At 38.1% G+C, this 144,179-nt stretch overlaps 10 protein-coding genes, 1 non-coding gene and 1 pseudogene across 20 annotated transcripts in view; 6 read left to right on the plus strand and 6 right to left on the minus strand.

Annotated features, from left to right (window-relative positions):
* Positions 1 to 1,519, plus strand: part of LOC105046551 (protein WRKY1) — a 3,162-nt gene extending 1,643 nt beyond the window's left edge. The window contains exons 3-4 of one of the 2 annotated variants that reach the window (XM_010925166.4): positions 34 to 159; positions 936 to 1,519. In XM_010925166.4, coding sequence (XP_010923468.2) covers positions 34 to 159; positions 936 to 1,080 — 271 coding nt within the window. In that variant the 3' untranslated portion in view covers positions 1,081 to 1,519. Of the gene's footprint in view, positions 1 to 33; positions 160 to 921 lie in introns of both variants that reach the window. The other variant, XM_010925167.4, reaches the window with a different exon arrangement.
* Positions 1,520 to 2,958: 1,439 nt separating this feature from the next.
* LOC105046550 (calmodulin calcium-dependent NAD kinase) lies at positions 2,959 to 9,494 on the minus strand. 4 transcript variants are annotated; one of them, XM_010925165.4, is made up of 9 exons: positions 9,120 to 9,494; positions 8,759 to 8,890; positions 7,694 to 7,917; positions 7,534 to 7,595; positions 6,169 to 6,393; positions 5,207 to 5,330; positions 4,056 to 4,393; positions 3,776 to 3,917; positions 2,959 to 3,395 (listed from the first exon to the last, which is right to left on the minus strand). In XM_010925165.4, exons 1-9 carry the CDS (start codon positions 9,127 to 9,129, stop codon positions 3,156 to 3,158), a joined length of 1,497 nt encoding a protein of 498 aa, XP_010923467.1. In that variant the 5' UTR covers positions 9,130 to 9,494; the 3' UTR covers positions 2,959 to 3,155. The 4 variants fall into 4 exon arrangements, with proteins under 4 accessions (XP_010923467.1, XP_010923466.1, XP_019706803.1 ...); XM_010925164.4 differs by having other exon boundaries at positions 8,759 to 8,902; XM_019851244.3 differs by lacking the exon at positions 9,120 to 9,494 and having other exon boundaries at positions 8,759 to 9,110.
* A 12,654-nt stretch (positions 9,495 to 22,148) lies between these two features.
* Positions 22,149 to 51,873, plus strand: LOC105046549 (ATP-dependent DNA helicase 2 subunit KU70). Its single transcript, XM_010925163.4, has 19 exons — positions 22,149 to 22,346; positions 22,456 to 22,533; positions 25,509 to 25,625; positions 28,631 to 28,745; positions 30,909 to 31,014; positions 31,142 to 31,259; positions 31,501 to 31,584; positions 31,695 to 31,753; positions 32,989 to 33,122; positions 33,242 to 33,285; positions 37,236 to 37,312; positions 39,721 to 39,868; positions 41,416 to 41,477; positions 46,750 to 46,810; positions 48,847 to 48,939; positions 49,018 to 49,138; positions 50,826 to 50,928; positions 51,056 to 51,248; positions 51,472 to 51,873. Exons 1-19 carry the CDS (start codon positions 22,284 to 22,286, stop codon positions 51,583 to 51,585), a joined length of 1,890 nt encoding a protein of 629 aa, XP_010923465.1. The 5' UTR covers positions 22,149 to 22,283; the 3' UTR covers positions 51,586 to 51,873.
* A 972-nt stretch (positions 51,874 to 52,845) lies between these two features.
* Positions 52,846 to 60,835, minus strand: LOC105046548 (uncharacterized). The gene is made up of 6 exons (XM_010925161.4): positions 60,274 to 60,835; positions 56,600 to 56,756; positions 56,027 to 56,203; positions 55,850 to 55,933; positions 53,918 to 53,999; positions 52,846 to 53,475 (listed from the first exon to the last, which is right to left on the minus strand). Exons 1-6 carry the CDS (start codon positions 60,657 to 60,659, stop codon positions 53,042 to 53,044), a joined length of 1,320 nt encoding a protein of 439 aa, XP_010923463.1. The 5' UTR covers positions 60,660 to 60,835; the 3' UTR covers positions 52,846 to 53,041.
* A 2,749-nt stretch (positions 60,836 to 63,584) lies between these two features.
* Positions 63,585 to 66,963, minus strand: LOC105046547 (ylmG homolog protein 1-2, chloroplastic; the record flags this gene model as incomplete). The annotated part of the gene is made up of 2 exons (XM_010925160.4): positions 63,585 to 63,762; positions 66,128 to 66,963. A coding segment is annotated over one exon (816 nt), but the record flags the coding sequence as incomplete, so codon positions are not given.
* Positions 66,964 to 67,736: 773 nt separating this feature from the next.
* LOC105046545 (uncharacterized) lies at positions 67,737 to 70,601 on the plus strand. Of its 2 annotated transcripts, XM_010925158.4 has the most exons (7): positions 67,737 to 68,311; positions 68,784 to 68,891; positions 69,144 to 69,313; positions 69,401 to 69,559; positions 70,040 to 70,117; positions 70,210 to 70,269; positions 70,372 to 70,601. In XM_010925158.4, the coding sequence occupies exons 1-7, from the start codon at positions 68,260 to 68,262 to the stop codon at positions 70,483 to 70,485; spliced, it is 741 nt and encodes a 246-aa protein (XP_010923460.2). In that variant the 5' UTR covers positions 67,737 to 68,259; the 3' UTR covers positions 70,486 to 70,601. The 2 variants fall into 2 exon arrangements, with proteins under 2 accessions (XP_010923460.2, XP_019706838.1); XM_019851279.3 differs by lacking the exon at positions 70,040 to 70,117.
* Positions 70,602 to 73,476: 2,875 nt separating this feature from the next.
* On the minus strand, positions 73,477 to 77,740 carry LOC105046544 (probable arabinosyltransferase ARAD1). The gene is given in 5 exon segments (XM_010925157.4): positions 73,477 to 74,074; positions 74,789 to 75,154; positions 76,809 to 77,453; positions 77,456 to 77,589; positions 77,592 to 77,740. Coding segments are annotated over 5 exon segments (1,413 nt in total). The 5' UTR covers positions 77,671 to 77,740; the 3' UTR covers positions 73,477 to 73,885.
* Positions 77,741 to 81,730: 3,990 nt separating this feature from the next.
* LOC105046543 (phosphoglycerate kinase, chloroplastic) lies at positions 81,731 to 84,878 on the minus strand. Its single transcript, XM_010925156.4, is given in 7 exon segments — positions 81,731 to 82,110; positions 82,251 to 82,409; positions 82,724 to 82,920; positions 82,923 to 83,040; positions 83,375 to 83,635; positions 83,714 to 83,791; positions 84,360 to 84,878. Coding segments are annotated over 7 exon segments (1,476 nt in total). The 5' UTR covers positions 84,813 to 84,878; the 3' UTR covers positions 81,731 to 81,900.
* Positions 84,879 to 85,062: 184 nt separating this feature from the next.
* Positions 85,063 to 85,135, plus strand: TRNAF-GAA (transfer RNA phenylalanine (anticodon GAA)). Its single transcript has one exon. It is a non-coding gene; the product is annotated as a tRNA-Phe (tRNA).
* Positions 85,136 to 97,993: 12,858 nt separating this feature from the next.
* LOC105046542 (uncharacterized) lies at positions 97,994 to 106,120 on the plus strand (annotated as a pseudogene).
* A 3,536-nt stretch (positions 106,121 to 109,656) lies between these two features.
* On the plus strand, positions 109,657 to 130,552 carry LOC105046541 (bifunctional dihydrofolate reductase-thymidylate synthase). Of its 4 annotated transcripts, none has more exons than XM_010925154.3 (12): positions 109,671 to 109,829; positions 115,527 to 116,064; positions 116,139 to 116,538; positions 116,643 to 116,687; positions 117,333 to 117,398; positions 119,194 to 119,255; positions 119,354 to 119,428; positions 119,511 to 119,676; positions 126,991 to 127,114; positions 129,312 to 129,418; positions 129,551 to 129,733; positions 130,139 to 130,552. In XM_010925154.3, exons 2-11 carry the CDS (start codon positions 115,643 to 115,645, stop codon positions 129,659 to 129,661), a joined length of 1,578 nt encoding a protein of 525 aa, XP_010923456.2. In that variant the 5' UTR covers positions 109,671 to 109,829; positions 115,527 to 115,642; the 3' UTR covers positions 129,662 to 129,733; positions 130,139 to 130,552. The 4 variants fall into 4 exon arrangements, with proteins under 4 accessions (XP_073115960.1, XP_010923456.2, XP_073115958.1 ...); XM_073259857.1 differs by having other exon boundaries at positions 130,145 to 130,552; XM_073259858.1 differs by having other exon boundaries at positions 119,194 to 119,243.
* Positions 130,553 to 134,129: 3,577 nt separating this feature from the next.
* Positions 134,130 to 144,179, minus strand: part of LOC105046540 (uncharacterized) — an 11,647-nt gene continuing 1,597 nt past the window's right edge. Inside the window, exons 3-8 of one of the 2 annotated variants that reach the window (XM_010925152.4) lie at positions 143,239 to 143,344; positions 141,897 to 142,079; positions 136,854 to 137,324; positions 136,677 to 136,757; positions 136,506 to 136,602; positions 134,130 to 134,426 (exon numbers count right to left, since the gene is read on the minus strand). In XM_010925152.4, the coding sequence (XP_010923454.1) occupies positions 136,535 to 136,602; positions 136,677 to 136,757; positions 136,854 to 137,324; positions 141,897 to 142,079; positions 143,239 to 143,344 (909 nt within the window). In that variant the 3' untranslated portion in view covers positions 134,130 to 134,426; positions 136,506 to 136,534. The remainder of the gene's footprint in view (positions 134,427 to 136,505; positions 136,603 to 136,676; positions 136,758 to 136,853; positions 137,325 to 141,896; positions 142,080 to 143,238; positions 143,345 to 144,179) is intronic. The other variant, XM_010925153.4, reaches the window with a different exon arrangement.

Raw genomic sequence — 144,179 nt, forward strand, 5'->3', positions numbered from 1 at the left:
GCTTGTGAAATCTTAATTCTATTATATTTGTAGGAAGCTGAGAGTCAAGAGATCCATCAAGGTGCCTGCTATCAGTAACAAACTTGCTGACATCCCGCCCGATGAATATTCATGGAGGAAATATGGACAGAAACCAATCAAGGGTTCTCCTCATCCTAGGTATTTACTCTAAAATACCAATTTATCTTAGGCAATTGCCAAATGTATCTTAGCATTACCTTGTATGAGTTTGAGCAATTAATATTTTATAGCCTTTGGTAGCTGAGGAGTTAATAGTTTGGTTCCCATTTTCATGGTTTATATGTTTGGCCTGGCCTAGGTAAAGAACAATAAATGCATGCTCTTTCAAGCACATCTTGTTGAATTTCCAAATGTTCCATTCTTTCAGAGTTGGTTGGTTGCAGAAGTTTGTGCTCTGCTGGATTGTGTAAGAATTTTGTGAAATTTTCTGATATTAGTGTAATGATAGTACTGCGAGGATGGGATCGGTGATTCTGGTATAGAGCACTCAATTTGTCGAGTGGATTAAAATGCTTTCTATTGTGGAGACTAGCACACCCTTGGCTTCCAAATTTGTTTCTTGTTGCCAAACTTTTGTGTTGGATATACTCATTCAGCTCTATCAATCACTTCATCAGGCTCCTAAACTCGTAACGCTGTATTGCAACCCATGATGACAAAAGTATTGAGTAACTAAATAATCAAGCCTGTAAATTATAAAGTAAAACATCAGCAACAAAACTTATTCTTTGATTTGTATTTATGTTTTAAGGTGATGGAAATATGACCAATTAGGTCCAGAAACATCGAATCTTAGCATCTTTCTGAATGTTTGTTCATCATCAGTTGTTATTTGAGTTCTTTTTCTTGGTCATAGGTTTTGTTTTCAAAATTATAAGAACCCACTAAGAGAAAGTAAAGTTAATTTAATGCAGGGGATACTACAAATGCAGCAGCATGAGGGGCTGCCCTGCAAGGAAGCACGTCGAGAGGTGCCTGGAAGACCCCTCAATGCTCGTTGTTACTTATGAAGGCGAGCACAACCACACCAGGTTGCTCACCCAGTCTGCCCACACCTAGAGGCATTAGAGCTCTCCACCAGCAGCCAGCCCAACTGCTGCTCCATCTGCATCCCAGCCTCATTTAGGGCCGACCGAGCCGCTCTTGTACATGTTTACTTTCTGTTAGTTGAAGACCAAGGCAGTGGAGCAGTTGCTGATGTGGGTAAGTCTCTTGGATCCTGCAAGCTTTCTGGTATGAAGAGGGAGCATACAAGAGGATACTCCCCCGTCGAGCCACATAGAAATGCTACCTGAGTAATGGTCGAAGAAAGCGAACGAAGAACTCTTTCCTTGCTCATTTGGGTGAAGCTGCGCTTGTTCAATTTACATCTCAAACCATCACTGCAACCATGTTCAAAAGCAGTTGGATGGAAGATATATATAGCAGACCTTTTTTGAGACAGCAATAGGCATTTTGTAATCTTGGAAGGGAATGGTAGTATTTCATGTTGCTCAAATGTGTTCCTTGCTTTGCTTTCATGTTCATTCCGTCGAAAACTTCATGCTAGTAGTACTCGGCCATCTAAGCTCTGGTGGTCCATGCGTACAAGCTTTGTGTCTCCATGATGCATGAGATCCTTCTGGACCCATGAAGCTTCCATGAAGCCTCCATTTGATGGTGTTTTGCAAATGCCAAGTATTTGGTTAGTGTCCTGGAGCTCCTCATCAGCTCGTGAAGTACGGTGCCTTACTCCTTCTGGGTAATGCCATCATTGTCTGGTTCTAGTGGGAGTTTTGTGACTTTAAAAACATGACAAATCTCACTTTGTTTGGATGCGTTTGGAAGGCTAGTGGTCTTTTCCCTTTGTCCCAAAAATGGATGCTCGGAGTCTTAGAAACATCTTTTACTGTGCAAATTGTTTGTTACGTTCTTTTGCCAGTGCATTTCCATTCATGAAGGCATGAAAGAGACTCTTAGGAAGTGGAAGACTGGTTGGTCGCTAGTTCACCGCTGGGGGAAAATACAGAGGAAAGACACTTGAAACTAACTGAGGCTTTCATTAGTCCAGATTAAACACTGGTTTCAGTGCTCCATTGGCAGCTTAAACTGATGAGAGTCTTCAGTGTGCCCGTCTTAGATGGAGAGCAGCTGTGGGCTAAGATGGTGGAGGTGAACCAAGAAGTTTACAGCAAATGCAGTGCATTGGCCATATGTATCAAAATCTTCTATGTGATCACATCTTAATCTAATGACTTCATTAGATCTATAATTTGTTCTATCTTGGAGACTTAAATGAATCCATGGAGAACTGACGGTGCGACTGGTTACGTGTACCACGACATTAAGTTATTCTTTATACTAAAGATACGCATCAATCCAGTTAAATTAAGTTAATAACGAAGAAAGAGTGAACATAGTAGCTAGCAAGCCAACTTGGCCGCCTTTTAGCCTTTTTTGGGTTCTTAAGCAAGCATTTTCCTTCTCTTTTCACTGATTTACAGTAATGGGGCAGCAGGTTGGACGTTGGATGTTCTGTAGAGTTGTCCTTTTCTTTTCTAGAGCCATGGGGAATGTGACATGAATAAGCCCTATAGTCGCTAGCTAAAATATTTTAATAGCCACAGATGCTTACCGATGAATTAAGCAATAAATATGCCCAATAACATATTTGTGTTTTGGTAAATAAAAAAAAAAAAAAAACAAGTTCATGCTTAATCTAAGTTTGGGTTGTGTCTTTCGCATGAAAGAATGATCAATCTTCTTTCACAACATCAACAGTTGGATCACGCTTTGCACAGATTTCAAAAAACTCCGAACTCCTTCGTTCATCTGTCTATATAGATGTTGAATCGACTATTGCACGGTTCAACAGTAGAAGCCCAATTAATATCCTCCAATATAATTTGGACCAGACCTAGATTTTGGCTCGGTCACACATGCTTTCAATGGTTCAGATTAGAGGACCCAAGAAGTAGAGAACCTTAAGAACCATTAGTAGAGTTGCAGACAAGGGACTGGAATACACTTTTCAATTGGGACAATCTAGTGGCAAAGTAGGATTCATGACATGTGTTGACTTCAATTTCCATTCATAATGTACAAAACAACATTAGACCAACCAGGACCTGGTGATTGGCTTCAGAGTAACTAGTTCATGAGCTGCGCTTTTCAATCATTTGAACTGCCATTTTTAGTTCTTGTTGGATTGATTTCCTCGATGGCCACATCACCATGTCATGCCAAATTGAGCGAGATCCACATGCAATATCACCATGAGGATAGAGTTCGTAGATTGAGTTAGCTTCCTCATTTAATTTGCTCACCTTCTCCAGGCAGCTAAATTCTTGGGGGTTCGCTAGCAAGTCGGCGTCCACATCCTTCCTTGCTATTAGCTGCAAAATGATCGTCGCATTGATATATTAAGACCGATATGCATAATAGCTTAAGTTTACAAATAATGTGGATAATTAACATGTTATCCTACCAAATTTGCTTGAAGTTGTTAGTTCAGATCTCTCTAAGCCAATCAATTATCTCATCAATTCAGTTGTCTTGCTTCCATTTCAATCTTCACATGTATGGCCCAAGCCGCACATGAGGCAGATTGTTTAAGTTCGATATGACATTATTGTTGACTAATCTTCTAATAGTCTAAGTTTTTGAGTTTAGTGGTTAATTAACATGATCATGTCAGCATTATAGGTTCGATGGACTTGTATTGTTTGGCTACATGGATTCTGAATGGGAGACTAAAAAGAAGAGGAGAGCAGACCTTGGGAGTTCCCAAAGTGTTGGTGCTGTAGAGCCTGGCGTTGTCTACAAGCTCACAGTATCTTCGGAAGGCACCGGCAAATCTCTGGTGGGACTTCAATTGGGACTTCACCCTTACTGCTCTTTTTATCATGATTGCTCTCCTGTTATTCAACAATAACATTTGGCACGGTCAACTATTTGGCATTTGCTCTGAACCGCCAGAGACATCTTTGTGGCCATGAAGAGAGAGTGAAATGGCAATGCTAGAGTCATGGGCCAAGCTTGGGCTGGGCTTTTACCTGATTCCTCTCACTACTGCAAGATAGGCATCACACACAACTCCAATCAGCTCTATCCTGTAAGGCTTCCTCTTGTTGGTCTCACACTTGTTGTGGTTGTCATCTTCATCGTCATCATCATTAACTGGTTCCCAATAATTCTCGGTGATGCTCCCATCTTCGGCGACCTTGTAACCGACCCCCCTTCGATAGCGCTGGCAGTGGACGGCTCTGGCCATGGCAATCGTTTGCTCGACGAAGGGCTCCCATGAGAGTGTGCCATCCATGATCACATCCCTGCCCTCATTGAGCGCAGTCACCAGAAGGGACTCGGCGGCGTCTGTTGAAGATTGGTGCACCTATTGCAGCTTTAATGTTAGCCTAGTTTTCATTTGGAAGGTAATGACTACAAGTAAGAGATTCAGTAGCCAAACGTAGTACTGTTTGGGGCTCACATAGTGGAGTTGGGTTGGGCTTATCTTATTTTGACTTGGTTTCTGGCCTCTGATGCTGAGGTCTTAAGTTTATGGGCTAAACAAGCATTTTGTGCAACGACTTGGGGTCTCATCTAAAAATATATTCATCAACAGTTTTGAATTTACATCTATAATATGTATGACACCGAAGCTGTAATTCTAAAATATCCAAAGCAATCTGATTAAAATGATAAAAAGCTTTTTTATTAAACTTCAAACGCATGACTTGGTTCATGACCATGCATTGTGGTTACGTTACATGTGCACTTGATAAGCACTAATAGCTTTTATTGGGTAAAGAACTGCCTCAGCCAACTCAAACACCATGCACGTGCCTTGAGTTTACCTGCCAATGCTTTCAATTATTTAAATCCTAAAAAAAAATCTTTGACGTAGTAATAGCATGCTAAAGGGTATGTAAGCAGGTTATTCAAATTTAAGTTTTGCTTCTATATTTTTTTCAATTATAATAATTATTCCATATAATGTTGACCCTTAAACCTAACATGAGTAAAAAATGGAAAGCAATTGTATTATAAGATTCAATCATTGTACTAACATTGTTCTTATAATTCAATCATTATAGATAATAATACCATTTTTTTAAAAGTGCCGGTTGACGTAGGATTTTAAGAATAGAGGGGAACAGACCAGATACAAAGAATAGAGTAAATAGAAGTCTTGACGCATATATACCAGCTCGGCGGTTTGGAGCATGTCGTTGTGGTGGCCTCTTGAGCTAATGGCTCGGTAGATGACATCTCTCTCTTTAAACGCGTCCGCTTCCACCCTCACTGCATTCGCTTTTGACCAAAACTCACTGTAACCAAAATAAGCCTAGCATTGTCTTTGTTACTCCAACAAGTTAGAAAAATCACACCAATTATAAGAATTAATTTATAAAAAAATTGAATTATCAATTGAGGACTTCATTTTTTTTTAAAAAAATCAAAAAATATTATATGAGTTTTTCGATTCTGTATGAGCATCCAAAGACTTTTCGGCAAATAATTTTTATGGACTAAATATATGTCTGTATGAATCGTCATAACATATCTCGAAGAAAACCACTGTTTCAACCAATTGGTGAGCTGTGGTTCCGCCTTCGATGACATGAACGAATTAATGCAACTAGGACAACAACATCATGCTTCCATGGTTTCACCATAATACTAGCACATTGCTACCCCAGTTGGTAGTTGGGTGCTGGTCCTTCCTCTTTAATTGCAACATGCATGGTGAATAATTTCTCTCTCACTCTCTGTTGTTGATTTAATACAAATGGTTTCTGCCGACGCAAATTGACAATGTGATGATAGCTAGCTGGGCCACACTTGCAGTTTTTTTAATGCAAAATTTGTGTTTATCAACCATACGTGATCATCTGTAACTACTCCAGTTGTAAATATTAGCTTAGCTCCCTTCCATTGATTTCCTTGCAGAGCTTTGTTTGTAATCCACTTGGGAAGCGGCAATAAATGGAACTATGAGAACATAAAGGAGAGCAGGAAGAACTGAGTACCTTCCTACTATGAGTTCCAGCACATTTCAGTGCATTGCACTTTTTTATTCCTCATATTTTTAAAGGTATGTCACAATTTATCAAATAGTAATATAAGATTGTGAGAAAAGGGACCTTTCTAGCAGTAAGGACTTACTCCTGCTCAAGTATGCCTTTAAGCACGGTGCTCTTGCCGGCTCCCATGCCGCCGCCCATCAGAAGTAGAACCGGGCTCCGATCACTGCAGGCCAAGGGGACCATCGAGTCGGTGCACCGGGAATCATCGTGCGGCATGATGCCGATGGCCTTCATCTCCTCCACCAATGTAAAGAACACCCTTGCCACTTTCAGGTCCCTTGTTACCCTCTCAAACCTCTGTTTCCTGTGTTCCAATAAACAAGACAGGCACTGCATGGATTCATTCACGTCATTGAGTCAATTTTATTTTCGGGATTTGCTTATTGATTAATACTAAATCAAGAGCATCATAAATGAGAAAGTTTCATGGAAGGTAATTCAAAAGAAGATGAGATTCTAGGCCCATATTTTATCTGCCATGCAAAACTCCAAACCAAACTAAACCATCCCGGGACCTCATTTCATGATATTCTGCAAGATGAACCAAGCCATAGAAGAATCAGAGGCCATATGCTCGTAAATGAAAAGGTTGGATGCCCACATTTTATCTGCCATGTAAAATTCCAAACCAAACTAAGCCACGTTAGGGTGTAATTTTGTGTATTGCATGCTTTTTCTTATCTCCAACTTCGTGCATGTTGCTTCACAGTTGGATTGGTCCACTAGTTGAACAATCGATCTGGTCCGACCAATAATCATTCCACCTTAGAACCTTATTTCATAATGAAATTATTGGTTGACTAGATCCACCAAATCAATGACGGATCAATCCAACCACAAGGGGACACGTATTAATACGGGCATATTGCTTGGTCCCTCCTATCCATGTTCCATTGTGATTGGATTGGTCCATTGTTGAGCCGGTCGATTTGGTCCAACCAATACCTCCTCCATCCCATGACCTTTAACAAGATGAACCAAGCCATGGAATGATTGGAGGCAATGTGCATCTGGGATTCACATCTACGGGGTCTCCGGTCTACCCAAAAATTTATGAAATCTTTCGTTGTCCATTTCAAAACTTTTTTGTTAATTTGAATCAATATGAATTTCATTTATTGCACCCTGCGTATCTATGTTGAACACGGTAATAGAATGTTGGTAATTGGAAGTTGTAACAGTTACCATTTCGTCAGCCCCATGAGAAAGAATTAAAAGAAAAGTTGACATTCACAAATGGTGGTGAAGAGCCACTACAATTTCCTAGAAAAAGTTGGCATTGACCAATGACAGAGGATAGAGCTAGCTCCCTATACTTACAACTACTCCCCTAAGAACAAGGCCTTAGATGGACGTTAACATCTCATAATCATACTGGTCTCATTATTTCCTTTCATCTATATTATGTCAGTCCTTAACAAGCAGAAGAGAAAGGAGTGCCCACCTGGTAGCCTCCATGACCATGTCCTTGAGCTTCCTTTTGGGTTCTCCATCATCAGTCAAAACCTATATAAATAAATAAACGGTCAAGATATAATAATACATCATAAAATTGATGAAACAAAGTTTGTAAGGGGGAAACTTTTTATTGATTGATCTATTACCTTAGTAATCATAAGAGTGGCATGATCCCAATGAAATGCAAAATAGCCTAGTATACACCTGTCCAGTTCCTCCATAAATTTCACACACACAGTTTCAGGATTTGGGACACCAGCAAAGAAGGCAAATATGTTTTCTTCACACCCCTTGGTTTTCCTCAGGAAATCATATGCTAATTTGCATAGCTGAGGGCATTCATTTACATCCTCAAAACCCAAATGCCTAGCTGCCAAAACATCATCAAATAAATATTATGACTTAAACAAATGCAACAACTTAGTTGTTCTATTCTCATCAAAATAGAGCTTTTAAAAACAATGAAGGACATTTATACCAAAAAAAAAAAGACCAATGAAGGACATGGGTCCCCACCCTGACACCATGATATGATCATGGTTGTGAGATTGCTATGCAAAGCATGGAAAGAAATGTATTTGAACTGAATGCTAGTGCAAGGACATACCTATCAAAAGATTTGCCTGCTTGCATAATTTCTTTGCGTTGAGTTGATCGTGGGCCGGATTTGGAGAAAGAAAATATCTAACTATAAATAAATCCGATCCGAAACCTTACTTGTTTAGATCCAAGGTCCAACCCATGATGAAGATATCTTTTAAGAGAAATTTTTTATGTAGTAATTGGCTCACGCACGAGGTTGGATAAAAAAAAAAAAAAAAAATTCTGCACCGCTGTCCGGCCGTGTACGAGCCAATCACCGCGCATCAGCCAAGAATTTCTTATCTTTTAATAGATCTCAATTTTTAATTCTATAGTGAGGTGTGGGGCCACTCACCATCATAGAAGATTAAATTATAATTCACAACTAACAGGTGGCTGAAAAAGAAAAAGACATCAAAAAGCACACCCAACCAATAGAGAGAGAGAGAGGTGGGGTGGGGGGTGAGAAAGTAGAGTTTATGGATGAAATCCATGGAAAGGAGCTGTCTCCCAATCATCCCTTGAAGTCCTAATGCCAAAATGGGCGTGATAACTATATGGTGTTCCCAAAAGGATCCAAAAAACCATGAGACTAAGCATATAGAGGTCTGGTGGTGCAGTAATTTTACCAACATAGTGGGAGAAGCTCTCGAGCTCCTCGATCCGGCCGGAGTCCGTCAACACAAGCCTTGGCATCAGACCAGCGTCTCTCGCCGACCGCTGCTTCTTGCGGTGGTAGCCCACCACGGCGCCAGTTGCACCTGCAGTGGAGACTGAGGAGGATAAGTTATAAAGTGATGGCATCTAAAAGGAATATTGATGGAGATTTGACTTAGACAATCTACAGTAAGAGAAGAAGTAGAAGAAGAAGCCCCAAAAAAGAGAGAGGAAGGGAGAGGACATAGTTTCGAAGGAGAAGAAGAGAGAAGAAGCTAGGAGAGACTTCTCCAACAAAAGAAAAGAAAGAGAGAGAGGAGAGAGAGTCCTTACCTCTGTGCATGATGGTTTGGATGAATAGGTGCGACTTCTGATCCAAAGGAGTAGCTGCTGGTGTTGAACGTCCAAGAGAAAAAGAAGGCGAAACATGCGACAGGCTGAGTTTTGAGTGAGCTGATGGAGCGGATGATGCCAAGCCTTGCCTTCATTTTATAAAGAAAAAGGGAAAACGAGGAAAGAATTGATAGCTGGTGATCCCCCGGTATGCTGCACTAAGGATCAAAGTAAGATAGGGAGTTCCTTGTACTTTTGTCTCCTTTCTTTTCGGTAAATGATGCCGCAAGAGTTCATTTCCATCTATGCTGGAATCCTATCGTTTGTTTATCTTTATTTTCTATTCCAACAAATCATCGCTTGTTAGGATTCTATTCATAATTTATTTTTATTTTCTATTCCAGTATTAGTTGAAATAATTTGTCTTCCGGTGTTAGTCTTATTCTAATTAGGTTGGGTCTTAAATTTAATATATTTAAATTTATTTTTTAGTTGAAATAGAGTAGTGATACTTTTGTTTTCGAACGATAGAAAATATGATTTTATAAATAAAAAAAAAATATAAAAAATTAAAAAAAATATTATATATATATAATATTTTAATAAGTCAAATTATTATTTTAATTTTTATTATTTTGAATAAATTTATTTTTTTATTTTTTTATTTTTTATAATTTTTTATAAAAAATTATTATTTAATATTTATTCAAGAACTTGGACCGGAACGATCAATCTATTCTGTAACATGCCATTCTATAATTGGGTGTTCCCAAGGCACATCAAACGGGAAAATAAGTTAGCTGCCCAAAAAAGGGTTTGGAAAAAATAAGTCATCTTTTCTCGGAAACCAATGTGTCACGTATGGTTGGTATAAGAGCAAAAAGCACCATCAAAATTTAGTGCGTAAATGAAGGAATAAAGCAAGCGGAATTAAGGGTCAAAGTCCCCAAATCTCTGCAGCTTTGAATCCAAAGTCCTCTCCATTTCGAGGGGAGGAGCAATCACGGGAGAAATTATACCACAACAAGAGCAATCACGGGTCAATCCCAAATGCCAAACCATTCAAGTTGAGCTTAGGACGAAAAAAAAGGCATATACCTTAACATGGATCCGCTCCTTAATATCAACCAAAACAGTTTCAAACTTTAACATTGATTTATGTTCTTACCAAAAACATTGATTTATGTTGTAATGAATGCTCTAAAGCACGCCAGTCATACCAAAAATTAATGAAATAACGAAAGAAATGCTATATATATATATATCACCTTCAGTTATTCATACTTCGTTGGAAAGAGAGAGGAGCATTTGTTGTATCTAAGAAAAGGACATAGCAAGATGAAGTTTCTATGTTCTACCCAAAAAAAAAAAAAAAAAAAAAAAAAAAAAAAAAAAAAAAAAAAAAAAAAAAAAAAAAAAATGGAGATGAAGTTTCTATGATTCTGCCAACTCTGGGTTCCCCAGACAATACGCAAATAAATATTAGAAGCAAAATATCAAAGAGTACCCTAATAATGAAATGACCCAACAGTCTGTCAGTCAACAATTGCCCAACAAAAAATGTCAATCAAGTAACTATAGAATCAAGGCATCCTTATTATTCCGTATAACAAGTAAACATAACTAGAAAACTTTTATTATGCCTGAATCAAATCCAATCCATTAGAATCTAGAATTTAGAATTACAAGCAATTGTTAGAATGACTTGAGATACATGCCTGTGTTATATTTTGGCTGCTTCGCAGAGGACGTTCATTTTTATGAAGCAAGATGCAGAGTCCAAAGGAAGTTTTTTTTTTAGTCTGTAAGCATCTTTGTTACTTGTCCTTTTTCTTCGGGAAGGAAGTCTGTCAGCAGTTTATAGATTAGTAGAACTAACATAAATTAAATAGGTAACAATTTAGTTGGAGATCATAGATAGAAACCTGAAAGGAGGTTGCTTTTTTTTTAATTGGCAAAATTGATGATGAAAGGCACTCCATTGTGAAGATGCTAGCTATTTTAAATCCAGTACAGAAGAAGTACAAAAAAATAAAGCATGAAATATCTAAAAAAAATGGGTATTCAACCATTTATTTATTTATTTATATAATTATTTATGTCCATGTAATATACTTGTCAAGCATGGAGCCATAGGTTATTAGGCCATGGAACGTACAATAAAATATAAAAAATGAGAAAAATAAAATAGCACTTACGGTTGCATCAATCAATGTAGAGAGAATAAGCGTTGCAAATGCAGTAACCAAGGGACGTTGGAGAGATGGACATAAAATATTTTTGCATGGCATGTCGAACATATGCCTAATTCAAAATATATATATATATATATATATATTAAGTCTTATATATGATAAAAATTTTTAAAATTGATATCAAACGCTTTCTTGATTGGCCAGTGGCATGAATCGGTATGGTCCTATATCGGATTAGATTAGTGCGAACCAATAGAGGGAGGAAAGGACGAATCGAAAAGGAGAAAAAAAGAGAAAGAGAAGAAAAAAAAGGGAGGGAAAGAGAGAAGAGGGAAAGAAAGTTGGTTGAGGCGGCAAAGATACCGTCGGTGGCCATCGAAGAGTTACACGGCTCTATATCATTCGTGGGAGAAAAAAGAAAAGAGAGAGGGAGAAGGGATAGAAAAGGATCAAGAGAGGTTCGACCAAGAGGTCGTCGGAGGGACTCCAACTGACTGTCGGGTAGTGTAAACATCATTTGTGGTCTGTGGCCGTAAAACAAGACAATCAACTTTGTTTTACATATTTTTTTAAAAAAAATTGACAATAGTGAAGCCGGTAAATCCATTGTTAGCTTCATTGTTTTTAGATCTTTCTTAAAAAGGTTGAAATAATAAAGTCGGCAAATCATTACCGACTTCAATGTTTTTCAATTTTTTTTAAAAAAATTGAAATAGTGAAGCCGGTAATGAATTTGCTGGCTTTACTTAAGTGAAACCGGTACTGAGTGTTTTTAAAACATGCAATGTGAGGAACGAGGGGATCATCTCTGTTCCATGGTCGTGGCACCATCCCCACATTTTTCGCCATCTGGTGGCCACAGTGGCTATCCAACGATGCCAGAGATCCCTCTCTATCGTTGTTCTTGCCGTCCGGTACCGTCCCTCCCCTCTCCCTCTTGGGATTAAAGCTTCTACCAGATGGCACTGAGTGCGGATGCCTTTACGGCCCTTCGGCAACCTCAACAGGCCAATACCACCCTCCGACGGCAACGTCTGGCATTTCCCTCCCCTTCTCTCTCTCTTTCCCTCTCTTTCTCCTTCGGTGCTGGCGTATGTTGCTTTCCAAGTTGGAACCGTCCTGATTTTTTGCCGGTCTAGTTCGGTATGCTCTGAGCCATCTGGTTTGAAATAGTTTTAAAAATTATATGTACGATAATATAACAATTAGCATATGCACGGTTGGTTTCAAGAGAAGATCTATCATTATAAATTTGAATTTTTTGAGATACGCCAGAACGTAACTAGGCTTCATTTGTAGTTAATATACATTTTATATCTTTTTTTTTTGGATAAATTATGCCAGTAGCCCTTAAACTATATCAGATTTTTTTAAATGGTCCCTAAATTACAAAAACCTAAATTTTAGTCCCTAAACTTTTTGAATCGTTTTAATGTTGCCCTTCCGATGATTTCTGACGACTTTCTCTCACCAGTTTACTCTTTTGCCCTGAATCTATGCTTTCGTGGCTTTTATTTTGACTATCAAGCTTGGTTCGTGTCCCGCATGGATCGCAAAGCATAAAAAAAGAAGAGGAACGAAGAAGACTCCTATAAAGAGTCTTCTTCATCCTCCCGACCAACCTCTCTTGCCGCACCCCTGCCCACCTCGACGTTGGTGGGTTATGCGCTAATGGCCCCTGGCCCCGCCACGCCCCAGTATGGAGGATCAATTCTCCTCCCTCTATCGCGATGCACCCACACCAGTTATCGACGAAGCCCAAGGGCGGCGCTCGCATCCTCCAGGTCATCGTCATGGTGGTGGCTCTCGCTCTTTTTTTCCTTTTCACCAGCGTCGTAGCCATCGTCCTCCTCCACCTCTGCATCGCCAGTCGTGCCCTTCACCGCCTCCAATCCTGAAGCCACCACTCGGCCGATTCCACCACCACCGTCGCAGAGCCCTCCGCCCTCTCTAGCCGACTTGAGGAAGATCCGATGCTTGGAGTACTCTGATGGTGGCTCGGCGTCGCCAATCTTCCGTCCTTGACCTTCACCCAGCTCCGCATGCACCCACGGTCCCCACCGCCACTCCCTGAGCCTCCATCTTCAACCGTGGGGGCACACGGGAGTAAGACAGGGGGGCCGGTTGGGGGTCGCCAGCGCATAACCCATCTATGTTGGAGTAGGTGGGGGTGCGTTGGGGTGGGGCAGAAGTCTCAGGTGCTTGAGAGGGGGGTCGGAGGAAGTGGGAACCACGGGGGTGCGTAGGTGGCGAGCTGGTGGGGGAGATGGGTGGGGGCAATGGCAGAGAGAAGAAGAAGAACTTAAAAAAAAAATCGATTTCAGTCAGCGTCAGTGCCATCTGTTCAAATAAACGGAGCCACGTAAATACCGGCGACTACCACATAGGATTTTCAATGTGAGAAAAATATTAAAAATGGGTGAAGAATAATATTAAAATGATCCAAAAAATTTGAGGGCTAAAATTTATATTTTTATAATTTAAAAATTATTTTAAAAAAAAATTGATCCATTTAATCCGATCCGTATTCAATCCGTCATAAATAGATTTGGATTTAGACTAAACAGGTTTGGATCGTAAACGGATCAACCCATTTAACCCGTTTAATAATTGAGTCGGATATGGATTTTAGATATCTGACCCGTTTAACCCATTTAATCTATTTAATATTCAGATCGGATTGAGTCAGATAACCCATTTAACCTATTTTTGACTCATTTAACCTGACCTGTTTAACCTGTTTAATCCATTTAAGATCCGTTTAAACTGTTTAAAACCTGTTTAACCTGTTTCTGACCAATTTAACTCGACTTGTTTAATCCGTTTAATCTATTTAACCCATTTAATCTAATTTAACTTATTTAATAAAGGATTAAATAGGTCGGATCAGATTACGTATTTAATAAATAGGTTGGATTCAGATTTAAATTTTTTATCCGTTGAATAAATAAATCAAATTTTAGTTAATGATTTTATGATCCGATCCATTTATGACCCATCCGATCCGATTGTGGCTCCTGCTTCACATACACACGCGTATAAAGAAGAAGTGCCAAGAAATATTTATTATAAATAATTAATCTAATTATTTATCATGCCCCCGACCCGAGATTGTGAATCGAGGGTCACGGCAACCGCCGCATACTTATGAAGAACTCTCTCCATAAGCATGCAAGGCATCTCATCACGATATCAATGCATGACAGCGGAATAAATTTAAATAATTATTATTCAACTTTGATTTAAGTAATTTAAATCAAATGTCTTACATCCAATAAAATTTTACTAAAAATAAAACAATAGGTCTAAGTTCAATGAAGTTAACAATGCTAATCTTGCCTCTAAAAGCTCTGTCCCAATATTTCTTTCCACGCTCGAAATTAATTATCTGAATCTGAAAAATAGAAAGAAAGGTAATGAGCTAGACAGCCCAGTAAGTAACAAATATTTCAACTAGATATTTCAGATATTATCTAATTTTCAAGAACAATATTATAAATAAATATAAAAATATATTTCATGCTGATTTAATACAAATCCAATATTTTCAAATATTCAGATATAATATAATCATAAATTCGATTCGATTCAAAACATTCGTAACTCAACAGCCTCGACTATGACCAACGTTTAACCCCCATTGGCGGGGTCCACAGAATACCAGCGTACAACCCCCACTGGCAGGGTCCACAAACACCAGCGCACAACCCCCACTGGCAGGATCCACTGAGTACCAACGTATAATTCTCATTGACGGGGTCCACTGAAACATAGTTAGGCTGAGAGCATAAATCCGATCTGTATCAAAACACTTTGTATCATAAAATATCATAATTTTTCACTGAACATGTGCATAATCGACGTACCATAATATTTCAAAAGCACTTTTCTTTCAAAACATAATTCATAATTCATGCATAATTTCAGAGAATAATTATTTATTTTCAGAATAAATATGAAATATCTCGAGAAGATGATTCATTACTTATTTTTCACGGAGCACTGAATGAACAGATCGACTAACTTCTAGGAGATTCTTCCATGCTTATTATCCAAAATTATATTTTTATATTAATTTTAATTCAAAATTCAATCTAAACAGATCCCAAATCAAAACCTCACTTAAAATCAGACTCTTCCCTAAACTCGATCAAAATCATCAAATGAAACCTTCCACTACGCTAATCCTAGAGGAATAACTTTAGAGAGAGAGAAAATCCATCAAGAGAGAGAAACAATCTAGAGAGAGAAAATTTTAGAGAGAGAAAATAGAGAGAGAAAGTCCAATTTCAGAGAGAGAAGGTAAGGGTTCAGACTGAAAGAAGAGAGAGAAGAGAGAGAAACTCTCTCTCTCTCATCATTTTTTTTATTTATTTTATTTTATTATTTATTTATTTATTTATTTATTTTTCTGTTCTTTTCTTTTCTTTTTCTCTTTTTCTTCTTTTTCTTTCCTTTTTCTTTTCTTTTCTTTTCTTTTTCTCTTTTTCTTCTTTTTTTTTTCTTTTCTTTTCTTCTTTTTCTTCTCTCAGGCTCCTTCCAGGCCGAACAGGGGACGGCAGTCCCCTCCTTGTGCCGGGCCGTTCAGGCCGCGGCTGCCGCGGCGGAGGCCGGTAGCAGAGGGGGGCCACTCCCCCGGTTATGGAGAAGCATGGCCGGCGGTCGATTGCGATCGCTGGTGCCGGAAAATCCAAGGGAAAAGAGACCGAAACAGAGGTCTCTTTTCTGACCAAAAATCGGCGACTCCTGTCGCCGGCAGCCACGCACAAATGCACGGGAGGAAGGGGAAAGAAGAGAGGAAGAGGAGGAAAACTCACCTCGACCTCTGGTGACCTCGTCGGTGAGCAGTCATGGCGAGAACAAGGCGGTGTCCGCGGCTCTAATTCGAGAAAATCGGAGAGAAAGAGAGGGGAAGAGGGCCGATGATCGGCTTCAAGGGAAAGGGAAGGTCTTTTTATAGAGGACCCTAGGACTTCGAGAGGTCATAGGATTTTCATTTCGTCCGGATCTCGTCGGAGAAGAAGACTCCTATCGGGAGTCTTCTTCCCGATTTGTTTTCTCTGTTTTTTTTTTCCTGGGCTTGGGTCTTGCTGGATTGGGCTTGGGTTTTGGGCTATAACATTCTTCACCCCTAAAAAGAAATTTCGTCCTCGAAATTTTTCATACCTGTCACCAGTGTATTGGAAGCCTGTGGATTCTGTTGAGTAAGCGCATAAACTCTTCTTTGGGTTTTAGAAATCTGTCCACCACCCTTATATTGTCCTTCATAAGTTCTTTGGCCAACTTGATTTTCTGTTTTTAACGGACAGCTAGCAATTTTATGATCCATCTGACCACATTTGAAACAAGCACCTGTATTCCAATAACAATCCTTGTCTGCATGATTTTTGCCACATCTGAAGCACTGCTCACTATCAATCTGTTGCGTCTTATTATCTATTGCTCCCTTAGCTGATCTTTTGATGTTTTTATTATTCTGCCCTTGTGTATCATTTGATTTTGCTCTTTTTCTTTGCTTTCTTTTCCTTTTCATGCGTTCTTCATTGACTTCTCTTTCAATTATCAGTGCTTTGTTTACCATATCTGCATAAGTTGTCAATTCATATGGAATCACTTGTTTTCGAATCTCAGTTCTCAGTCCCATCTCAAACTTGTGAACACGTTCTTGCTCACCATCCACTAATTTCGGAGCAAATTTTGCTAACTCTGTAAATTTTGCTTCATATTCAGTCACAGTCATACCCTTTTGCTTCAAATAAATAAACTCTTGCTCTTTCTGGATCCTTATACTCCGAGGAAAATACTGATCATAGAATGCAATCCGAAATCTTTCTCAGGTAAGTATTTCGCCGTCTTGTTCATGCTTGCGCTGTAGTCGCTGACACCAGTTGTATGCTTCTCCTTGTAGTAAATAAGCTGCATATCGAATCTTTTCTTCATCAAGACACTCTTGGATAGCGAAGGCCTTCTCCATCTTCATTATCCAGTTATCAGCCTCCAGAGGTTCAGTAGTCCCCTTGAAAGTTGGAGGACCAAGCTTTTTAAATTCTGAAATGTTGTTCCGTTGTACTGGTTGCTCTCCATGTTGTGGTGGTGGATGCTGATGTTGTTGTGTATCTCGTTGTATCTGCTGTTGTTCAAGCATTTGCTGTTGTATTTGTTGTTGTGCTTGTACCATTCTGATTAGGGTCTGCATTAACTGAGCTATATCTGGTTCTTGACGTACTCTCGAAGTACTCCCATTAGGATTTACGACTCCCTCCTCCTGAGGGGTGCCACTGATCAGATGGGGAGTGCTACCATCCCATGGTTGTGATGTCTCTCTTGCAATTCCTTGAGTAGTTCTTGTTATTCTATGGGGAGGCATGGTAACCTTGTAGTAGTAAAACCTTATTAGATTCATTTATCTATTTGTTAGGATAGATTTATTATGATGCTCATACTTTAACGTCCCAATATTCCTAATGTTTACCCATCTATACTCATACTATGTCAAATTCTATGTGTCATAATTTATCCACTTATGCTCTGATACCATATTAATTGTCACGCCTCCGACCCGAGATTGCGAATCGAGGATCGCGGCAACCGCCGCATACTTATAAAGAACTCTCTCCATAAGCATACAAGGCATCTCATCACGATATCAATGCATGACAGCAGAATAAATTCAAATAATTATTATTCAACTTTGATTCAAGTAATTTAAATCAAATGTCTTACATCCAATAAAATTTTACTAAAAATAAAACAATAGGTCTAAGTTCAATGAAGTTAACAATACTAATCTCGCCTCTAAAAGCTCTGTCCCAATATTTCTTTCCACGTTCGAAATTAATTATCTGAATCTGAAAAATAGAAAGAAAGGTAATGAGCTAGACAGCCCAGTAAGTAACAAATATTTTAACTAGATATTTTAGATATTATCTAATTTTCAAGAACAATATTACAAATAAACATAAAAATATATTTTATGCTGATTTAATACAAATCTAATATTTTTAAATATTCAGATATAATATAATCATAAATTCGATTCGATTCAAAATACTCGTAACTCAACAGCCTCGACTATGACCAACGTTTAACCCCCATTAGTGGGGTCCACAGAATATCAGCGCACAACCCCCACTGGCAGGGTCCACAAACACCAGCGCACAACCCCCACTGGCAGGATCCACTGAGTACCAACGTATAATCTCCATTGGCGGGGCCCACTGAAATATAGTTAGGCTGAGAACATAAATCCGATCTGTATCAAAATACTTTGTATCATAAAATATCATAATTTTTCACTGAACATGTGCATAATCGACATACCATAATATTTCAAAAGCACTTTTCTTTCAAAACATAATTCATAATTCATGCATAATTTCAGAGAATAATTATTTATTTTCAGAATAAATATGAAATATCTCGAGAAGATGATTCATTACTTATCTTTCACGGAGCACTGAATGAACAGATCGACTAACTTCTAGGAGATTCTTCCGTGCCTATTATCCAAAATTATATTTTTACATTAATTTTAATTCAAAATTCAATCTAAACAGATCCCAAATCAAAACCTCACTTAAAATCAGACTCTTCTCTAAACTCGATCAAAATCATCAAATGAAACCTTCCACTACGCTAATCCTAAAGGAATAACTTTAGAGAAAGAGAAAATCCACCAAGAGAGAGAAACAATCTAGAGAGAGAAAATTCTAGAGAGAGAAAGTCCAATTTCAGATAGAGAAGGTAAGGGTTCAGATTGAAAGAAGAGAGAGAAGAGAGAGAAACTCTCTCTCTCATCATTTTTTTATTTATTTATTTATTTATTTATTTATTTATTTATTTTTCTTTTCTTTTTCTCTTTTTTTTCTTTTTCTTCTTTTTCTTTCCTTTTTCTTTTCTTTTCTTTTTCTCTTTTTCTTCTTTTTCTTCTCTCGGACTCCTTCCAGGCCGAACAAGGGACGGCAGTCCCCTCCTTGTGCCGGGCCGTTCAGACCGCAGCCGCCGCGGCAGAGGCCGGCGGCAAATGGGGGCCACTCCCCCGGTTACGGAGGAGCATGGCCGGCGGTCGATTGCGATCGCCGGCGCCGGAAAATCCAAGGGAAAAGAGACCGAAACAGAGGTCTCTTTTCCGACCAAAAATCGGCGACTCCTGTCGCCGGCAGCAGTGCACAAATGCACGGAAGGAAGGGGAAAGAAGAGAGGAAGAGGAGGGAAACTCACCTCGACCTTCGGTGACCTCGTCGGTGAGCAGTCACGGCGAGAACAAGGCGGTGTCCGCGGCTCTAATTCGAAAAAATTGGAGAGAAAGAGAGGGGAAGAGGGCCGATGATCGGCTTCAAGGAAAAGGGAAGGTCTTTTTATAGAGGACCCTAGGACTCCGAGAGGTCCTAGGATTCCCGTTTCGTCCGGATCTCGCCGGAGAAGAAGACTCCTATCGGGAGTCTTCTTCCCGATTTGTTTCCTCTATTTTTTTTTTTTTCTGGGCTTGGGTCTTGCTGGATTGGGTTTGGATTTTGGACTATAACATTATTTATGTACTTTGTGAATGGCATCCATGGAATTTGATATATGGGGTCCATTGGGTTGGTGGATGGACATGGTGCACCGTTGGATGATTACACGTAGTGTTTGTTAGGTTTTTGACATTCTATAATGAAAAATATATTATAACAGAAGAATTGATTTTTTTAATAACCTAAAGCAATTCATTTTCTAAACAAACAAAAACGCATTTGAGAGGCAGTTATATTGCAAGATAATAAATAAATACATGCAAAAATCTTCAAACACCACCTTACTTTTCATTTCTCTTCCCTCATTCCCGTTTCGATCATTAAGCCATCCTGACTATTGTATTCAAACAATGAGGTTTGAATAGTAGCTTCACCAATAAATTTTGATATACAGATCCAATGATGCTTCTTGAAATTAAGAAATTGTTATGATGGGTTGCCAACCATTGATTAGGATAATTTCCTTCATATAGCGTATGATTACTCCACAAAATATTAACTCATGGAAACTCGGTAGAAGTTTTAGTGCAACATCCTATGTTTGGTTGCCAACCATTTAGGATAATTTCCTTCACATAGCATATGGTTATTCCACAAAATATTAACTCATGGAAACTCCGTAGAAGTTTTGCTGCAACATCCTTTTTCCTGAGGTGATGGCTTGTTCGCTCTCACATGGAATCAACTTTTCGCAAGAATGGTTAAGAACTAATATCATTCTGTGCCTTGTTTTATTCCATTAATTGCAAGTGGTTCTGACATTGCTAGGAAGCATAATCATGAAAAATTGCCTTACTTTAAAATTTCCACAAGAAAAACTTGCCACGTCAGGAGGCTAAGGAAGGAGTTAGATTAATAGATCGTGTAACCACCGCACCATCTATATTATAGATATTAAATGAAGGCATCAGCTTCCGTCCGTCACGTGTTTTTTTTTTTTCGAATCACTATCTACTATGCGTCCATAAGGCAGTTTTTTTTTTTTGCTTCAAATATTTTACCTCCCGCTTTCATTCTCTTCTATTCTATCTGTAGCTTTTGAACCTACGTCGTCTTCATCATCACCATCGACCTCAAGCACCGTCTGCCAAAAATAATCAACGATGGAGAGGAGGAGGGAGTGTAGTGGAGGGTGGCACTGATGAGACGGAGGGCATGTTTGAGATCGGTAGGACTGATATCCCGAGAGCAGGACGAGTGCTGTGGGCTATCTGGAGGGAGACGGCGGCGATTAGGAGGTCAAAGGAGGTGCAAAGGTGGGGAAGGGGGTACCAATCGAAGAAATTTGGGGTGGTGGAGAGGCTGAGGGTGAGGACGACATAGAAGTCGCTCATCTTCTTAGTTTTTTCCCGCAAAAGCCTAGCAATTGCAAGAGCAGTGGATGCGGCCGACAAGCTCTATTGCATTTGCAATACCTACTTTCTCAAGGATTCGGTGGAGAAGCTATTGAGGCTTCAAGTCCTAGATAATATGTGTGTCTGATTCAATTGAGAAAAATTTATGTTGTTGTAGTACAAGTGTTTGATAATATGTATGATTGATTCAGTTGAGGAAATGCTGACACTGACTAATGAGAAGAAATTGACTTTGGTATCTCATGCATCATATGGGGTTATAAGCCAGTGATAATTGTAGTCGAGGATTGATTAGAGATGGCGCCTGGATCTAATCTATGGTCTCCGTATCAAATCTTGAGAGATCATTTTAGGAAGAATTTACATTCATCGTATGAATGATGCCGGAAGAAATCAGTTAGTTGTTTAGCAAGCTAGGAGGGGTACGTTTTGGATGAAATATTAATGTTATATATAAATATTCGGATTGTATATTTTGCATAAAAGAATGATTGATCTTTTTTTCACGATATTAACTGTTAAATTGTGCTTTAGACAGCTTTTAAAGCACAATGATCCATACTGCAGCTGAAAGGAACAGTTCTTTCTGCTTTGAAAATTGTGCAAAATACATGATTCTTCTGTGTGAAAGATACAATCTGAATCTCTGATAACAGTGGTGTAGCCCTACTTGGGCTCTTGCTTCTCCTAATTATGCGAATAATGACCGGTGCAACATTTGTTAAGTATTGAGACTTTGCCTCCATCATATCAAAAGAGATGGGAAAAAAAAAAAAAATCATACGATAAAGAGTGAAGACTACTGATACCCGTCATCAATGATCCAGGTGGGAATAGCGTCCAACCGGGCCGGGTTTGGGCCCGATGGATACCCGCAGTCGCTTCCGTTACAAGCGAGGCGAGGACAGAAGGTCGGCAGAAGCCCCGTATCTCTCCCTTCTTTAAAAGAGGGATTTTCTAGTAATTTGACGAGGGCCCCCCAGTCTTCTTCCGGAAGAACCCTCTTCCCTTTTTTCTTGACAAACACCCGGCGGGAAGGGCTCCTCGTTCGATTTCAACCCGAAGAAGAAGCATTTCCTCGAACACCTTCGCTCTATTGACATGGATTTGGACCCAGAAGGCCTATTTCGGGATGATTCCGACTCCGAGAGCGAGTTCTATCAGGTCGGTTGCTCTCTTAGTTCTTTCCCCCTCCCTACTCTCTGGGTTTATTGAAATCTTTCTCCGTGTCTGCAACCTTCTTGTTTGAAATCTTTTATATCATTGTTTCCAGGAAAAAGATTTCACGAAAGAGTTTGTAGTCTACCTCGTTGATGCGTCCCCGAAGATGTTCGGTGCAGCAGGAAGTGATGTGAGTTTGTTTTTCCCATTTTCAAACTTCCTGCAATGCGATTTGTAGCTGGTCAAATGATTTTTTTTTTTTTTTTGAAGATCATTTTTGGTGTTACCGTTCTTTTATTTGGGAACTTGGGAATCATACAACTCGTGGAACAAGTATTCGGTAATCCTTTTCCTTCTCGTTTTGAGTAAAGAGAAGGGTGTAAATGGGTTGAAAGTGGGATGACCGGAAGAGATTCTTGGGATTTCTGGCTAGATAATTTATGTGGTGTTCCATGTTTTCTTCTCTTTCTTTTATGTGGTATTATCGTGGTTTGCATGTATGGTCCTTCCATTCCCTCACATGATGGCATTTCTTTCTCATCGGTTTGTGCTGTGGGATGCAATATAGCTGCATTATAGGGGTTACAGCTGCAGTATTCTGAATTTTAGTATGTCTTAACCATAACCAGATGTAAGACTTTTTTTTTTTTTTGGCCGATTCAATCATTAGTTCATCATCATATGAACCAAGTCAGAAAATGCAAGTGAAATAATATACTTTAGGAAAATTCTGTGTCTTCTCTGAAAGGTCCTTGAAACAACTGTGAACCATGGATTTCAAGGAACCGCCAGCTCCAAAGTTGGCACTTTGATCCCAAATTAACACCTGAAGTTTCCTACATATCGCAACAAAAGCTAGGTTTACACCATTCCGAGACATTTCTGCAGAAACCCACGAGAGATGGCCTTGCAGTAAAGGTGGAAGTAATAGATTCAACAAAAGGAGATATTAGGTAGAACTCTGGAGCAACCTAAAACAAGGACAAGTCACTCTGGCGTAGGAAAGTCCATAACACATCAAGATGCTCTTCAAGAGCTTAACTCGAGGAGTGCAATAAATCATAAAGTTGAAGCTAAACCTCCTGATTGCAAGTAAACTTGACGTCAGGACAAGCATCTGCTATAGTTGGATAAGAAGCCTGGATCCTTTTTTTAAAAAAAAAAAATCTATATTCAAAGAAAATTAAATTTGCTCTCTAACCTGAATCAAGCTAAATGATTCTTTCAATGAAAATAACTTGGATTAGAATACGAGTCCATCATGGATTAAGACTCACTCAAGAACCTGAATTTGCTCAGAAAAAAAATGTGATCCATGCACTCTATGCATGAGGTGCAGTGCATCATTTCTTGGGAATGCAAGCCTTCTACTCATCTTTTGGGCATAAACATGTTAAACCTGATTAGCCTACCTCATCTTTGAGTAGTTCTGAGGAATTTCTTTTTTGTGATGTCATCTTGATTGAAGCTTACTTGACAAAAATAGTAAATGTCTCAGCAATGCAATTTGTTAATATGATTTGGCTCATATCCTTTTTCACTACTTATGGATGAACCTATTGCTAATATTCAGGAAGATATATCATGATTTATGTTATTTGCAAATGATATAGTGCTGATTCATGAAAAGAAAAATTATATATTACGTTGGACTTACAGAGAAGAACTTTAGAGGATAAAGGATTAAAGATTAGTGGAATAAAGATAGAGCAGATGGAATGTAAATTTTGTGAGAATGAAAATGAAGATATGATACCAATTAAAATTGACGACTAAGAGATGCCACAAAGTGACCATTTTTTTAATTTAGGATCTATATTGTACAAAATAACGAGGAGATAGATGAATGTATGTATGCATATATCATTAGAACCGGAGCTGGTTGGATGAAGTGGAGACGTGCATCTGGAATGTTATGTGATAGGTAGGTGCATAGCTAGGGAACTTAAAGAAAAAAATTATAAACTAATATTGTATGGCTTAGAGTGTTGGACAACAAAGAAAGTTCATGAAAAATAAGTTGAGCATAGCAGAAATGAGAATGCTAAGATGGATATGTAATAAAATTAGAAAAGATAAAATAAGAAATGAATATATTAGAGGAGTTGTAGGTGTTGCACAAATGAAGGACAAAGTAATGAAAAATCTATTGAGATGGTATGGACATGTACAATGAAGATCCGAGCAGGCTTAAGTTAGGAGAGGTACATTGAAGGTGCTAAGAAAAGGAAGGAAAGGGTTAAGAGGATATGGATGGAGGTTTTAAGGAAGGATATGGAGAAACTTGGAGTAATATCAGAGCTAGCCCTAAATAGGAATACTTGGCACATAAGGATTTATGGAGCCAACAACAAATAGTTGGAAAAAAAGGCAGATGGTTATGGTTCTAGTTCTGGTTATTTGGACCATTTGCATAGTAAATTGAACTGGTTAGTTTTCTAGATTTAAACTATTCTCAATAGTGCTGACGCCACCTTGCCTCATATTTTGATTTAAGCATTACCTATCTCAGCTCACTTGTTTTTGGTGAATTTTTGCTGCTCATTGAGTTAGACAGCTCCATTGGGAGCATTGTGATAGTGGGAGACCCATACTGTGTCATTTATACATTCAAGATCCCTGGGCACATCTATAAGCTGAAATATAGAATATAGCATTATATTTAATGCTCACTACATAATCGTTCTTTTCTAGACCAATATATTATGAGTCAATGATTCTTGCTAACCCTGTAGGTGCATAATAAGCATTGTCAACCTCCTGCATGCCTGCATCACCTCACATTGTATTGAAGTTAAAGATATTATCCATTGATGGCGTTTGTAAGTTATGGTCGTTACGTTGAATTTTGAAGATTCATGGCTGCCATCTTAAATTGAATTTTGTATCTCTAAAATCTTCTTCATGTTATGAACTTAGCATTGACTTAGCTTTGTTTGTCATTAGTTTCAATCTTGAAAATGAATGATTTGTAAAATAAAAGCTGCTCATGGTAACATAGAGTTTGAATCTCCTTACAAACATTTATGGATTTTGATGCTTATAGCCTTATATAGTTATATTATCATTTGAAAACCAGCATAATAAGAACATGGTATTGCTCGTTTGCTTTGATGTCAGAACTAATAAAATTTTCTTGGTAATTGGTTTTATTGTTGCTTGCAGGAGGATGAGAAAACAGATACACATTTTCATGTTGCAATAAATTGTATTTCCCAGTCATTGAAGGCCCAAATTATTGGTAGCTCCTATGATGAAGTTGCAGTTTGTTTCTTTAACACTGTAAGATGTTGATCTTATTGGGTTTTTATATACATGTTTTATTCATTTTCATTTCTTTAGCAATTATATATTTGTAGTCTGTAGGTGCTCAGGTTTATAAGAACCTCCCTTATTGATTTTTGGTGTTTTAAACCCATCCTCCTTTTTCTAAGATTTGAATTGTCGTTTTTGAAAATTGATGATCATAACAAGCACCTAAAGTGGAAGTCATTAGTGCTGTTGGTTGTAAGTATTGTTAGCCGAACATTTCAAACCGGACGGTTTGAGCTATACGAAGCTGAACCGGTCAAGAACCAGAATGGTTTGGGCAGTCTAGAGTCTAGACGGTTCCATGACTTAGATCTTAATTAAACCACGAGCCTCCTACATTACGGTCCTAATTCGCTCCATCTCTCTCCCTTTCCATTTGGTCCTTAATAAAACCATGAGCTCCCCACCCCTCGCAGTCTCGATTCGCTCAATCCCTCTCCCTTTCTCCCTCTCGCTCAATCAATCTCAATCTCTCTCTCGCTCGCGCGCGCGCGCGCACGCACAACCTTTCGAGCCCCCCCTTTCTCCCCTTGTCTTCTCTTCCTCTTTCAATAGGTCTAAAGAAGCCGAGCAGAAGCCATAGTGGAGGAAACCCTAGAGGAGGCCCCTAGTGAGACATCGGAGATGGAGCAAGAGCCGCCCATGGGGCTGAGGACAAGAACTCTGGTTAGGGTTTCCTCTCCCCCCTCCTTCCCTCTCCCCTTTCCTTTTCTTGTTTTGATTCGTCCCCAAATAACAAGGTATGGATCCGTGCTGCGCCAAACCTGTCACTGGCCAGTACGCCCTTTGGTACAACAATCTTGCTTATAAGTATTATGAGGAAGGGTTTTTTTAGGCCTTGTATGAGAAACATTATGGAGGATAGCTTTGCATATCCTTGATTATTATTTGCTTTAAATAGGGTCATGCATGTCTTATTTCTGATGCTGAGCAACTAGTAGCTCAAATGAAATTAGCTTAATGCAATAGTGCTTCTTTCTTAGCAACCTATGATGCCTTGTAGAAATGGGTCTGGAAACCATTATGATTAGCACAAACTTTGGTGTATGCTAGATTGTGTATAAAATTACCTTTGAACATCACATATCTGGACTTAGGCTGGTCTAACATCCACTAGGCTAGGATTAGACTGAGAAAATCCAGGCTTCAAGCCATGCCTTGGCCAGTTTCTTAGCCCAAAATTCTTTTCGGCTAGCTTTTGGTTGCTTTGGTCAATCCTAGGAGTGCAAACAAGCCCAAATGAGCTGAGTATCAGGCTGCTCGGGCTTGACTTAGAATATTAAGGAGCTACTCAAGCTTGGCTTGAGCTTGAGCTGAGTGTACATAAGCCGCTCAAGCTCGGCTTGGCTAAGTTTTAAGCTGAGCTTTAATTGAGCTAAGTCAAGCTTCCCCTATTTTTGCACTACAAAAGTGTTCGGGCTTGGCCTGTCTATGAGCTGAGCTCTAAAAAATGTTTGAGCTCTAATCATGCAGAACTCGAGCTTGCAACTCTAGTCAAACCTAAAGTGCAAATATATACTCATAAAAATGGACACATACGCATTTTTTTAACTATGACATAAATAAATAAAATTAACCTAACCCTAGCACGGACACTTAACCTTCCTATTTCTCCTCTCTTTTGTCATTTCCTCGTTGTAGTTCCTTCTCCGCACCTTCACTCTTTCCCAACATCTTGTGTCTACCTCTTTTTCCCTGCATAATTGCCGAGGTTGAGTATTGTGCTTTTTGAATTCGCCAGAGCTGTGCTAACTTGGGAACTAATAGGCCAATTGGAACTCTAAATACTAATTGGTGAGAACCCACAAAAGCCAAATGTGAACCAAAAGTGTCGAAAAAATACCCATAGTAGAATGAAGGTCATCAACCATGTGAAGTCCACATAAAGAGAAAAGGATGAATCGAGGGACATTGTTGATCAAATTGTTCATATATCTATTATATTTAGTAAAAATTTATTGACAAATTCTCTCAAAAATGAAGTGCTGGAAATTTGGAACCAAATGATGATTCTTAATAAAACAACACGTTGAAATATACTTTCTTAATTAAATCCTAAAAGTCTTTATATTTTATGTTTATTTTGGGTAAGAGAAAACTGCTATTAGAGTTCAATATTCATCTACTAAGCAATAGTGGTATTCCCACTATTGAAATTCCCACCTCTACGCCAACTAGTTTTCAGAAGAGTTGTCTTCCCTCATCAAATTAGGTGTGGTCATATAGCTTATCCAGGGCCATTAAAATTGGCATTGGCTTCTTGTGAGTGCAATGTTGATGGCCAATGATGATGGAAATTGGCAAAGTCTATGGAGAAACCTTTGTTGTAAACCTTGTGGACATTGATTGAATAGAGGATGAAGAAATTTTAATATGAGAAAGTATATGGAAGCCTCTGATTATGCTAAATAAGTATAACAATTGTAAACTAATCTATTAGGGCCTGTTTGGATGCTTGGGCTAAAAATCCTATAGGATCTGTGGGTTGGACTAGTACAGCTAGCACAATCATTGGATTGCAGGCTGGGCTAGGCCTATATTCATAAATACCCTGTAGTAATTTTGGAATGGGCTGGCTTGAATCCCATGAGGAGAAAAAAAGATAGTACTCCCAAGCTACTCTTGGGTATTTATGAATGTAGGCATATAGCCCAGCTTACAATCCAATGATTTTGCTAGTTGTATTGGCCAATCCACAAAGCACTTAGGATTTTCATCCCAATCATCCAAACAGGCCCTTAATTTTTTTTTATATATCCTTGGAATAATCACATGGAATCATAAAACCATATCAACCTGATATTTTTGTGCATGACCATTTGATGGGTTGCATTCTTGCATTTATAGTTTTATATCTATCTAATGATCTCTTATTCTTCATAATCTGAACTACTTGGCTGCATGCATTTCTGTTTCTGCGATAATGTATTTCTTGTTATAAACTCATCGCATGTTATGCTGTCTACTTTGTACAGAAGGAAAAGAAAAACTTGCAGGATTTAAATGGTGTCTATGTCTTCAATGTTACGGACAGAGAATGTCTTGATAGGCCAACAGCAAGGTTAATTAAAGAGTTCTTTTATGTAGAAGGTAATTGTTAGAGATAATATATATATATATATATATATATATATATATATATATATATATATTCCTAAAAATTGTATCTAATGTTTGTTGCATGAAGATATTAAATAATTGTCAATCCTTTGTCTCATGTAATAATAATCAGAAGTTTAGAAAATTTATTTGTTTGTATTTAACTTTTGCAATATATATATATATATTGGGAAGAACTGAAGCAGTATAAATTATTTGTGAGAAGAACTGAGTACCACCTTTTCCTAATGGAACTTGGAACCTATTTTGTAAGTACCAAGGAGCAAGGCTTGCAATGCCATCATTTATGGTCCTGTACTGACCATACCATATTAGTAAGGTACCAGTATTGGTACCAAAATTTGGTTTGGTATATGAATTGAACTAGCTAGTATTGGTCCAAATTGAGCGAAATCATCCTGTATCGCCTGGTAATGACTTGTATTGCCCAATTTGAGGTGGTACCAAGGTGGGAGTGAGAAAAAAAAAATGTTGGAATCCTGTCTTGATACATGGTAACTATCAATATACCAGTACAGTTCCTGGTACCGGTTTTGTGGAGCTTGCCAAGGAGAGGTGCCAACCAACCAACCAATGTCCCATTGATTTTTTTAACCTTTAGATATAACCAAAAGCTATTTAAGTAGACATCCATAAGAGATAATTCTTAATCATTCAGTTTGTTGATTCAGCTAAAATTCTTGTGCAACTATTAGGGTGTCCCACCTATTGTTTCTTTTGTTTTCCTATTTCATCCTTAAGACCATCTCTCTCTTGAAAAATATAATAAGTTATTGTAACACTCATTTGATCAGCTATGCATATATTGTTTTCTCTTATTTAAACTAAAAGCATTTTCCAAAGACACTAACAGAGTGTGCGTTTTCTAAAAAGGCTGTCTATTAATCTTTCAATACACCTGCCTTCAACTATGTCTTTGTAAAAGAAATCTTTGCAGTAGTGAATCTTATAGAGACTGTTCCTACACAATGCTAATGTATCATATGCAAAATAAGACTTGTCAGAGTTAGATAATAAGCAAGCTTGATATTATGGTTCAGGTTATAATTAAACAAAGGCAACGTTAAATAATACAACATTCTACACAAGTGGAAGAAGCCATTAAAATTTTGAATTCAAGTGCTGGTAGTTGATTCGTGGAAAGAGAAGCCTAAAGCTCAAAAACATTGTTGGACCTCTTCATGTTTGGCAGGCCTGCGATTGGGCCCGACATGACCTGGACATGAGCTTTTGGGTCATGATTTTATACGTGGACCGAACCTGTTGACTAATTGAGTTGGTTCAGGTTCATGGAAAAGCTTTGAGACCCATCAGGTTATTTAGGATGGCCAAAACCCAACACCATGCATTTGGGTCTGGGAGTGAGTTGGTCTAGATTTAGGTTCAGTGCAAGATAAATACAATTTATTCTATGCTTGGAAGAGAATAATAACAACATGCATGATTGATAAATGTATAGAATGAAAAAGGGGCAGTAGTGTGGACTGTTACCCCTAATATCATTGACACAAACATGATTCAACCCTAATTAAGCATTCGACCTCTAAATAAACAGGCATAACACACAATGTACAAACCTAAATGTAGTCATAGGGTGAGCGAGGGAGGTTTTAGATATTACAAAATCATGGGTTTGTGTGTCGAGTCTAATTTTACTGGGCCAGTCTGTGTTGGGTCATCTGTTGTTTGACCAATTTAAACTCATTTAGTGCATGGGTTGGTTCTGGTCTGATTCAGGTCAGAAAACATATGTGCCGGAACCAATTTTTCGAACAAACCATTTCTAGACCTCAACCTAAACAGTCTAAATACCAGGTTGGACTGGGCCTAACTAGGTTATGTTCATGGATTGACCCATTCCAGTTGCAGCCCTAATATCTGGCAGAGAATCACAAGCAATTGTTCTTATTGCATTTAAGACAAGCAGTTCTGCAACTCTGATATATTTCGTCTGTTACAACTTCCAAAATACTAACTTGATATGCCTCATTTTCATTGAGAAGCACTCTCTCTCTCTTTTTTTTTTTGATGAGAAAAAGCATTCTTGTTAATAATTGAAAAATAGTGAAAATACACGAATATTCTAATCTTATTTTTCATGATGAGTCAACTCCTTGTTATGAGCCCATGCAGATACATTTATGAGCAACATTGGGAGTCGATATGGTATTGTTTCCGGATCTCAAGAGAATTCGTTATACAATGCTCTTTGGGTTGCACAGGCGCTGTTGCGCAAGGGGTAGGATGTGCACTCCCTTCTTCCTTGCAATGTCCCACCCACCATCACTGATCATCCTGTATTTTAACTGAGCCATGTGCCTCTACTAATTGAATCTTGTATTCTTGGTTATTTGATAATTTCTCAGCTCTTCAAAATCTGTGAGCAAGCGAATTCTACTGTTCACTAATGAAGATGATCCTTTTGGGAGCATAACAGGGGCAACAAAAACAGACATGATTAGGATGACACTGCAACGTGCAAAAGTACGGCTGACACATGCATGAATGCTTACATGCAAGCATGCATTTGTTTTGTGACTTAGTTTTTCTGTATTAACATTTATTTAGGAAATTGTAAGATGTCCTCTAAGTTGCAGACACCCACAGAGGCACATATGCACAAACATAAGTATTCGCACAAATATGTGTATGCATTTGTTTTGTGGTTTAAATTTTTCATATCAACATTTATTTAACAACTTCCAATTTCTTACATGTTCTCTAGGATGCACAAGACCTTGGCATCTCAATTGAACTTCTTCCTTTGAGTAGGCCGGATGAGGGGTTCAATGTATCCATTTTTTATGCTGTATGTTTGACATCTTTCAAGTTTCAACAATATCTAATGCTTTCTTCAGTCAAATGGTGTTGGATATGGATCCATTTGCATCAGTAAAGGTATTGTAATTGGTATTGCAGGAATTGCTTGGATTGGAAGGTGATGAGATATCCCACTTTTTGCCATCTGCAGGTGAAAAGTACGCATTCCAGCAGAACAACTTTGTCTTTTGAAAGTTATTAATATTTCTAAAAATTGGTTAGTTTCATATAAATTGATATTGAATTTGGACATCTCAGTTAGACTTACCTTCCATCTAATTAACTTGCATGAGTATTTAAAAGACCAAAGTAAGAGTATCACAAAGGCCAAAGAGTAATTAAAAGCAACTAATTAAAAGACCTAATTAAGTGTGTCACAAAGGCCTCCTAGCCTTACCTTGTTTAGAAGGCCCTACAATTTCCAAAAAGTAGGCCTACCAAATTAGCTCTGCTAGCCTCTGTTGCTTGTGCGATGCGTTGTGTCGCAGATGCTCTTTAGAGGGCTACAATAACTGGGTGGTCGGCCCAACCAAAATTAGCCCTGCGATCCTTCATGGCCCATAGGTCCATGCCATATGTGTCGAGTCACAAATGCCATTTACATCAGCATGCCTGCAGTGATTTACAATACTGGAACCCCTTCATGGAATTTAAACCTAGGATGAAAGCAGTGGTTTTTGAAAGAAAGATAGGAAACCTAACCTGCTTCTCTTGTCCTTTAAACTTCTATAACTAAGTTGCTCTTCTAGTTTAATTTTCAGTGTGAAAGGGCTCTTGCTTTCTTTACTTCTGAATATATCTCCCACACTATTTAAGAGCTATTTTACATAATAGCTCAAATGCTTGTTGATAAAATTAATATATAAGAACTATGTATACATCAGTTGGTTTGTATTATATTAGATATACACTGTATGAATTTATTTTGGGCTTAGATATGATAAAGGCATGACTTTCAGCAGAAGTTATTTTTATGATTGATTTTGTTGCAACCTGCTGATCTATTACTTTCAGTAGCGGCTGCTTGGGTTGCCTGTTCATGCATGATCATGCTCATATTTTATTCTGAACTGTGGCAGCCCTTCGTCTCATCTCTTAGTCACTTAAAACTGGTGCCATTTTTTACTCATTTGGCTGCCTTGCTTCTAATACATAAAGTGGAATTGTAGGCATGCTTATGGCTTACATTAATTTTAGTTTCTAGATAGATGTCTGATCCTGGAGGTTTGAGCTACTGAGTTCGCTGAGAATGGTCTGCCCTGTTCCATGATCGTGGTCTATTTATAAGCAACTTATCATCTGTATTCTTAATTTTTCAATCACACGGAATCTTTGTTTGGATCTCATCCCACTCTTTCTTTATTGTTTGATTTGGTGGCTCCATGTTTATCAGATTGGAAGATATGACAGATCAGCTGAGAAAACGAATGTTTAAAAAGCGCAAAGTCAAAACCATCAGATTCTCTATTGCAAATGGCATCTGTATTGAAGTGAATACATATGCTTTGATCCGCTCAACTTCACCAGGTATATATACCACCGTTATCTGAGTGTTTTCTTAGTCTTTTAGTGAAATGTCACAAAGACAAAATCCCTTGAGATGTTCATGCAAGTAATTGAGGATTTTTTTTCTTTGTTCTTTTTAGGGTCAATAATGTGGCTTGATTCCATTACTAATCTTCCATTAAAGGTGAGGGTAATACTTTGTAAATACAAGTCTTCTGCTTCTTGGACCCCCCCAAAAAATACAAGTATTTTATTTGGTGCTACACAGCCTTGTTTATTCCTGCATCCCCTCTTTTAAATTCATTAAATTATAATTTGAGTATTTTTCTATATGTCAATTTAATATAAGGGCCTAAAGGAAATGCAATGATATAAGGGAGGTTGGTGTATTTTGTGAATTTTGGCTTGCTAATCCTATAAATTATTGCTATGCTAAGGAATTAATGGTTCTTGGGTATGTTTGCATATTCTAGATTTCTAGTGCAAGTTGGTTTTGCTGAAAGAGAAACAAAAAAATCTCCTAACTTACTGCTATATTACTGTCTAAATTAAATGCAAAGGAAAACTTGGCCGATTGGCCATTTGGAATATTCTTGAAAAAATACGCAACATGTAGGAACACTGGATAATCCTGTTTTCAGGGATTATAAAATTCAGTGGTTTAGAATGGTGTCTGGACAATTGAAAGGAGTTCTGAGAACTAGTATTAAAAATTTCAGATCATGTTAGATGATCTGTTGTATTGCTTCTTATAATATGCTTTGTAGGACATTTTGAATATAGTATATTGTAGATTATATTGGTATCTTCTTCATTTAGCGGGGTATAACTGCATAGAATTTGGTTTCTGCAATAATGAGAGTAGAGCATTTATTCTTTTCTTGTGTCCATTTTTCATCGGGCTAAAGCGATGTCTATGGAGCAAGACCCATTATTAGTGAACATCATTTCCTTGTGTCACTTTAGATCTATGATCAGAAGTGTGAAAACAATGATGTGATGTGCTGGTGAGACAGATACATTCTGACGTCAATGGGCCCATTGTTTGATGCCTTCGTATCTATTAGTTATGCCAGTTTCTATATGATCGAATTCCTCATGCATTTTGCAAATGATATCCTTGATATTGTTGTTCTGATTTATTTCTTAGTTGTTACTTTGTCTATTTTAAGATCATTTTCTGCATTTCTTGAGTGATTAGAATTTTGATCTTTGTTGTGTTCGTTTTTGTTTAAAGCTTCTATATAATCTTGGAAATATCTTGTGAAGTAGGGGCTGTTTGCAGGGCTGGTCTAGGCCAGAGCCAATTAAGATGAGGTTGTACCGTCTCCCAAATTGAAGGCCCAAATTAAACCTAGGGCAATCCTGGGCCAAGCATGGTTCATAACCCAGTTTAAGATCATAGGTATGTTTTTGATATTAGAAAGTATATTTTGAAGGTGCTTGGACCATCTAGTCAGCCAGTTGGCTGATAGGTCCCTTAGTTTCCTACAACAATTTTTGATGTGACTAGTGACCTTTGATGCTGATCTTCCAGTTCTGCTTTTAGAATAATCATAATGTTCATCTGAACCTAGTTTTATCAAGTTTTCCAAAACTGTACCATTTAGTGAGTGAATTTATCGAGTTTGAATAGTGAACCAAAAGAGGTTTGAAATCCTCGTGCTTAGTGTAACAGGACTTTGAAGGATGCTCTAAAGTCATGAAGAAGAAATGAAGTAAAAAAAGAGAAATTTAGGCCAATAGACGGTGAATATGGTGGACAAAGTTCAGGAAATGCTATAGATATGATTTTTTAGGATGCTTTGTTTTAGTTGTCCTTTTATTGAGTGCATTCAGTGAATAATCTACTTAGTCAGGGTTATAATTTTATTGCAGCCACTTTACTGAGGCATTTGTTATAGGGGCCTTTTGGCTACAAATTTCAATTTTGTGTTCATTTGCTGTAAAGAAGCAAAACTTTGTTTGTTCAGTTCAGCTGTTATTTATTTATGACTATGTTGCAGAGTGTGATTGCTACTGGAATATCTAAGTGATGGAGAGAAGGTCATAATTTTATAAACCAATTTAAGTGAAGCTATTGACAGAGAGTTTTTGGTATATAATTGCAGTTATAAGTGTCTCTTCAATTTGCAATGGCAATTTGACTTTTATAATGCTGCAAAGAAAATGAATGCTCCTCTAAGTAACTTTTATCATTAGCAGATAACATGTTCATTGAAGCAAGCTTATAGAACTATGTGTTGCACATGGTGACTGCTATTGGAATTTTTGAACTTCTTTTTTAGTGTAGTGCAGATCTGGTCTTTTGGGCTTTTCAGTCAGTTTACTCTTCGGTATCTTTGCAATTTCATTTATTTTTTAATAATCTTATAATAATGCAGACCTTTATAGTTTGGAAAATAAGCATTTGCACCACTATATCTTTTCTAGTTGATATTTCTGCAAAATAATTTAGAACCATGGATGGTCACCCAAAGTTTAAGGCATTTGAGTTATGTTAATGGGTAATATTTCAATTTTGTCTTGCAGCTTACCAATATGAATATGTGGATTTAATATAATGATGTGCATTAATTGGTAATCTTTCAATTTTAGGGCACTTCTTGCAGCTTACCAATATGAATATATGGATTAATATAATAATGTGCATTAATATTGTCATTACTCTAATTTGATGGCGGAAGTTGAGAGACATGGCAACTCATTGTACATACATAGGGCTGGGCCCCATGAGCATACAAGGTGATAACGTATCAAACGATGATTATAACTAATTCTTACAACTATCCAACAAACTGGGTCCAAAACAAGATTTTAAATCCTGTGGGACGGGGCTGTCCTGGTTTTTCTATGGGACAGAATGCGCTATCGTCCCGCTTCATTCCGATACTTGGGATGGGGGATGTCCCAAAATGTCCCGATCGGGATATTGGGAGATTGGCAGGACGGTCCTGTCTCGACACATGGGATGGTACCCCATTTCGATGTCTCGTGGGACGTCCCGTGGGATCTGAATCCTTGGTCCAAAGTATTGCATTGAATTCTCACAAAGGTCTAGCATACCCCCTCTAGGGTAGGTCCATTATATTATATTTAACCCGTGTGGAGTAGGTCTGCCGCACTTAACCTATGTAGAGTAGGTCTAATGTACCACATTGAACCCCTACGAGGAAGGGTGGAAAAAATTTATGCAAATGGATTTAGTGGAGAGAGAAGGGAGGCGGGCTAAGTGATGAAGAGAGAGAGAGAGATGAAGTGGAGGATAGAGAGCAGAGGGACATAGGGCAGATGTGGCGGAACGAGAGGCAAGCAGTGGCGGTGTGGTGGCACTTGTGTGAAGAGGAGAGTGAGGGAGGGGGGTCATACACGATTAGAAGAGTGGGAGGGGGGGTCATGTGAGAAAGAAAGAAGAGGGGTTAGGGAGGCGGATTTGATTAGACCTAGGCCCAAGTTTGGTTAGGCTAGATTATGGACAGGGGTATCATAAATATAATTATGGCATAAGCTATTTGTGAATCATGGTTTCAAATCCGAGTGGGATGTCCACTGGATGCCAAGGCATGTACTGTCCCAAGTGTTGGGATGGAACTGTCTTGCCATCATAGCATCTTGATCGATGCGTTCTAAGACATGCACATCTCAAATGTCGGACGAGGTGGAATGACCATGCATCTCATTCTATAGAAATTAAAACTTTGGACAACTATTTTACTGGTTTACCTCATAGATGATATTGATTCATGAGTAATGCTAAATTAAGGTAATATCTCGAAAATCTTAACTTTTTAATGCTGCCTAATTTAATGAATAGTTATTTGATTTAGGATGGGATGCCACGTCTTGTTTGAAACTTCAAAGCTCAAACAATCTTTAACAGTGCTATATTTATGTACACGTAGATATGCAAGATGTCTGTTATTGCATGTATTCTTGCATCATGCATTTGCATTGCTAGCTTGTATACCTGAGAATTTGTAATTACTCAAACATACTCCAAAACACATTTTATGATACTTGAAGTAAAAAGGCACATCTAAAGGCATTTCTAAGCATTACCATTAAGTTCTCTTTTCTGTACTCTTTTGGTTCTTCTATAGTGCTATAACATATGTTGGTTTGTTGGTTTGGCAGACAGAAAGGTCCTTTGTATGTGCAGACACTGGAGCTCTAGTTGAAGAGCCACGTATATATTTTCACCCTTACAAGAAGTTGGTATTCAAGGCTTGGTTTTTTGCTTACACGAAATTGCACCTTTTCCATTGCATGTTTCCATGTAATTTCTTTTTTCATCATTCTGTCCTATTTGTTTGCTGTTTTTCGTATCACAAGTTTATAAGATAGATTTCTTTTGAGGGTGGAAAGTCGACTACTCTTACATATATTTTTGCTAAAGTCCAACCCAAAGGCTTGAAGCTAATAGGTTGATGGGCCCGTGAGCATATAAGGACTACTAAGTTCCCTTCCCTATCCGATGTAAGATTATGACAACTCGTCCAACAATTCCTGAATTGATATGATTATTGGTATGCTTTTATCAATTGTCTTGATGGTCACAAAAGATGCAAGCACCTGAAATGGGATAGAGTGTGTGTATGAGTCAAGGTTTGTTGTATTGTATCGAATCAGATTGTATGGAGAGTATTGTATTGTACCGGTTTGATACCATGGGGGGGTGTATTGACACTTGGTACACCGAATCAGGCACGTATCAACACAGTAATAGGTTGGCATTGGTACGGGGCTTGATATCAAGATGGCGAACCTTGTGAGTGGATTCAGTTCTGGATATAAGAAAAACGTATCTTAATAAAATGAATTAGAAGCACTTAGATGGTAGGTGCACGAGCCAGTATGTGGAGATATTTTGAAGTGGGTGTGGCACCCAATGTAGAAGCTGCTAGCTGCTACTCTTCTCCTACCTAAAGCCTTGGTAGCTGAATTCTTTCAACTTTTTTTTCTTAATTTTTAAATGTTGATGATCTATGCTAGAGGAGATTAATTGTGCATGGAGAACAATGCTTAGGAGTTAATTTTAGTATGAAAGATTTAGTTTATTTGGGTGCGGGAATACTTGTCGATCACATATAGTTTATTTGGGGTGCAAGGACTATTTATCCTTCTCATGTGACTTGGGAGTCAGATGTAAACATAAAAGGCATCCTGGAAATTACACACATTCTTGTATGTCTCATAATCATGAGGTGTCACTTTCGTTGCAATAAATACAATCTTCTTTTAGTAGACCCACTTCTGCCAAACCAAGGTTCTCCATGGGCCCCCAAACTATCCGGATTAGGGTATCATACTGTACCGTACCATACCGTATTGGAAAGGACGTTGCCAACTTTGCTTAATTTCTTCAAAATAAAAAGTGGGCTCCCTCTAGATCCCTGTTCGAACAAAATAGGGGAGAGCAGAGCCCTTCCCCCACCCCTCCAACTCTCCACGCTAGCCCTTTACCGGCCTCCTTTGGCCACCACTTTAGCCCTTCCTCCCCCCTCTATCTCTTTTCCTCTCTCGTTCTCTCTCTCCCCCACCCTCTATGTTGTGTTAGTATGAGTCTATCATGGAATCAGACAGAAGCATATCGAACCGTGCCGCCGAGCAAGCGATATGGTCTTAGCATCTTTGCTCCAAACTCTCATGATTGGTGAAGTCATAGTGATACACAAAATGCTCCTTCCTATCGAATAAACCACAGATAACTTTGACACCCAAAACCAGTCAATAAAAAATTATCGAAATAATGTAACAATATAAATGAGACGATATATGACTTATATTTGTGTTTACTTGGATCACTTAGGATCATTCATGTACTCATATAACGGCATATTGATATTCATTAACAACACTTAAGGCCTTGTACCTTTGTTTTTCCTTCTTTAAACAGAAACATAGAATTTGATGTAAAAAACATGTTTGGTTACTATATTTCTATTTTTCTAAACAACTTTTATTATTTTCGGAAAAGGTGCAAGTGAAAATTTTTTCCTTCCACCTTTGTTAAAAATGGGCTTTCACCCCTCTTATCCCCTCTGCCCAACCTCCTTTGCCTTGAGCATATCGTCGAGCACATCACCGTCATTGAGCATGTGAACCTCTCCCACTTACTCGACAGCCAAATCAAGTCCATCGCCAACTGCCTCCGCTGGACCCACCTCATCTCCCTTGCCTTCTTCCCTGCTCTGCCTCTCCCTACGCCCTCGATGAGCTCCCCATTGGGGATGACGATGATGTTGCCTATCGGCCTTGCGGCCATCTGGGTGGCTATGGCTGGACTCCACCATGGTTGTCACCATCTTCATCCTTGCTTAGACATTCTCTATGCTTGAGACCATCGGCGATGCTCGAGCTCCCTATTGGCTCCTCCTGACACTACCTCTTAACCTCAGCATGGTCAAGCAGCTTGTCTTGTAGTTAAGAGAAAAAAAGAGTGAACCAAATATATTTTCTGTTGTCAAAAATCTGAAAAAAATGAAAATAGAATTCCCGTTGCTATTTTTTTTTTAAAAAAAAGAAAAGTGACAATCATGCCAAACACAATCTAAGAGTATCATTTTATTTTGTTCACTGATTTGTTCGAATTAGTTTATTGAATCTTACATTTTTGCAGTGAAATCATAAAATTTTCTACGGATGAACTATCTAAGATAAAGAAAGTTTCGAATGGTCAGCTTCACCTTTTAGGATTCAAGCCATTGGATTGTTTAAAAGATTATCACAATTTGAGGCCATCAACATTTATTTTTCCAACTGATGAGGTGAGAATGCTGCCCTTTATTTTGATTAAAGCTTAAATTTTTATTCATGGATTCGGTAGTGTTTTGATTTGTTGTTTGCTAGAATGTTAATTACATTGATGAAATTGTATTGTGGCCATGAACACTGATGACATGTTCATCAAATGCAAAAGACTTGAGGGACTATTAGTGATTTTCTGAAAAGATTCTTTTATGAATTATTTTTGTAAATTATGCTCATATGGTACTGGACACGATGAGGTATAAAAAATCTAATGTCTACTTAGTGAACGAAATCCAAAGGTAGTGCTAGAGTTAGGGTTGATGGCAGAAAACAATACCTATTTGGTAGGATTTGGGTGAAGAATTTCAGGTGAAAGCTTTACTTAATTCAAATACTGCTGCTACATATGAATTTCGATGAGGAATGTGCCACCTGTAGCTCGGCCTAATCTTGATTTGTAGTCATTCACATACAAGGGGAATCATACATACACCTTTTTTTGGTAGATGCATTTTTTATGTTCCTCTCTCTGGACATGCTCTAGAGGGATATATGACCAAGTGCTGTTTTGTAGAAGGAAAATGTATCAGTTTGATATGATAGACAACCTATTTTGCCTCTCTTTAGCCCCCCATCTATCTGCTCCTGCTTGGGAGCCCTACCACTGCTACAAACGTTACAAGGCTGGTGTCTATAGCTATGCTTGCTGCAGCTTGTCCACCTAACTTGCCAGTGCAATCCATTGCAATTGGTTTTCCATCGCCATTGGGTTGCCCTTGACCCTTGCAAACCAGATCCCACCTATTGTTCTAAAGTGCATGGTCTAGTCCCCTGCTCGCTGCCTCTAATCTTTTCCCTTGAGGCTTAGGCCCATGATAGCCCACCCACTGTGGACTTTTCGAACCTGCTTTCTGCCTTGTTTAAGATAGTTTATTTGACCAATTTCAGATTTGGTCTTGACCGTCTTTAATGTGAGATCTTGGGCTAGGATGAATAGTCCTTAAGCTGTCAAATTCTAAGTTTGAATGAGGACACAAATGATATTTCTTCATTGTATGTGCTATTGCAACAACTTATGGTTTGGCAGTCTTATCGAAATTGATAGATTTCATTGGTGCTTATTAAGTAGAGCATGCATCTAGAAGTCTCGAACTGACTTATCATCTGAGGAAGGAATATGTGGGACAACTAATCTAAGAGGATTTACATCACTTGGAATGGATACATCCAATTTAGATAAATCTTCCATATGTTTTGCAGCATATATTATTTATTCAAGTTATGTCTCCCAAAGGGAGCTTTCTTTTGAGACTTCATAAATTGTTCCTGTTAGCTTTGTAAATGCTTGTTAAAAAGCTGAAGGATTTATTTCATTCATTTCAATTTCAAAGCACTAAATATAATCTTGCAAGGTGCTTTTTTTGTTCCATTTTGCGTTGTTAGATATCAAATCCGTCTCTCTCTTTCTCACACACACTCACACACATGCACAGAAAACAAAAGGAAAACTCATAGGCTTACTGTTATATTTGGTGTGGTTAATTATATTTTTCATATTATGCAGGAAGTTGTTGGAAGTACTCGCATTTTCATTGCTTTACATAGGTCAATGTTACGCCTTCAACGGTTAGTACCTAATAGCTAATTCTTGTAATAGCATTAAGGTGGAGCAGAAAATCTAAATCATCGCTTGCATATAAGATATAAGTAGTATCAATATCTTTTTTAGCAAGTATGTTGACACTTTCTGTTTTCATAATTTGGCTGGCCTTTATTATTCATCGTTGTAGTTCTGAAGTGATAACATTATTCTGGTTCTATATTTACAGACTTAACATATGTTTTTGTCTGAAACTTCCATTTTCACTTTACATAATCTTTCCAATTTGTTGACAATCCTTGTTTCATTCATCTGGAATCGACTCTTTGAATTCTGTATTAAAAATTTCTTCATAGCAGGTTCATATACTAAGGTGCACTTACTCATGTTGAGCCTTTCTAGTCTCTTGTTTTCTCTATATTTCTGATAGTATAACCATGGTATCAAAGAAGATCAGCTTACGAATTTCTTATTGCTAAATTTAGACAATTCTGTTGACCTGGCAGATAACTCAAGCGGCATTCCATCTACTTTATTTTGATCAAGCTGATTTGTGAACCTTCATCCCTATTGCTTCCTTCCATGATAACCATTTAAGATTCATTTCTCTAATCTCATTAATCAAGGCACAATTTATTTGTGAAAAACAAAGAGGGGCCTCAGTGGACAACTGCGTTCTTCTAGGCACTGGACATTCTTTAATACATTATTTATATTGTATACGTGGATGGATTCATGTATGCCTTGAGTTTTTTCCCCACCAGGTAACCTCTCCATCAAGGCTTGAATTTTCGGCCGAGATGAATTGTTTTGGCCTAGCCTAGTCTGAAATTGACCAAAATTTTTGGTTTCAGTCAGTTTTGGCTAGTTTTGTCCAAGTTTCAGCCAAAATTGACTGAAATTAATGCTTTTGATCCTTTCTTTTGGTTTAACAAGCATATATGTTCTGTCTTTTCTGGTATTTTGTTACATGTTTTAATATTTTGAATGCCACCTTTATCTAAGGCTCTGATGTTTTAAGCTATGTTACTTTGGCTGATTTTTGTTAGTATGGTGGGCAAGATGCACTGTTGATGTGTCTTCACTAATTGGAAAGAAATGGATGTTCCTGTGATTCTTTCTCTTAGATGAGTGTTTTCTCTTCTTTAGTTCTTTTAGAATAAAATAATATGTTAAAATAAAATAGTGAAATAAAATGGGCTTTTGTTTAGGTCTATCTTTTCTTGCCTAGATGGGTTATTCTAACAAAATAGAGCAAAATATGCTTAAATGAATTTTTTTTGGTAAATAAATGAATTTATGTTAAGCTGATTAATAAAATGTGCTCAAATGGTTTTTATCTTACTTAGTAGAGTTATTAAAATTGAACAAAATAGAATAGAACTTAGAGAAAAGTTTAATTAATTGTAAAAATTAGAGAAATTATGAGAAATTATAAAAATAGAGAAAAGGTAAGGAAATCATTAGAAAATAGAAAAAAAGTAAGAAAATTATAAAAATATAGAAAAGTATAATATATTTATTGTATTAGTAATTTAGTTGCAACCTTAGACAATCCAAACTATGCAAATTATGATCCTAACTAACACAAAATACAGCAAAATGATGTGAATAACTTTTCATGATGTTTTTTTCTTAATTTTTTGTGGGATTTCTCTAGACTTATTTGGACCCAAACTTAGAGCAGAACTATCGAAACTATCAAAATCAAATATTTGTTTAGATGACCAAAACTTGGAACCCAACCAAGTTTAAGAACCTCATTTTTTATGTACTCTGGTACATTTTATAATTTTAGCTGTAAAATCATGTGAAGGTTTTGATGTGCGGTTCTATACATGCCTGTAACTTAAGGCCCTATTTGGCATTACTTTTCAAGGGTGAAATAGTGCTTCTTGAAGTGTTTCTGGCTCTCTTGGGCGATTTTGAGGTATTTGGTAAAAAATTTTGAAACAACTTTCTAGCTCCTCTAAAAGCTAAAAAAAGTTAGTGAGGAAAAGCTCCAATTTGGAGTTCTTGGATAAAATCTATGGTTAAAATATGTTGGGAAGCTATTTTTTTAAGGCAACAGCTCATCGGAGACCCGGGTTCGAGTTTCGACAACTTAATTTTTTTAAAAAAATATTATAAATATAGTATTTCATTATAAATATTATTATGATTTTAAATTATATTATATGATATTATAAAAATATTATCCTATTATCTCTTTGTTATTACATTATAATAATCATATTATATCAATATAATATTATTATTGTATAATAATATTATAAGACAATACGTTTTTAACATACTAAATAATAACATCACATTATTATAATAATATTATTAAAGTATTGTTGTATTTTATAATAAATCTAAAAATATATATTAATTATTTTATTTAAGTTAAATACCAAAATAAATAATTTATAAATTGAAAATACTTTGTAATAACAGTTTTAATTAAATTTAAATATCAAAATAAATAATTTTTTAATTAGAAACTACTTTGTAATAACAGTTTTAGATTGTATAAACGGTTAGGCAATTGAAAGCACTATGTAATGTCTTTTATTATCATTTCTGGATACTAAAGTACTTTGTTTTATTTGGTTGCCAAATAGATGTTAAAATTCCACAGTAATTCAGAAATGTGGTTACCAGACAGCTAACAACTTTTAGTTAAAAGCTCTACCAGCAAAAGCCTATTGCACTCTATAAATAAAAGCTCTGCTACCTACAACAATGCCAAATGGGGCCTAAACCCTTTTGGTGTTTTGCTACATGGATATTTCTTTAGCTATGAAAGGCAAGTATGGACTTTGTAAAGTGGTCATTGCTAGGTAAAATGATGAAAAAAAGAAAAATAATTTTGTAAAAGGATATATGCAATTGTTGAAAGCAAATTCTGATCTTCCTAATAAAGATGGACATATGCAACTCCAACTTGCACGGACAAAAAACAATGCCTACACTTGCATTCAAATTGTATAAGCCAAGATAATTCTTATTTTTTCCTTCTACATGCACCTGTAAGTTGGGGTATCCTTTGGAAGGGATTGAAGCTGAGAATGAAAGATGAATAAGAAATGATCCATGCAATGCTTTTGCAAATATAACAGCAGGCTGCTCATTGTAAGTGATATGTTAGAGTTGAATATGCATGTTTCTACTCTTTCACTACTGAATTGTAGTCCCATTAATGAGTTTGCTATGCACATAGAATACTAGGTTTGAGTGTGCTTGGTTGCCTGCTGCTAGAGAGTGGGGTGGATGGCATAAAATTGGTCATGATTTATGGGAACAAAATAATTTTAATCATGCTATTTGAACGGAGGTTTTTGTAAGAGATTCATATATGGTGCTTGATTGGGAAACTGTTATTTGCTTCTTGGATGTCCACAAGCTAAAGAACTACGAACATATATAAAATAGCTGGCACTTTGTTGTCTTGTATTGTGTATAACTTTATTGTCTTGTCTTGTATAAGCGTGATAATAATTTACATTTACATCTATTGCAAATGGGATTTAAATTTGTGATAGCAATGTAGTCCTTATGTATAAGAGGTTTGAGAGTCCATAAGAGTTACAAGAACATTTGCCTGGTTATTGCACCATCCCTTTTCAGGGACTTATCTTGCTCGCAAATTTGTCTGGCTCATTCTGAAATCTATGTGCTGAATCATTTCCCTTGAAATGAGTGATGTTGGAGATTTTATGTGCCCTATGGTAGTTGGGCATTTGGTTTGAGGAATTTTGTAAGGCTCAAAAAGTCTAGTTTAGGTGAAGTAGGTTTTCTTGGATAGCCAATTGGAAGTCTTCTTTGCAGTTACTGCCTTGTCTTCTAAATCATCTTGAGCGTGGATGGCAAGCAAATAGTGCCTCACCCTGTTTCACTTCAGGTGGTTCCTCCTATTCAAGCAAATCATGTGCTGTTTGATGAGGAAATATCACATTCTGATCTAACAGTGCCACCATGCCTTGGATGTGACCAGTATATAGGTTGAGTGATGTGTGGCACTCTTATTACTCGACTCCCATTTGCCTGGCAGATCAAGCTCCGCCAGGATCACATGACAACCAGTGGTGAATGGAGTTCCGGTACTCTTGAGCTAATCCCAAAGTTTGACTAAAGATCATTTCTAAGCTATGCTAGTGATGAGTTTGCTTGTTTGAGCATATATTTTCTGGTAGAAACAAACAAAGATATGCAATAATAGTGTAGGGAACAGTTGAGCAATACATTTCCCAAGGTAAATCCCACTTTGCCAGGTATAATGAGTCTCCCCATCAATGTCCTTGCATGGGAGCCAGAACTGGTGCAAAAGATGTCGTCCCCGAACGTTTTAGGACTATTTAAGATATGTCAAAAGATTCTGTATGTTGCTCGAAAATGAAATTGCATAGAACATGTAAAAAGTAGCATCTATTTCTGCAAAAGTTTAGTCTGGCCTTGTGGATTAAGACAGTGAACATGCTTATTGTGCTATGATTTAAAGTATGATTTGAAAGATGATCGCATTTGTTATTGTTAAATTTATCGTTATCAATGACAAGGTAGATTGCATTGATTCTTCTATTGGTACAAGCTATTGATTCCGAACATTATCAACCATAGATGTGATAATCGTACTTATTATGTTTCAATAATTCTCCTACATGGAGAATTTCAGTCTAGTATGGTAGGATCCCAGAACCCAATAAAGAAATGAACCTGATGTTAAAGAATTTGATGCCCTGCCTTTTTTCTTTTTCCCCTCTCTTCAACCCGGTATATAATCATACTGAAGAAACACTGGAAATTCAAGAGATATAGTTGGTCTTGACCTTGCGATCATACTAATATAGTTTTTAATGTGTCATTACTTATATTTTTTATCTATAGCATTGAGTTTAACAATTATCAACAATTCTTTGGCACCAATTTATGCATAATTGCCTTTAGAAATTGGTTCCATGTTTCCTTTATGCTTAAATTATCACTTTGATCTTTACAGCAGAATTGGTCTTATTATCTTCACATTTGACTTTAATCTTTTTGTCTTAATTTTCATCTTATGAAGCCTCTTTGGTATTAGTCAGTGCATCCCTACACATCGCCAAACTCTAGATCTATTATGCATATCTATGCTGGAATCTAATAAAGTACATAGTAAAATGAATTTGGCAATGTTGTTGGACTGACAAGAATGTTGTATCATATCATATGGGCAAATACTCAGTCACACTAGCATTCAAAGTCTGTGTGCTTCAACAATATATTTATTTTTTTGCTTTTGATACATAGTTTGACTCTAGCAATATTTTTCAGGTTTGCACTTGCATTTTATGGAAGCTTATATCGTCCCCAGCTGGTTGCCCTTGTTGCACAAGTAATATTTTACATTGGCCACAATGCGTATACATTTATTTGTATATATTCGGTTGTGAAGAAGTCGTTCGATAGAGTGGCATTTGATTGTTTCAGTTGTGTTGATATAGCATCGGAAATCATGTTACAAGAGCGAGTTGATCTGGCATCTTTCCATTGGGCTTGAAGCCTCATCCTAGTGATATAGATTCAATAGTGAACCTTTTAAATCAAGGATCCACCTTTTGATCATGATGTGCAATTCTTAAAGTACCTAAACAATGAATCACATGTTTTGAATCATCTTACTTATTCTTCTATTGGACATAAAATGGACAGTAGCACTAGAATACTTTGCTAAAATGCATTGTAGGATACATTGAGATTCCAGATTGTCGATCTGGATCTATATAAATAGATGATTTGAGTGCTTGTACTAAACTTTTGATTTTGGTTTTTCTAGGTATTTTAGATGTTGATTTTGCATTGGTAGTATTTGAGCTTTAATTGTATCAGAACAGTACCAGTTCACCCATCTCTTTTAATACTTGTGTACACGTGTACATACGTATGTGCTTATTTGTATCCATACCACTAAATTGAAGTTGTATATGCACATTTGTAAACATGAGTACCTTGCTTTTAGAATCTGATATCGAGCACCATAATTTGAGATCTTACTGCTTCATGTAGGATATAACCATGTCTAGTTAGATAACATAATTTGAGATATGATACAGAATGAACAGTTGCACCATGTGGTAAATTGCACTCCTCCACGCTTTAGAGGGAAATGTTTCAGAAATCCAAATAATTATTTTGGGCATAAACAACTGATTATTGGCATTAGACATGTATAAACAGTGGCAAGGATATTGATTCTTTTAGGAATCTTTTATACATTCTTTAAATGAATAACCCCTTCTTTATCAAAATGATACTATAGTTTTTTGCCTCAAATCTTAAGGAATCCAATACTGCTGTATACTTTACCTACTCTAATCTGCTGGATTATTCAAACATATCCATAAGACTTGGAAGGCAAGGGGATGGATGGCCTTGAAAATGCTGGATCAACTATGCTGTTAGGATATGCTACTTTTTCTGGATTAACCAGTGTTGTTTTCACATACCCAGTGTTAGTTGTTTCACACTTTTATACGTGTATAGTCTCTTGATTATTTTTATTTCATGAAAACCATGTGGACACAATGTACTCTTTTTATCAAGAAAATTACTTACCAACATTAATTCGAACAAATATTATTTTCTCTAGGATTATTTTTTAGAGATCTGCTTTCTGAATTTGTTACTGGATCTTGGTGATTATCATTCTGGTAAAGTATCAAATTATGGAGTAATGCAATGAGAATATCATCTATATATATTTCTGCAAATCATCAAGTGCTGTGGAAATTTAAAATTGAGTCTGATTTCCTTGCAGAATGAAAAGCAAAAGAACTTATCATTATCATCATTCCTAAATCGAAAACTATATCTTTGCCGAATAACTTACAAGTTGAAAGTAAAGTTCTGTAATAACAGGTAATTTTCACTTGAAAATAACATTTATAAAAATCTGTACTTTGTGATAAGATCTGAAGGGACATCGAATTTCACAAAAATGTATTTGTTGAAGATGAAGGTATACCTTTGGCAAAATTTTGTGTAGGTCCCTCTTGGCAGTATCGAGGGAGTGACCTCAGGCAAGCATATATTTGAAAGTAATAGCCCTTTACATATGCTTGTACAAGGATCACCAGGTAGGAAAAAATTCAATAATCGGTAAAGATGATGCCATACATGGTTTTGAGCAATTGACTAGCCACCATTCTGCTTAAAACACACACATACATTCAACTATGCATTATCATGTTCACAAGATCTCTAATCCTTGTTCTTTAAAAAAAATAATAACTTATGTGCAAAGGCTCCTTTCTGAGTATCAGTGTCATTCTAAAGTGTTTGTTTGTATGGTTAGTTCTTGAAGTGCTGAATTCAACTATGTATGGAATAACTATTTATAGTGAAACTAGCTAAATAAATGCATTTAAACAGGATGAAATAACCGGTTCAAGTGGTCAAGTGGAGCCTCCTGGAATGCATATGATATATCTTCCATACTCAGATGATATTAGACATGTCGAAGAGGCACGAAAACTTGCACTTTGATTGTTGTTCGGTTCTCTTTTTTGATTTACTAATTTACTGATCCAAGTTAATTTGCAGCTCCATATGTCTGCTGATGCTATTGCACCACGTGCCACAGATGATCAAATCAAGAAAGCCTCTGCTTTATTGAGACGAATAGATTTAAAAGACTTTTCAGTCTGCCAATTTACAAATCCTGGTATTAATCAAGATCCTATTATTTCTTTTCCATTCTAATAAAATATTCAGTTGTTTTCAATTTATCACACGAGCATCATACAATATTAGAAGCGTGTGCATTCTCTGGCCATTATGGGACACCATATTTTGGAAGCCAAACAGGAAAATTAGTCATGATAATTTGTTGATGCAGTTGACTAGGTCATTAATAATAAACCATGCATCCTATAAGTAAATTTGCTTGAAAGAATTAGGTTAAATACATGTGGAAATAAAAAATTAATAACACTCTTCTTTCTTTTCCTTGAAAAAAAGAAAGAATAGGTTGTCTTTTTCCTCAAGGCATGTGTTTCTTTTTGTTCTTTCCATCCTTTATTTACCTTTCTCTTTACCCAGTGTAAATTGTAGCACACAAAAATATTTCTTTTCAGTTGTAAACCCTAGCAAACAGAACGGTCAGGTTTTTAAATCAATTCTTGAAAATCTTTGAAGTTCATCTTTCACTTGGGTTGCTTTCAAGCTGACTTCATCAGCTAATGATTACCTTCCGAATTGCATGATCCTGAGCCTACATGACTGAATCAAATGAGCCAATCAAGGTATTTTGGAGTTTGGATATACCTTAACATGCTGAAGATCATTTAACTCATAATTAATTTTTTTTTTAATTCTAAATTTTATAAACAGGCTGCTAATTAAGTGCTTAAAGTTTTTTTTAAAAAAACTTCTATTTATTAATTATGTTTGTGTAATGTAGAAAGCAAAGTTTTTGTATCGGCATCTGATTGGTATTGGGCATACCAAGTGTCGATACAGTAATATTGGTCCACTACTTAGCATCATTATGTGGGCATAGCCATAGTGAGTATTAGTTTCTTATTGATCTAATAAGGTATGCCTGATATTAGGGCTGCCAATGGACCGGGTTGGGTCGGGTCAGGTCGGGTCAGGCTTATATCCGAAGCAAGCCTAGATTTTAGAACTTAGGCTTGAGCCTGGCCCGGATAGAATAAAACCCAAGGGTCCTAGGCCCAGGTCCCACCCTACTGTGGGTTATATTTCAGGTTGGGGCAGGTCCAAGTTGGGCTCCTATTTATTTTGAACCAAAGCCCAACCAGGTGCAGCTAGGAATAAACCAGGCCACTTATTTTTTGGCTGAATTAGGCTTTTGGATTAAAACTCCAAGCCCATGCCTGGTTTCTCATGGGCTGGCCTATTGGGCAAGTCGGGCTATTTGCCTACGGAGTATGGACAGCCCTAGCCGACACTGTCCAGACTTGATTTCAATATTTAAAAATAATTAAATGACATTAGAGCTGCTTTGGAACTTCTCATGTTTCAAAGGTCCACTTAGTTCAATGTAACAAATAAGTTGAGTCATGCTCCAGATAAAGTAGGAATTAATGTAGGACGTGAGATAGGTGCAGTCGGAGGAAGAGGGTCTACCCACAAGCATTTGCCTTGTTTTGATGTGCTAGAGAACTTGACTAAGATATGTTCGTGTGACAATACATTTGGTACTATATATTATATATCTCAGCTTTTTTGTTATTGTTCATTGTTCATTTTTTTTTTTTTTTCCTCTTGGAAAAGATCATGTTTTGTTTGTGATGATTTTATTAGTAGATTTTGTTTACACATCCAAGACATGATTTCAATATTTAAAAAATAATGAGATGATATATAGAGCTGATATCTTTGAACAGCTTTACAAAGACATTATGGGATACTACAAGCCTTAGCTTTGGGTGAAGATGAGATGCCAGACATCAAAGATGAAACCTTACCTGATGAAGAAGGCCTGTCTAGGTGACTCGCCTGCTGCATGATGCATATTTCTTCTCTTATGGCATCGAGGCTTTTTGGTTTATCAACTGTTATTGATGTTCCATTTCTATAATCCTAAATTAAGTCAAACTCGTGCTATTATCTGCAGGCCAGGAATTGTCCGTGCACTTCAAGAATTCAAAATATCTGTTTATGGTGAAAACTATGATCAGGAGGAAGCCAATGCTGCAGCTGCAAAAGGGTGTGGAAGTGAAGCTTCTCGAAAGCGTAAAGCAATGGCTGAAACTGCTGCAAGGGAGAGTGCAAGTTATGATTGGGCTGATCTAGCAGAAAATGGAAAGGTGAGAGTGTGTTTATTGATTTATGCTATGGTTCTTCTAAGTTTCCAATCGTCCACTAATTCTGTTCTTTAGTAAAGGTGGTGACAACAGTTAAAGAGTATTTAAATTAGTTATGCTGTAGAGGGCAGGACAGAAACATGGCTCAACATTTTTTTTAAAAGGATAGTATTTGATTCTTGTGGTTAATGATAATTTTCTATATTTTGATTTTATTCATATGCAGCTGAAGGATCTAACTGTGGTGGAGTTAAAGTACTACCTAACTGCTCACAACCTCCCGGTTACTGGGAAGAAAGAGGCTTTAATCAGCAGGATCTTAACTCACTTGGGCAAGTAATTTTTTGTTGAAGCTTGACTCCTGAAATGTCATGCAGGTTACAGAGCACCATGGAAGAGGCCTTTGCAGTTGACCTAATTGCTTGAAGCTGGATTTCTTTGGCAACCAAGTAGCTTACTGGTTTTGTTATAATATTGTTGTAAAAAGATCCCCCTTTTTCCCTTCTTTTCTGTAAATGAATGATGGCAGATAGTGCAAGCTACAGTTTCCAGGTATTAGCATTCATGCAGCCAGAATCTATACGGTGGCTCCGGATTATTTTTATTTATTATTTTTAAGTAGCCTAAATCTCTGCATTTGTGGAAAAGTGACTACCTTAGGAATGCTAGATTAGCTGAAGTGTTGCAGCTACATAATTTGCAGAAAGAGGAAAGAATATCCTGTCAAGTTTGTATGTACCTAAAAATGGACGTGATATCAGACAAACTTTCAGTGAGAATGGGAGGGTGAGAAGTTAGCGTTGACCTTGTGAGAGTTTGTGTGGCATGCGCTTGCCTCTATTATTAATTTACGGCATGCCTTAACTGTTTATACAAGTTCAAAATCCGTCTTCTATCAATTGTCTCCCCATCTGCTCTACCTGAGTGTAAGCATGATAGATCTTCAAATGTTTGTTTTTGGTTGTGATGTTTTGTTTGTTTCCCAGTTCTTGTTGGTGACAATTTCTGCTCTCCTCACGTCCTTTCATGTGGCCGCTCTACCCTATAAATCTGGCAGGACAAAGCGGATTTTGGTGAGTTTTCTTTAGCTAAAAGAGCTCTTACCTCTCGGTTTTCCTATACCAACCTTCTGTCAGATATTTGGTGTTTATCCTTTCACAAAATTGGTCGCTTTGTTTCTCATGAAATTTTTCATCATTTGGTGCTACAATTGTGTGATAAGCTATAAGAAAAGCAAAAGGTGGGAGGTCTTCATAGGCATAGGCTCAAGGAGATCAAGATTTTCTTACTAAATTATCATACCTGTAGTAATGCACATTTTCTAGTAGATTCTTAACGCTCCAAGATATCACTTGAGATCATTGCTTCAATCCATAATAATTCTTTGTCGCGCCAAATGATTAGAGTATGTGCCTCACCAATGTAAATGCTCCACGCTTTTTACGTCAATTATGTACCTTATAATTCGCTCCTTGTTCGGTGAACGTGACAATCATGTCTGCAGTCGTCTTCTCTATGAACATGAGACAATACCATAGACATGGCTCAGCTTCAGTCTGCATATCCTGTAGGCTTGTTATAAGTACGCTTAGACAAACCATCACAAAATGATAAGAATATCATACAATACAATGCAATACAAGGCTTCTCGAGTACAATGGATACCAAATTAATTGTCAGCTACAAAAACAAAAAAACTTATATATGCAGCTTTTCCGCCGTTTGTAATATTCGAGTGCTCAAAATAGGAATCAGAAATCAATCCCCCAAAATAAACTCTGTGCAGAATGTAATTCTCACTTCTTTGCAAGCCTCCTTGCAGCCCCAAATAACAGAGCCTTACCAATAAGACCCGTCTGAAGCCCACAGACAACAGCTACCGTTCCACCAATAACCACCCATTTCCAGTCAACCCCTTGACGTACCTCATGAGAATTATCATTGTTACCTTCTTCTGATTCACTCAACGGTTCTGGGTCTAAGAGAGTGACGGTTCCATCAATCGGGATCTTTGTGGTGATACGTGCCATTAGTGCACTTCTGGACAGGGATGTCTCTGTTTTTCTCATTACTTGATATGCTCTCATACCAGACTGCAGTTTTTTGACAGCTCCCCACATCCCATGACGGACACCGACCTTTGCTACATCCTTGGGAATGCCCATGTCCTCGTAGTGAATGAGCGTTACTTCACATGCAGAAAGCTGCCCATCTTGTTTGCGCGATTCCACTGCTTCATGTCAATGAAAACAAGAAACAAAGAGGTCATTGAGAATATTCTATGATCCACGTGATACTCACAATATAATAGTTGATCCATAGAATCCAAACATGACATGGGGGCAAAATGGCCGCCGGCCATGATCATAATTAATCAACCATCTTAATGATGCACATGAGATTTCATCTTCTGGAAGATTGAAAATCTATGATCATTTGCAAAAGATTTTTGGCATAATTCATTTCAAGTCATGGTTTCATATAAAAGTCCATTGTGGCTCACTAACTGCAGGGTAACGAATCAAAAACAACTAGTGTGGGATTCAGTTAAATCATATTTGTTTGTCTACAATTTAGTCCTAGTAGCATCCCATCTAATGTAACAGGAAACATAAAATCAATTTTGGTTGGTCAGGATTCTTGAGATTCACCAATAAAAATTATCTATGTACCTGCCCTGATGCGCCAACTTGAGAAATACAGTTCCACACGCCTTGGCTTTTCTTTCTTGGATAAAGCTGGGTAAGGAACACCCTGTAGAATACGATGTGGTGAATTAATTAGCAAAACCACACACATAATTAGGATATTGTGCACCAATAGCTGATGGTGTATATATCAAACTAAAGATGCAGAATGTGACAAACAACAATCATCCTCATCCTAACTTTACTGTGATAAGCTCGAAATATAGTGAAAAACATGCATGGAAGTGAAAAGCATGCATGGATGGACTGCTATTCACATCAAATCTATGAAGGATTATTACAAGTGCTGGACTTTGGATGCCAGTTAAGACAAGTTAACTACAGGTCAGGTGGACCTATCTAAAACCAAAAGCATCAGGCATATCACACACTGACTAAAACCTCAGTGGACTAAATTCTGTCACCATTAGGGGTGAAAGAAGTATGGATATTATCTGTCTGAATCTGTTTTCGTATCCGAATCAATCCAGATATGGATAGAAATTTAAATATCCAACTAATATCTGCATTCGTATCCATATCCGTTAAAAAAATGAATATGAATATAGATAGATAATTATCCAATCCGTATCTGAATATTCAAATCGATATATAATTATATATAATTCTATATAGCATTTATTAATTGTTAAGAAAAATATAACTATATAAACATCTTATTAACTTGATTTATCATTTATTCAGTAATATCTTTGATTCTGTAGTCATAAAATTTAATTATCTAAGTTATATCCGTATTTATATCGATCTTCTAGTATCCGAATTATATCCAGATCCGTTTAAAACAAATATGGATCTAAATTTTAGCATTCGTATTTGTATTCGTCAGACAAAACAAATATGAATATGGATATGCTGATATCCGATCCGATTTCAGCCCTAGTCACCACTGACCTAAAGTTCCCTCCAGATCTCCCTCCCCATCTCTGCTGCTGCATCCTCACACCAGCCATGGACTTGTTTCCTAGAGATCCACGACATGATAGAGATCCTGATTATCCTGTCATATACTCCAAAGGCTTTGCCAGCAACTGCTGCTATGAAAACAATGCCTAGCAAGACAGATCTCACGAGCCAAGTTCAGCTCAATCTCTGCCCAATTTACATCTTGAGCTCGAGTGAGCCAAGCACAAACTGACTTGAGTATATGTGAAACAAGCTTGAGCCGACTTTCTCAAGTAGACTCACGCTGATCTCAAGCTGCCCCTTTATACTTTTGTTCCAAGCTTGAGCAGACCCAGATCGCTAGTCTTTGGCTTGTTTGTGGCCCTAATACCAAACTGCAGTCTTATAACTCAGGCCAAGATGAACAGATAATCAGCAAGGTCTAACAGCCCATTTGGCCATTCCATGTAATGTTTCCTTCAATCATCCAGATACATGACCATGGAAACCCTTTGCTTTTACAGGGTGGGGAAAGATTTAATGTGACTTTATTTATTGGTTACTGAACATTTTTTAAAACAATGTTTGCACAATGTCATACTCATACAAAACAAGCAGCATGCATCATCAGTGCTGCTCTGTCAATGTACTACGAAGGTATTACTTTACAAGTGAGTTGAATAAAAGAGAAAAGACGAGCTGGAGAATCTTGAATTCTGTATTCTGTGATGTGCAGCCATGTTATCCAGCTACATGAAAATAGATGCTCTTTACGCTAGAGCATGGATGAAAATGAAAAAAGGAACTATTGTTTTCTACTTAGAAAACTGTCCCTTACAAAATCTTTTCGAAGAAAACAAAGTTATAGTAAATACAGTAGTATACAAACAGCACAAATTGGAAAATGGCTAAATATACAAAGAACATGGAACATGATCTCTAATTTGATAGCAAAATAATGATTAAGCAGTAGATATAACCATAACGATGTATAAACTTATCATGTAATACCTTCGTCACACAATAGTAAGTCTTTCCAGACTCCCATATGCGTCGACCAATTATATATTCTCGATCACTGCAGAAGAATGGGAACTGGAAATGACAGATAAGCAATCAAGTCAAACATTTGCTCATGTGCAATTATAAGTTTGAGAATCAACATCATAAGTGATGCTTGGTGAAAACCTTTTTTATCCAGTGAACAATCATAGTTCCACTTTGAGGGAATTCCTTCAAACTATTAAAGTGTGCAAGCATGGGATCCCATTTAAGTCGAAAATCATCATCCCAAAAGAAATCTCTAACCAATTCAGGAGTTGCATCCTCAAATATTGTTCTGCTGCGATAAATTATCGGGCCCACCTGGGGAACAAAAAAGAACATCAGAATCTCAAATATATTATCAACAAGTTATACCAGTGATGATGATGTGACCAAAAGCACAAAACTATGTGACAAAGAAGCAAAGCAAAAGATCTTCATAGCATTTTTCTAAATGAGTAGAGGAAGAAGTAATAAACTAAAAGAAGTCTGTACAAACATGGAAAAATAATGAATTAATAAAGATACATTTCGAAATAGTAAGAAAAGGATACATGGACAATATAAAGAAGAAAAAGAACGTGTGCATGCATGAATTTTAAGCAAAGCCCAGGAAACACAAAAATGTTGGAGACACAAAATGTTCTCAGAAGTGACAAAGATATGGAGCTATTTTGTAGCAGTAATTGTTCAAAGTGTACGAACACTACATCCTACCTCAGGTTCGTGACGCCAAGCTTGGTATATCATGTTTGGTGTGGTGCGTTCCATTTGATTTTGCCATACCGCATCTCCTACCTTACCATCTAAAAGATGCAACAGATGCTCCAAATCTTTCTCAGCAACAACATCATCCCCATCCTCAAAAGCTCCACTGCCAGATCGAGAGAAAGATCAAGTGCAAAGAAAGTTAGGGTAGTTGGAACTTTTAAGATATACAGTAGCTCACTTAAAAATATGAACCCAAATAAATAGAAGTAGACGTGCTGTAAAGTGCCATCTATATGCTGAAATCCTCATTTTAGCCAAAAAAAACGTAGGAAAGCTGCATACCGGCAAACCCTTTTCCAGTGCAAAATGGTCTTGGAAACAAGATTCTCACAGCTTACTCAAATTGACAGCATAGTCTTTTTTTCCCCAAAACGATGTGAAAGCAGCACCAAGGACAATTTTGAAAAAGTAAACAAGACATACACATCATGGAATTAACTTTTCATAAGACATAAGGGAACATTGTGTTGTGACGACTCATTTAGGATATAAATTTATTAGGGCTTGACATAAACTTATACCAAGATTTAAGAGTATCATATCACATGTCATATATAACTTACTCCAGATATGCAACTAATTTATATCTAAGTGATAAATCCCATGGCAACACCATCTCATTCCTCCTCTCTTAGGTCAGCCATGACTCTAAGATTTAGGATTGAAGTGGTTTTCCTGAAATGTATTGAGTTCATAATCTTTCTAATATACTTGACATCATTTCTTACTTCTTTCAGGTGGCTGTGGTCTGGCATTCTCAGCACTTGAAACAGGGATTCTCAGCCTAATCCAAATGTATTCTGCACCAATCACATTGAAAATGCAAATTATTTTTTACAACTGATTCTAGTCTCCTACATAGTCTGTGCACATCCACATATTGATATGTCCTAAATGGAAATTTGTGACTCATGGATAAGTGAACCATTGTCACAGGCAAACAGCACTAAAAGCATCTTTATGGCCAGCGGACACATCAAACAATAGTTCCAGGCTAATCCAGAATGGGATATGTATTTCTAGGATAACCTTTTTTATCCTCAAAACAGTAGTTAATTTCAGTTTAAAAGGTAATGATTCTTTACCTTTACATAGTACCACATTACAATTGACAGTTCTTTAGTTACATTTTAGTTGTAAAAGACATACACCAATACTTTTTCTCTTTTTGCTAATGGAGGGAGTTTGACATTACAAAAATTAGATGGGATAAGGAGGCTGATAGCTCCATTCCACCAGATCTAACAGATTATCCAATGATAAAGGCCATTGATCAGAACTGCCAAGTATAACAATCCCAGCCTCCTGTTTTGGCTGTTCGGCAGACATTCCAGGTATAACTGCAGTTCATCCTCTTTCCAACCTAGGTCAATGAAACCGATGCATCTCTGAGGGTGGTTATGACATAAATGAGGGATCTGGATACTACCATTACACATATCAGGCTTCAAGGCCACGAGTATTGAAACTAAAAGACTAGGGACAGAGTCATCTTCAACTATTGATCATTAGTTAACATCGAATAGATACACATGGGTTACATCAGAGAGACCAGTTCAAACATAAAACTCATCACATAAATATACATCAAGCAGGACTTCATAATTAAGGAGGCAAAATGCTTAAATCATGTTTGAAAGCATATGCATGGAAATCTTGTTACAAAGAATAAAAAAGCCAAGATAAGCTGATGCATTATGTCCAACACTAATTGTGCTTAAGTCAGATTGATGATTCTTGACAACATTCTTGGATTGTCTAAGATCACATTTCCCACATTAAGACAAAAATTTGCATTCAGAATATGGATATTTTTAACTAAACATAGTTGCAATATGCAGGTTGTCTAGGTTAGCTTTGCACTAAGGCAACCACTTAAGCTTATCTTATTTAAACATGAATTGAGATTCATAAAATTAAAAGGTAGGCATAAAATTAAACTAAATTAACAAACTAAAGGAATAAGATAATCATAGAATTTTTAATTCATTCAGAAACCTATTTTAGTGTGACATGATATGTTTACTGTCATGCAACAATGGTAATTGATCTTAAAAGAAAAATGTTGAATGCTTCAAACTGATGCAACAAGAGGTTCAACCATATAACAACTAATGAATCCAAATCAGGTATAAGAAACTAATCAAGTATTAGGGAATTTGGTAGGTTGTAGTTAAGTAAGATAGTGAGTACCATAACAAAGATACTCAATCCATACTAACATGCCTAATACATAGACAGCTCCACGATATTGTGAATACTATTCCCCTTGGGTTGTTTATGCTTAGGATGGCCATCAAGGTTCTTGCAAGGCGGTCGGCCAACAAATTGGAGCTGCCAAAGTGGTTCGGTACAGAATGGACGGCCAGGTGACCACCTAAGCTTGGGTTGCTGCCTCCATAATCCCAGTGGCTACTTTTCAAAATAATGAGAGGAAAGGTGATCAAGTAGTAGACTGACTGTGATTACATTGTAGCAGATGCCCCTGAAGAAATATATGAAATCCTGAACATTTTCCTCCCAGTTTGGAGCCTGTGTTTTGATTCAGAAATAATTGGTATTGAAAGTACGATCGTCGATATCAACAAAACCTTTTTTCCATCAAATAAGGTCAGCACTGGAGCTTATATTGAGATGGCCCCATTAAAGAACTAAACAAAGATTTATGACTGGTATCATATCAAATGTATGTTTTCGATGCACATTTCAATTACATCTTCTAATAACCAAAAAAAAAAAGAGAGAGAGAAACCTCTTCAATACTTTCTACAATGCATCAGCCATTCATAAATAAGTTCATATTGGCCACTAAAGCAAAGAAGGATAGGTACATGCATAAAGTTCTAATCTCTCAATCAAATTTCTAAGTCCATGTGTGTCATTGTTAAGCAAAGCATCACGGCAATGACCACTTGCTTTTCTCTCTAGCTTGCTCTCTCTTGTTTGCTGCTTGCACGTTAATCTTCAAGATTTTATAAGCTGTCCCCATACTCCCTAAAAGAAATTCTAAGTTTCTTTCTTCTTGGATAAGTTGGATAAGAGGCCCATTTGATAACACTTTCATAAAATTGTGAGCCATAATCATACAATTTGCTGGCTCTACTCATTATGCATAACTCAACCAGCTACTTCTATCATCTCCATACTCTCGGAAATACCCCCACACCAACAGACTTCTGTCTCACCATTATCATTCGACGGAGACAAAATGAGACTTTCAAGCATATCAAAGTGCACTCCTTTCAAGAAGATAGGGTTCATAATTAAAGCCTCTGCTCTTCACACAGAAAGTTAAGAAGGGGAAAATATACACAAATTCTTCTATCATGACCCATTTTTTCTACAATTCGAACTTCCTCAGATTTCAAAAGATGAAGCAGCATCCACAAGAAAGCCAAGATACACCTTCCAATCTCACAATCACCATTAGTATAGAAACCAAGAAGGATAATATTTTTCCTGGAAATTAATCAATTACCAAACTTTATCTTTATATCAACATGAAAGAACCCCGATGTGACCCAACATTCAGGATCCTAATTCCCAAAAATGCATATATTAAATAACTTTCTCAAAGAAAACAACCCACAAACAAGAAACGAGAAGGAATTCCTACCCACCTGAAGCTTCCACCATCATCCTCCTCCACGGAGGACATCGAGACCGCCGACCGGGAGCCCGAGTCCTCCGCGGCCGGCGAGCCCTCGCCCTTCCCCTTGAAGCTGGACCAGAGCTTCCGGCACACGGAGAAGGCCGAAAGGGCGGTGAACGCCAACCAGAGCCGGCGGGCACCAAGGCCCGGGGGAGCCGTCCACAGGAACCGGAATTTACTCCTCATCCCCAGGAACAACAGCCCCGTCCACCGCGGCCGCCACGACCACCCAATCACCAGCCCGATCATCACCGCCACCCAGATCGGCACCGCGCACAGCAAAATATCGATCAACGTCTCCACCACCGCCGGCCGCCTCATGAAATCTACGAAATCCGTGTATATATCCCCCATTCTTTCCTCCCCAAATAGATCGAATCCTAAAAGAAAACAACAAAAAGAAGAGAGAGAAGACGAAGAAGAGATCGAAACCCTAAGAGGACCTGATCAATCTACATGGATCGCCGGTGGAGCGGGAGGCGAAAGAGGATTCGCTTGTTTTCGGCGGATTTGCTTAAAAGGGCGATAAATTGGGGGATAAAATTATCTGGGGATATTACCTTGTGGATAAAATTCAGCGGAGTTGTTGGGTGTCTGGTGTCGTGGCGCGATATCATTGGTCTTCATTCTTGTCGGTCAGTTGAAATGTTGGTGACGGGAGTTTGCGAACCACCACGAGGCGTTGAAGGGTCCAGCCGTGAGGCTACATTGGTGCATCAATTAAAATTGATGCATATTTGCTTATGGGTTATGATTTGGAGTGGAAGTATCCGATATCATCTACCGGCAATGGATTGGAGGTGAGATGGATGAGTAAATGAATAGATAAACATTTTTTTTATATATATATTTGGCAAGGTAGAGAAAGATAAATAAAAATAATTATTTTTTATTTAATTTAAAAAAATAAAAAAAATGATGAATGATGTTTATATGATATTTTTATTAAACTACAAACTAATAAAAATATTATTATTATTAATTTATAATAAAAAATAAAAAAAATATAAAATATAATATTTATACTTATAATTATATAAAAATTATATAAATATTTATTTTTAATTTAATTTAATAAATAATTTTATAAACTAATTATATATAAATAAATTTATATATATTAATTATATAAATAACTAATTAATTTATAATTTATTTTAAATAATTAATTGATTTTATACAAATAATTAACTGAAATATAGTTAATATACATTAAAAAATAGAAGATAATTTTAATTATTTACTTATAATTATAAAAATTATGTATTAAAATTAAAATATTAGTAATATAATTTAATAGTTTAAGATAGATAATGTAGGTGTGTGTATATATATATAATAAATAAATAAATAAAATATTAAAATTTTGATGGATTAAAATGGATGAATAATTTCTTCTTTTCATATATTTTTCTAAGAATTTTGAATCAAATGATGAATGAGAGCCAACCATCATTTTTAATCCCATCCATCCTTTTCCTTGTGATCCCCATATGGTTAATCCTAATTAGCATCAACTGTAGATGGACCCAATTTGGTGATACCAGATGGAACATGCAATTACACCCATGGTTTATTTCTATTTGTTATGATGCACATGGGCAAACCAATACATCAAATTCTACATAATTTCAGTTGGGTCATTAAGTAATTTGGGATTGCAATATACTCCCCGCCGAAACAGAACCAAGTAACAGTTTCTAGACTTTGGGAATGACATTGTATCCGGTGGCTCTAAGTGTGTCAATCATTTTGTTGGTTTTATATGTGAATGTATGATGCAAAATGGGCATGCTCGCTTATTTTGTTATCTAATTAATTTAATTTTTTGACATGAATCTCCCCAATATTAGTATAGTCACTCACATAAGCTTGTAGTTTAGTTTAAAAGGATCCGGTTCGGTTGCAAAATAAGATAATGTAAGCTGTGATGAAGCGGAAATAGTGTAGTGAATATGATAATTCTCTTCTTGAGAAACGTTGAGGTTCGGTGGAACTTCATGAAATTTTATCAAGACGATAACACAACCCACCGGATAGTGATTGCTCATTAGATAATATATGCACAGATACTTCAGAAAAGTTTTGCACTCTACATGCATGAGGCATATTTCAAGCCCTCATCCAGAATCAGACAGCCAAAATGTGCGATGCCATCTAGGCCGGATGGGTAAAGATTGAGAAAAGTTTGTCACAATGTAAGGTTAAGATCCAAAGGTCAAAGGTAAAGTTTCAAATTACATGATAAGCATTAAAACATGTGTCCATTACAAACGTTATCAAAATTATTGTTTATCTTTACTAAAGTTTGTAACGTTTTAATTTTTTTTTTTTAAAACAATTACTATTATGAATAATAGCCGCCGCTACAAAAATAATGGGCAACAATGGGAAGATAAAAGTGCTATTTTTATTCACTTTTTGTTGGATATAAATATCTTTTTGGATTGTACAATCACTTTCGAAAGAAAAATTTAATTTAAAAAGATTAAACTCAAAAATATTATTTTTTTTTTAAAGAAAGGTATAAGTGATAATAGAAAGCATCTATTATTCTTTTCTAATGTTGTTATATATATATATATATATATATATATATATATATATATATATTTAAGGGTAGGAATGGAACTATCATTAGCCATCGTTAAAATTATCTGCATTCTCGCATGAGCCCTCACGGGAGGAATGCTACACTGGTGGCGGCTGGTAATGGATTTATCAGTAGTTTGCCAACCAACCCATCCGACCCTCTTCTAGTATATGCTAGTAAAGCAACCTCAAAGTCTTAGAATATGCAAATTTCGCGCGCTCAAATTTTTTGTGTAGAACAACCTCACGCGTGCGCAAGGGCATAAAAATTGACACTGCCACTGATAAAATCTGGGTAACATTCTGAGGCCTCCTTGATCTACCCACCAAGTCATCTCTGGTATCCACATGATTGGAGTGCAGACTGAGATCTGACGCTTCGAGATTTGCACAAATCACATCTCTCACCCCCAACCATCCAGCAGCAATTTTTGGGTACGATGGATGTTCATTAAAAACAGTTTCTTAGATCAAATGGAGATACCAAAATCGTAAAGCCGCACACGAGAACTGATGGTAAAAGCTCCGGAACTAGCATTGTTGGTGGTGTTCATGTTCATGTAGGTTCTACACTGTTAGCCTCACTTGGGCAGCGAGACACATATCCAACAAACAATCGACAGAGGAAATTACTAAGAAGAAATGATGGAATGAGCTCCATGGAAGAAATGAAGAAACCAACAACAATATCATGAAATTTTTTGGGCAAGTATTTCAAAAAGAAAGTGGTCATCAAATAGCGGTTAAATATGAATAACCCCAAACAAAATATTGGATACAGCTTCCAGTTATGGTTCTTATTTTACTGAAAATTATTGGAGTTTGATGCACCGCGGCAATTACAGATCACAATGACTCATGCAGTCTGAAAATAACAACATTGACCAGAAATGATATTAATATTCATTAATTTGCAACCATAGCATTTAAAATGAAAAGCACATTCATAAATTAGGCATAATGTAAAGATTAGAAGGAGAATTAAATTGAACTATTATGGACAATAAGGCAGGCACGGAAGTAGATCGGATAATATGCATCTGGATCCATGTTCGTATCAGAATCTATCTAGATATAGATAGAAATTTGAGTATCCAACTAAATTCCATATTCATATCCATATCCATCAAAAAAAAAAAAAAAAATATGGATAACAACTATCTGATTTGATTTCGGATCCGATTCTATTTGTAATTTTATTTAATTTTATATAGTACTGATGAAATTTTAAAAAATATATATAATCATAATATGTTATTAATTTGACTTGCCATTTATTTACTAATATCCTTAATTTTATGGTTATAAAGTTTAGTTATCTTGCTTGTAATCATATTTATATTCATAATTTCAGTATCCGATTTGTATCAATACCAGTTTAAAATAAATATGATTATAAATTTTTGCATCCAACTAATATCCATACTCATATTTATATTTATCAAATATAACAAATATGGATATAGAGATATTGGTATCCAATCCAGTTTCAGTCCTAATAAAATATTTTTTTACTTGTATTGAAGAGATAGATGAAGGAGAAGTTGGAAAGAATTTTTTCTGAGGCATAGCACATTCAAAATTACACATATCATTGAAAAGGTAATTGAAAACTTGTCAGGCAGAATTTATGGGGAATGAGAAAGAAAATGTAGGAAGCATACTTATAGTTTCATTTTTTTTAACGACAACTTTGTACAATCCACAAGGTGGCTTCAAAACTTCCCGTGCATTTAGAGTGACTAATGCAACAGCGAAAACCTGGAAGTAATAGTCGCTCCTGTTAAGGTCAAACTGATTCCTGAATTGCACTCTATCAACATCACGGAATCCATCATTATTAAGTCTTGTTCTAACTCCAACTCTCACTCGCACACTGTGCTTCTAAAAGTTAACAACATGAAAGCAATATGTTTGTATTGGTGTTGGGTAAAAAGCAAATGCATTTGCTTACCTAAGATTAGACATGTGCAAACATTTCCTGCTTGTATTTCAATGTAGATCTCATACTTAACCTATGCTAGTCTATGAAGCATCAACATTAACAAGATATCGCTCGGACGCATCAAGAAGCATATATATTTTATACCTTATTAATCAAAATCTTCTACCTTGGATAATGCACCTACTTTGAAATCTTCCAGATTCTCGAACCTACACCTGCTCTCTCACTTACTCCAGATTCCAGCAAATAAGTTCTACAGATAGATGCAAGTATAGCTACATAGACATATATGCATATCTAGATGTGTGTGTGTGTGTCTGTGGATGCTTCGAAAAGCATCTATTAATCACAGTAAGCTATCAGATTAACATAGTCCTCGGTTCATACTTTATATAGTAGCATCAAGTTTTACAAGCTCAAAAATTTACAGATACCAATCCATACACTTCATATTTTCAATATGAACATTCTAGACTCCAAAATTTACCCTTTGCTATTCAATGATTAACATTTATAAAAACAAAAACACCCTCCTCTTTATTTTTGGAGACATCATGGAAGTAACTTTAGTGTATCTAAAAGATATCTAGTATTTTTTTATTTTATAAAATAGGATATTTTATATAGCAGCATCTATTAATCACAGTAAGCTATCAGATTAACATAGTCCTCAGTTCATACTTTATATAGTAGCATCAAGTTTTACAAGCTCAAAAATTTACAGATCCCAATCCATACACTTCATATTTTCAATATGAACATTCTAGACTCCAAAATTTACCCTTTGCTATTCAATGATTAACATTTATAAAAACAAAAACACCCTCCTCTTTATTTTTGGAGACATCATGGAAGTAACTTTAGTGTATCTGAAAAATATCCAGTATTTTTTTATTTTAAAAAAATAGGATGCTTGAAACAAGTTCCAGATATATATTTGAGAAGTATCCAACAAGTATCAGTATCCAATCCATACATGATACAAACATGCTAATATTTCTACTTCCTAGATGCTGCTATTATATTAGGATCATTGGGAGTTAAAAGCAGAGATCAAAGTGAAATAATTGTGCATGTCAGTAATTCCCCCCCCAAAAAAAAAAGCCAAATCCTCAAGTTACAAAATACAAACTTTTAAGGCAAAGAAGGTAAAAACAAAAAAACAAAATTTCCTCTTCAAGATAACGTCTATCAAACTCATAAACAATCACACGCGTATATATTCATAACCAAAACTAATCAAGAGGCTTCAACCAACCCAGAAAAGAGAAGTTAAAAGAAAAACCTTCTTTGTCCGCAGCTCCTTCAATAGATCCCTCTGCTGTTGTTAAGAATCGAACCAAGAGTCCCCAAGACGGCGAAAGCAAGAAGGGGGCTTACATCCAGGGTACCAAACACCGGCGGGATTATGTTCCTGAAGAGATTGAGGTAAGGGTCGCAGAGATCCCTAATGGCCGAGAGGGGCTGGCGATCCCAGGGGATGTTGGGGAACCAGCTGAGAAGGACCCTAACCATGAGAACCCCGCTGTAGATGTCGAGCCACTTGGCCATGCCGGAGGCGACTACGGTGAGCGGGGTGTTGAGGTACCCGCTGGGCCGGTCCTTGAGGGCGGCGAAGAAGAGGGGGCCCACGGCGCAGGCGAGGGTCCCCCGGAGGTCCCGGCTCTCGGCAAGCTCCGCCGCGGTGGGTGCGGCGTTGGAGACGGAGAGGGAGAGGGCGAGGGCGAGGAGGGAGGAGAGGGTTCGGGTTGAGTCGGAGAGGAGGATGGGGGGCGGCGGCGGGGGAGAGGCGAGGGAGGAGGAGACGGCGAGGGATTTGGAGGGGCGGGAGAGGCGGAGGCGGAGGGAGTTGGGAGGGGTTAGGCGGAGGAGGGACGGGGAGGATCGGAGGGATTTGGGTAGGAAGAGGAGGGTGGAATTAGGGTTAAGGTTTCGGAGGGCGAGGGCGAGGGCGGTGGAGGGGACGACGGCGCCATGGCCGAGGCGCAATTTTGGTAGTCGAGATTTATTAATTTCAAAAAAGAGTGAAAATAAAAGGCAAAGAATTGCAAAACTTTTATCCCTATCTATATAGTGTTTTGCTAGCTTGTAGAGAAACAAAATGTGCTTGAATGGTTTAATTTATCCAATTCCTCAAATTTAAGCTCAAGATTTGAATAACATTGTTGTCATGCTATAATGACACCACTACAAAATCCTTAATTGCTTTTAGTATAGAAATAGTGATAATTATTTTCGCAACCTGGCCTTTGAATTTTTGCTGATTGTCCATGTGTTAGGGAACCTAAATTCCCCACAATTTTAGCAGCATACTTAACATATACAAGTCAGACAAGAAGTGGTGCTCTCAGTGGTAGCTGATTGAGTAACACATAAGAACTTAATCTTGAAGAGAGAATGACAAATGAAGCAGTTACTAATATCCCATATGCTGTGGAGCAAAAGGTGACATCCATATGAGGAGATGCGTGCATTTAATTAGCTAGTTGGTGATGTAGTAGCTACCCAAATATGCTCGAAAAATCCAACTCCTACTTGAGGGAAGACACAAGAGCTTGTTAGCCAAAAGAAGAAGTACATTTTTTAAACAAGATATATGAATGCTTTGTGTCATATGAATATGATCATGGTTACCGATACTTTCCCAGTTGAGCATGTTGATGTCGGCGTGGAGAGGGTCCCATGCCTCGCTGAGCTCCTCCTTGTCATGAAGCAGCTCCAAGAGGAGTCTTGCACCGAAGATTGAGGGCGAGGAGAAATGGATCAAAGAAGAGAGAGCCAATTTCAAGTTAATTACAAAAAATCTGATTATGGTGACATCCATCAAAGAAGACCATCCACTCTTAGATCCATGTTCGAGATTTTGTATATGTTCAGGGACTTGGCAGCATCATAGCAAAACCCAAGAAAAGAAACAAAAGAAAGCAACTGGTACAAATCTGTAGGCTTTTGATTCATTGGTGGAGGAAGAACATAAAGTTTCGCCATTTCAAGCGTCAGCTAGACTACTAGAATAGTTTCCACCATGTTTCGAAGGGAGCTGCATCATTTTCCCAACAAAAGACCAGGACTCCTAGTACTCAAACGTGGTCCACACACTTTCTAGGAAGGTGCATGAGCCCATGATTAGAAACAACTTCCATATGTTGTGACCGTACCCAATACGAGGTGTTCCTTCTCTTCTTGCCAGATCCAAAGCATTTCGGATCTAATTCATTTATCTCTGGAACTTTATTGCATAGGCTCTGCTTGGCCTCCATTTTTTTTTTCCTCGGATGTATGGGGATTATATGTGTGACCAAACGGTATCTGTTAGTCCTGACAAGCTACACCTGGAATAAAATAAGTTGAACGAAAATGTGCAAAACGAGAAGAGAATAATGTTTTAATTGCTGCTAGCGTTTATTAATACCTTCCATGGCCGCATTCTCCAGCCAGATCGGCTCAGCTCCTCACAAAAAAGCGATTGGTATATTCAATCTCTAGCCTTATGATACGCTCTCTTTCTATCAGTATATAGATTTTGAGCTTACAGCACAGTTCCATAATGTCTTGTGAAATTAAAGTGTTCTTATGGCCCTGCATGGCTCTCTGGCAATATAAATTTTGTTCTTTGACATTAGAAAATTTTGTTAGTTGGCCTTATTTCTTAAAAATCAAAAAAGTTTCAGGATTTCATGGGAAAGTAGTTTGTTATTTTAGTGTTTAAGTTTGCATGGTTACTCTTTTTTTTTTTTTTTTGAATTGTAAATTTGCATTGTTACTTGGGTGCTTAAATTAGGAAGATAGGAGCCTTTTTTTTTTTTTTCCACTCAAAAAGCAATATAAGAGCTAGTGGCTTGTGAACAAGTTTACACTTCTACCGCTGTGTTTAATGTTGGTCTGCATTAATTTTTTTTTAACAAAAACTTCTATAATATTGGCTATTTAACATATTGAAGGTGAATATAAGATGGAGATGGGAATGCTATCCTCCTGTGTTGTCCTCTTTGTTATGCTAGCTCATGTAGATGCAAGGCTTGAAGTTGAGCCCAAGATTTTGGATCAAGGTGCAGTACAAGTAAATCATCAAAAATCATCATCATAGCTTTTATTATTCTTTGATATTACTTCAGTATTGGGTACGATCAAATTCACCATGAAGTAGGAGCTGCTGCTACTGTTAAGGGAGGGGAAAAAAATCAATGAATGCAGGGATAAAATATTTCACATTAGAGTTTAGCGCATACCTCCTTATTGAGACCATCAATTTCTATGAAATCCTACTTGCCTTTAATCATAACTAGTAACTTTCTTCATAGGAAACAAGCTTTCTTCCATGGAAGGCCGATCACCAAATTCCATTTGTAATTTATGCCTGGAGGCTTCAAGAAAAACTGAGAAAGCCTTGGGAGATCCAAATTTTTTTTGGTATGTTGATATGCTCGCAAGTGAAGTTTGCCATATTCTGCCTTCTGATCTCAAAGCTAAGGTATAGACTTCCACCCAAATGATTACTTTTCATTTCGTCGTCCATTTGACATCATTTTACTAAACAGAGCTTGCTTTATCGTTGCAGTGTCTACAAAAGTCACAGGCATATGTGCATCAAACAAAGTTGTCTTTGCAAGATCTTTTCCATGAAGAATGTCTCTGCAACAACACAGGATTATGTTTGGACGAGTCCATGCTTCCAACTGATGAAAGTCTCATTTCATCAAACAAGTTTTCTTCTGAGGTAAATGAGTTTTTATCGATTGTAGTAATGATATGAACTGACATTTCTCCCATAGCATGGAAGCCATACATCAATTCAATCAAAAATTCCATTAAATGAATGTCTTGAACTCCTGCAGGTGATGACATTTACACATTTTGCCCAAACCCAAATTAATATTTTCATCTACAGCAGGTGATATAGAGGCAGCTGAATATTGTAAATAATAACACGTAGAAGCTCAGCTTATCATATGGATTATTCTATATCAGCAAATCACTGGACATTAAAATGCTTGCACACTTGGCATTAGCCAGCTTTCCTCCCATCCTAGTTCTCAAAAATAAAATAAAGGATTTGAAATGAAATGAAATACTTGTACACTGAACAACTAGTGGTAACAATACCATATCCTTGTTCGCGGCAAGTTCCATGATGCTGCAGTATTGTTGTGGTATTATTTAACACTGATGAAGCTAAATCTCTGTTGTTTACTATCAGACACAGGAGAAAATTTGTTTAGCATGCCGCAAAGCTGTCAAAAATCTTTTCATTCAATTAAAAACTCCTAAGATGAGGGTAATCATATTGTGGATTGATGAAATAGTATAGATATATATTTTATCCCCCTCCTCTGGTAACTATCGGTTTTATTTTCACTTCTAATTTAGATGAAGATAATGGAGGCTCTTATCGGGTCCTGTGAAGAAGCAGATAAGGATGAAGAGCAAGTAAGTATTTCATCTCTCTAAACAACCATTGATGGCATGGTCTTCATCAGAATGTATGACAAAGAAATAATGATCTATTATCGTTAATTTCTAATTTTGCAGTGCAAGCAAATTGTCTACATGTATGTTCCTCTAATCCTGTCAAAACTTGACAAGCTAAAAACCAGTGACTTGTGCCGTCTGATGAATCTCTGTGACGAGGGGATATCTCTGTGAAATGCCCGTAAAGTTAGCTAAGATGTGGTAGTTTTACTTCTATTGTATGTATTCAAAATAACCAAGAAAGGGGGGCATTCTAGATCTCTGAGGATTGAATAATGTGATGTTCATACATCATATGTCTAGTATTGCTGGGATTAGTGTGATCAGCCATGTGTTATTGCCTTTATTTCTGAGAAGTAGATGTATATTCTTATTTCAGTAAGACAATTGTCTGAAGCACCTTAGGAAATCTTTCGCCACAGTTGGCATCTGATCAAGCATTGCAATATATTGTTACTACCTCATCTAGTTGTCCAAATTGTAATTTGTCTACACAGTTAAAATGGCATCTTCGTTATTATACTCATCCTTATTCTTAATTATGCAACTGTCACTTTACCGGGCAACTTGCTTATATGTATCTTTCTTCATTGAAGAAGGCACCTTCTGAGTGGTACAAGCCAGTGCGAGATCATTATACATCAATTGTTGTTCATCTATTAATAGAATCATGTTGGTCAAAGGAGGGGTCAGCTCCACATAGCCTGCATAGAAGGTGGGCTCATCATCCATTTGCCCTAAAGCCTAGCCAGTTTACAGATGAATTTCAGAACTTCACCCGATGTAATAAGACCAAGTGTGAGCTCTGTGATAGAAAAATGTGGGACACCATACGAAAGAATGAGAAGGCTTTGCCAGAGGGGCAACATGGATGTGTCCAACTAGATGCCTGCATGCAAGCCATTTTTGGACATTACAAAATCATAATTCCTAAAACCACAGCTCATTCCTTTACCTGAATTGAGTCAATACCTACCCTGATATAAATTAGAGATCTAAGGTGGCACCCAAGATATTCCATGCCATCTTTCTTGTAGCTACCAAGTTAATGTTCTATGATCACAAATGCCTGCCATGAAATTTTATGTAGGTGCAAATATCTACTGTATGCATCCCCTAGAACAGTTATCTTCTACTCAGCTGCACCGCGTCAGTTTCTCTTGCATTCAGTCAGGTTAGGACAAGGGGCAGGAGGGTCTGGGTATGAGTTAAAAAAGGAATTAATGTCAATTACAGAGAAGATTGATAGATTATTTCTCAAAAAAATTATAGAGAAGAAGAAGAGAAGACTTGCCTTTTGGAAAAGGAATTAACCTCTTTCAGTAGAAGATTAACATTGACAAACTCTTCTTTAAGCAATATGACAAGTAAATATATGTTCGCTTATCACCTTCCTTCTTCACTTGTGAGGAGAACGGTTAGTCTGATGATGCAAGAGACATATGAAGAATAAGTAAGATCGGTTGGAATAGGATGTGGAAATGAAGAGTTACGGTATTGGTGTGCATACAATTCTAAAGACACATTTCCCTCAAGAAAAGAAAACTAAAAGAGTGTGCACGCGTAGAAGATCTATGAGAAATTCAGACCTTTAAAGCAGTGTTTTGAGGATAAAGGAGGTGATTCATAGTTTAGCTTTGTTTCTTTTTGTGGTTAACAATTGTGAAGGTACCAAAAATCATTCAAAGATGAGAAAAACAGCCAGGTCGACCACTTGAGTAAACACCTTCCAAGGTTTGAATGCTGAACCTCCTCCAATTGGAGGGGTTCAACCACTGGATGTAGCTATTTATACTTTATTTTCCTTGAAAATTTCCAAAAATAGAACAACTCTTCTATTTTTCTTCTCAAGCATTTATGAGGCAATCCATCAGGATGAGTGCATCTTTAAGTTACATTTATTGTATACCAACTGATTTTTTCACTCATCGATAATCTCCAGCTCTGCTGAGTGTAGAAGTGCCGGCCATAAATATGGAATAATTTCCATAATAGATGATGTCTATCCTGACACATTACCCCCTGAATAAAAATATTCGAGAAGAATCAGTGAGCAATCAGTGTCTTAGCTGGAGGTTGATATTTATACCCCTCTCTCTCTCTCTAGTTTCTTCATATATCCTCAGCTCCTTCAGACTTACTTTTTATTTGAATAAATGGTGACTGGAGCCTTTATGGATTATCTGAAATATCAATAATCTTCGAGTATGTATTCTGCAACTAAAATCCAGACTTTCATATTCTTCTACGTCTTTTAGCTTGATCTTGTCATAACTCCCGTCTGCTGTGTGACTATGGAGTTTCGTTTGGTACACCCAAGTTTAGTAGTATTGTAGCTGATATTTCTTATGCAGTGTTTTACTTGAAAAGAAAAAAAGATATAGAATGCAGTATTTACAAGTAAATTGATGTTGACTGATTGAGTTTTCTCAAAAAAGATACTGTGATTGAGGAATTAAGTTAGAGCTCATGATGGAAAAGTAGCAGATAGGAAGGAATAAGATGCAGGTAGATCCATCCATTAACCAGTTTAATTTCAAACCTTCAACAACGACACAATGGATAGAAAAGCTAATGCAAGAATGAACACTATAATGTAAGAATTAATGCAAGGAACAATAGTTTATGGTCAGTGCATTTGGTTAACGCATAGAAACAAACCTGCTACATCTACTCCGTGTGCCCCACCTGAATATGAATAACACTTTTTGAACGAGTTCCATTTTCTCATCTAGGGCAGTAGACAACCTTCTATTCTGCTGTGTAGCTTATGGGAGACATCAGACCATGACACAGATGAGGCCTACCTACTCCAACCCAGTTTTGACCTGCCTTAAGAGCCCACCTCAATATCATGCCAATTGTTACCTAAAACTCTAAATGCAATGCAGAAGTCTGAAAACTAGGGAAGAGGGGGGCATAATAGAAGTAGCTGGGTTGTACCCAAGCAAGACTCCGTCTCACTGTAACAGTTGTGCCCACCTTAAATAAAAAGAAATCAAGAACCATAAAAGATAATTGCAGTGATTTCAGAGAAAAAAGAACAATTTATGCAGTACAAGTTTCACACTCAATTCATTTAAAGCAAAATTAAGGTGCAAATATCTATGCCATGCTTTTCTTCTTCTTTTCCTTTTTCCTTTTTTTTTTTTGAGAGGGAGAATGCACCATAAATATTTTATCATATCAAACCAGATAAAAATAAAACTCAAGATTGAAAAAGAAATGAGTGGCCACAGATGAGTTTCAAATGAACACTAAAATCCAAAGTCTCCCTATTTTCATGCAAACTATTACTTCATACTAATTGGAAATTAAAGCTATATTGCACTGGACAGGTGCAAGGCATCATCAGGATGATGAAAGAATTACCTTGGGTATACCAAACTTAGATTTCTGGATGAGCACAAGCAGTAAGACCCCAGTCATGCCGCTCAAACTAAGTTTTCTGGATGAGAACAAGCAGTAAGACCCCAGTCATGCTGCTCTGAATTTACAGGAAAAGATCAATCTTCAAATATGGTTCCAGCTTTAGCAGGGTCATACTTTGAAGGCCTGAGCTCAAGTCACCTCGTCACCTAGAAGTGATTGTCCCATTTTGTCTAGAACAAATGCAGGAGCAGTCAAGATCATCTTGACCTCTCTGGACAAAACGTTTGTCACGGTTGATCATCAACTTTATCAGGGGGAGCTTTGAAGAAACTTGGCGCCATATCTCATTCACTGTTCCATTTGGATCTTCATATTCAAAGTAATGTTTCACCTGAAAAGAAGGGAACAGCATAAACCACTTGTCACCAAATTATTTGCTGCATTAATATTTCTATATGTATTCACTGTTCCATTTGGATATTCATATTCAAAGTAATGTTTCACCTGAAAAGAAGGGAAAAGCATAAACCACCTTGCCTCCAAATTATTTGGTGCATTAATATTTCAATATGTATCCAATCCATTAATAGATATGAGCATAAATCACCAAATTTAGCAAATAAATGGATCTCAATTAAGCAAAACTGAAAAGGCTAAAGAAAAAGGTTATCAAAATATATGTAGTGTGATTTCTGCATTGTTTTGTACAGCTAACTTAGCTTGTGGCCTTCTAAACCGCCATAGAAGTAAATGCTAAAGCAAGAGCAAGTCATAAGGTAAATTTCATCAAAAATAAAGTAGAAAATTTATAAACTTAATCCTCCTAAAAATATTGACTTCTTTTCTGTAACTTGTAGTAAATTTCCTAAACAAAAATTCTAGATGATAGGCATATCTGATGTATTGGTGGAACAATTATCCTTCAGACCTTTCGTATACACATTACTGTGAACAGATTGACATTATTAGAAATTTTTGAAAACAATATTGTGAGAATGCTCATCTTAGAGATATTTCACATGGAACATTTGAAAAAACAATGCAGAACTCAAATAATTGAGCAATAGAATTATAAGATACGACATAGGAACAACATTCTAAATACCTTTCTAAGCTCTTGCTGATACTGTAGAATCTTGTCTTTGCTTATTTTTCTGAGCATTTTAGTTAAGTATCCTGGCTTTACAGCAGTGCTTGTGTCCACAAATATTGCAATTTTTCCATAGTCTATGACATCTTCAAAGGGTAACTCAATATAGTCACTGACTATTACTGGAACACACAAACTCACAATTGCATCAAATAGCCTGCAAGCTGAGGGAGTATCTCCAGCAGGATGTAGGCAGAACTTGGCCGAATGCATTCCCTGCGTTGCCCTGCGCCGGCTTTCCCTAGACTGTGTACCATGTTTGATGACAACATCCTTCTCATGCTCAAGTATTTGGAAGAGAGTATCACGAACCTTCCCACCCTATTTTTACACAAACCCACTAGATTGTGAGAACTTTAATGGAACAGAATATAGGTGTAGAGAGAAAATATTAGAAGGGCAGTGGTTCAAAATGTATTTCTAGTTGGACTGACATTTAATATTTTCATATCTTGAAAAGTGGTAGCAAAAAGTTTTCCATGGTTCTAATTTTTCATTTTTTACTATTTGATATATGTATGGAATTAGATAGCAGGAAGATGATACTGCAGTTTTATTACTAAATGGATTATTGTCACTCTGCTTCTCAGCATATTAAATCAACACAATAGCAAGCATAAAGGAGAACTACAAATGCATCCACATGACATGCTTTAGAAGGTCACTTGCAATATTTTGGCATAGTTTTTTCCTGTATAGGCTCCTCAGTGTAAGCTGAACAACTCGTAGGCTCCGATGATAACAGGATTTACAGTGTAATGATAAACAAGAGGGGGCAGGGAAGCTATACAGGCCATGAATATCTCAATCCTATTAAATAGTTGCTCGAGTACCAGTTTAAGACAACGTGGCATGACTCTTTCCTCACATAGGCAGCAATTCAAAAAAGTTATGGTAGTTGCTCATTTAATGATAAGGCAAATGATGAACAAAATCAAATAAGTATTTAGTCATAATCGGAAATGTCTTCAGTAAGAAAATAATTGCAAATTGCCCCCTTCATATGAGAAACAAAAGAGAATAAGCAATTAATCCGCACCATTCAACACATTATGCTTACTGTATTACTTCTGATAATAGAGTACAGGAGAAAAAAATACAAGGCAAATTTAGGACAGATTTTTTGAAGACCAAAAAGATAAGGCCCCTCATGGTGGAAATATTTTAATTACATATCAGGCATACAGTATTTTTTATTTCAAACAGTGAAAAAATTCTCTGCATAGTGGCTCCAACAAAAGAGTCCTGCTAGTAGGAGGGAATAAGACAGTTCAAAGTACCTCTTGGTTTTGATTTGTTGGTCGGATGGCATTGGTTTCTCATAGACTGGAAGATGACAATACTCTATATGAATAGAGCATATCAGACATATAATTTAGATGATATGATTATATTCCATTTACCATAAGTAAGATACGACTGCCAGCTTAAGATGGAGATGGACATCAAAGATTTTGGAGGGCTGAAATTTACAAATGGTTATCCTACTGGGATATGCACTCCCTATCTAAAATTGTAGTTAGCTTCTCCAAACTTTCTCCATAACTAGGTATGAAATTATCCGATGCAATTTACAACTAGGATGAAATTTCAATTCCTTATTTAGAAAAAATGATATCAGAAATCATTATCTTGCGAAGCATTGGTCAGTAGAGGACCTGCTGTAGATGCAGAACCAAATTACTACCTCCTAGCAAGTATTGTTACCAAATCAAGCACATTTACATGGATCCATAGTTAAGGATCCATTTCCCAACAGACATAAAACGTAGATATATGCATATAATATCGAAAGAACATATTAAGCTATGACGTCCATTTAAATCAGAAGTGAGAAGTTTTAACAATTATTTTCCTATATAATTAGGTAGTAAGCATATTTGACTTGAAAAATTTTACAAAGCAATTATTATATGCATATTAGGAGGGATAGCCAGAAGAAGACTAAAAAGAAAATAAAAATGGAAACGTTTACCTCCTTGCGATACCGGTTGCCCATGAAGAAGAGCAGGGAGTGGCGGCCGTCGATGCCGATATCACCACTATATGGATTGATGCGATGAGAATACGGCAAGATCACATCTTTGACGAGCGATGCCTGATCGCCCCTCACCCGCCCGAAATCCGAGACCAACAGCACCGCATTCCTCACCCGATCGATCACTCGATAAAGGGCATTCGGATCCTGGCAAACGAAGACATGGTCCCTCCCCCTGTTCCTCCTCCAGTACTCCTGCCCCTCCAGCCACTCCATCAGCTCCTCCTGCATCGCTTCATCGCTGTACACCTTCTCCGGTGCGGCTTCCGCATTGGCGGGGCGGATCGGGTTGACAACGAGGCTGAGGGAGGAGAAGAATGGGACGTAGAAGAGGTCAGCGTCCGCGGGGTCGGAGACGCGGTGGACGGGGGAATCCGGGCGGCGGGCGGGGCAGTGGAGGTCGTAGAAGAGGTGCCACTCGGCGGAGTGCTGGTGGCCCGGGTAGCGGAGGGCGACGTCGGGTTTCTGGGCGGCCCCGGGGTCGCGGGCGACGAGGTAGCTCCGGATGACGCCATAGGTAAACTTGCGGGGAAGGTCGTACACGTAGATCGTGGGGGTAGGCGGGCGGCTGGAGGCGGTGGTGGCGGCGGCGGCTGAGGAGAGGAGGAAAGGATTGGGGGAAGGGGAGGGGAGGCGTGGAAGAGGGAGTAGAGGGCGAGGAGGGAGAGGGCGGAGACAAGGGAGGGCTTGAGGAGGGAGCGACGGGCCATTCGGGATGGGCGAGGGTCAGGGATTTGGGGTTGGAAGGTAAGGGGGAACGGGGCTTCGGCTGCTTTCGGGGCTTGCTCCGGTCGGACATGTCGTTCCGGCTTTCGGCCGGGGAAAAGAGCGGGACACGAGAGGCTCGTGAGAAAGGGGCAGTTAGTACGGTTGGGGGGCCGAGGGCCTAAGGTAATAGTGAGAGAATTATCCTACCCAGAGCCGGCAACCGAATGCCGATTGTGTTTTTGTCATTTGAAAATCTAAAATTGTGTAACTTAAACCTCGCTTAAAATAATCATTTAGCATGTCTGAGTTAAAAATCCACACGCTGTTATGAATGCATGCAGAAATATTCAAGGGTGCAAATCTTCTCGATTTCTCTACGTGTGTCTCAGTTGTCTCACCAAGCCATGTTGCTTACTAACTTCTAGAAATAAATGATTCCCATGGTTGGCATAAAATCAAGTAGACTCAAGTAAAAGTAATTCATAGATTCCAATAACTATTTAGAATTGATTTGAAGGACCACATATTTGGTTGTCAGTGCAAGCCATTCATTCTTAAATGGCTAGATGATGATGACTTGGTATGTTCGGAAGTTACCTATTGTTATGATTATGTAACATGCCTATCTATGGTTGTAAATTATAGTTAGCTTTTAGGTGTAGAAACCTTCTCACGGACAAATTAAATATGAACAAATTTTATAAAGAAGTGAAATGCTTGCAACTTTTTTATAGGTCTAGTTCAAAATGTAACGTTAGACTTCAATCCTTAAGAAAATGTATTTTCATAAAATAAACATGGTGAAACTTTGTGTAGTTATTCATGATGAAGCTGCTTCTTAGGCATATGCAAAACTACTAAATGTGATTAAGGTGATTGGCATGACCTCTATCCAAGGGCTTAAATTTGTACATAGTGAGCCTGTTACTAGCCAAAGATATAATATCCCAAAACCCAAATGTGATTGGATCTGGAAATTTTTGGTTCCCCAAAGGGTTAAAACCTTCTGTTGGCAGCTCTTTTTTCGTAAACATCCATGTAAGAGTTTACTGATTAATAGGGGTGTCTTATCCTCTGAAAATCAGCCTTATGATTATTGTTCAGTAGCCTCAGAGGATTGTAAACATGTTTTTTTCAATGCCCTTTGCAGTCTCTTGTTGCGCACTTTGCTAATATATGTACCAATCAATCCCATCCTACTTCTTGACTGAATATTTACTTTGATTTCAAATGGGCCGGGGGAGAAGGAGTATCAAGCTCTGTGTATTCAGTTAGCCTAGCTTATATGGAAGGCTCGCAATGTGTGTATATTTTAAAATGTTACTGCCAACCCAAATGATCTTATGGCTGCTTGTCATATATCACAATTGGACCTTCAAATATTCAAATACAACCTCTGCTCCATTTGGAACTGGGACTGCCCTTATCTCAATCCCTCTCCCTTTGGAGTCTTGAAGATAAATTTTGATGGCATTGTGTCAGATGAGGGTGCTGCTGTAGCATTTATCATCAGGGACTATCAAGGCCACATCCTCAAAGCAGCTGGTCGCCAACTTACTAAATGCTCAGTTCCACATGCAGAGCTGATAGGTGCATGGATGGATATACAGACCAACTCTGGATTGAGGGAGACTCTCTGGTGGTCATCAAATGGATGACTCACTCTCATGTCATAACAACTCTTTATTGCCTATATTGCGAGATATTCTTGCTTGGAAGGATATATACCCACCCTGGAAGGTCTCGCATATATTTCGAGAGACCAACCAGGCAGCTGATTGGTTGGCTGCTGAATCCATTTCTGGAGCACTACAGTTTTCACAATATTATCTCTTACCTGCTCAGCTGTGTTATTTTGCTGACGGATGCTATCGGATGACTATCATAGGCAGAGTTAATTTAACATGCTTGTTTTATTCATGGTGTTGGGATATGCCGGCTGAATCTACTTCCGACGTCTGACTCTACCGACTGGACCGACCGACGGCTCCGATAGCGATCGCTGACAAAAATACGATCGAAGGTATGTCGGTCGAACCGACCTGTACCGTTCCCGACGGCCGAACGACCGAGCCCGAATCACCGACTCACTGTCGGGGGTGGCAGCCGCCTCCAACTTCAGCACGGAGCCAGCCCAGCCGACAGTGTCTTGGGTCGTCACCCGATACCCCGACAGTCGAGTACCGACGTACAGTCGGCCAGCCCGTCGAACGCCGTACAATACATATGGGCTACCGTCCTGTCAAGACATGCCGTGCAACCGTTCTGGGGCATTGTCCTCCCAAAGACATGGGTTAATTCTGACAACCCACGGCGATTTGACAGTCCCCGATGATTTGACAACTCCTCAGTTATCCGCACCATTAATGCGGGACCATACCGCATTCTAATATAAAAAGGGATAAGGCAACAGTCCTGGTAAGCTTTTCTAAACCTCCACTAGCCCTCTCAAGCTGGGCCCCGGTTTTCTACTATTGCTTAGTCTTCTCTCTGACTTGACCGTCGGAGGGTCCCCGCCGGAGGCATCTCCGGTCTGTGAGGACTTTCTCTGCAGGTGCGCGACACCGGCGATCAGACGATGAAGGATTGGCCGCAACACATGGCTATTCAACTTTATATCACAATTACTGATGCTCATATTCATCTGCTTAGTAAGTGGATTTTTTCAATGGCTGTACTATCTAGGGTCTCAATCTCTACATTGCTATATTGGAGGACTGTCTCGGCTCAATGCTCTCATTTGGTCTTTGTGCAACTGGTTCATCACATTACTTGCTTGGATATCTTTGACCACAATAATGATCTGTTCAAAGACATACACTGGCATCAGATATATGTTGGGCTTTTTAATCTCCTCTGTTCCTCTTCTACTAATCTGCAGAGCCGACTTGATTCAGAACCTATAGTTTTCCTCCATTTGCAAGTGCCTTATCTCGCTCAAAAGACATCTTAGGGCAAGGTCAGCTATTTGGAGCAGCAGGGGCCTGTTGCAGCATGTTAAAACTCTCCTTTACTCTCAACTAGTATTTGCCAGGCCTCAAGTCCGTTTTTGGAAGTAGCTGCTAGTCTTACTGAGCCAATCAGCTGGAATGAATGCAAAGCTTCTTTTATCTACTGTATATTATCTCTGTAGGGTTACTCTTACCTCCGGTATGTATTATGATTTTGGGATGTGGGATTATATGTTGCTCCTTTTAATCTTACATCCATAATCTCTTGACTCTGTATTATTATTTTTACTAATCTGGTCTTACATCTCTCTTTACCCGAAAAAAAAAAAAAGATATAATATCCCAAGTTATGCCATACTTATTTTCCCCGGAAAATATTTTAGAGCATCATAGATTATTTTTTTTGCATATATCATGAAAAGAATACAAAATTAAAGAACATCCAATTAAGATAGAGAAATGATATGACCAACAGAATTTCACAGGCCCATCATGAAAACTGATTGGAGTTCAAAGCTCAAGTAATCCACATTATTAGCCAACCCCACCTCCTGTTTCCTCCGAGTCCTCTGAATCCTTAAAAGATTGTAAACCAAAGAAAAAGTGAAACCTCTAATTATATAGATCACTGAAACAATAAAGAAAACAACCGGCTAGAGAGATTGCCTAGGATCTGAACCAGAGAGATTTTTTTTTTTTTTTTTGGTTCCTTTAGATATTTTTTTAAGGAGACGAGATTTATTTGATGCCCATAAATCGCTCTTATAGTTTCTTCTTTCCATGACTCCAACTTACACTGTAAATAAACCAACTCTCCTAATAGAGAGGGAAAGAAAGCAAAAAGAAGGGGAAAGAGAGGATGGCAAATTTTACTCTGCATCTCCCCCACACTCAACAGCTGTTGCCAAATCTGTCCTGCATGCATTGGAGCTTTGTGAGGCCACAGCATCATTCTACTGGAGTCATGCATTCTGCCTGTATCTTCTCTGATAAAATACTCCTTTACATACTAAGTAACAAAAAAGAAAAAAAAAAATTTCAACACATTGACATGCAAGCTATCAGTGGTGAGACGCTGCAATTCTGCCATTCGAATGGCGTCTACAACTTTGACTTGTTACAAGAGGCATACTAGGAAAAAGTTACTTCTAGTTTATCCTTTATTTCAACCATAAATTGGCACCGCATCACAAGAAAATATCAGTGGAGGGGAAAGCATCCTCTCTTTTACCGATCCCAGAAACTCTACAAGAAACTCAACATCTTGACTGATTCCACTTCTGGGTAAAACCAGGTGAAAGAGACCATAACATCGTTATGTTCTTTCAGAAACCAGAACAAAAGACAGCAGCTTCAGAATAAATCTTGCCTCACACAGCAACAGGGACAGATTCATCAAGAGCCAGAACTCCTGGTAGCTCCTTTCCTTCCAATAACTCCAAGCTGGCACCACCACCCGTCGATATGTGGCTCATAACATCAGCTACTCCCACTTTCTCGACGGCCGCAACAGAATCTCCGCCTCCAATAATCGTCGTCACACCCTTCCCGCTAAGTTCTGCCAATTTCTTTGCAATTGCCTGCAACATTAAGCCATGTCAGATAAATTGCTTTCATCCGCATACAAGCCTAGAGAGGACATGCACTAAGAAAGTGCCACATTAACAACTAGCAATTCATATCCACCAACTGATATCGAATCAAAGAGAACATGACATACCTCAGTTCCAACTGCAAACTTATCGAATTCAAAAACGCCCATAGGACCATTCCAAATAACTGTCTTGGTTGTTTCCAGTGCATCACTGAATGATTTGACTGAATCTGGTCCAATATCCAGGCCCATCCAACCATCAGGAATTGCAGTTGATGGCACAACCTGCATTATGAGTCTTTGTTCCTCAATCATCTCTTTTCATATCTTTGATCTAATATAATCTTTATCTTTGCGGAGATATCTACTCAATTCTGTTATTGAATAATCTCCATGTTTTGCATAAAATTGAAGAGAACTAAAATGTTTAAAGGAGGTTCACCCCCAAGGTTTTCCAGGTTTGAAAATTCTTCTGACATGGCTTGACAATAAGAAGATAAGAAGGAACTAAAACATTCAAAGTATGCTTCACTTTATGCCTTAAAAGTATATAGTATTAGTGGATCAATAAATATTAATAGGACTCTAAAAATACAAACCTTGCTATTTGCATCAGGGGCAAACTTGTCAGCAACAACAACATCAGAGGGCAACATAAGAGAGACACCTTTTGATACAGCCTTCGCAAGAAGCGATGTTGCAAGCTCTAGTTTGTCCTCCTCTACCAGGGAAGAACCCACTGAACACCCTTGTGCCTTGTAGAAGGTGAAGATCATTCCTCCACCCAGAAGAAGGTATCGCATTTCTCCAGCAATGATTCAATCACTCCAATCTTTGATGACACCTTTGAACCACCTACAATGGCAGCAAATGGCCTCTTTGGGTTTGCAACAGCACCAACAAGATAGTCAAGTTCCTGTAATTAGGCATGAAAATATTTGGTTGGAAATTGACTTAAGAAATCATAAGAAGAAAAATAAGAGGACAAGTCCAAGTGAATAATCCACGAAAAAACACATATAATATCCAAGATGAATTTGAACCAACCTACAAAATGTTAAAATGCACCAGTTAGTGATCAAACTGCCTTGCTTTGGAATTTCTCTTTTTTTTTTAAAAAAAAAAAGGCTCAATTTGAATACAATATGAGCTTTTTAACCACTAACGAACCTCACAAATCATCCATGCAAGTATTCTCCACTCAAACTAACCTTTAATAAAACAACACCAAATAAAATCTAAATACCAACCTTTTGCAAAAGAAAACCAGCAACAGAGGGCTTCAAGAACTTGGTGACACCCTCCGTCGATGCATGTGCTCTATGTGCCGTTCCAAATGCATCATTCACATAAAGATCTGCCAGGGATGCAAGCTTCTTTGCAAACTCTGGCTCATTCTTCTCTTCGTCCTTATAAAACCTTACATTTTCAAGAAGCAGAACACCACCTTCTGGAAGTGCAGCAACCATTTTCTCAACTTCTGGCCCAATGCAGTCATCAGCTTTCTCAACCTGTATGGTGCTCATAAGGAATCCAGAATAGTACAGAATTGTCAATTATACCACATCTGGGTGCAAAGATGAGCATACCTTGACACCAAGGAGTTCAGATAGCCTGGGCACCAGAGGATTCAAGCTGAATTTTGGTGTCACCCCCTTTGGGCGTCCCTGTTCGAAAAGATGGGTTTAGAATCAATAGCTAGCCGCAACCAACGAAAACAGAAAATAGAATACAACTCTAATGTTCTAACAATGATAATTCTGTGGGTATCCTTCCCTTTTCCATGAATTAAATATACTAGATAGCACTGTAACTAAAAATCCCAACGTCACTTCCAAGCATATGAAAACAAGCACATAAAAACCTGCACAGACTTTAGCTTGCAAGACACTCATTGACGCGAAAGTTTCTAACACAACAAGAAAGATGAAGAAAAAGGAGACAAAAAAAAAGGCTACTTTAACGAAATGATTGCTGTTTGAACTACACTTCTACTCATTGAAACTATCACAAAGATCAAAATCAATGCTTATATACATTAAAAAGGAATTTGATCTCAGCATAATTCGATAACACAATACATGGAAATTGAAATAACAATCAAAATTGAGACCTTTGTTGGTAATTAGTACTATAAAATCTCCAGTTTTTTTAAAAGAAAAAAAATAAATGAAACAACAAGCAAGTTCAGAAACATCAGGAGGGAAAGCAAGCACGAATCGAGAAGAGGCTCACCAGATGGCTGGAGAGGATGACTTTGGCCCCATTCCCTATCAAGTGCTTGATGGTGGGCACGGCCGCCCGGATCCTAGTGTCATCGGTGATGTTCTGGTTCTCATCTAAGGGGACGTTGAGATCCGCCCTCACGAACACCCGCTTCCCCTTGAGGTCGGCGGCGGTGAGGTCTCCCACGCTCTTCTTCGCCATGACCGCCACGCCCCTCGGCCCCCTCCCGCTTCGCCCCGCCACCGCCCGGATCCTCGCCGCCACGTGGAGCGCCAGCAGCGGGTCCGCCGCCGCCCCGGCGAAGCCCAGCCGGCGGAACGGCGATCGGAGCGCGACTGAGCCGCGGGAGGCGGAGCCGGGGAGAGCGACCGCCGATGCCTGCTGCCGGGGCGAGGATGAGGATGCGGAGGCGGAGGATGACGGGCGGAGAGAAAAGGATGTGGGGTGGGCGGCGGAAGCCATCGTAGTTCTCAGCAATAGAAAGAGAGCGAATAGTGTTGGAAGGGAGAGAAAATAAATGGTCGAGAGGAGAGGAGCGTGATTAGTCGTAATAATGAATAAAAAGAAGGGCATATTGGCGGAGGGGGGCGTTTGTGGGATATTTTCTTATCGCCAGAAGAGATGGAGATTGGAGAGGCTGTTTCAGAATATAAAATATGATTTTTAAGTAAAATATATATATATTGTTAAATATAAATTAAAAAAATATATTGCGGGGATAGCTCAGTTGGGAGAGCGTCAGACTGAAGATCTGAAGGTCGCGTGTTCGATCCACGCTCACCGCAAAAATTTTTTACTTTTAAATTTTTAAAAAATTATCTTTTATTTAAAAAATATAATTATTTAATATTTTTAGTCTATAATTATTTTTTATCAATATAAATTATTTTTTATTTAAAAAATATAATTATTTAATATTCTTAGTCTATAATTATTTTCTATCAATATGTTGATTTGCATACTATTTAAAGAACGCAAATTTTTTAACCGGAAGCGATAGTGTAATAATGTTTTGTTCATTAAAAATTATAATAACCACATAGTTTCTAAAATTTTTGATAAAATATTAATATTTTTTAAATAAAAAAATTATTCACGATATTGATTTAAAATTTTGGTATGAATTCAGAAACTGATAAATTAAGTTCAAAACTATTTTTTTATCAATACCCTAAGATGATATGCATACTATTGAAAAAAAGTTTTATAAAAGATATCATAAAATATGGCTCCATATCCATTCAAATGAATTCAAAATGTGATTTTTCAAGTGATGATTATTATTATGTTCAATATATTTATTTGAATGATATGCATATCATGGTTGTATGTTCGTTTTTTTTTTCTTGTGTGTGATACACAATCATTGCTAGACTTATAAGATTTGACATATTAGTCCTCACATCTTTTTACACTAATCAAGAACTTATTGTTAATATTCAAAAAGATGTATCATATGTATATTATTTATGAACAATATAGTATTGACTAAATATTGAACTAAACTTGGATAGAAAACTTTAGTAGGACAAGGATTTAAATATTAACAGAATAAAAGCAAAATTTATGGAGTGTAAATTTGGCAAAAATAGAAATAAAGATACGACACTACTAAAAAATTATAAATACCACATAATGGATTGAAATTTTTAATTTTTTAATTACTTAAAAGTTTTATTTATGACTTATATAGTTTAATTAAATACTAAATTGAACTTATAGAAAAAAAAAACTCTAGCAAATTAAGCATTTAAAGCTTAATAGAACAAAAATAAATTATTTGGAATATAAATTTGGTAAGGATAGAAATAAAGATATAACACCAATAAAAATTTATGACTAAGAGATATCACAAAATGATCATTTCTTCGTTACTTAGGATCTATAATACCAAATAATAGGAAGACAAATAAAGATATATGTAATAAAATTAGAGTTGGTTGGATAAAGTGAAGAGTATAATTGAAAGATTATAAGATAAGCATATACATTGAAATTTAAAGGAAAAGTTTATAAAATAATAACAACTATCTTATAAGCTTTGCCTTATTATTGATTTGTCAACAAATATTTTTGATGTTGCAGATTGTTATTTGTGCTAGCCTTTGACCACCTAAAACTACTATTAGATTTTTGATCATAGTAGAACTTAATTGATGATCAATTGATTTGGTATTTACCATATCTGAGAAGTCCTAAATTTGAGACTTCTGCTTCGCTATCTCCTTTTTCTTCTCTCGTTGTCCACCCCTCCCCCTCTCCCAATCCCTCCTCCTATCTTATCCTCTATCTTCATCTTTGACTACATGTTTTAGACTTTTGATTTAAAGAATAAAAGCTCATTAAAGGTGGTGTTTGTTATAGGCCTCTATCCACCTCGGCAAACCTAGTCCTCAATTTTGGTCGAGATGTGCAAGGGTCGACAATGGCTAATGTAATGTAATCCAAGAAGCATTGTTTCAAATCTGCAGATCGCACCAAATTGACAAGTTGACTATTTTAAATGGGCAATCCTTCTTATGATTGCAAGAAGGCCAGATGAGAAAATCTTAACTATTAGGATTCGATCACACCCCAGAATGGCAACTACCAGCTGGCTCTGCATCATAAACATAGAGCATAATTTCGCTGGTGCCATCCATTCGCACTTTACAGGAACGATCAATAGCCCTGACATGCACACTCTTCTCCTACCCTCTATAAATAGAAAAAAAAAGGATCCTAGATAAATTCTCGATAGCCTCAAGATGCTCTCCTACACTATTCTCTCTCTGTATTCTCAAATTTTTAGTTAATTTAAGCATCGAAGGATCCTAACCGAAAAATTTTTAGATAGAGATTTATTTTACAGGTCTAGCTCTAATATCCGGGAGGCACCATATCCATTGGCACCTCGTCTCCAATCGAAGATCCATCCATCTCATATCTGGCCAAGGATTCTTCCACCTTGACTTTTTCCATGGAGATCAATCCAACCTCATCAGCTTGGATCTTGACAGCAATAGATTGATGTTAAAGAAAGGGCTGCCCACACTATCGAAAGCTCATTTCTAAAGAGAAAGAGAGAGATAATACTTCATTATGAGGCTATGAAGAGGAGCTTCAAACATCTCCCAACGCTCAAACAATGTACAACCCAACGATGCTTAGTAGGAAGCCATAGCACCTGAGCCAGTTCAAGCACACCTCATCAGCCTACGTTGATGGTATCTAATAACTAATTCAATAGCCTTATTCAATAGGTACAAATCTTAATCACAGTAGTATAAAAAATGCAGCAGGCTGCTAAACTCAACCTATGCCAGATGTACCGCATCGAGATCGAGCTCGATCAACAGCTCAATAATCACCACCTCGTAGTCTGAGGTAAGGGTATAGTCGACACAACCAATCTAGAAACCCTGATTGAGGATAATGCAAGTGCTCACTAACCCGACAATCAGGGAAGAAATCCATTTTAGGCAACTTCTCTCCTCGCATCGAGATCCCTACATCATTGGGATATTGAGGTGAAGAGAAGGTTCTAGGAGATGTAGCAGTGGATTAAGGCGCTATAAGTTCAAGCTGATCCTCATTTACTAAAAAAATTATGGATAAATCGATCTCATCATAGTTCAAGATGCCATAACTAGAGCTATATGATAGGACCTCAGATCTCATTGACCATTTGGAGAGCTTCAAAACTTTAATACTCCTTCATGGAGTAACAGATGAGATTCTTTATTGGACATTCCCATCGACTTTATGGAAAATAATCTAGTACCGATAATTAAGCCTTCAGTCTAGTTTGAGTAACTCATTTGAGCAACTCAATCAACTGTTTGCAACTCACTTCATTAGCAGTTTTCAACAGCACCACGGCTCGGATTCGCTCATTAGCATCAAACAGCAAGAGGGTGAATCTTTCTAGAAATACATCAGTCATTTCAATGTTGTTATCTTCGAAGTCCGTGATCTAGATCAATCGGTGGCCATGATTGCTCTCAAAGGTGCACTGTTTGAGAATGCTTTTCTCTTCTCACTCGAGAAGAGGTATCCTAAAAACTTTGCTAAAATATTAGCAAGAGCGAAAAAATATATGAACACAGAAGAGGTATAGAGAATGCCCAATGATGAGCCTGAGGAAAAAAAGATAGTGAGCTCGGGAGTGGGGGCATAAGCACGAAGGCCACTGAGATGAAAGAAGACCACGGCAATCTTGAATGCCTCCTTGTGATAACTCGATGAGAACCTCACTCGGATATCACCGATCTGGATCTCTTCCTCAAAGATTCAAAAATTACACCTCACTCAATATGCCCCGAGCATAGATACTCATAGAGATGAAGCACCAAGGAGATCTACTAAGACCAAGATAATGATGCCCCATCTTATTGGCAAAATACAAGAAATATTATCGATATCATCAAGATCATGGCCATGATATTGAGGAGTGTCAACAACTTAAAGACGACATTGTGGCATCTATTAGGTGGTGGCATGTTGAAAAATGGTCGAACCAGAATAAAACCAGATCGAACCACTATAGCTTGATGGCCCCAAGAGAATAGACCTATAGTGGGAGTGATACACACAATCTTCGAGGGCCAGTTCAGCAATCTGATCCCAAAATCAAGCTGAGCTGAAAAAAGATGAAGAAGAGGGAAAGATTGGAGATGAAGAAATCTTCTTTTGTAATGTCTACCTCTAGGGGATACAATGCCCTCATGATGATCCGGTTATAGTAACTTTAAGTATGGTAAATTATGATAAACATTTCATTTTGATTGATAATAAAAGTTCAACGATATTTTATTTTATAATATTTTGCAAGAATCGATTTGACTCGAGATCGACTGAAGAGACTTGATCCTCCTCTAGTTGAATTTTTGAGAATGCAATACCCATGGAGGAAGTCATCTCCTTGCCGGTAATTATAGGCCAAATGCCAAGGCAGTCGACTATCTAAATCAACTTTTTGGTTGTAAAAATCCATCTGCCTATAATGTCATAATAAGTCGACTGGAGTTGAACATTCTCCGATCCATGGTGTCAACCTATCATTTGCTGGTTAAGTTCTCCACTTCATATATGGTTGGCTTGGTCAGAAGATCTGTGGGAAGAGCTCTGAGGCATTGCTGCATCTCAGAGAGAAGATGAAGCAAATGAAGGGGGGAGCTAATCCCCCAAAGCGACTGATCAGAGGGGGGGATAACCTCGCTCCCAAGGAAGATGCCTACCTCCTCGAAACTGAACCTCGAGCTAGCACTTAAGGAGAATGATAGCCAGTTGGGTGAGGATCACCTTGATTTGGCCTCACTTGAGAGCTAGTGTGCCACCCAAGGGCTTCTTCCTCTTGGCAATGCGGCACAATTCTTCAAGTTCCTTGGCTTCACGGTTGAAAAATGGAAGACCAAAGGAAAGATCGAAGTAAAACAAATTGTAGATGCTTACACTTATCTTGAGGGTCGGCAAGGCTCAAGCTGACATATAGAGCATCTCTTTAGAAAGGAACATATGCAGAGGAGAAGCAGCATGGCTAAATATAAACTTTAGGGCTCCCTCCTCAACATCCGAAAGCACTGGAGTTTTATTCAACAACCACCAAGATCGATCCCATGAAGTATCGACATCCCAAAGCTGCTCTGTCGACACAAAAAAGAAATGCTGCTTTCAATTATGAATTGATGAAGAAGCCCCTCGGATGAGGTGCCATCCCATCCGAATAGAGGTGTTCCATCATCAACCTCTTTGGGGTATTTCTTGAACAAGAAATATACCCGAAAAAGATGGATGTCAGCTCGACTCCAAGGAGGAACCAATGCAAAAGAAAGGCCACAATGAGGCACCATTAGTTCAGTGCAATGCAACATGGAGTGATGTAGAAGAGCCTAAGAAGATCTACAATAAAAGAATGAAAAGGTAACCTATGGCCAACCTTGAAGGACTCTTCGTAGAGCCCAACTCAATCTGGGGAAGGTTTAGCTATCCGGTTAATGGAACCGATGAGCTCCAATGTGAATTTTAAAGAAACTTGATATTAGAGGCGAATGATCTTCAACTCCCCGCGGATAAGGACATAGCCTACTCGGAAAGGGCCAAAATTCGGCACCTCCTCGACCTTAGAACCATCTAAGGAGGATTCAAAATGAGATCGAGGACCCCCACAAGATGGGTCTCGGTAAGAGGACCAACTACCCATCGATGAGCTCGAGGCGCTCATCTTTGACATAATCTAAAAGGGAGAGAAGTGGAACTAACTTATGGCAAGACACAAATGATCAAGCAACCTAGGACTGGATCTCGAAGGGTTTGAGCTCAAAGATGGGACCTAGTCGAGGATGACTATAGGGACCGACGACAATCACCGAAGGCTTATTGAAAATTGACCAAGGGCTTCACCTCTTCTCTTTGCAAAAATGGTAAAGATAAAATCAGATAGAGAGGCATCCATTTATAGGAGCTCAGATGGCTCCAATCAGGTGATGATTCATCTAGCCACTATAGATGGCTGTCACATAGCAGCTCAAGGATGGATGCAGTCGACTCTATATAGATCCATGCCTCTAATGGCTCAGATCAAAAGATCAAAGAGATCGAGCATGCAAACTTGTGACACATGGTGGATTGTGATTGATCCATGGGTTCAATCACTGAGGCATATTGACTAAGCACACCAAAGCGGCCTCGATCCTGAGCTTCTACTCTCTTTGCCCGATCTCAACTCAGGATCGGACTCGAGAGTGAGGGGATAAGTATTATAACCCTCCACCCCGACCTCAACCGATATGGTCCTTCATTTTGATCGAGCTATGCAAGGGTCGGCTACAGCTGACCCAACGTAATCCAAAGAGCATGGTTCCAAGTCAGTAGATTGTCTCAATTCAGCAAATTGGCTAGTTCAGATGGATAATCCTTCTCACGATCATAGAAAGGCTAGATGAGGAAATTCTAACTATTAAGATTTGGTCATGCCCTAGAATGGCAACTACCAGCAGACTCTACATCGTAAATATGGAGCGTGATCCCTGCTAGCATGATATATGCATATTTTTTGAAAATGGCTAATGCCCCCATCATAAGGCTACAAATAGATCGAGTTGACCAGTGACCTGACTCAGTCTGATTGCTTAGACCCGATCCGACCCATTTTAAAAGACCCATGGGGCCAGATCGAGTTAAAAAATTAAATCCATTCAATTTTTTGGATCAAATTTGAATTTACTGAATTCAGACCTGATCCGATCTAATCCGAATTCAGTATTGAATCTGATATGTAAATCATAAAATAAATAGAGTGGGATTAGAATTCTAAATACTCTTATAACATTGTTGTTTATTATATAGTTTTGCTTAATTTCATTATGAGATTCTAAGAAATTATATTTATATTTAGATTGTTGGTCTTTACCAATTGATAGCATATATTGTATTTATCCTGCACATGCTATTAAGGAGAATGCCATCAATCTATTTATTTGTTATGATTTGTTTACTTAGATTATAAAATAAACACTAAACTAAAATTAGAAGAATATTTAGTTGTCAAGAAATGATAGAGATATTGCAGAGACCTGAATATGAACTTTATGTTGGTTTTTGTATTTATTTGTTCCCTTTGGATTGTGCTAATTTTAGTTAGCTCTTGATAGCAATATATCAAAGTCATTATGATATTTGATAGCATCTATTCATTTATGAAATTTTGTGCTAATTTTTTTTAAAATAATGATGGAGCTACAGTAGTTAAAAATTATGGATTACTTATAAATTAATAGCTAAGGCAAAATAATATTTATTTTCTTTTATTATAAATTTTGCAAATGTTGTCCTATCATATGAAATGGGCCTGACCCAAATTTGGGCCCAAATCAAATCTAAATTTTTTAAGTTGGGACCGGATAATACATAGACCCAACCCAACCTAAATGATCTAATGGGATAAAATTTTTGACTATAGACCCGATCCAATCCGATCCGAGTTGATTTTTAGTTAGTTTGGATCTGGGTCCAACATTAGGATCCGATCAAAGAATCAGGTCGGATCAGGGTCACTTATGATTCGATTCGATCCGATCCATTTGCACCCCTATCCTGGCATGTACAACTCTTCCTCACTCTCTATAAATAAGGGAGAAAAGAGGATCTCAGGTAAGTCCTTGACAGCCTCAAGATGCTTCACTGTACTAATCTCTATCTGTATTCTCTAATTTCCAACTGATTTGAATATCGGACTGTTATCATCAGAAAATCTTTCGATCAGAGACTCATTTTGCAAGTCCAGTTCTAGCACCCAAGAGGCACCATCTCCATCGATACCCCATCTCCGACCGAGGACTCATCTACCTCGTCCCTAGCTATAGACTCTTTCATCTTGACTTCTCTCATGGCGACCAGCCTGATCTCATCAGCCTGGGTCTTGGTAGCAATAGTGTTGACAGTTCTATTAGCAACTGGTAGGATTCTTTCTCGTAGAATTGAGATCGGAGTTGTTCAAAGAGAGGGATACGTTCTTCCTTGCAAAGATGGTCGTCAAGGATGAGGAGCAGTACCAATGTTAGTTATATCCTACTCGCTCTGAATGAGAGTCAAGACTGAGGAAGAGTGGGAGGTTTGAGTCTGGAGCCTCTTCAACTTTTTTGACACAACCAATCTCGACCAGCTCGACTATACCAAGATCGAAGCTGGTCTTTGGGAGGTTGCATCCTCATGGTTCCACTTAGTACAAGTACACTAGCCTATGATACCAATTGAGATGGCTGATTCAACTAACAAGAGTTCCATCGTCAAACTCTTCCACCTGTGGTCAAGTATCTCGAGTTTGAGCATCCCCATGTATTCTCTATCTAATTTTAGTTAAAGCTAGGGTAGGATTAATTTAATTCGGAGCTAAATAAGAGCTAGGATTTCTCAACTTGGTTTAGCTTGGCTTGCTCATTTCCATTCTATTTACACTCATATATATTATGAAAGTAATCGTATAGTTGTATAAATTAATGTTATTATCATGAAAACAAGGATCACCGATTCAGAATCAGATACTAATATCGATCGACTGGCGGTATGAGTGGTATGCCTCCGTATTGGATTTGAATCGACATAAAAATGAAGAATGAATCGAAAAGGAAAAGAGAGAGAAAAAGAGAGAGAAAAAAAAAGAAGAGGGAAGAAAAGAAATGAAGGCTGATAGAGATGCCGATGGCGGCTACCAGAGGGCCGTCGAGGACTTCCAGACTCTACGGTCCTCCATAAGAGAAAATAAAAATAGAGAAAGAGAAGAGGAGGGAGAAAAAGGTGGCAGAGAGGCCACTAGATGGCTAGAGAGAGGTGAAGAGGAGGGAGAGGAAGGCGGTGAGAGGCCGTCGGACGGCTATGAGGCTATTTTGGGATGTTCGATGTCAGGTCACCGTCAGATTGCCATGGTGCTATTATGGATCGTTCCACGACCAACTAATGGCCTCCTCGCGGCCTTTCTCTCCCTCTTCTTATCTTTTTTTCTTTCTCTTTTTACCTCTCTGTTCTTGTATTTCGTGAAAGACTGTGAAGTCTCGGAGACCTCGGCATGCTCCGATAGCCTTATGAGCCATCGTCGATCTTTTCTATTCTTTTCCTCCTCTCCTCTCTCTCTCTTTCGCACTTTTTTTCTTTCTTGTTTCATCATCGGTCTTTTCTATTCTTTCCCTCCTCTCTCTCTCTCTCTCACTTTTCTTCTTTCTTGTTTCATTTTCATCAGCATTCTAAATTGAACGTTAGAATTATATCGATAAGCTGCCGATGCGGTTTGGCATCCTTAACCAGATGGTTTGGCAAGTCATGCATGAAAATGTATGAACATACATAATATTTTTAATATTTATCATCTTTCTTTAACTATACAATTCTGGCAGTTGGCCCTTGTTCCATCTAATTATTCTGGGCTCGCGCAAAAGGTCCATCGCCGCTCGACAGCCCCTCGTCGACGGACTCCGGAGTTTCTCTTTTGAAGGCCGCCACCCGACTCTTCTCCCTTCTTTTTTTCACCTCCCTCGTCCCCTTTCTCCTCTCCCCGTTCCCGGCCTTCCCTCCACCGACCGGCCAGCACTCCTCTTTCCCCTTCTCGGCGCGTCATTACTGACCTCCGACCGCCCTCGTCCCCTTGCTCCGCTCCGTCGCCATCACGATCCTACCGTTGCCCCTGTTGGGTGGATGTCTGGCCAGGACACCACCTCCCAAGATCCTTTCAGTACCACGCGATGCAGCAGGAAGAAAGAAGAAACAAAACAAAAGAAAAACAATCAAAATACGTGGATCAGCCACAAAAGGGCTCGCCTCCACGAGGCATGCAAACTTCACTATGAAAAATAAATTTTACAAGAGGAGACCTCACCATCAACCCTTGTACACCCAATTCTCTCTCATCTGAAGTTCTCCTCACAAAAGCTCTCTCTCTCTTGGAGACCCCCTTGAACCCCTGAAGAGCCTGGCGACCGCTGTCTAGGAGTCTTGCTCCTTCTCTCGCAGCAACGCTTCCGCCTCTCTCTCTCTTCTCGGGTTCGTACGACGCTGTATGGCGAGAAACCCGAACCACACACCCTCTGTTCGTCGCAGGGCCCTTTTAAAGGGTTAAACAGAGTTTAAACCTAATTAGATTAGGTTTAAGAGTCCTAAACAAGCCAAATCAGCCTCCTGAACCGTCGGATCGTCACCGGAATCTCCCTGGGCCGTCCGATCGCGCTCCGATCCACGGAATAGTGCCATGGACCACAAGAAACATGTGAGAAACGCCCACGGGGTCCACAGGCCCCACCATGGACCGCCCGGTCCACGGTGGACCGGGGCAAAGGGTCGCGGGCCTGGGTCGCGCGTCCCGCGCGGGCCTGGGTCGCGCATCCCGCGTGGGCCTGGGCCTGGGTCGCGCATCCCGCGCGGGCCTGGGTCGCCCGTCCCGCGCGGGCCTGGGTCGCGCGTCCCGCGCAGGCCTGGGTTGCGCATCCCGCGCGCCGCCGCCTGCGGCCGTGCCGCTGCCGCCCGCCGCCGGTCGCCGGCGGTCCTCCGTCACCTCGATTCTCATGCCGACTTCAAAAGCTCGTATCTCCTCCATCCGAGCTCCGTTTCGGGTGATCTTGATCTCATTGGACTCTATTTTTCGCCGCGAACCTCGCTGTGGGCTCAATATGGGCTGAATCTCAAGGCATCAAATTCTAACAATCTCTATCTCGATTCGATATTCGGCCTCCTCCAAACTCCGAGAGCTTCTGGATCTCCTCGCGCCCATGCCCTGGGGCAATCGCCTGCTGATCATGGATGGGCAAACATGGGAGTCGAGCCAGGCTGCTCGATCCCATCTCCGTCGTATGCTGTGCTCCTCCTGACCTGAGACCTGCTCGGGGCATCGTCCTGCGGCAATAGGAATCTCACCTTGCGACGTCGCCTCTCGTCCTCCCGAGTCTCCTGTCTCGTGTCCGATCTGCCTCCTGGAGCTCCACCTCGCTCTGGGCTCCGCCTGGCTCCCGAAGCTCCATCTCGCACTGGGCTCCCTGTCAGGTAATAATATCCTTTGCTCCCCTTCTTCCCCTCTAGCACAATCCTATCACCGCGTAGCACCCTCAGGATTCCTCCACCAGCTACCGTCCTGTAGCCTCTCGAATCCAGTCTGCTAAGTGAGATAAGATTCCGTCTGAAATCGAGTATGTATCGGACCTCCCCCAATCTCTTCACTGCACCGTCATGTGTCCTCCAGCTGACCGTCCCAATGCCTCTGATCGCACAGCTTGATCCATCCGGTAGATATACAGTGCCCTCACTGTTCTCTAGGGAGTCAAGTTGCTCCTCTCTACAACATATATGATAGGGGCATGCAGAATCTAATATCCACTGCTGGGAAGAAGTAGATACCTCGTCAGATATCTCCAGAACATCTCCATCTAAATCACTGTCGGCCGTCGCTACAGCAGCCACCGTCCGATTTTTAAGTTGAGGACAATCTCTGGCTAGATGCCCCAACTCCTCGCACCGGAAACACCTAGTTTTGCTCAAGTCCCTCCTAGACTTAGACCGCCCTCGTTGCGATCTCCTGTCGCTCCGTCTACCGCCTCCTGCACCTCCAGAAGCCACCAAAGCTGAGCTACCGCCACCTGAGCTCGAAGCTGGGTTCTCCCTCCTGAGAACCTCGTTCTGGAGTATCGCCGCGGTGACCTCATCCATCTTGATAGTGCTCTTCCCCACTAGAAGAGCAGTCACCAAGGACTCGTACAAAGGGGGAAGCGACGCCAGCAAAACCAGCACCCTGGTCTTCTCCTCAACATTCTCACCAACGCTGAGGAGGTCGGTGAGGATCTTCTGGAAGTGGCTCAAATGCTCCTGCACGCTCTATCCCTCAGTCATCCACAGTTGGTAAAACTGCCTCCAGAGGAAAAGAGTGTTGGTGAGAGACTTCGCCATATACAACTCCTCGAGCTTCGACCACAGCACCGTCGGAAAAGTCTCGCTCAGCACATGGATCACCACCTCATCCGTCAGGTACATGCGGATGGTACTCACCGCTTGCATTTGTAGCCGTTTCCAATCCTGCACCTCCATGGTGGTCGGCTTCTCATCGCACAAGAGAGCATCGATCAACCCCTGTTGGATGAGCATGTCCTTCACCCTTGCCTGCCACAAGAAAAAATTACTCTTACCATCGAACTTGTTGATCTCCATCTTGATTGTTCCTGTTTTCTCCATCTTCAGTCTTGCTCACCACCACTGCAATCTGCGTCCTTGTACCAACCTGGCTCTGATACCACTTGTTGGGTGGATGTCTGGCTAGGACACCACCTCCCAAGATCCTTTCAGTACCACGCGATGCAGCAGGAAGAAAGAAGAAACAAAATAAAAGAAAAACAATCAAAATACGTGGATCAGCCACAAAAGGGCTCACCTCCACGGGGCATGCAAACTTCATTATGAAAAATAAATTTTACAAGAGGAGACCTCACCCTCAACCCTTGTACACCCAATTCTCTCTCATCTGAAGTTCCCCTCACAAAAGCTCTCTCTCTCTTAGAGACCCCCCTGAACCCCTGAAGAGCCTGGCGACCGCTGTCCAGGAGCCCTGCTCCTTCTCTCACAGCAACGCTTCCGCCTCTCTCTCTCTTCTCGGGTTCGTACGGCGCTGTATGGCGAGAAACCCGAACCACACACCCTCTGTTCGTCACAGGGCTCTTTTAAAGGGTTAAACAGAGTTTAAATCTAATTAGATTAGGTTTAAGAGTCCTAAACAAGCCAAATCAGCCTCCTGAACCGTCGAATCGTCACCGAAATCTCCCTGGGCCGTCCGATCGCGCTCCGGTCTACAGAATAGTACCATGGACCGCGAGAAATGCGTGGGAAACGCCCACGCGATCCACAGGCCCCGCCGTGGACCGGGGCAAAGGGTCGCGGGCCTGGGTCGCGCGTCCCGTGCGGGCCTGGGTCGTGCGTCCCGCACGCCGCCGCCTGCGGCAGCGCCGCTGCCACCCGCCGCCGGTCGCCGGCGGTCCTCCGTCACCTTGATTCTCGTGCCGACTTCAAAAGCTCGTATCTCCTCCATCCGAGCTTCGTTTCGGGTGATCTTGGTCTCGTTGGACTCCATTTTTCACCGCGAACCTCGCTGTGGGCTCAATGTGGGCTGAATCTCGAGGCGTCAAATCCTAACAGCACCCCCCTGGCCCTTCGAGCCCCGATCTCCCGAAAACCTCTCGCATGCGAGACAGGTGCCCCTCAAATCTCTGCCTTTCTTCTCACAATTGGATTCTTTCTACTAGGATCTCGACGGTTCCATGGGGTCTTTCTGGTCGTCTTGCTGTTATCTCGTTTCAATGCCCTTCTTTGCGGTTCTAGGGTTTGCAAGGAGAATGATTAGATGGATTGACATAGTGTGAGGAGAACCTGGCTTCTTGAATTGTTTAAGAAAAACCGAATTTTGTGTCCTCCTTCCTGGAGATAAAAAAAAAAAAAAATCTAGATTCAGTTACTTGAATTGAAATTCTGCATTTATTAGCTAACATCTACGAGTTCTTCTTATTTTATTATTTTTTTTTCCAATAACAATTTCATGCAGGTAGAAGAGTCTTGATCATCTTTACAGACTTGTAAGTTATTGGACATCTTGAATGGGTGCAATGGCAAGACCTGTTATGCCATCCCTCGGTCGTTTAAGACTCACTGATCTCATAACCTCTGAGGGGCTTCCTTCTGATTCTTGCAAGATTTCTGTGGCAGCTCTCACCCAATCCCTTGCTCAGTATTCAGCCGCAATCATTCAGTTACCACCTGCTGATGCCGCTATTTTGAGGTTCTGGTCTGGAATCCGCTCATCTCTTTTTCCACCAGCATGCATACTCGCCTGCCGAAATGGTTCATATGAATGATTCCCGTGAGTGGCGCAAGACTTCTGGTTATTATGCAGATTCTCAGCTGTGGCAAGAAATATATGATTACTGGCCTGGTCTTACTCCGGCCGAGCCTGATGGTGGAATGGAGTTTCCTCCGGCTGGTTTGCCCGACATATTTGCAGTACTTGGCAGGGCTGCTCGAGATATCTTGGAAGCTATCAACTTTTCCCTGAATTTACGTAGCTTTTCATTTGCTGAAGTTCTTGATAATATACCTTTAAGGAGCAGGGAAATCTCTTCATCAGTTCTTTCAGTATGCTGTCACTCACGACCATCTTTCGAACGAATGCAGCAACATCCTCTGACAGCACAGGAAGATGGGCAGTTGGTTATGTTCCCAGACCTTGAGAATCCGGTCGACGAGAGTTTAATTACCCTCATCAAGTCAGATAAGGCAGGATTGCATATAAACGACTTCCATGGGCGTTGGATACTGGTGGATGCGGATCTGGGCCCTCAAGATGCCATTATGTACCCTGGACTTGCACTTTACCAGGCGACTGCTGGTTATGTCACCCCAGCTCAGTACAGGACAGAGACGGGCAATTTGCAGGGTAACATGTATGGCTGGTGTTCTCTGGCTTTTAAGCTCATGCCAAGATCTATGGCAAGTCTGAGCTGTTCAGAGATGAGAGCAGCTGGCCATGGTGTTGAAGGCTGAGTTCCAGATTCCCATACCAGTGGATGAATTTATGCAGAGATCACACTCTACTGATCAACTCTCCACTAAGCACAACTTCCCAAGGTACACATTTCAAGCGGGCCAAGATGGTAGGTTAGCATTCTTGATCTTGTATTCGCTATCCTTACTGCTACTATCATTTGGTTCCTGTTTTCATCAAATGCACCCAGTCTGTTAATGAGATAATTGGATTCTCATAAGGGACCTATATATGCGCATGCATGCAAGATGTATGTATATTAGAGCAAGCAAGGTGCTTGCTTCTACCGACAATTGTCAAATTTTCAGTTGCTTTAAAAATAGATGGAGGCCTTTGGGCCTCCATTGCCATTAAAAATTGCAATTAGTTCACTTTTGATATAGTGATCGCGTAGGTTTAAAGGTCAAATCACCTTCCATATATTAGGCCTAGCAATTTAGTCACCAAGAAGCAAATGTTTAGAGGCCCTTACCTTAGAAGAAGGTAAGTTCCACTTAGGATGGCCCACCCACCTCAAGTTTCCCTAAATATTCATCTCCATGCCTGCTTGCTAAGTATTTACTTATTCCAAGGTTTTAAATAGCAATACTGAACCTTGTACCAGATTTCCATCAGAATGGTATGGTACTGGTAATGATGGTATGCACCAAGACTGAGAGCATCAAAGAATGAAAAGCCATTGGTACCAATCCTTATGTGTGGTACAAGATCATCAGTACTCATCAAGACCAATTGGCTCCAACCAACATCGACCAGTACAATTGGTACATACTACTCTAACCGGCTCTGGCTTCTTCGGACCTATATCAATACTAGTTTTGCATCAGAACAGTACAATACCAATGGTACCTACTGACCCATTGGCTTTTAAATAATTGTCTTATTTATTATTTTTTTTTAAGCGATTGGCTTCCCCATATCCTCAACTGTATTTGCTCCCGCACCTGCACCCATGTTAGTTAACTAAAGTACCTACCGATGCATGGACAATCAAAAGATGGACAATTTTCATTAACTAGAAAAATGTTTATTTTGATTTATACTTTGGAAGTTTCTAGGTCTGTTAAAGGTTGATAATCTCGATTGGAGTGCAAGGAAAAGTTGGAGTTCTTGACCTTGGCTAGATAATGGGCAATGCAAATTGGGGAGTGGTGCAACAATAGCCCAAATAAGGATCTCATGATAATAAGTTATGACGTGTCAAGTGCACTTCTTCCCATTTTCAGGTGGACCAGGCATGAAGAGCTGGTGGTAAAATATCACTTCTTGGTAAAATTTAGTTTTAGATTGACCTCTTCTAATGGAACTTGTCATCCTAATAACTCCTAACAAATGCTAAGTTTACTTTTATGTTCTTTCTTTTACTTATGCAGAACTTTGGAACTAGTGTAATCTCTCAAACTTGATCTTTGACCAGCCTATCGATCATAAGACATATGCTCAACTCTTAGGTTGCGTTTGGTGGCGGACAATCTATCCAGATTACTGACAATTTAATGTGGTAATCTAAATTACTGCGTTTAGTATGCTTTTTGGGTGATAATCCAGATTGCCTCATGGAAGGCAATCTAGATTGCCTTACAAAGGGATGGCTATCCAGATTACCACTTTTTTGGCAATGTTGTCATAAAAATTTTGGACTAAATTATCTCTTAAAAAAATCACACAAAATTCATTGCCCACCCTCCCCCCACCCCCTCCGCATGCACCCCCAGTTCGCGGCTCCTCCATCTCCTTTTGCCTGCCGCGGTCCTCCGCCCTTGTCCCCCACCACCTCCTGTGGCTCCTCCACACTTATCCCCACCACCCCTGTGGCTCCACATGCGCCCGCCCCCTCCCCACCCTCCAGCATCCGCATTTCCCTACACCCCTCCGGCGCCACTTCTTCGCACCACTACCACACCCACATCACTCCCGTTATTCTCACCAGGAAAAGAAAAAGCACCAGGACAAAATTATTGAGGGTATTTTAAGAATTTGATTTTACATTATCGGTAATCTGATTGTCATACCAAACATGTCATTCAAGATTTCTAGTAATTTTATTACAACATTACCTGTATTTACCAAACACAGTAATCAACATCACTGAAATTTAATGATGACAATCTATCCTGAATTAATGATGACAATCTATCCTGAAGGCAATCCACATTACTATCCAAGATTGCCTGGCGATGCACTAAACGCAACCCTAAGAATTGCTGGACATGATTTATTCTCATGGCTTCTTTTATATTTAAGAAAGCATATGATAGCGTACCATTGATGACAAATTAGTGGGCATTATGGAAGATAGATATGCTTAACTGATGTATTCAAATTCTTTGGTTTTGTTATGTTGTGATTAGCATCAAAAGTAGTCGTGGCATGACAAGTCAATGTCCCGTGATAATGGACCTACACCAGGTATTGGAAATAAGCCTTTTATTTCTTTAGACTATTTCTAAATGACATTTCTATATATCAAGAAAGATGAATCATGCTGAATGTGATATGTAAAGTGATATAGTGTTTGGTTAATGAGATGAGCATATTGGATGTTAAATTGGAATTATGATGGAACACCAGATATGAAGGCCTAAGTGTCAAGAAAATGGATACAGGATATTTGAATAGTAACTTATTGGAAATATGAATGAGAGAATGGGGCTCTGGTCAAAATTAATGACCCGGAGATACCAAATTGAGGTCAGTTTTCTTATCTTGGATCAAATGAACAAGAGAATAAAAAGATAGAGGGGGACATTTTGTAAATTATTACTTGGTAAGGAGTGGAGAGGTACCTTTCCAGTGTAGGCCTTGGTTACACGAGGGGAAACTTTAGTAGACAACAATAAGGCTCATAATTTTGTACTGGTTGAAATGTTTGAAAAGAAAGAAGGCCTAGGAAACAAGATGAGAGTTGTAGAACTGAGAATGTTGAGATCTTTATGTTTCAGTCATGAAAATAGATTGAAAAAAGCTAAAGGCATTGAAGTTTCACTAGCTGAGGACAAAGTGATAGAGAATTGACTGAGATCCTATATGACAATGTAGGTTTTTGGAGGTTTCAATAAGGACAGGTGCTGCAAATTATTTTGATGGTTCAAAAAAGGAAAGCACATGGACCTAAGGGAATGGAGATGAAAAATCTGAAATCTTGCAGTTTATATTCTCAATAGAAATGGTTAGCAAATAAAGATACCCAATGGTAGCTTTTAGTGATCTGGAGAAGGCTGGATTAGTATGGTTATGGTAACTATACAATAAATGTCTGGAAAGCTCTCGAGAGAAAACCTGCCAAATAACTTCTTTGGCACATGGAGGTCATATCCAACCACTAATTAGTCATGCATGTCCATGCATATTTTATCAGTGCCTTATAATCCCAAACCTTTTATCATTAGGATCTATAGAAATATTTGTTTTTAATAATCACATGGCAATATTTTACTTTTCTAACATTGTCTCATCAAATGACTTCTGTCACTATGTTCTTCCCATATCAATGTCTGCATTGAAAGAGGACATTCCTTGGACATCCTTCATTGGGATTGCTGTCAGATCTGGACTTGATCTTGGATTACGTGCTTCCTGCTGTAGCTTGAGATTCTTCCACTTTCTGCAGTTTGTTCTCTTTTTACTTCCATGCTTTTTCCTCCAAACTTAGCTTCTTTGCAAATGCTTGACTTTGGCAGACTTTATCAAATGACCTCCATTATTTCAAAGATAATTTACTGTCCATTTGCTCGTCAAATTATGTGCTACCCAAGGTTTGAAGTTTCATTTGAAACCCATCCATTTTGGCCGAGACAGGTCCGAAACTGTCCAAAATTGTCAGCTGCAGTCAGTTTCAGCTGGTTTTGGCAGAAACTGACCCAAACTGATAATTTTTATCTTTTTTCGTCTAACAAGTTTATACATTAAACATGTTCTAATATTTTTAGAATTCGTAAATATCAGTGAGTATTGCATTTATCTAAGGCTCTTATTATTTTATAGGGAAAATTGTAAATTTAATATGTATCTTTACTATTTAGAAAGCATTATGCAATCCTATATTTCTTTTCCTTATGTAAATATTTTTCTGTTCTTTTAGAATAAAGTGATATATTCAAACAGAATAAGGGAAGAAATGAGCTTTTATAAGATGGGTCTTTTCTTGCTTTAATGGATTTTTAAAATAGAATGTAATGAAATACACTCAAATTGTTTTTATCTTACTTAGATGAGTTTTTAAAATGAAATAAAATTCAATATGCTTAGAGAAAACTTTAATTAAATGTAAAAATTAGAACTAATATGAAAAATTTATAACAGACTCTAGGGCAATTACAAAATTAGAGAAAAGTATAATATATAATATATTGAGCTTTGAGTAACTTTAGGTTCAATCAGAGGCTACCTAGTCGCAAACTATAACCTTAAAGTATCGGGAAATAACTAATCTTCTTCTTTTTTTTTGAATTTTGTGGACTTTTTTGACCAGGACTCTAGAACTTGGAGCTGAATTGCCGAGATTGCCAAAATCAAAACCCTAACTAGATGACTGAAACTCTTGATTTAATTGTGAAGGCCACATTTAATATATTGCATAATTGAATCAAGAGTTTATAATGTGTCATTTATATTTATGATCTGGAAATATAAGGTCGAATTATTCTAAAGTATTCAAAAAGCATGTATTATCAAGAGGGTGCAAAGCATGAGATGCCAGAGATGAGGTTTCTGCAGCCAGTGTCATGAATCTTCTGCTATCTTTTGAAAATTTTTCTCCAGACAATGCCCTGAAAGTAGGACTGGTTATTGGTCTTTATCAGCCAGCCAAAGTGGGGCATATATTTTACATTGGCGCCCGCCGTGTAGCCCTCTCCCCAAAAAACTGACATTAATTTTAATCTGGCAGCCATCTGAGACATCACACTTGTTTTTGCTGACAGCTCGATACCTGACATTCTCTATCATTTTGACTTTCTAAGTTGGCAATTCTGATATTAAAATTGCATTTTTTTTGTTTGATTGATTAATTTTCCAACTCCTATTTTTAGGTTTCATCGGATTATATTGCTGCCTTATTGCATTCTTATTAAAAGTTCCCATACTGGTGGTTGAATTGCATTTGTTGCTTTGCTGGGTTTATATGTTCTGAGGCTGTAACTATCTATCCTGGCCCTTGAATCTTTTGGTTGTCTGATGCAGCATCTTTGAAAACTCGGATGAAGAGGAAGGACAATGCTAGTTGCAAGCCGCTGCTCCCTTCAAAGAGACTGTCTTGAAGCACAGAGGGTCCTGAAGGAGCGGGTTCAGGAAATTGCAGAAAAGAAGGGCATCAAGCTGAGATTCTATAATCTCAAGGAATGCAAGGGCCACTTACAGTCAGTGGATAGCCCATGTGAGAGTATAAGAATGGAGATAGGATGGCCACTGGGGTTCCTTTTGTTCATCCCCATGACCTTCCCAACAAGGCAAAGCTTGGGTTTCTCGAAGTGTATGAGCCTGGTTGGTCGGCTTCTCAGCAAGATTTGGAGTTGAGTCTTATTGAACCTGGACTGGCCAGTCAACACTTGGTCAACTGTAATTCTCTCATTCACATTTTTCTTTGCATGCTTGTTATCTGCATACAGTGCTCTTCACATGCATGCATATTTATCCTTGCTTGAAAAAACAATGCTCGAAAGAAAAAACTCCTTTCTAAACTCTATGGTGGTGTTCATTTGGACACATCTTGATAGGTCAAATATGATTGCTTTTCCTTTTTAATAACTGTCATCCGGTTGCACCCTTTTGCTTGGCTTTAGGTACTTTCTTTTGATTGACTCATGACAAGTACATAACAATGCTTTAGAAACAATTCAAATGCGACTGATGGATATTTCTGGTCCAACACTAGTCTTCTAGGCTTTGGATATGCAACATAATTAACAAACAAGACTATGTTCTTAATTCAAATGCATCATTTTTATCTGGCTTCTAAAAGAAATTGCATGTTGACATTTTGTCTTCTGCAGGAGTCAATCTCCATAACTTTCGATATTTGGCCATCCTCTGTCAGCTTGTGACTTCACAAACTCCCCAAGCAGCTTGATCTCACCCTTCTGCAGCTGGGGTCGAAATGTGCATTGACCCTCTGTAGTGCATCTCTCCAAAACCCTGAAGACACAACAGCAGATTGTTCATTTACCTGCATCTGCTATCGACAACTTGATTTATTTGTAAATAGTGGAATCAGTGAGGGCTACCTGCCGGCATTCTTCCCTTTCCATAGTAGGTGATCTTGTATATACCCTCCTCCGTGGCAACACCATTCCTGCATGGGCCCACACACCAGTTTCATCCTTCAATCTTTTAGCCTATCTAAGTCTGAAATATGTTGTCCAGAGGAGCAATGACTGTTTATAGCTTTCTAGAATAAAGAAAGGGGCCCCCTGCAAAGTAAGGCAGATGGGAAATGGTTCATAAGGAAAATAAAATCCAAGAACTTGGTTTTTTGTTGTATTGAAAGGGAGTGACAGTGACTCACAGGTTGTAATATGTACCTGCCCATATCATGGCCGCCAATGGATATAGGCTGACTAAGGGACGCTGCAGCAAGGGAAAGCCAAAGGCGGTTTGCAGAGGCTTTGATCATATGCTGTTGATGTTATATATAGTATATCTTCCTATCGCCTAAAAGAAGGCATTTATTATACTTTTTGATATTTATTTTTTGATAATCACAGTTTAAATTGCATCCTTTTTATGCAAATTTCTGTAATTCTTTCTGTATGTCTTGCAAGTATAGAAGATGATATTTGTACTGCATGCACAGACATGACCACAACCATTCACTGGGAAAATGATAATGGAGAATGCAGTATGCGTGGGTGAAGAGTGATGAGAATCAGTCATGGGATAAATAGGAATGCTTCAAAAAGGGTCCAGGGCTGACAGAATTGAGATGCGTCAACAGGATTTTTGAATGGGAAACATTTGGGGCTATCAAATATATTTATGTTCCCAGAATATTAAGGATAAAACGAATAATACACAAGTAAAGCTGAAAATTTGGCAGGGACATCAAATGAAATCCTTGTGTGTGTGTGTGTTTGTGTGTTAAGATGTTTAACAAAGTATATGTTTTGGTATAGCCCTACGAACAAAAGTTAAACTCCTTCAGTCATCCATCCCTTTTTTTTTTTTTTTCCTCCGTCATGCTGCCATCCACTCGCTCACAGTAGGATCTTCCACCATGTTGAAATAGAACCTTTTTTCCCCAATGCTGTGATTCACCCATCAGATAGAAATGGAAGAGAGGGGGTGCTTTGACATCAAATTCTAAACTCTAATCTTGTAATAATTCAAGCGCAAGAGGGCTATCGTATTATTCACATTGGCAGACATTTGACACGCGTGCACAAGAATTACTTCGTTTAATAATACCTCAGAAAAATAACTTTTTGGATTAATTTCATGAAATGGAATACTATCTGCGTATTCTTGTGTCAAGAATATAAATATCTATTTTCCCTTGCTTTAAAATGCAAGTGCTTCCAACCTAAGTAAAAGGATGGGTATTTTGATCAGCAAGGATCATTTAGGTATCATCCTTGGCTCTTTTATCCCTCATAAAACTGTTTTATTTAGGAATAAGGCACGTGATGCGGAACGCATGCGGTGATTGGCTTACGTATGAGGCCGGATAGTGGTGCAGGAAAAAAAAAATTTTTTTTTGTCCGGTCCTGTGCATGAATCAATCACTGCGTACGGTGCGTGCGTTTGCGCACCATATGCAGTGCACAAAGAAATTCTCTTAAGAATAATTAGAGTTAATCTATGGGCCAGCTGGTCCTAGGATATAAGATTTCTCCATCTTACTTCGGTATAAGTATTTTCATGGAATATTTAGGATAGAAAAAAAACAGGTTGTGCCTAAGCTACCAAAAATTTGGAAATAATAAGAAGTCCCCAACTCCACTCTGTGTCATCTTATGAAGTCATCTCACTATTTACGTACATACAAAATACATATGTATAAAGGCAAATTTAGATAAGGTCAATCGGATTTGGACTCAAATCCAGTTAAGTCAAAACTAAACAATAAGGGTCCTGCATCGATGATTCAAATTATTAAAAATGATCTATTACCTCAAAATTACTTGCCGATCCTAATTATATGATCTTTTCTATGCATATACTTTTGATATAGTAAATCACATCCAATTACTTGAATCATCAACGTAGGATCTCTATTATAGAGTTTCAACCCAATCGAATCTGAGTCTAAATCCAATCAATCTTGTTCTAAGTTGGCTCTCTCTCTTTATAGAAAAGCAACTGAACCATGATGATATGAGATGCGATAAAAGGGATGAGTTTGAAGAGTAGCCTAAACAACCAATATTTCGATTATATAGAAATTTTTGAAAGTATATATACCTCAAGGGCAGCGCCTATTTTTCTTTTTCTTTTTTTACCACACAAATGGAACTAAGATGGGATTAAGGATTTAAATCCCAGTGGAGCATCTTGCAGAACATTAGGACCTACATGTTAATACAGGATCATTCTATCATTATCCTAGCATCACAATCAATGTATTTTTGGACATCCTTTTTCATATGATTTTTTTATTTTTTTATTTTTTTAGGGTGCCAGGGGGTGAACACAAATTCTAGCCAGCAGCCTGTAAAGAAAGGCTTGGCCTGCACTGGAGGTGGGCCAACATATGTGGCTCATGGTTTGGCTTAATGGAAGCCAGTGGTAATATGGAAGTCATTGCAATAGAGGAAGGGTTTGGCTTCGATGGATAAAAAGACGAGAAAGTTATTAGCATCACCCTCTATTGAGTGACTGGTTCTTCGAAATGTTAATATAAAATGGTTGCTGCATTTATCTTTAAAAAAATCAGTTATTAAATTTTAATATAATTCTCATTTAAAAAAAAAAAGGGTAACCTGAAACGAATGCACAAATAAAAGCAGATGTTATATTTCAAGTTGCACAAATTAGTTAAAAGAATTAAAGAAAACATAACAACCTCTAATTCATCATTCCTTTCGTATGCCTTCAACATGGCCTACACTAATTTGCACGTACTCCACATAAGTCTACTAACCGAACATATAAAAAATATAATATTAAAATATTAGAAAGATATATTATAAAATTTAATTCAGTTGATATGGTCACAATGATTTAATAAAGACTCCGTTCTTCGTCACAAGGGCAGCCCTAATCATTTGCATTTTTTAAAAAATTTATGTTTAAGTCCTGATGCTTCTAAATCCTATGACTAGCATAAAGCCTTTTCACTAAAATGGGACCGATATACCTAAACAATTATAACAATTCATGCTTCTATTCTATACATTATATGATATGAAGGACTAGTTATATACAATCTAAAAGGTCTCATCTTTGCATATGTAAAGTTGACATGGAGCTTTTTTTATTACACATATATATATACACACACATACATATATATATATATATATACACATACATACATACATACATACACACACACACAATTGCACTTTCACATTTTTATCAAATCTTTTTTTTTAAAATAATTATAAGAGAAATAAAAGAAATGCAACTTTCCAAAATAAGTATTGAATTTAATCAAACTAGAAAATTTTAAAAAAATATTTTACAAAAATCAAAGAAAAAATTTAAATCATATACGAGAAATCACAATCATCCAAATATACTTTAACATATGCATCTTTCACACCCTGCTTTACTCATCTATACTATTATGCGATGTAATTATTAGAGGTAAATGCCATCACCCTGTAACTGGATTCCTTATATTACGGTTAGAGGTCTAATTTAGATCTATAGTTTAATAGAAAAATCAAAGTTTTACTACCAATTGCTCTCCTCTTGTGGACTTTGAAATCTATATATTTTATGATATGAATTATTGATTTTATTTTTGGTTTCCTCTAGAAATGACCCAAACTCTTTTAACTTGTTTGATTTGCAGAGAGAAATGAGAGAAAAGTGGGTCAACGAAAATGAACCAAAAAAAAAAAAATTATGTTCGGTAGAAATTTACAAAAACAGAGAAATGAAAAATTAGCTTTCATGTGAAAATATTTTTTTATATTTTATGAAAAAAATTATATAATAAGATATGAAAAAAATGTAATTTCATCCGTTTGGAAATTAAGATTTTGTTTCCAAAAATACTTTCAAACTTTCAGAGCAAATCAAACGAGTCCATCGCGCCGCATCTCGTCCCCCGGGGATGGCGTAACCAACAAGCGTCCGTACCGTCACTTCGCTTTCTCCAAGTCTCGAACACGAGACGGTATAAAACCGTGGCCTCCACCTCATTCCCCCAAATCCTCCGTCTCGCAATCCCCGCTTCCATCGGAAGAGCGACGGGTCCCCGCCCTCCGTTGCCGCGCCCTTCGATCTCCACCGGCCCCCTCCTCACCATTCACTCCCCCGTCTCACGCTTGTCCTCCAAGGTACTTGAGCTCTTCCCTATTTCCTCCTTCGGTTTCTGACGCTTTCTACGGCTAGGTTGCTTTTATATTTCCCACGATTCGAATCGAGTCAATGCGCTGTCTTTCTTACTCTCTGAGGTCCAACATCGAAAGCTATCAACTCTAACATGAGACGTGGATGGGCTTTTTTTTTTCAATCTGTTGACCATTAATTTAATTACCCTAGATCCCTATGCGATTGTCTCGGCCTCTTTTAATCCTATACTCTGTCTTTGAAGGCGAAATATTGTTGGATTTTATTGTTTTATATGCTTTTATCTATTTCTTGGTTTGTTTTTTATTTTTAGTGCGGTAGGTTTTCTTGGAAATAGATTGTGAGGACCCGTGCAGGAGTGTATTTAGTCCCACATCGGTTATTTGCCGGGAAGATCTTAGGCACTTATAGAGGACTAAAAAGACCTAAATGATACCTTCTGACTAGCCTTTTTGGATGACGTCTTGGGTTGTTAGATAGATTGTGCTAGGTATTAGATTGTGTCCAGGGCTGCATCGGATCATTTGGTATTGGCAATCATCTGATGTGGGTTATTCAGGTACCAGACTTTGCGTTCTAGGGTTCATGTTTTTCTGCTTTCTATGGTTCACAAGATGCTCAGTATTTGCTTTACAGTTTTATGGAAAAATAAAGATATTGCTACATCATTATAGGAGGATGACCCGTTTCATGATTAATCAGAAATGGACCTCCTCAATTTTTATATGTAGTGTGAAAGCTCACCAACTAACTAGTTTTGATAGCTTATATGTATAGCAACTTGTGCACAATTCCACTACTCAAGCAAAAACCTTCAGGGTGCACATTCTCAATGGGGAGAGCACATATTTAGCCCTAGATTAATGGTTTCTAATAATTTGGAATTATGTGTTGCCTATGCCTCCCAATACTTTTTATGATTTGTAAGATGCATATGTGCATATGCCTTGGAAACCTTTGCATTCCTGTGTCCAAGAAGTAAATAACTTCTTATTACCCCCTCTTGACTGTTATAGTTCCTACTTTATGCAACTATAATTTCATGCTGCTAAAAGAAGCAAGAAAGTCAATCTATTGGTGATTGTTTTCAAGGCATATAAAATTAACTACTTCTTAAGGAAATTACAAAGAAATTGAAATAACATAGGCTTTGATGAGGTGTGGTATGCAGTTTTGGGTTGTTTTGCAATATTGCACCAATGTGTTGAACAATTTGATTTTATAATTATTGATTGGCTGTCAGTTTGTGTAATGCTTCTATTCCATCAATGATGAAGAACACGCTTCTATCTTCCAACCTATTTCTCTTGTATATAATGCTTCTATTCTCTATTTGGACTTGAGCATTCACCTAGGGTTGTAGAGACATTTGCCTTCATAGAAATTTGAAAATAGTTTGGATTTTGTGTTTACTTTCATATTTGAAATTCATTTCAGATCTCCTTCTGTTGTGGGTTTGAATCATGGTTTGCTGAACCGTCCCAAACCGAACCATTCAGGGTGTTCTGAGCCATATCGGCCGCCAACTAGGACGGTTTGGCCTTTCCAATCGAAACACTGGACGAAGGAGAGGGAAAGAGAGGGAGAGAGAGAGAGGAGAGGAGGAAAAAAGGGGACAACATTGTCGGAGGATCTGTGGTGGCCCATCGAGACTGTCAGAGGGCCATGAAGGCCTCCGTGGCTCCATGTTGCTTGAAAGGATGTTTAATCGAGAGAGATAGAGAGAGAAAGAGGGAGTGAGGGTATCGAAGGAAGGCGCAACTGGTGGAGAAGCAGTTGGAGGACGCCAGGTGGCCGCCGTGGCCACCGAACGGTGAAAGAGGCGCAGTTGGAGCCGCGGCAATAAAACAGAGCTGACTGCCCCCATTCATCGATTTTTCTTTTTAAACAATGATGAACAGTGAAGCCGGCACTGGTAATGATTTTTTAAAAAAATTCTGTGAACTAAGGACGATAAGTGAAGCCGGCAAATCGATTGCCGGCTTCACAGTGATCAGGGTTTTGTAAAAAAATCCTGTGAAACAGAGGGGTTCACGCTTGCGGAGCTGTGGGCCATGATTTTGCTGTCCGACAGCCACAGCAGTCAGTCGGAGGCTCTCCACCAGCCTCTCTGTCGGCTTCCCTTTCCTCATTTTTTTCCTCCCCTCTCTCTCTGTTGGCTGTGATTTGGTGGAAGAAGTGGAGGCCTTAGCGGCTCTCCGAATGCGTCTACAGCCCACCTGTGGCCACCACCGGCGTCTCCTCCGGCCATCCTCCCCTTCTCCCTCCCCCTCCTCTCTCTTTTCCGCCTCCCCGGTTTCTTTCTTCATTTTTGTGTCGATTTACACCGGTCTAGTCCAGTACAGATCCGTTTCGACTAGTACCATCGGCCGGCCGGCACGGGTCCCAGTACCGATTCTGCGGACCCTGGTTTAAATATTCTACTTAGAATCTACACCTCAACTAAAGCTTTGAAATCTAGTTTAGTATATGTCCTTGGTCACAAGCCCCTATATCTCTCAAAGTTTTTGTTTCTCAAGTATCTTATGGTGGCTAATGGTTGATTATATCGAGTCAACTGGAGATATTTATTGTTAGTTGGCTATAAGTGGACCTAGTCCTTGTAACTATAATAGCAAGCATAGGGCAAGTTGTAGCATGTAATGCTGCCATTTTAATTACAACGCATAGACACTTTTCTTGGAATCAAACATGCACCCGTTCCCTCTCTACTCTGTTCAACCCATTGAATCAAAACCAGCATTTTTTCCTCCGGTAATGGTTCTATGTCCTCATTCATTAGTCAAACCCCTGTGGCAAATGCCTTCCTCTTCCTTGTTACACCTTGGCAGTTCTCCTTCGGTTCTATACATTCCTTGCTCACAGTTCTTCCATTAGTATTTGCATCTGCACATGCATGAAATCAAATTGAAGAATTGTAGCCAGAGCTGTTGTAAATTCAGCTTAATGCAACTCCAGTGGCTTAATAACTTGAGTTTTGATCAGTTAGACATTTCCTATCTATAAATAGATTAGAACCATGTAGCTGATCATGGACTCTTGGCTGCAGGATTCCCTTTTTTTTTTTTTTTACTAAGACTAATTGTTATTTATTATGATTTATGAGAATAATATGAGTATAAAAAATAATTCAAGTGCTAATTGGTCTTTGTCACCCCCTTCATGATTTGGTAAAAATTCTCACTAACTTGGATCCTTTTTTCTTGCTAAAGAATCTAAGTTTCTAAAACCTTGGAATTTTAGTATTCTATTGACCGATGAATGTGGCATTAGATGGTTTTTGAGGAATGCTTGTCCTCAAGCCATATCTACCAATATTTGACTGCTATGGCATTTTCTGTAGTTTGGTTGCATCATAATATACATTTGACTCAATTTAGCTTCCAACATTCTTCTCTTAAATTTTTAAATAGCCTTGAATAAAATCTGTATTGCATAGACAGTAGATAAACAATTTTGTGAGTGTTTACTTTAAATTAGATTTTATATATGCATTTATTTTCTCCTTTTGGTTTTCTTTGGCCCCCTCTATTTGGGTACCATTATAAATTAGGAAGAAAGTTTTAAGCTTTTGATTTTGGGTTTCCTTTGCAATCATCCTTTATTTATCTTGTGCATGGATGCAAGGGGTTTGATGTGATACTCCTGCATCCACCAACCAGTACTCGAAATTTATTACCTCAATAAGTAAATAGCTCATCAATAGATTTATCTAAAGCAGTTTGAAAGGTTCCTGAATTCAGGTCAAGTTCATGCCAATGATAGAATTTGTCACTAGGGATACATAAGTATCCAAAAAAATGCAAAATCCACATGAATCAAACAATAAGACTTTATCACTTCTTAGCATGATGTTTATAAGAAAGAAAACTCTTTACCATAGATTGCCTTGGGATACTACTGTAAGGGCCTTGATTTTAGCTTGGATTTCACCTAAACTACAGAATGGAGAGATATCGCCTCTATAGGTTTCATATGTTAATGGTAGTTGGTTTTGAAGAACTCTATCTAAGGGCTCAGGTACTGAGGAAAGCCCATATAGCTGAAATCTGACCCTCTTCAGACCCCCACAGTGATGGATTACACGGTCCATTTAAGGCCCATGTCAACCCCATCCCTCTCCAGCCCAAATCTTGTGGGAGGAAAAAATGTCCTCCATAGGTCTTTTCTCCATCCTGCATTCCAACAGGCCCATAGATGGAATTTAGGCTGAAACTAGGAATGGGCCTTTAGAGGAAAATGGACTGGGCAGGCTAACAAGCCCGATTCCTATAGAAAATCCAGTCCAATTCCTATAGTAAAAAACAATGAAAGATAATCTGGTTTTGTTGATGTGCTGAAAGATTTCTTTTTTTTTTTAGCATTACAATATAATATTTATAAGTAAACTTCATTAACTATTTTGATATTTGTCCTTAACATTGTGTGCTACATGGGCCACTATTGCCAACAGTGGGAGATAGTGCTACCACTCCACTCATATCCTAGGTAGTGGTAATATGAGTGTTATTAATTAGCTCTAGTATTTGTCCTTGTTAATGTGCCACATAGCCCAGTATTCCTATGCATGGTAGCCTGCCCAGTTTGTTTTCTTTGAAAGGCCCATTCCTAGTTTCGACCTAAACTCCGGGTGAAGAAAAAGACCTATGGAGGTCTTTTTTTGCTTCCCACAAGATTCGGGCTAGAGATGGATTGGGTTGTTATGGGCCTTACTTAAATAGACCATGTAATCCATGGTCCTAAGGGAAATCCAGCCCAATCCTGCTAGATTTCCCAAACAAGCCCTAAGGTATTGCAGATTCATGCTGTGCCACAAATCCACCAAGACGTCATTTTACCAGTTGGTGCAAGTATCTTGCTGCCAATATAAATTGGAAACTAGATGTTTTAAATCATCAGGTCTTGAATATTAAAGTATCACCAAATTGTGCTACTTGACTCATTTCCAAGTACGCAAAAGCAATAAGCTTTTCAAAAATACTGATCAGTTAAATTTCCTGCTAGCAATTTCTTGGTGTTTGTCATTCTTCAGATAGATACCAATGGAAGGGGATTGCGGTTGTACCTGTTTTAGATTCTCTTGTATAATTTGGCGATATTGAACAGGCTTGTAATTCTATTAAATTATGGTGATCAATTTCAGAATATGATGTGGCTAAGTTTGAACTTTGCATTTTTTTCCATGCAAAACATTTTTGTTCTTTTCCTATTCATAACTTTATGATATCATCATGGATAGATGTTTTATCTTTTTGGCAGTGTCAGTAGATTTTAGAAATTTGTAACAAGTTGCATCTTTTTCTGGATCTCATCATACTTGGTCTTCTTTTCAGTATTCATTTTATTTTCTTTTACTAATTCCTGAAGTATCTGCTGTGAATCATGATTAGTTAATTGTGGTTAGTTCTCGGTCCAGATGATGACATTCAGGATGTTCTGCTCTGGGAACATAGCTTTGAAGGTTTTCTCGAGCACACATGTTAAGTACATACATGTTGCAGTTTTTGCCGTTCCATCACATTGCATATTGTGCTTACAGTATTTTTTTCTGTTCAAAGACTCAATTTCACTGTTTCCGTGTTTCTTATTTGTCTTGTTGACGTGTGTCTTAGTTGCATCAAGGCATTGATTCTTTAACCTCCATTAATCATGCCTAATTCTTTTAGTTTTCTTACTATGTTCAGTTGTACCAGTTTCAAGCAAAAGTTGCTTATCTCACATTGGACTTAAGAGGCGCTGCCCGGTAGTTGGAATTTTTAAAAAAGGGATAAAGTGCAGCTATTGCCATTCTGTTCCAGTTATGGCTGATGACATTCCTGCAAGCATTTCAAATGGTAATACACAACATGATCCGAAGAGGACTTTTCAGGTTGTTGTTGCTGCCACTCGAGATATGGGTATTGGGAAGGATGGGAAGTTGCCATGGAAGCTGCCATCCGACCTTAAATTTTTTAAGGAGGTTACTATGACTGTGTCAGATCCTGTAAAAAAGAATGCTGTGATAATGGGTAGGAAAACATGGGAAAGCATTCCTCTTCAGAATAGGCCTCTGCCTGGTCGTTTGAATGTTGTGCTGACTCGCTCTGGGAGTTTTGATATCGCAACAGCTGAGAATGTTGTTATCTGCGGAAGCATGAATTCTGCCTTAAAGCTGCTGGCAGCAACCCCTTATTGTTTGTCAATTGAGAAAGTGTTTGTTATAGGTGGTGGCCAGGTATTAAGGTGAGTTTTAATTAACCGACTTAGTATTTACTTCATCTTTGATGTTCAGAAAATATTTACAATATTAATTGCAGGGAATCTCTTAACGCACCTGAATGTGAAGCCATTCATCTCACAGACATAGAAACAGACTTTGAATGTGACACTTTCATCCCTCCAATTGATTTTGCGGTGTTTCAACCATGGCATTCGTCCTTCCCATTGGTAGAGAACAATATCAGGTATTCTTTTGTGACATATGTTCGTGTGCGGCGTTCAGCTACTGAGCTTCATGCTCTGCATGATGGGGGAAAAACTGATGGTAAATTGTATTTGAATAAGATTGAGGTTCAAAGGTTCTCATTTCTTCCTAAAATGATACATGAAAAACATGAGGAATATGTGTATCTTAGACTTGTGCAAGATATCATAGCAAATGGTGCCCAAAAGAATGACAGGACAGGGACTGGAACACTATCAAAATTTAGTTGTCAGGTATGCCTGTTCTCCTGATAAATGCTTGTCTACTTTTTGTGCCAATAAATTTGTTTCAATAAAAAAACCCAAGCATCTTAAAATTTTGTCTGCCTGCACTACAGATGCGGTTTAATTTGCGAAAATCTTTTCCGTTGCTTACAACCAAGGTACTACCCATTATCTTGTTCAAATCTTGATGTTCATGTCTGCAGTATGCTAGAGTTCATAATTACAAAGCTGAGATCTGGAATTAGTTCAGCAAGTACACAGATGGCAATTGCTAAGAATATCACTTTGGAATTCGAAAAAAAAAAATTAAGGATTTCAGTTGAGTGGAGAGACAACATGGGATATTAGAAACACATTAATAAAAAAAAATATTGTGAACATGCTCTGATGCTTCTTGGTTATTTACATTAGTTGGTGAATTATTTGTTAATGTGCCAGGAATGCAGGGCGTGCATCTTTCTTCTGTAATTTTGCAAAAACTCTGAAAAAAGTTTTGCTTTATCTTTTTATGGAAAATTAGGTGTTTCTATAAAAAAAAAAAATTTCTTTTGTCTGCTCACAGTGGACCCCACAACCCCCACCATATGCACTTGCATGCAAAGAAAAACTTGAATCAAGTTTAATTGTTGTCTAATCATGATTTTACTTTCTGGATACTGTAATTTACTTATGATCTTATGATTAGCAATTTTGCTCTACAAATTATGGAGAGGCTACCTACTGCCTTCTAAGGGTCAACATGACTGTACATTTTCTTGCATTTCCTAATACCACAGAATATCAGTATATGGTTGCTTTTGCAGAAAGTATTTTGGCGAGGTGTTGTTGAAGAACTCTTGTGGTTCATCAGTGGTTCAACAAATGCAAAGGTAGGTAACATATTAAGGGTAATTTGTATATCAGCTGCGACGTATCTCCACCACCACTACCACCACCATCATCGATTTTCCTGTCCTCTTTTATATGGAAATGCTTCTGTGATCTAGATTAGCTTGTGAATCTATTTATCGAATTCAATGCTCCTATGTTCTTTTATATTCAAATGTTTCTATAATCTAGATTAGCTCTGAATCATTTCTATTTATTGAATTGCTTGGGTTGTATTAGCTGAGACTTGTTTGAAGTGCTGTTTTCTATTTGCCAGTTTAGTTTCATATTCTTATATGTAATGTATAATTTATAGTGGATAAATCAGGTTATTTGCAATAACTCTACTAGAAAGGAAAAAATTAATGCATAGAAATCAGTCATGCATGGCTTGACTAGTTTTGGTGAAATCCTGATGGACGTTGAAGCTCTAGTAAAGGTAGTTTTGAGTTCTTGAAATGATGCAAAAATATTTGGCAACGTATATGATTCATGCAATCTTAAATCTTCTCAGGGATGATATTAGAAGAAAATGGCACCAAAATAGTCTTTTCTGGTTATGCTATCCTGGTGGCTTTCTGGTGTCAAGATGCTGATGAAACCTATTCTATGTTAACAAGGCCTTATATAATCTGCACAGCATTTATAACATGTTGCTGTAAATGTTGTGATGATGTTATGTGTTGGGATACATATTCAGGTACATTGTACTACTGGTATTAAATTGCTAGTTTAAATAAATTTTAGGTAAGTTATCATCAGCACTTCATGACTACATTGCACCTATCAGAGTTGTCGGAGCTCAAAAGCCTATGAAGGGGCAAGTTCAGTCATGTGTGAACCATGGTTCAACCAAAGCTTGCAGCTGGTTAGATGGCAATAAAATCTAGTGTATCACAATCTGGAACACCAATATTTGAAGTTGATCTGAAACCAGCAATTCAACTGTAAATGAAATTAGATTGGATTGAGATGTTGGGATCTGGAACAAAGGAATTTATTGGCTAACAAGTCGAATAACATAGTAATTAGGAAAGGATTTAAGTTCGGTTGGAGACAGTCAAGTCATGAAGTGATCATTTCTTGTTTTTAATGGTGGATTGTTGATTTAAGAATTTGAGATTGAAGTTTATAGGATTTGTTGAGGGTGTGTAATGCTTGCACACTATGCATGTCTGTGATAACTTTTGAAACATATACATATGCTGTGTTTGATATGTATGTTGATATTAATCTAATGTGATGCACTGTAGTGGGATCAGGTTGGGTCTTGTTACTTAAGGTGTCAACCTGAACATTAGCTGGATTGGTTTGGTCTAGATGTAGTTATCCTGAATCCAACCCAGTTCTTGTTTCTTTTCAAGATGGCCAAGATTGGCAGGTTGGGCAAGCTACTTTTGGAGGATTGCAGCTCTAGTTTCTTTTTTTTATAAGTTGAGTTGGATAATGAATAGGAAATCTTGCTATTAGACAGCTAACGTTAATATATATTCGACAATTCTGTGGAAGCATTTACTAGATTTTTTTTCAAGATCTATGTTCTTGATAAGGCCATCCACAGCTTAGGTTGCTGCTGATTAGACTAATTATTTGATGAATTATATGGTGCACACTAACATCATTTTGTATACCATTCTGAAACAGAAGTTTATTTTGCTTGTTTTGTCTTTGTTTTAATGCATTCTAGCGGACAAATCTCTCTGCACAGTGGCCATATACATCTTGAGTTCTGAAGCATTCATTTAGTTATTTTGTTTGGCTGCAATTATGTGACAAATATTATTTTCTTTTGAACAGGCTTTACAGGAAAAGGATATACATATTTGGGATGGCAATGCATCAAGAGAGTACCTTGATAGGCATCCCTTTTTCTTTTAATTTATCTTCTTTACTATAAATTTGATATTATGATTACCATTGAATCTTGTTATTTGGTGTCATTATTTTTTTTTTCCAGTGTTGGCTTATCATTTAGAGAAGAAGGTGACTTAGGGCCAATATATGGGTTTCAATGGAGACACTTTGGTGCTGAGTATGATATAATTTTGGAAACCTGTCCAATTATCTCTCCTCTGACTTTGTAAACTTCTAACCTAGAATCACATATTTTGCAGGTACACTGACATGCATGCTGATTACACTGGAAAAGGATTTGATCAGCTATTGGATGTCGTTGACAAAATAAAGAACAATCCAGATGATCGTCGCATCATTCTCTCCGCTTGGAATCCTTCTGATCTCAAGAAAATGGCCCTTCCTCCTTGCCACATGTTTGCACAAGTTAGTGCTTATGCAGAGATTTTAAATATATGAACCTGATATTTGCACCACCATAGGTTTTAGCTGTTGAATTTGTTATTCAGTAATCATATTCGGGTGTTTTATGCTTATGCATGTTTTAAGCATAGTTTACTATTAAATTAGTCCTTGAAACTTTTAAACCTTATCTTTCAACAAGTAAGGACAATTGCAACCCACTGGGAGCAACAATGTTAGAAGTGAGCTATTGACATTTCTATATTTCTCAGCCTTGACATTACTGCCACATCCTGTTCTTGTCTGTGAAGCAATGAAATATTAACATTATGATCTTAGAAGACAATTAGTAACTACTCTTTTTAGCACATAGAATGCTAGCAAATGCGTCAAAATTAACTCCACCCATTGTTTTGACTGCTATGCAACATTTGTTGACTAGAAATTTTTCTTCCTGGACCTTGGTTTTTATGGCTTTTTAATTTTTAATTCTTAATTCCTGGCCTGTGTGGAAGAAGGTGTATATATATTGTATATCATGGGCTGATTGATAAATGGAACTTGGGCAAGAATTTACAGTTAAATGACAGTCAAAACAGGGGACGGGGTTCCATTTACCCAAAAGCATCCATATTTTGTTTCAGTCCTCATCTGAGGATCCTTATCTGCTACCAATTGCAGTAAAATGCCCATTTAACACATTATGAACATTGAGGTTTTTTACCTTAGCATAAATCAATAGTCTCATCTATGATTACTGCTTGATAATTTGCTTGTTTAGGTTATTCACTGATTGGAAGACTCCCTCTCTCTCCCCCCCTTCTCTCTCTCTGTGCATGTGTTGTGCGTGCGCGTGTGAGTGTGAGTGTGCGGGCGGGTGGGCGCACACACGCACATGTGTGTGTGTGCATGTCTGGAGCAGGAGTGGAATGATTTCACAGACTTTAGAAGCTCTATGAAAAAGATATTTGAAAACAATTTCTTGGTGTAGATAACTTGTTACACATATAATTTTTGTTTATTTATTGAAAGAAGGGCAAAAGAGCTTGCACTATAGGGTTTCATTGATCAATATATATAAAGTACAGGATATTCATATATGGCAACATAGGCCAATAATAATACAGCAAATATGTGGCAACATAGGCCAGCAATAATACAGCAATAAAACAGCAAATAATACCATAAAAATCTCTACTATGTATGGAAAGAAATATGCATTCTTAACATCCCCTCGCAAGTTGAGCATCCTTGGCATGGAGGCGAAGATTGGTGCACAAAATTGAAAACCGAGAAGTGGACAAAGGTTTGGCGAAGATGTCAGCAAGTTGTTTGTTAGAAGAGATATAGATCATATCCAAATCATTCGATTGAACTTTCTCCCACAAGAAGTGATGATCAAGTTCAATGTGCTTTGCACGGACATGTAAAACAGGATTTGCAGCAAGATGTGTTGTATTAAGATTATCACAATAGATGCGAATAGAGTGTCATAAGGAGATGCCAAGATCACGAAGTAGACAATAGATCCAAATTGTCTCGGCCAGTGTGGAGGCCACAGATCGATACTCTGCTTCAGAACTAGAGGGAGAAATGGTAAGCTACTTCTTAGCTGACCATGAGATAAGATTAGATCCAAGAAATATGCAATATCCTGAAGTGGACCTCCATGTATTCGGACAACCAGCCCAATCAGCATCTGAAAAAGCAATGAGTGATAGATTCAGATAGTGGGAGATAGAAATGCCGTAGGACTGTGTTCCACGAATGTACCGAAGATGTTTAACAGCTTGCATATGTGTTTCGCGAGGTGCACGGAGATACTGAGAAACCGTATTAATAGCATATGAGATGTCAGATCGTGTAAAAGTAAGATATTATAAAGCACCAACTATTTGATGATAGGTAAAGGAATCTCAAGAAGACGCTCTTCATGAGCTGAGAGACGAGCACTCGCAGAGAGAGTAGCAACCAGCTTATGAGAAAACCATAATGTTTAAGCAGTTGATGCATGTACTTTGTTGAGTCAGAAGAAGACTAAATGGTGAGCTAGTGACTTCAATGTCCAAAAAATAATGTAGAGGTCCCAAATTTTTTATTGCAAACTCTCGTTGTAAGATGCCTATAAGAGCCTCTAAAAGAGAGGAGCTTCCAGTAACAATGATATCATCAAGATACAGGAGAAGAACGAGAGTACCAGAAAAGGAGCGACAAATAAACATGGAGGGATCTGCAGTACTTTCAATAAAACCAATCTCAGAAAGAAAGAAAGTAAAGCACTGGAACCAAGCCTGAGGTGCCTGCTTGAGTCCATAGATAGCTTTTCGTAGGTGGTAGACATGATGAGAAAAAGAAGGGTTCACAAAGCAAAGTATATATACTTCTTTAGAGAGAACACCATGAAGAAAAGCATTTTTCACATTAAGTTGCCGAAGCGGCCACCCAAAAGAGAAAGCAACAGAAATAACAGTGCATATAGTAATTAGCTTGACGATCGGTGAAAAATTTTTTGCAAAATCAATATCCTATTGCTATTTGTAGCCCAGAGACACAAGCCGAGCCTTGAGACGCTCAAGAGAACCATCTGTCTTTTGCTTAACCATGTATACCCATTTGCGGCTAGTGAGATTGATGGATGGTGGAGGAGGAACAAGATCTCATGTAGAGTTAGCCAGTAAGGCATCAAATTTCTCGATCATAGCTGCACGCCAACCTACTTCCTGAAAAGCCTCAGCAAAAGAGTTAGGCTCGGTGGGAAGAGAAGAATTCTTAGAAGCCAGAAAGAAGGTAGACTTAGTCATATTTTTTGTTATGGACCGGATGAGCATAGAGTGTGTACGAAAAGGTGGAGGAACAATCGGTGAAGTAGATAAAGAAGATGGTGAAACTGATAGGTCTGCAGCAGGTGGAATGAAAAGGAGAGGTTCTGAAGGTGTAGAAGCAGAGTTGGTTGAAGTGGTGGGTGCAGCAGTCCTAGAGGTTGTTCGTCTGGTATAGACCTGGAGCTCTTTCTAACCAGCAGCAGTGGTATGGTTCTCATCTCTAACCTGTATGGCATCATGATTCAAGTTGGTAGTAAATTGCGTTAATGACTTCGAGGTTGGTGAACCAAACAAAATGGACCGGTCGGTACAAGAAGTGCTAGGACCATCAATAATAGAAATATGGATGAAATTGAAACGAGAGAGTACATCAATAGTAGGACTCTCATCCAATAAAGGAGGATTAGAAAGAAAATTTTGAAATATGTGAAAATCTGAAATTTTAGAACCAATTGCGGAAGATGTAGAAAATTTGGAGACACAGGGATATGGAAAAACTGTTTCAACAAAGGTAACATGCCTAGAAATAAATTTTTTTCCAGCACTTGGATATAGGCAAAGAAATCCTTTATGGTCGTCTGAGAGTCCGAAGAATACATAAGGGAGTGATCAAAGAGAGAGCTTATATTTGGCAATACCCTATAGATCAAGATAACACAAGCATCCAAAAATTTTTACAAGTTACAAGTCAGAAGGGACACAACCATACAAAGCATTATATGGTGTTTTCTGTTCAAAACAACAAGTGAAGGAATATGATTTACAAAAAAAAGGGCAGTTTGTAGGGCCTTTGTCCAAAAGCGACGAGGCATGCAAGCTTAAAAAAGAAGATTTCAAATAACATTGGATAAATATCTATATTTCCTCTCGATGACAACATTTTGTTGTGGTGTGTGAAGACACGAGAATCTCTGAATAATCTCGGTCTGTGAACACAGACCAGAGAATTTTTCATTTACATACTCCTTACTGTTGTCAGATTGAAAAATTTTAATGTTGCGATGATAAATATTTTCAGCCATTGCTTGAAACTTTAAAAGTTTTTCAAAAATCTTATGTTTAAATTTTAGAAGGTAAATCCAAGAATAATGGGAGGAATCATCCACAAATATGACATAATATTTATATCCAGAAATAGAAGGAACAGGTGCCTGCCATACATCTAAATGCACAAGTTGAAAAGAAAAAGGTAGATTTTGATTCAAAATTATGAAAAGAAAGATTGACATGTTTTTCCATATTGCATGCATTGCAAACAGATAATTTGAGTATAGGATGACCATCAGAAACAACTTTATTTTCTTTAATAAATTTAGAAAGAACAGCAAGACTGGAATGACCTAACCGTCTATGTGAAATATCTCCACTAAATTGAGATGCAACAAAGACCGACTGTTGTTTATTCCCTACACTTGCAACTCTAGAAGAAATTTGATAGAGTGAAGTTCCCGAACTACGGTATCTAAGAAGCTCCTTCCCCATTTCCATATCCTTTGCAAAAAAAAAATAGAAGAGTCAAATTCAAAATGAGAATTATTCTCATAGCAAAATTAACGAACAGAAAGTAAATTTTTTTTAATAAAAGGAACAACAAGAACATTTTTGAGAGCAAAGGAGTTGGAAGGAGTACTCAACCGTGTTTCACCAATCTGAGTAATATTAAGTAAATTTTCATTATCAACTAAAATTTTTTCATACCCATTATAAGGTTTAGAGAGAGAGAATATCAGGATTAGCAGTCATATGATTAGATGCTCCAGTATCTGGATACCAAACTTCCTCACCAAGCTCCTAAAGGCTCATAGCAACAAAGGTCTGAGGAATATCCTCTGTGGTGAAAGCATGGTTGAAGCGTTGCCTGCACTGAAGAGCAGAATGATTAAATTTTTCACATATCTGATATGCCAGATCGTGGATCATGGGTGGTTGGTTAGGTTGATTAGGGTGAGAAAGGGCTGAAGATGTATGTATGCTCTATTGTATTCATCATCAGGACTTAAATTATGTCTGCCATGCTGTCCTCGGCCTTCGCAAAAACTACCCTTGCATCCACCCCGATGATCTCAATTGCGATTTGCATAAAGGGCTTCTCCTTCAGTGGTGGAAGGAGTAGGTGGTGTCGTCAATCCGGCATAGCGCTGAACTTCTGTTTCTTCTTGCATTAGAAGTGGTCGAAGTTGCTCAAAAATAGGTTTCATCCTGTGTGTGTTTAATGCATTTACAAATCCTCTATATTCCTCTGGTAGTCTTAGAAGAACAGTCATAACCAAACTGTGATCCGACTCGGCTTCACCAATCGTCGGGAGGGCATCCCCTATGGATTTAACTTTTTGCATATATTCACTCATACACATTGATTCTTTCTTGATGCTTCATAACTCAGATTTTAAAGAAAAGGCCGTAGAGACGGTTTTGTCATGAAAGTATACTTCCATGATTTTCTATACATCATGAGTTGTTTTGGATGAACTAGATATGACCATCTGTAGTATGCTAAGAGACAGAGTAGCATTAATCTAGGAAAGTATGGTGGTATCTATCTTCTCCCACACTAAATACTCTAAATTCACATTGTCTTCTTCAAGGTATGCAGAACCGGTATCGCCGGTCGTTTCGGCTGGCCGGCGGTATGGTTTGGTATGGTTTCATATCGTACCAAACCGATGACACGAACCGGAAGAAAAAAAGAGAGAAATAGAGAGAGAAAGAGGAAGAAAAAAAACAGAGGGAGGGGAAGGAGCCAGCGGGGCCGCCGGATGGCCTTCGACTGACCGCCGCCGCGGCGGGCGCAGTCCACGCACGCGGCGCCGCAGGCGTGAAACAGGGGCATCGCCCCTGTTTCGCAAATTTTTTAAAAAAACATGGTTTTAAGTGAAGTCGGCAAATAATTTGCCGGCTTCACGATTTTTGTTTTTGTTTAAAAAAAAAATCTTAAGTCGGCAACCCAGTTGCTGACTTCATAAGTTTAAAACAAAAAAAAGAAAAAATCGAAACAGACGTCGTCTTTTTCGAAAAAAAAGAAGGGGCGGAGCCGCGGAGGGGCTCCGCCCGCTCGACCGCCCTCGGGCCGTCGGTGTCGGCTCGCCGGCCACCGGAAGCCTCGCAACGGAGGCACCGTCCATCCGGTAGGTTCCTCGCCCCCCCTCCGAGCACTCTCTCTCTCTCTTTTTTGCTCTCTTGAAAGTCTTATCGGGCGATACGAGACTCGGAAGCCCTTCGACGGCCGCAGCCGGCCACCGCCGGCCTCCGGCGGCTCCCACCTCCCTCCCTCCCCTCCCCTCTCTCTCACTTTCCGTTCTTTTTTTTTGGTACCGTCGGTGTACCGATTTTACCAGCCGAATCGTGCTGGTTCCCTGTCGGTCCGGTACGAGATGGGATATACTGGCCGGTTCGGCACGGTATGGCAAATCTTGGACTCTTCTTATTGGTTGTTTCAGTAATCTAAAGAGGGATAATACTGGTCCCATCCACATGCGAAGTAACACCAAAACTCTCTAAGATATTTAGAAAAACTTGTTTCCACACCGAATATATAGAATCTGTGAGTCTAATGGTACGAGAGTTTTGATGTTAACAACCGGTAGTGTTGCGATAAAGGAAGACATGTTTTCTACTAAAAGAAAGCACCATCGGAAGGAAAAGAGATGTGATCAGATGTTACCAACAAAGATCACTTTCTAAGAGAAGTCAAGCAGCACCAGGGAAGGCCAGCTGCACCAAGAAAGATTAGGAAAAAAATAAGCAGCAGCAATAGAAAAAAATCAGCCGCTCATGGAGAGGCCAAGCGGCACCAGGGAAGGCCAAGTGGAACCAAAGAAGATCAGAAAAAACCAAGCAGCAGCAAAAGAAGCCGAGCAACACCAAGGAAGATCAGAAAAAACGAGCAGCAGCAGAAAAAAAAAAAAAACAGCGGCTCAAGGAGAGATCAAGCGACACCAGAGAAGGCCAAGCAGAATCAGGAAGATTAGAAAAATCAAGTGGCACCAAGAGAAGCCGAACAGCACCAAGGAAGACCAAAAAAAAATGAGCAGCAGCAAAAAAGACCCAGCAGCTCAAGGAGAGAACAAGCGGCACCAGGGAAGGCTGAACGGCAACAAAGAGGGGAGGTCACCTTGGAGGAAGGTGAGGTTTTAGTGGTGGGTGGCTATGGATCAATGTCTTTAGTTAGGGTTCCTACTCTGATACCATGAAAGAAGGGCAAAAGAACTTGCACTCTATGGTTTCATTGATCAATATATATAGAGTATAAGATGTTCATATACGGAAACATAGGCTAGCAATAATACAGCAAATATATGGCAACATAGGCCAACAATAATACAGCAAATATATGGCAACATAGGCCCACAATAATATTGCAATAAAACAGCAAATAATATCATAAAAACCTCCACTATATATGAAAAGAAATATGCAATCCTAACATTTATTTTTCTTTATTTAGATCTCAGTCATACTTTTCTGGTGCATGCTCCTCTTTCTGTTTCTATCTATAAGAGTTGTTGTTTCTCCCCAGTTTTATGTGGAGAATGGCGAGCTATCATGCCAAATGTACCAACGGTCTGCAGACATGGGTCTTGGTGTGCCATTTAACATTGCATCGTATTCACTTTTGACATGCATGATTGCTCAAGTTTGTGGTATGTTATCTTTGTTTCCACAGAATTTGTTGAATTGTTTCATACTTAAGAGACTGATAACTTCAAATATTCATAAGCTGCCTGGGTATGATTTTATTTTGATGCTAGCAAGTCAATACATCTGAATATGATTGCTAAAACTGGCTATTTATCATTATGCATGATCCACTTGTTAGAAAATACATAGTTATTTCAGTGCATTACACATTTTAAGAAGAGTTTATGGATGCCAATATTTAATGGTTTGATATTTTGGGAGGATCTTTGGGAGTTCCATGTGCTGAGGTGTACATTATCTGAAAATACTGCATTATTGATAGATGGAAATGAAAAAGAACTGAGGTCCTAGACAAAATTGATGGTCGAGATTTTAGTCATGATTATTTTTGTTTGCCTTGGATTTACTGTACAAAATAATAGGGATAATGCTTATCTCGTAGAATAACAGTTGGATAGATGAAATCAAGAGGTTGTCCTGGGTGTTATTGACTTGCCTTGGTGACTTGCAGGACGATGCTTTAAAATAAGGCCCAAAGTATTGTATGGTTCGGAATCTTAGGCAACAAAAAGAATGTGTAATAGTGCTCTTGATTGGAACCTTACAGAAAACAAAGATCTGGGAATATCTTATTAACATTTTGCTGAAATTTTCAGCAACAAGAAACACGGCCATGCCATGGAGGCAATAAACCAGCCCCAGGTTGACGAAGATCCAACACCCTCCACCTCCTAAAAAAAAGGTGTAAAAAAGGAAGTGGTGGAAGAAGAACAAACTTAGAATCTTATCCAGCTATTATGCATCTTGTTCAATTTAATGGACACAGCATAAGGGAAAACTAGGATCCATTTTCTTTGTTGGGTGTGGGGGGCGTAGTTAATAAACAGAAAGGGAATGCTAGAAGTGGTCGTTGACCCTATTTCCATTTTTATCTTTCACCTTTTTCCCCTCTCTTTTATTCTTCTTCTTCTTCTCTTTTTGTTTCTCCTCTTCTTTTCATTTTTCCTTGTTTTTGGTCTTTAGCTTAAGTCTTCTGAATGATTTGGTTATCCATTTCTCTTTGGATAAACCTTGGCTTTCAATTACTGGCTTGATATTATTTGTTGTGTACTGATACTTTTCCTAGTTTCTGTCTCTAACTTTTCTACATTAGCCTTGACAAGGTTTGGATTTTCTGCATGGCAATATGATTATTTGCGACTCCCAGGGGAAGAGAATATTGGCATGAAAAAACAAAGGAAATTCAAATTGCAGTGCATTGACAACTCAGAATTTGAGCATGGTTGACTACAAGTAATCAGGATACTGTCTTGCTTTCTAGAGATTACTTCTCTGACTCTTTCCAAATGTCTATTGAACCATATGGAATGTCAAGCTCTGTTCTTTTTTAGCTCTTTCACACAGCAGTTGTTAGCTCCAAGCTAATAATCAAGGTTGCAAGACCGGAGACACCAAATTATAACTTTGAAGCTTGTCACAGTGTCCAGGTGAAGGAAAGAAGTGCATGATCCATGGTCAAAGATTTGACTGAAAAGTGCATTTTCATTCAAACTTGATGCTCTAGGATTCCAGATGACCAGCCAAAACAAAGGCTTGGAGCTTGCAGGAAGCCTTAATGTGCCAGCAGTAATTTGATTCCTCATTTAGGATCTTCATCATATCTATCTAAATAAGCCAGTTTAAGCATAGATAGCAATGAGATATTATGGGCTTGTCTGTGGAAGGTCTGAAGGATGCTTAACGGTGTTTGCTTGCATGTTTAGTTATCTACCTGTTGGTATGAAGTCTGTTCCTTGCTTTAGTGCATATTCCACTTTATATTTAGCTGTTCAAGCTATCATCTACTACTATCAGTATTTTTTGAATTATTTCTATTTTGGGATTTGGTAGGCAGGTTGGGTTTTGGGGGACAATTTATAGAATTTGTTGGGCTGATGAAAATCTCCTTGGTTCCTGCTTTTCCCCCACCTGTGCAAATTAGGTTATGGGGTCCAACTAGGATGCATAATGCATATAGAACCATGGATATAATCTGTTGTAGTTATTTGAAGCCATTTTCCGTATAAAATCATCTGATGAGATTGCTATATATTCATGACCCTTTTCCTTTATGTTGTCTAGATACATTTGTTTGTCTCCTTAACTGGACCCCTGTGCTTTTTGCTATTATTTTGCTTCATCGCTTTTTTCTATATGCAGATCTCTTGCCTGGAGATTTTATCCATGTTATAGGAGATGCTCATGTTTATAGAACTCATGTGAGGCCTTTGGAAGAGCAGCTTCAAAAGCAGCCAAAACCATTCCCAGTGAGCAGTGCTATGTAAATTATTTTAATAGTAGAATTAAGTAGAATAAAGAAGAATTGGTTCTGAAGTTAATTGTAGCCTTCCAGATATTCGACTTTATATTACCACTCAATTTTCCATTATCAAACACAGATTTTGAAGATCAACCCTTTGAAGAAGGATATTGAGTCCTTTGTTGCATCTGACTTCAAGCTTGTTGGGTACGATCCTCACTACAAGATAGAAATGAAAATGGCAATATAATGCCTTCAGCTTTGGAGAAGAGAACTTGTCTTACTGTTCTCCATAATTTGGTCGGAAGCATAGTTTATAGAGGTAACTACTCTTTCACAGCCTTCTTTGTTTAGTAAGTTATCTTAATACTACCAGTTAATCAAAAGTTAGTTATGAACTTTATGTTACAAACTTGATCTAATAATCGTGGGTCCAATACAAGCTGGCAAGCTTAGGAGAGGGTTCTCTTAAACTTGCTTTGAGGGAGAAAATGGCTTGACAGCCAAAAAACATATCCACTTCTAGATTTCGCAAGCTTTGGCTCCTGACTGAAGGCTTGGGGCAGGGTGTACCTAAATAAAATTTTTCATTGCATCAAAATAAAGACTTATGATGGAAAGAAGTATCATTTCCTGGGAGAATGTTATGATTTCCATCGCTCATACAAGGTAGAAATAAATTTTTTAATAAAATATTTTCTGTATCATGCTTCCCCCCACGTGTCAGGTACAGCTGCATGCCTGTTTGTGGAGGGGCCCTTAAAATATTAATCAAGAGGTCTTTGCTCCATCGGCACATATATTTCTAGAAAGTGATCAGCTTATAAGTTTCTGAAAGATGATACCAAGAGATGACTGAAATTATTCTCTTTGTTTTGATTTCTGGCTCATCAGTCTAACTTTTGTCCATGATCCTGACATTTTATGATGGAACTCTGGCTTTCTTTTTTTAATTTGAGCCTGTCTGTGAGTTCTGATGTCCCAGGGAAGAAGAATGTCTATGTGCCTATCTGATCTTATGTACTACCTTCAGTCATGCACTTTGTGTTAAACAGGGGTAAATGTTTGTGATCGTATGTCTTATATTTTTCCTTACTCAAAATCTAATGAGCTTCCATATTATTGAGATTGAATTAATTGAGCTGCGCAAGTGTCACTTATGTCACCGAGGGCTCTCATCCTGGGTATTTTTTGGAATGGAAGATCAAATCTAAGGTCTTTACAAAGTACTTTTGATCCATTTTTGCAAGGCGATATCAAGCCACGATGCTTGCCTTATTGTGCTGTAGCTAATATAAACAGTGTCTCTGAGCGAGCTGATTGAACTAGTGGGAGCTTAATAGAAGTCAAGCAGGGCATTGATTTTTGGCTGTTCAGAGACAACCATCTACCCAATAAATAATTCAACCAGAGAGCTTAATGCTTTGAGGCAAATGCTCGCCATTCAGTTTTTCTTTTCATTTTATTTTATTTTATTTAAATACGAGCACAACTACCTGACAATTATCTATAGGTCATCATATTATGATTGTGAATTCGAGTTCCAAACATCCGGTTGCCTGTTCATGAGTTTTCTTTTATATTCATTTTCTATCTAGCCGGTAGATTGATAGTTTTTGTCTTTTCATGGTAATATAATTATCGTGTTGGTGTATCTAATTCTATATTGGCTATGCACCAGTATATGTTGGATGCTTGTATGGTCATTCCTTCAACCACTTTCCATTTGGTTTTTTTATGTGAGAATCTGGGTTATAAAAGGTATGAGCGAATCCAGTTTATGGTCCATGTGAATTAGAGATGTTATAATATGGGTTTGTTTGGTTGATTATAAGTTACTTGTAGTATTTATGATTGGATTTATAATATTTGTGAGTAGATTTGAATGGATTTGAATTTTTGATGTGGTAGAGGAATCTAAATAGCTCCTTTTAACTGGCTTTTTTTTTGATGACGAGCACTTTTCCATTTCCTCTCTCTCCCCCTTTCTCCCCACCTCCTTTCTAATCAGTGATAGAGGAAGAGGAGATGTTTCTCTCTAATGGAGGATGTGGACGTGATGGGGGCCAAGGGGTTGGTGGATGAGGGTTTGGATTAGAAAGGAGGGTTGAGGACAGAAAAGTTTCTGGGTTGCATGTAAGAAGAGTTAGGGGTGGGGTGAAGACGTGGTCGTTGTCAAGATGGGAGGTGATGACGGGTGGTGCGATTGTTTACTCATCCATGATGGTTGGTGTTGTTGTTTGGCATTCTCTTTTGTAGGGCATTAGCTCTGAATTAGTATGACAGCTTAGCTTGATTACCTGAGTCTCTAATGTAACCTTGTAGCTCTGTAGTTTTACTTCACAGATGAGAAAGGAAAGAGGTTTGGCCCGATATTGGCTTGTAGACCCAAGGGAAGAAACATTGAAAGGCTAGTCGAACATTCTAAGTTTCTAGCCGTACTTGAACCGTCTAACCCAAATACTGGTACCACGCCGAACTGCAAGTCTGTACAAGAATACGTAATAGAAAAGATAACATCTGGGTACATCAAATAGTTATATCTAAGTATCCAATTCATTTAGATATATTAATAATCAAAAGGCCCTATGATGTTTTGAGTGATTGATTAAGTTTAATTTATTTATAAATCATGAAATTATGTTTGATATAACTGACCCGGTATTTTTTATAAATTTTGAGTCGAGTATATTATTGTGAATGGTTGATCTCTGTATCAACCAATTAAACAAACACTGCGAGTTTTTTTCCGGGGAGAGACGAATGTATTGCGGGAATTTGGAATTTGGATTCGAGAAATTTAGGGGAGGATGAGCGGTTGGGTGCTGCTGTTATGGCCACGAGACGCCGTTATTTTGCCGTTAGCGTCAGTTGGCAGCCGCCTGCTTGTCGTTTTGACCTTTTGTTGTGTTTATTTAAACATACTAAATAAATAATAATTGGGTAACACAAAATCTTGTATCAAACTAAAAGAAAAAAAGTTAAATTACAATAGATAATCTTTTAAATGCAATTGCCTATCAATAAATATCAAATATCTTCATCTAAGTGCTTCGTTGATCTTGTAAGTTTTGGGCGTTTATATTTAACAATTGAGAGAAACGAAATCTTTGTATCAAACCATAGGAAAAGATTTAAATTATAATAGATAATGTTATACATGCAATTTCCAATCAATAAATGTCAAATATATTCGATTTAAGTGTTTTGTTGATTTTGTAAGTTTCAGACGTTCGGCCACTGTATTTGACAATCAAGAGAAATAAACTTACGAATGTATTGAATCAACGCATGCGAAAATAGATTGATTGAACTTGACTGACAGCATGTAATATGATATTCACCAGCACATGATGTATCTACATTCTATTTATAATAAATCCCTACCGTGCCTCTTCAATTGGTGTTAAAGAACAACATTCTTAACCTGTGAAAACCTTTTCAAGCTGGTGGTCAACTCTTAATTAGCTGGTTGGCATCCCTCGTCACAAGGAAGAGCTCCATGTTTTTTTTTAAAAAAAAATCTAGTTGTATCCCTCATTTGTTACTCGATTTTTTGAAGTTCTGATGTATTAGAGTCAAGAAGCAGAAAGATCAAAAAAGAAATACCTTCTATCTGATCAAATCATTATCAAAAGATTAAAATTTTTACTTGTTTCTATTATCAATTCCTAATTAATATAGACATAATATTTACATCAGACAGGGACAAGGATTCTTAATTATAGAGCTTCCAAGGAACTTAAGTGAGACACATTTACAAAACATTGTAGAGGACAAGAAACGAAGACTCAGATGTCAACCGAACGGATCGCATGAACATTTCCGTAACAGCTCATTAACAGGTACAAAGGCATAAAGCTGAGGAGACTCTGCAGCTTGTTATCCAAACACGACAACCAACCATTTCCTTGGTTCATTTTATGATGAGCTAGTGGCTCATCGATAAAAATGGTTGTATGGTACTAAGTTCACCACAACGGGCTTGAGCTTGAGGACCACGCTTTTGCTTTGTTCCAAGGCCCGGTCCTCCAGAATTACAACAAATAGTGAGCTTGAGTTCATAATGGAAAAAATGAGAGCTTTTTTTATCAAAAGCAATATAACAAGATAAGTTATGAGAGGGAGAGAGAGATGAGTTTTGAGATGATCTTGGGAGCTTCGGCTTCAAACGGATCAAGGAATATCCTTTGCAGGCTTGAAAAGATGAACCACCAAAGCGTACACCCTTTAACTTTCCCACTTATTCTGAACAATGTCCAAACCCCTTGTGCTCAGCTTCTCTCAGCTGTTCCACGGGCTGAAAGGTTTGCATACAGACAATGCCCAAATCAACGACCACCACACTCACAAAATACATTACTGGCATCAAAAATCCCCACAAGACTTCGTAGCATTTCTAATGCAGCACCTGTTGCACCACGCACAAGCCGGCCCCAACACTCAGATGCCAAGACAAGGCGGTGTACGTGGATTTTAGAGGAAATTGATATGCCTCATGCATGCACGTGTATTTTCAACAGATACAAATGCACAAATTTGCTAGGATAATATGACAGAAGATCTTCAATTGGGTCAAAAGATGAAGCCAGCAGCAGCAAGCAAGCCTTTTGTAATTTATGATGGCTGCAATGAAATGATAAGAAATGCCCACACTCATTCTATATGTAAATCTGTAACACGAGGAAAAAGAGGTGCACACATATGAAACCCCAACAGAAGAAAAGGAAATTTCTCATAAAATAAATATAGACGACACCACCTCCGTGGTACTTTCCAAAGACGCAACATGAAAGCCCTAAATCCATAACATCTCCAACACAGAGACCAGTCTGAAAAGACAAGATGTTGACCTCTGACTAAAAAATAAGTATTATTATGATCTGATCAAACGAATCCAAGCATTAGCAACAGTCCAACATGCAAGCAGCAAGCAACCTTTGAAGCCTTAATGTCAATAATTTAAGAAACCTGTCCACCCATATGTACAAATGCTACTTCCTTGCCCGGTCAACCTGCAGTTCCAATCACAGAACGATTGAGAACTTCATCAGATGAATCTGTACTTAGAAAATTAAATCACAAAGAGCAATAAATTACTCGCTCATAGCAGAGGTAAAGAATGATCATTGTGATTAACTGCATTAATTACGTATAGGTCTTCATCGCCTCCGAAAGGAAAACTATTGGTATTTCTAATTTCATCACACATAAAAGTGCAGAAGGTAAGATTGACAATCTTGGCCCTTCAAGTAAGAACCAATACTTTAAATCATCTTTTCAAATTATGGTTGTTATAATATTATAACTGCCAAAGGTTTCAGAAACATCGATTACGTTAAACATGTACATAATCATATTTTAATAACAACCATTACATTAAACATACATTAAACATGTACATAATAATCTTATTTCAATAACAGCTGTTTAGACATATTTTTGCTAAAACAGTGTTATATAACAACAAAACAACCATTAGTTTGCCACTTTCCCTGTTCCAACCAATTAAAGTATTATTTATGAATTTAATTATTTCAGTCCAGAAAAGAAAAGTTTAATGGGCAGTGAGACATTAAAGACCATAATTCTACCATCACTGTCCATAATTTATAGTTACAGCTAATAAATGGCTATCATTAACAACCATATTTTGTCTAAGAAAACCAAAGATTATTCAATGGCTTGGGGAAAAACCAGCCATTATCACATTACAGTGGCAAATAACACTTTTAGATGGCTACTTTATCAGGGCATATCAGAATTCTCAAAATCGTGTGCACAGTATCATGAAGCAATTAAACACTTGCAGGGCAAGAAACTGTAAGAATATTGCCTATATTGACTAGGGATGGCAGTGGGGCAGGTATTTCCAGATACCTGACCCATCCCAAATCCTAATAGAACCCATTTAGCATACCCTATAAGGTTTGGAACGGGTTTTGGATTTAAAATTTAAATCCGAATGGATTTGGCATGGGTTTGGCTTTTACCCCGGGATACCCACTACCCAAACCCGTCATATAAATAAATACCAACATAAAAACCTAACCGTCATCTAAGTTTCCCTATTCAGCCGCCACTCCAAGCCTCCCACCCGATTGAGACTCCCCTGGCCATCGTCTACGGTTCCCTATTTGGCCGCTCCAAGTCTCCCACCTGATTAAGACTCCCCTAGCCATCGTATAAGCTTCCCTATTCGGCCGCTTAAGCCTCCCACCCGACTAACACTCCTGAGGGTGGAAAAAACAAAGAAAAAACCCAGGGAAAACAAAGGAAAAATCAAGAAAAACAAAGAAAAAGCAAAACAAATGGAAAGGTAAGACCTTCTCCCAAATAGATTGATCCTTTTTTTTTTTCTTTTCGTTTCATTTTCCTTTCATTTCATTCTCTTTTTTCAAAGATCTGGAGAAAGGAGAGCACCTGAGGGAGATCAAGGGGGTTTCTTAGGTTCCACTTGGGGTTTTTTCTTGGACATATGAGATTTTGTGGGAGTTGTGGTGGTGTGAGTTGGTCCCTTAGGGTTTTGAGAGCTTAATCTTGGTAGAAGCATGATACTTCATGTATTGGGGATTTTTGACTGAAAGGATTCTTCTTTGGCTCCAAAATTTTCAATTTATGGAGTTCTGTTCTCATGATAATATGAACATGACACCAAATCCATCAGGCGGGTTCGGGTACCCAGGGGGTATACCAATTTTAAATGGGACAGGTTTGGGATTTCTGGTAGAATTTGCAACCAGGTTAGGGACAGGGTCCAATGGTAAGATTTTAAACAGGTTCGGATATGGAAGGGCAAATTTTGCAGGTACCCCATCCATTGCCATCCCTAGTGTTGATGAAAGCAAGTCAACAAAATTGGTCCAACAAAATATGTTAGACTGCTGGAAAGATTACATGTAAAATCTCTCCACTTCTACAAGATTGAGAATCATTTAGCAGGGTAAAGAGCTAAGAAAGGCTACTTTCTTGAGCATTTTCATGAGAGTACAACGACTGTCGATAGACTCATTGATATAATAAATTTATCGACACATGGCAAAAGGTAACAGGTCAATGCCGAATCTGTATTTGCATATATGGTAGAAAGTTACCTTAAAAGTTGCTCCAATTAGATTTTTAATCAGTTATTCTCAAAATCCTCATAACTGACGCCTTCAGAAATAGAATCTAGTCTCCTATTTTCTCCCTCTAAAATAACAAGGGAAGATATTAGTAACCAAACTCAAGACAGAGAGGCAAAAATAGGAAACTAAGAATATCACCTTTACATTCTCCAGGAGAACTCGAGAAGTTATTTGCTTCAGCTGGAAGGAAAGGCGACCTGCCATAATTCTCCAATATATCTATAAACACAAGAAAAGCAAGTCATTTATAGTGTTCAGGGGAAAACGTAGATGGGATACAACAACTATACTTAAAATGAGGTTATCGAGACACACCAGCACTCTGAGTGAAGTGATCCGCTAAATCTGAAAAGCTAAAATTTCGAGGAATCTGGCTTAAAAATCCGAATGGCTCATCTGGGAGTGGATCATTCAATGGTTGTCCGGTCAACTCTGAGCTGCTGAAGGATCCAGCAGGCGGATCTGCAATTGGCGGTTGTGCTTCTAGAAAACTGCTATCGGCACAGAATGAAAATTCAGAATTGCCTGAATAGCTAGGTTCTGACTTTATAGTCGTCCCATTAATTCCTTGAAGCCTTCCCATGGCTGAGTTCTGTGTCGACAGCAGGCTTGTTGAAGTGTCCATGCTTCCAGTAAGAACAGATGCATCATTACCAAGCTGAATGCCTGTTACTGCAGGCCTACTATTTAACATGGCACCAGCAGCACCTCCATTGCAAAGCATGCCATCTGGCCTTGAAGATGTAGATGCATGTTCTGATAAATAGCATGACGGTGTTTGATGCACTGAAACAAGTGCAAAGATGCAATGTTTATTTTTCACACAGTAATACTGACATGATGAAATTAAGCAGTTAGCTGTGAATGTGTTTATGAGAATCAGCAGTACCCAAGTGACACAAGACAGAATTGCAATTAATGAAAAATCCCAATAACCAAGGCTGACTTCTAAATTAGTAGTATACAGCTCATGTTAGGCATGTGACTAACTCAAAATGGTTCAGATTTATCCAACCATATCTGTTTCTGAATCCGAAGTGGATCTGATTCAGATAGAAATTTTGATATAAGATCAGAATTTGGATAATTATTTGATATCTTAATTGATCCAGACCCAAAATTGGATATTAAATGCTTTTTGCATCCAGAATTCTCAAACATATATATAAGTCAAGATTTGAACCAATACTCTCTAGATTAAATGGCAAGACCTCCACCACCAAGATACACCACACTCCTTATCACATTAAAGGAGTTTCTTTTAATTATTCAGATATATTCAGGTCATTAAACAATCACGTAATATATATTATGATATTTTATATGTTAAACATTATTTTTTTTATAAAATCTCCTTTTCTCATACTTTATTTTATTCCTTAAAATATTTTCAAAATTTTTTGTTGTTAAAAATAATTTAAAATCAACTTCTATGTATTCCTTTATTCATATATAACTTTTCTTACAAGCTCTCTGCAAATAGATAATCCATTATTTATGCTACAATTAAAAAGTGATAATGATATTTGATAAAAAAAAATATTACTATTTCTATATTATATTTTTATCTAAAATAATTTTTAATATTTGATATCTTCATGCAAATCTGGTCAAACCAGTGACCTGACCCTTGACCCAGTAGTTCTTCATGTCAATATCCTTGCTCAGCCATGTGTCATGTACAATCCACAAAGTGAATCTAATTCTTGTCCTTTATGATTATATAATTAATGTTAGTTTTCACCACCGAATTATACTAAAAATTTGGTTGATATCTGAATAGTATCCAGCTTATATCTGTATTAGGATAGAAAAAAATATGGATATAAATAATATCCAACTTTTATCTCCAGCCATTTAGAATAAATATAGATATGCTTAAAATCTAATTCATATCCTTATCGATTTAGAACAAACATGGATACTAATTTTGATATTTGTGTAATATCCATATTCATATCAGTATTTGTTGAAAAATATGACTACAAATATGAATATACCAATATCCGATCTGTTTTCAGCTCTACTCAAAGCCTAGAAGTATTTTTTGACAATTGACAATGACACCATCAAATGATGTTCAGGTTAGTTTCTTTGCCAACTGAGTGTCTATTACACAAGTTTTAAATGAACTCCTATTTTCTCATGGATATACTTCCTTTATTCCAACTCTGTCATTTTTGGCAGAAACAACTTACTCTTTGCCCCTTCAAGCTTGCCGGAAGTTTATTTGACATAAATGATTCCGGTGTCCTCAAAACAAATAAACCTGCCCCAACTTCCATATACAACACCCTAACAAGGTACAACCAAAGAGAGGTTTCAATGTGTTGAAAGCCAACAAAGAGATAAGCATCCAAACAAGACAACATTTACATCTCAAGGCATGAGTCTACTTTGTTTATTTCCCTTAAAAGCTAGAAAAAATTAAAGAAGTAGAGAAGAAGACTGCAAGCACAAAGAGAAATATCAGTCAAACAGCCTCATGCAACAAACTAGCACCTAACACATAAGACAGCATTCAGGTACCTCTACCGATATCAAAAAGATCCTGCACTGGAAATTAATAATATTTTTCTTTAATGAACTAGGCATTGCAAGTGTCCTATTTATGCATGGACCAAAATAGCAGCTGCGCACACAGAAGGGATAAACCAGACATGAACGTAATGTGAAAGTTGTAAATTAGTGACTGGCATGCAGCCTTAGATGTGTTGCCTCAGTAATGTGTCTGCCCCCAACAACTGTTTTACTATCTAATAAAATTACCCACAAGAAGCTGACCAACAATTATGTCATTCCGATTAGATTATGAAAAAAGAGGCATTACCCAACACTACCTCCTCTTAAAAAAGGGGGAAAAGAAGTAACTCCCAAATAATAAATAAAATAGAGCCTCAGCAAATAAATGAAGAAATAAGTAACAAATCTGACAAGGAACCTTAAAGTTAAATACAAGATGAAGGGACAACAACAGTGTTCGGGTCAGGTCAACCTCCCTTGCCAAGGCCCAACTGGTCGATCCGAATACAGGTAACACACTAGCAGGTTGCATTAACTTTGATGCAAACCTGTGGCAGACTGCATTACAGTGATGACAAGTGACGAATAACAGCAGCCCACAGCAGTGTGATGACATATGCTGACAACACAACGGGTTGCAACAGGGTGACAAGCAGTAACAACACTTAGAGTAAAGGTGATAGAAGCATCAGCAGCCAGTGAGTATGAGTATTCAAGGAGAGGGTTAGAGGATGTGGAAAGGATGGAGGAGACGGAAAAGGTGGAGTGTGAAGATGAGGAGAATGAAAGGATAAAGAGGGAAGAGGAGAGGAGAATAATGACGGCACAAGATGAGAGGACGGGAGCAAAATATGGTCCAGGCATGATACATCGCACCAGTTGGTACCAGTGCATACAAGGTATACCATACCACACATGTACAGAACCTGTATATGATATAGGAGGTGTACCAAGTCAGGACACCAAACCAAACCTCTGTACCAAGCATACCGAATTACTGACACTATACCAAGTTGCTCCTGGTACAGGATTCAGAACCGAGACGGTGAACCTTAGTCTAGCATATATGGCAACCCGGCAACGTGGGTTCACTCAATCCAAATCCAACTTGTCTCATCCGTGGATCAGCCTTGTCCATCTCAAATACCCTGTGGTGCATATGTGTCAAGCTATGAAGTGTTAAGTCGGGACAGTCAGGTTCAGTTACCTTGCTAAAGCAAATGGAATGCAAGCATCAAAGCCTTGAAAATATGGTGCTCCTTGCAACTAAATTATCTCAATTTTGACCTTTAAAGGATAATATAAGAGAAGTATGTTATGTCAGTTTGCATGCTTTATTGTTCTTGTCCGTCCATAGAATTCCAAGAAGTTTTATGAGCTCAATAAATACCTTTCAGGATCTCGAGAAACTTAGGCTAAGGAGCTCCAAACTGTAGGTTAAACCTCTCCCCCACCCCTAAAAAAAATAAATAAATAAAAGAAGAAGAAGAAGAGGTTAGCAAGTCAATTCACTATCATAGTTGGTCTCACTTTCTTTGTTTTGTTATGATCATTTTGTGCTAAGAAGCTACAACTTAAAACACATAGCAATTCCTGACACTCCCACCCCTCATAAGCGCCTTTTCAAAGAAACTAACATACTTATTAATGCAATATCTAGTAAGCAAGATATATATATCATTATGCTACCAGACAATAATTAAACCATTACAAATGGACGAACAAACAAGTTACTCGAAGAGGACCTGAAGCAAAGGTCGTTCTTATAGCTTTATATTGAAAAAATTGAAAGGGGGCTAGTTTACAATATTAGAAATGCTTTAATACCAAGTCTTCATGTTTTGCATATAGGGCATTTGATCAAAACCATTTTTTATTTAAAAAATTACCTTTTAATAAGTGCCATTTACAAATACTGATGCAGACAATCAAATAAAAACACCACTTTTCGACACAAATAACAGGTCATTTCTTATACATAATAATTTTTAACTACATGCATTTACTTAAATTGCCGATGAACCTTGGAAATACAAAACAAGAGCATATTGAAGGTTTTTGTGAGTTCTACTGAAAATTGATGATGAAAAGGAGCTTTAACACACTTGGTACTAAAAATTTTAAAATTGTTATAAACAAATAACTTTGAGCAAGTAAAGTTTAATAAGCAAGTAACACTCATATATCAGAATATTTTGTGATACTAATATATCTTGTCAGCTTCCACCTAAACTGAGAAACTGCCAGAATTGTGAAAATGGAAACCTCATAGAATCAAATGTAGATGAAGCCAAGTTTTAGAACCTTGGCTAAGAACCAAATTTTACGCAATCTCATGAATGTTGGAGCTTCCTGTCTAAAAGGGTGAGAAGACAACTGCCTCCATTATTCCCTCTCACAAAACAGATATTCTTAATGGATAAGATTTATTAAGGAATTAAATCAATATTGAGAAAATAATATCAAACTATTTTTATTTAGGTAAAAAGATGTAGTATTCATTGTTTTTCCTCAATGATCACTACAATGTATGTGATATATTTTAGAGAAAAACAATATAAACAATAACTCAACATCTAATAAATCAATCTTTGAGCATCTCATGGAGATAGACATCTCTGCTCAAACAAAATGTCAAATTTTAATCAGACAGAGAACGGAAGCTTTAATTTTTGAAAAACCAAAGAAAATATAGCCATATACAAACAAACCTCATTTAGTTTATGTGAAACTAATAACAAAAAGCAAAGGTACAGTTTGGACAAAAATATCAAAATAAGAAGAGGATGACAAATCTAGTTAAAACGAAAAGACACAAAGTGGAAGAAGTCATACATGGAGAAGAATTAGAGCCATTGGACGGAGGTATAGGAGCAACTCCAGATGGACATACTTTGTGCATGAGCTCAACTTGTTTCTCCAGAAGGTTGTTGAATACCATAATTTGGTTCTTAAGCATCAGTCTAACATGATATGCCTTGAAAAATTCTCGATTCTCTTCTTCTAGTTTTTGCCAAACTGGAAAGCAAACAAAAGATGCAGCCAATAGTAGAATAAGTTCATCTGATACACATGCTTAAAAAAGCAAAAAGCATGCAGCATCTTAAATAGAACAGTCAATGTCCTAAATTGATATGTTAGCATATTGTTAGCTTTATTTTGGCAGAAAGTTTGCTTGTTACTTAAGACAAAGTCATGCCTTACTGTCTTAGCTTATAACATTTGGAAATCATAAGGAAAGTTACATTTCTCTCTCCATCAAGTTGATTCACAGTGTGATTTACCAGCATAATGAAAATCACATGAATCAATGGTTGAATAGTTATACAGTGTGATTTATCAGCATAATGATAATGTTATTGCAGACACCTATAAATATCAAGGCAGACTAAGAGGAATTTTAAGGTAAGTCAACCAAATTTGAGCACAGCCAATTCTAAATAGGTAAACATTGGAAAATAGTGCAACATAGAATCCTAAAAAACAAGCAAAATGCACAGGAATATAATAATGGTTTGGCAATTGCTCTTCAAATATAAGAGTCTGATTCATTATAATTGTCGCTCATCAAGTTCTGACGACATGCAAGAAATATATGGTGGAACTCCTTTAAACTCAAAAAAAAGTTTCTTAGAATACAAATATTCTTTATATAGCAGAACCCATACATCTTGATCATTCAGAAGACAAGAATGTTCTTTGTTCTTTACTCAGTGTCTGACAAGAGATCTATAAGAAATATTTTTGTTACTACAAACCTTTTTTATATATAGAATTACTACAAATGTTTTGACTATTCTCATAAGATGTACCATGTTTCTTTCATATTATCTACAGAAGCATACATATGGCCCCATATGTGGCATATTTTACGCCATTAATTTTCTTGATTAATTGTGGCCATACATCATCGTTACTTCCACCACATGCCTCATCATGTCCGTATTATCCGACTCCACTTACAATTAACAACTGTCAGAAAATAAATGCTTGCAACATTCATATGCAAGGACTTCGTCTTTTTAAAACAAAGATCAAACAAACCTACGTTTATTCTGTTTGTGAACAAAAAAAAAAATCAGCAGCTAGTTGATTCCAATTTGAGTCTAACCATCTTTTGCTCTACAATCCACAAAATAAATCCCAGTTACACAAAGATGCTTGGAAATGTAATTACCAAGTTCAGTGAAACTAGGTTCTATTTTTGCCTGAAGAGAGAGTGTCTCAACCACTTCTTTTTGATTCATATACAGCTGAAGACAACGCTCAATAAGATTTTGAACCTGAAATAGAAAATAAAAAACATATGACACAACATTAACGAAATCACAAGTTGCTTTGTTCCATACAATGAAAAATGAAGGTCTATGCTTGGGATGTCTATTAAAGGAAGCTAGCTACTGAGTAAATTAAGATAGTGAAAAGTGTACCAATATAAATTATTGTAATAAATGTAAAATACACTTTCCAACCAGAGAATTATAAAAAAAAGGGTAGCCCAAAACTGAAACATATAGTTGCTTTAAGCAATTATTTAGCTACCAGAAATAGGAATAACAAAGAACAAACCGAGAGGCTAGAAGATTTTCTCTTTATTTTTTAATAATATCGAGGATTATTACATGAGATAAGAGGGCATCAAGAATCAAAGAAATGTAGTTCATATGATGCAAAATAAGAAGGTTAACAAGCTATGACAGATGGTGCTGCATAATCTAGCAACTCGATCATGGCATGGTGCATAGCAGGACCGAAGAAAGATATGCTTCAAGAGGAGCAAAATATGAGCTCTGTGCCATAGGCAGTAGGCTAAGGAAATAACTGATGCAGCAAGATACTCTTCTACCTGGGGGCAGAAGTTAGCTATGAAAAGAGGATTCTGTAGCATGCAAAACTTTTTTCCCATATGATTACATATTAACCATATTAATACAAAAGGTTACATTGTCATATATATCCTAGTTCATCGATTTGAACACTACAGAACAAAGCAATCCCAATTGACATAAGTACACTGCAATATAAACGAATAAGGCCTCTACATGGAAAGTTTTGTGAGATATAAAGATGATGGAGGTAGATATGTCAAAATTGCACTCACCATATGAAGAAAATAGA

The sequence above is a fragment of the Elaeis guineensis genome, chromosome 6, assembly GCF_000442705.2.
Source record: "Elaeis guineensis isolate ETL-2024a chromosome 6, EG11, whole genome shotgun sequence".
Lineage (NCBI taxonomy): Eukaryota > Viridiplantae > Streptophyta > Magnoliopsida > Arecales > Arecaceae > Elaeis > Elaeis guineensis.

Coding starts and splice junctions, on each gene's coding strand:
- LOC105046550 (XM_019851244.3), bottom strand. CDS start 8,933: ATGCCATCACTTTATAACTTATCCTCCTCAGTCTCCACTGCAGGTGCA. Junction 7,596..7,693: donor CCACTCTTATGATTACTAAG/GTAATAGATCAA, acceptor TTATTTATATAG/GTTTTGACTGATGATGGAGA. Junction 6,394..7,533: donor ATGGTCATGGAGGCTACCAG/GTGGGCACTCCT, acceptor ATTGGAACACAG/GAAACAGAGGTTTGAGAGGG.
- LOC105046549 (XM_010925163.4), top strand. CDS start 22,284: ATGGATTTGGACCCAGAAGGCCTATTTCGGGATGATTCCGACTCCGAG. Junction 41,478..46,749: donor TCAATGTTACGCCTTCAACG/GTTAGTACCTAA, acceptor AATATTTTTCAG/GTTTGCACTTGCATTTTATG. Junction 51,249..51,471: donor ATCTAGCAGAAAATGGAAAG/GTGAGAGTGTGT, acceptor ATTCATATGCAG/CTGAAGGATCTAACTGTGGT.
- LOC105046548 (XM_010925161.4), bottom strand. CDS start 60,659: ATGGGGGATATATACACGGATTTCGTAGATTTCATGAGGCGGCCGGCG. Junction 56,757..60,273: donor GATGATGGTGGAAGCTTCAG/GTGGGTAGGAAT, acceptor TCGATCTGGCAG/TGGAGCTTTTGAGGATGGGG. Junction 53,476..53,917: donor AAGTTGGCGCATCAGGGCAG/GTACATAGATAA, acceptor GACATGAAGCAG/TGGAATCGCGCAAACAAGAT.
- LOC105046545 (XM_010925158.4), top strand. CDS start 68,260: ATGGCCGCATTCTCCAGCCAGATCGGCTCAGCTCCTCACAAAAAAGCG. Junction 70,118..70,209: donor TAAAAACTCCTAAGATGAGG/GTAATCATATTG, acceptor CTTCTAATTTAG/ATGAAGATAATGGAGGCTCT. Junction 70,270..70,371: donor CAGATAAGGATGAAGAGCAA/GTAAGTATTTCA, acceptor CTAATTTTGCAG/TGCAAGCAAATTGTCTACAT.
- LOC105046541 (XM_010925154.3), top strand. CDS start 115,643: ATGGCTGATGACATTCCTGCAAGCATTTCAAATGGTAATACACAACAT. Junction 116,065..116,138: donor GGTGGTGGCCAGGTATTAAG/GTGAGTTTTAAT, acceptor TATTAATTGCAG/GGAATCTCTTAACGCACCTG. Junction 127,115..129,311: donor CATGATTGCTCAAGTTTGTG/GTATGTTATCTT, acceptor TTCTATATGCAG/ATCTCTTGCCTGGAGATTTT.